Genomic DNA, 135,657 nt, shown 5'->3' on the forward strand with positions numbered 1-135,657 from the left:
CGCCCCCCCCCGCCGCTCGAGGGGGCAGGGAGAGGGCGGAGCCAAGGCGGGCCGGGCGTGGCCTAGCGTCGGCGAACCTCCAATCAGCGGCAGCGGACGGGGAAGGGAGGGGAAGGGGGCGGGGAAAGCGCCGGCACGCGCCGCCCGGCTCCGCCCCCCGCGCCGCGGGCCCGCGCCTCGCGCGCCCGGGGGAGCAGCGGGCACGCGCCCGGGCGCCCTCCCCCTTCCCCCCCCCTGCTTCCCCCCCGCTCCGCTGGCTTCTTCCCCCCTCCCCAGCTCCTCCGCCCTCCTCCCCCCCCTTTCCCCTTCCCCTTTCCCTCCCCACCCGGGAGGAGAGGCACGGAGTGACCGAGGGAGCCAGAGCTCCGGCCGCTCCGAGACCCCGCTCTCCTCCATGGGGCCCAGGTAAGCGCGCCGCCTCCCCCCCCTCCCCTCCGCCTCCCGCCTCCTTGGAGGCGAGCAGGGGAGGGGGTCGCCATGGCCTCCCGCCCGCCCCCTCCCCTCCGGCGGCAGCACCGGGCCGCCCCCATCCTCACGGCTGCCTTCAGGCTAGGCGAGGCGGGCAGCGCTCCGGGGGCGGCGGGGAGCCCCCCTCCCCCAGCTCCACCGCTCCGGCACCTCCGCTTCGTTTATTATCATCGTTATTATCACTCCTCCGCTCCCCTTCCCTTCCCTTCCCTCCTCTCCTCTCCTCTCCTCTGCTCTCCCCACCACCCCCCTGCGCCTGGGGCTGAGCCCGCCGGCCGTGGCGGGGGGGAGCGGGGGCCGATCGTTCCCCTCCCTGCCCGCGGAGGGGGCACGGTGCCTTCTTTGGGACGCGATGGCTTATTTGGTGTGGGTGGATGGCTTAACTTGGTAAGTGGCAGGGTTTAACCCCCCTCCCCCAGCCCTCCCCTCGCTCCTCCGCCCGCCCCCCCTCCGCTTCTCCTTCCCCAACCCCCCCCCCCCCCCCTTACTCTTCCCCCCCCCCCCCCGTAACCTCCAAAAGGGGAATTTTCCAGCTGGTAATTTCTGCTGCGTCAACACCCAGCTCAAGGGAGAGCAGAGGAGACAAGGGGGCATTTTAGCAGCAGCCTCACTTGCGAATAGCCGAGCCTCAATCCCGGCTCCAGCCTTCAAACCCTTTCCGCCCCCTAAAAATCAGCATCCGTGCAAGTTGGACCAAGAGTTTGTCAGGAGTGTGGTTCAAAACTGCTTGGAAAAAGGGATGAGGTAATAATACCGGTGAAGCATGTTGTATTTCTCTCTCTGTTTGTCTCTCTTTTCTCTTTCTCCCTCTCTTCTTTTATTTTTTCCCCTCCTTTTTCCCCCCCCCCTTCTTTTTTTTCCCCCCCCCTAAAGCCAGCCCTGTTTTGGGTTATTGTCTCCCCCTAAAGCCAGACATAGCTCGCCTGGCCTTGCCTCCATTTTAATTGCAGCCTTGAAATGAGGGAAGTGACCCTCTTTTTAAAACCAAAAACAACAAAAAAAAACCCCTAACAAAACCTAAACCAACAAACAAAACCTCCCCCCAAAAAAAAAAAAGAAACAACCTTGTCCCCCCCCTCGAAAAAAAATCTGTTCAGGCTTTTTTTTTTTGGGGGGGGGCTGGGGAGGGAGAGATACAGTTTGGGTTTTCATAGAGCTGTAACAAGTGCAAAAGTGTGGCTGGGAATGTTTTCTGGCATGCTGGCAAAGTAGTGAGGTGTCTTCCTCCCCCCCCTCTCCCTGAAATAAGGGGAGAGGGGAGGGTGAAATGTGGTCCAGGGGAGGAGGAGAGGTGTTGGGAGAGGTGCGGGTAGGCAGAGGGGTTGTGCTGCTGGATTGCCTTTGTGTCTCTGTAAATAGACATGTCAGTTCCCAAAGTAATACAAGTAGTGTCTGATAACTCAATCCCCCGATGACAAATAGAGACGGGAGCTGATTTTCAGGACTGCTAACAGTGGGAGGATTTTCTCTGCTGAAAGAGAAAAGAGAGGGAGGGAAGAGAGGGGAAAGAAGAAGAAGGAGAAGAAGAAGAAGCAGCAGCAGCAGCGGCAGCAGTGTTGGTACCTCCTGAGGAGCTGCTGCTTATTGTGAAGCTGAACCTTGGGATGGAATCTGGGGGGAGATCAACCCAGATTTGATTTCTTCTTCCACCTGACAGGGGCAAGATAAACAAAGGCAGAGTTGTGGGTTTGTTGTTTGGGGTTGTTTGTTGATTTTCTTATTTTTTTCTTCAACCGAATTCCTTTTCTTTCCCTGCCTCTTTGCCATCTCAACGGTTCCATTTGGGCAAAGCTTGCCAGGAGCCGGGATTCTGATCAGCATTGTTTAAAGCCCTGCTTAATTAGGGGCTGGCGTTTAAGCAAACAGCGGTGCCCGTAGGACACCTGTACCAAAGTTGTGCTGTGCCTTTTTCATAGCATCCCTGACCTAGCATTTCCAGTGGCTTGAAAACACAGATATTTTTTTGGGGGGGGGGGGGGAACCTACCCTCTTTCAACTCCAGCGAGGCTTTAGTGCGAGGCTTTGGCTCCGACGTTCGCGGGGAGCAGCCCTGCTGCCGGAGTGCTTTGAGATGGGATTGCTCCAAAGGAAATGTTTTCAGCGTTGAATTTTCTTTTCCTTTCCGTGAGGATTAAAAGGAAAAGCTCCATTCTCCGAGAAGAACGAGGTGGGGGAGGAAGGGGGGGGGGGGGGGAAAAAACCCACCCCAACCCCTCTTGTTTTTTGAGGCAGAAGCTGGCTGTGACTGGAGAACTCTTTTATTAACACCTTGCTGGATGTTTTCTGCTTTCGGAGCATCTTTTAAGTGGGAATTGAATTTGCCTTTGTTTTTCCCCCTCCTCTCCTAAGGTTTTTTTTCGCTTTGTATTTTGAAATCCTTAGTGATGGGGAAAGAGGAGGGGGGGGGGGGGGAAAGGGTGGAGTGTATTATTAGTCACTGTGTTTTCAGCCGTGCGGCAGGGGGAATTAGGGCTTTAAGGTGTGTTTTTTGGGGGAGCGGTGGGTAAGAGGAGGCTGCTCCTGGGAGCTTGGAGGAGGGAGAGCTGCAAAATGGGATTTAGGAAGGAAAACTAAAGAAAATAAAACCGGGGGGTGATTTGGTTTGCTCTTGGGATAAATGGAAGTGAAAGAGAAAACGATGTGAGAAAAGGAAAGGTTTGGGTTTTGATACAGCTTGTCCAGGAGGGGGAAACTCACTCCCAGCTAAAACTTCTCTGGTGGTTGCTTTCGTAGCTTCTGTCTTCACTTTTGGTGTCGCTGAAGCGAATTCTGAGCGTGGTACCAAAGCCCCCTCGGGCTGTTGGTGGGCATCCTGGCGTTTGCTTGGCTGTCGATTCCCACACGTTCCAAACGCTGCTTCCTTCTGGAGCGTGGTTAGGGCTGAGCCCTTGCGAACACGACCTGTGCCGGGGTGGGGTGGTGTTCTTGGGAGGCAAGGAGGAAAATGGGACACTTTCTCCCCACGGTCTGTGTTTTCTGGGACAGCTGGAGAGATGTTCTTCGTGAAGAGGGGAGGTTTGTGGTTTAGTTTTTCTAGCTGGAAGGAGCTGAGCCTCTAGCTCAGAGGAAAAGCAGTTCAGCAGCAACCCCCCCCCCCCCCCCCCCCCACCCATCCCCTTTCCCTGGCAGCCCTCTGTCAAAAGGGAAAAATGCCTCATGTTGGAAAGATCTGTTATTTGCTCTCTTCCTAAGCCTGCTTTTCCTCCAGGAAATTGTTGTGCTGCTGTGAGCTTGAACCTTTTCTTTTGCTCTCTCTTTTTTTTTTTTTTGCTCTCCTGCTCCTTTGCATTTATTTATTATTTCATTTTGTGGTTTTGAAGTCTCTAAGCAAAAGTTTCCTGTCCTCCCAGCAGCAGGGCTAACACCCAATCCAAACTGCCTCGTTCCTGTGCTTCCAAGAGAAGAATTATTTCATAAACAGCTCACCCTTTCCCAGGACATTTTCCCCCTTCATGTCCTTGCTGCTTTTAGTGGCCGCTCCAGAGTGCTCTTAACGCTCTCCAGACATTCCCCCCCCCTTAAAAAGGAGCATTTGTTGGGCTTTGCCTGGCTGCTGTGTGCTTAGTTTAATAGGCAAACAAAAGGGGGCAAGGAGAGGGCTTAGTTTGAGTCTTTGAAGAGCTACCTGCAGTGGTAATGGTTGTCCCACATGGCCCTTAACCATTCCCGGGAGCCAGAGGTTCATTCCCGTTCCTGGCTGCCAGAGGTTACCCCTAGAGAGCGCCGACAAAAGGGATTAACTCCCTGTTGAGGTTTTGCTCCTGGTTTAGGGCTGGCTGGAATATTGGGAGGTGTTTTATGTGACATTTGAAACTGCAGATGCCTGCCTGGTGAAAGCAAGCCTGCTGCAGGGCTCTCTGCAGGTAGCAGGGGTCACATTAGGCTGAGAGCACAAGGACCTGGGCAGGCTGGGAGGTGCTGTGCTCCTGCTCCTTACCTAAGGACCTCCAGAAGTGATATTTAATTGGGTTTTTAAAGCCTGTTTTGGTCAAATGCGATTCAGAGTCAAGATTCCAGCATTAAAATCTATTCACAGAGTTAACCAGGTTGGATAAGACCTCTAAGATCATCGAGTCCAACCTAACACCTTCTAATTAACTAACCCATGGCACTGAGTGCTTCCTCCAGCCTCCTCTTAAACACCTCCAGGGATACTGCCTCAAAACATCATCGTGTTCCTTTATGAAGGCTTTTTTCTTCACTCAGGGGTATGTTTGTGTGGTCAGCAGCCATAAGATGAGGAGCAGCAGCTACAAAGTGCAACACAGAAGGTTTCACCTCAGCAGGAGGAGAAACTTCTTTACAGGGAGGGTGGCAGAGCCCTGGAGCAGGCTGCCCAGAAAGGTTGTGGAGTCTCTTTCTCTGGAGACTTCCAAACCCACCTGGATGCATTGCTGTGTGAACTACCCTAGAGGATCCTGTCTTGGCAGGGAGGTTGGACTCAATTTCTGGAGGTCCCTTCCAAGCCTTAAGGTTCTGTGATACTATTTTCCCAGCTGCCTTAAACCACAGCCTTCTGTTGGTGCCTTTCTTACCCTTTAGGCAGGATGAGAAATGAAAGTGTGTTGCAGGGCTTATGTGTTCAAGGGTTGTGTGGATGTGGTGCTTAGGGACATGGTTTAAGGTGAATCTTGGGGAGCAGGGTTCTAGGTTGGACTGTTTAGCCTGGAGAAGAGGAGGCTCAGGGGTGATCTTATTACTGTCTACAACTACCTGAAGGGGCATTGTAGCCAGGTGGGGGGTGGCCTCTTCTGCCAGGTAACCAGCAACAGAACAAGGGGACACAGTCTCAAGTTGTGCCAGGGTAGGTATAGGCTGGATGTTAGGAGGAAGTGCTTCACAGAGAGAGTGATTGGCATTGGAATGGGCTGCCGAGGGAGGTGGTGGAGGCACTGTCCCTGGGGGTCTTCAAGAAAAGCCTGGATGAGGCACTTGGTGCCATGGTCTGGTTGATTGGATAGGGCTGGGTGCTAGGTTGGACTGGATGATCTTGGAGCTCTCTTCCAACCTGCTTGATTCTATGATTCTATGACTTGGTGATGCTGAGGGGCTTTGCCAGCCTGCACGTTTGTGTGATTGCATGACCTCTTTCACTTGAGATGCAAGAGGAAAGCAGCATCTCAGCATCCCTCAGCAGGGTGCATGCTGCCCTGGTGTGTTTGGATACGCACATATGTCCCACGTGGAGGGAGGACAGCTTGGGATTCAGTCCTCCACCTTGTAGCTGCTGAGTTTTGATGGTGCAGCTGCTTCTTACCAGCCTCCTCTCCCATGAAACAGGGGTGCTGAGGTTCACTTGGCTTTGCCAAACCATTTTCTCTTCCACTAAGGAAAATCCTGCTTGTGCCTATGGAGAATAAAGTGTTCTCTAGCACAGAGCAGTGTGAAGCCCTCACTGAATTTCCTGCAGGTGGAGGTCTGAGCCTCTTGGGTGGGGTTTTCTGCCCCTTACCGAGTTGGCTGTGGTGCAGTTAGTTCCTGAGCACCCACTTGAGCTTTCTGTCCTGCCCATCCATTGAAGCAGCAGCAGCCTGCTGCTGAAGCGTTGGTTTTGAATAGCTCCTGAGTGCTGCCCGGGCAGGATGAGCTCCTCGATTGTAATTCTAATCGGATGGAAACGTCTTCCACTCCCTGGTGTTGTGTTGCACCTAGGTGAGGCTGTCCCACCTGCGTTGGAGCACTGAAGTGTGACATGGAGATGCTGAATTACAGCTGAAACTCACCTTTTGTTGCCATGATTTTTGGGGGCTGTGGCTCACTCTTTTCCCAGCCCACAGGGTGGTGATCCCTCCTGTCCTGTTACTCATTTGGCTCCTGTGTGCTCTCAGAGAGAAAAACCATTCTGCAGGTGGTGGTGGAAGCTGCCTGGCATTTGCTGTTGGAGTAAAACTCAGTGTGTGTGTGTGTGTGTGGACCCTCCTGTAATGGAGGGAGGCAGTAAAGGTGTCAGAAATTCACTCCACAAACATAGCTGTTTGTGTATGAGTTAAAATAAACTTAGGAACAACAGTGTCAGAGAAGTCTTCCAGGAGCTTGGCTGCTTGAGAGCCCTGCTCAGAGAAGTGAGTGGGGTTTTACATGTTAAGGCATATATCTAAAGCTATCTATCCTTAACTACCTGCTTACCTTTAATTATTTCCTCACCACGTGTTGAATAAAGTCCTTATTCCAAAGCAGTTTGCTTCCTGGCATTGCCCACCTTGTGAAGAAGAAGTCTGGAGGAAGGATTGACATTTCAGCTAGCTTGCTGGTGCTGAGCAAAGGGTTAAGCAAAAATTGGCACCTTTTGCAGCAGTACACCATTGGAGGAAATGCCTTCATAGAATGGCTTGTGTTGGAAGGGACCCTAAAGATCAACCAGTTCCACCTCCTCCCCCCCCTGCCATGGGCAAGGACATCTTTGACTAGCCTAGGTTGCTCAAGGTCTCATCCAGCTTGGCCTTGAGCACTTCCAGGCTTGGTACCTCCACAACCTCCCTGGGCAATCTGTACCAGTGCCTCACCACCCTCCCTGGAAGGAATTTCTTCCCCATGTCTCATCTAAATCCAGTCTGAAGCCATCGTCTCTCATCCTGTCACTACAAGCCAAAGTCCCTCCCCAGCTTTCTGTAGCCCCTTTTGGGTGCTGAAAGGCTGCTCCAAGGTCTCCCTGGAGCCTTCCCTTCTCCAGGCTGAACAGCCTCAACTCTCCCAACCTGTCCCCAGTTCCTGGAAGCAGAGACTTTGTACCAAGGCACGAGTGGTGGTTTGTACAGAGTCTCTCTCCAGCTCTCCTGTAGCCCCTTTTGGGTGCTGAAAGGCTGCTCCAAGGTCTCCCTGGAGCCTTCCCTTCTCCAGGCTGAACAGCCTCAACTCTCCCAACCTGTCCCCAGTTCCTGGAAGCAGAGACTTTGTACCAAGGCATGAGTGGTGGTTTGTGCAGAGTCTCTCTCCAGCTCTCCTGTAGCTCCCTCCACAATCCTGAGCCCCTTGCCCCTTCAACCACTGAAATTCCTGACTGATGCTCAACCTATGCTCTGAAACAGAAGAATCAATGCTCTGTGTTAGCAATTGGGTGCTTAAAATACCCAAACCCAACTAATTTAAGTGCTGATAAACAGAGTGGTTGGGATACAGCTCTCCTGAAGTCCTGCCTTGTGGCATTGGAGAATGAGGTGGTGGCTAAATATAAATCTGGCTTGTTGACTTCCTTAGCACCACTGAGTCCTCCTTGGCTTGGCTGCTGTTCTTGTTTTATAATAGTAGATCAGATCTGGACGCTGAGATTTATGCTTGAAAGTCAGAAGAGAAACTTAGCCAAGGCCCAGAGTGCCTGTGCTGGGAATTACCCACTGAGGTGGTTCACAGAGCACCCTGAGTGCTCCCTTCACATCCACACTGCTCCATTCTTTTTGGGTCACCCCTGGGTTATTCCTGACTCCTGACCTGTCTTTTCTGACTCTTAGATGCTTTTTCTCTCAGTCCTTCCTCACTGTTGTACTTCTCTTTGAAAATTACCTCCTGGTTCTTCCTCCTTCTGTGGTTCCCACCCTTCTTAGCTGCTGAGTTTGGGAACTTCAGCAAAGATCCCCTAGCTAAAAAACCCAAACCCAGTGAGAAGGTTTGAGGGAAATGGTTCTTCAGGGCAGTTCCCACTCTGATGTGATGGCACTTCTGGATCCTCTTTCTTCTTTTTAATCTAAGGTGCTTTTTATGTTGTGTTGTGGCTAATGATGCACAGAGGTAAAGTGGCCTTGGCTAAATTATTAGCAGGACTTTGAAGTGGAAGCCTAAGATCCCAGAATGCCAACATGGTGGGGTTGGAAGGGAGCTCTGGAGATCATCCAGTCCAACCCCCCTTGCTAAAGCAGGGAACCCACAGCAGCTTGCCCCAGCAGCACAATGGCTGGAGGAGGGTTGGAAGCTCTGCAGAGAAGGAGACTCCACAACCTCTCTGGGCAGCCTGCTCCAGGTTTGGTCACACCAAACAAGTTCCTCCTCCTGTTCAGATGGAACCTCCTGGCTTCCAGTGTGTGCCCACTGATCCTTGGCCTGTCCCTGGGCACCACTGACAAGAGCCTGGCCCCAGCCTCTTGCCCCCCACAGCTCCTTTAGCTCCTGCTGAGCATTGCTCAGCTCCCCTCTGGGGCTGCTCTTCTGCAGGCTCTCAGCCCCAGGGCTCTCAGCCTTTGCTCCTCACAGAGCTGCTCCAGGCCCCTCAGCAGCTTTGCAGCCTCTGCTGGGCTCTCTCCAGTAGTTCTTTGTCTCTCTGGAACTGGGGAGCCCAGAACTTGTAAGGGGCCACAACTGGTAGTATCAGCAGAGTTCTCCATCCTTAATACCCTCTGAGGTGTTTGCTGTTCAAGTGCTGGTCAGCTCCTCCACGTCCTTGCTGCCTTCTGCAAGGTCTGTGCTATTGGGAGAGCTGCATTTGTTCTTCTCTTGGTGTGACCAGATGAGAGAGAGATTAAAACCAGGGGAATGATCCAAGCAGCTGTGTCTGTACCAGGATGGAGAGATGGACAAGTGGGCAGGGATGGAAATGGGGGGGAAATGAGTAAGTGGAATGTAGAGGAAATGCAGAGGAGCATCTGGAGCAGGCAGGGTGCATCTCCAGCCCTGGTGGAAAGGTGCATCCTGTTGTACTGGCACATTTCTGCCTGCTGGGCTGTATTCTGGTTAGAGCTGCTGAGCTTTTGGAGCATGGGAAAACAAACTCCCCCCTCTGGTGTTAGCTGTTTGGTGTCTCTGTGCCTTTGGGGGTTTTCTTTTGTCGGAAGGTTTGAAGCTGTAAGAGAAGCAAACTGCTTTGCTCAGCACTTTTGGGCACTCTGCCCTTTAATGTGAGGGTGCTGCTGGCTTTTGGAGGCTGTGACTTGATGGAGGTGGGTGGGAGTAGAGCTCAAAGCTCTTCCTTCAGTAGGATGTGGGCACAGGATAAAGAGTTTTAGAGGGGCATCAGTGTGACTGTGGGGTGAGGTGAATCCTAACCCCACTTAGTGTCTGAAGGGCAGTAGGTTTGCAAGTGGCACCAAGCTAGGAGCAGCTGTGGAGCTGTTGGAGGAGAGGAGAGCCCTGCAGAGGGACCTGGCCAGGCTGCATGGGTGGGCAGAGGCCAAGGGGATGAGATTGAACAAGGCCAAGGGCAGGGTTCTGCACTTTGGCCACAACAGCCCCAAGCAGCACTACAGGCTGGGGCCAGAGTGTCTGAGAGCAGCCAGGCAGAGAGGGAGCTGGGGGTGGTGGGAGAGAGGAGCTGAAGAGGAGGCAGCAGTGCCCAGGTGGGCAGCAGAGCCAATGGCATCCTGGGCTGGCTCAGGAGCAGTGTGGGCAGCAGGACAAGGGAGGTTCTTGTGCCCCTGTGCTCAGCACTGCTCAGGCCACACCTGGAGTGCTGTGTCCAGTTCTGGGCTCCTCAGTTCAAGAGAGATGTTGAGGTGCTGGAAGGTGTTTGGAGCAGGGCAGCAAGGCTGGGGAGGGGCCTGGAGCACAGCCCTGTGAGGAGAGGCTGAGGGAGCTGGGGGTGTGCAGCCTGCAGCAGAGGAGGCTCAGGGCAGAGCTCATTGCTGTCTGCAGCTGCCTGCAGGGAGGCTGTAGCCAGGTGGGGTTGGGCTCTGCTGCCAGGCAGCCAGCAACAGAACAAGGGGACACAGCCTGAAGCTGTGCCAGGGCAGGTTCAGGCTGGATGTTGTTAGGAAGTTCCTGGCAGAGAGAGTGATTGGCATTGGAATGGGCTGCCCAGGGAGGTGGTGGAGTGGCCGTGGCTGGAGGTGTTGCAGCCAAGCCTGGCTGGGGCACTTAGTGCCATGGTCTGGTTGGTTGGGCAGGGCTGGGTGCTAGGTTGTGCTTGGTGATCTTGAAGGTCTCTTCCAACTTGCTTGATCCCAGGATTCTCTGAGTGGCAGGAGCAGGAGCTGAACTGATGATATTGCCTAAAACAATGCTTTTAGAATGGAAATCCTCTCATAAACCATCGAAGTTTTTACAGGAGCTTTTTACAGAGCACTCCTGGAAGCCCAGGCAGGAGTTGTGACCAATGTTGGAACTTGTATTTGTCTTAGGGAAAAGAGAATTTACTAAACACTTACCACAGAGACTAAACCATCTGCTTAGTTCCAGAAGCCTATCAGCATATTTCTGGTGTGAAGTGACAAACAGTGCTGCAAAGGAGCAGTTCATTTGTGATGCTGGTGGCACTGAGGGAGTTCTGCATCCAGAGTTTTAATTTTTGCCTCCTCTTCTCCCATTCCCAAATGCAGGACACCTGATGATCCTTTTGGAGCTTGTCACCAGAGACCATTCTCCTCTCTTCCTTAAACCATGCACCATCCAGCCCTGAAACATCCTGACTTTTCTTTTTGCTGACAGGAATCATCTTCAAGCCTTGGTGAGTTCTCAGCCTTTAAAGATGTTTTTGCAGCAGGGGAGGGGAAGGAGGAGGAGGAGGAGCTGGAGATAAAACATTGTCATGAGGGCTCACAGTTGTGTGTGTGAGATCTGCCTGAGCATGGATAACAAGAGGCTCCTGGAGACATCTCCCCCAGCAGCAGAAGCTGAGGGAACCCCCTCTGGCTGTTCTCCTGCTTGCTACCTTGTGGTAGGGCTGCCTCCACTAATCATGGTCACTTGGCTCTCATCTCTTCCATTAGAAGAGGGAAACAGGTGCAGAGCTTAAAGCAAGGAGTTAAGCATGCAGAGAGCAGTGCAAAACAGTGCCCTGAGCTTTACCATTCTGACTGCTTTGGCTGGGGCTGTGACTCGGGGACAGGTGTGAAGGAGTCTGAGCAGCACCAGCCCTAACTCTTCAGTGAGAAAATGCATTTTACACTTTGCTCATCAAGTGATTTCCCGTGGCTCTGTGTCTATCTGGCTCCCTCCCTCCCCTGGCTTTATCTTTAGAGCTGTCTAAATAAGAGGAATAAAAGGAGCTAGCCAAAACAATTGCTGTGGAGAAGCAATCAGAAGCAGGGAAAGGCAAAGTCTTGGCAGTCTGAAGCAGAAATCAGACAAGAGAGTCTGTGGGGTTTGCCTCAAGTGGGTCAGGTTTGTTTGCAAGGTTTTCACACTTCTGCTTGTTGCCATCAGAGTGTTTGGATTTTCCTGCTGATGACTTCATGTGTTTGTGAGCTGAGCTCCTTCGTGTAGTGACATCAGCTGGTATTGGGAAAGCTCTCTGTGGTTCTGTCTGCTGCTGGTTTCTTAGGCTGCTGCTAGAGGAGGTCAGTCTTGCAATCAGTGCTATTGATTGATAGTTAATTAAGAGAGCTGATCTGTGTGGAAGATGTCTGACATGCAGAGAGATCATAGAATGGTTTGGCTGAGAAGGGACCTTTCAAGGTCATCTGGTCCACTCAGCAGGGACAGCTGCAATCAGAGCAGATTGCTCACAGCCACAACCAACCTGAGCTGCAGTGGTGCCAGGCCTGGGACAGCTCCCACCTCTCTGGGCAGGCTCTCCTCACTCTGTGTCACACATTTCTCCCTTCTCTCCACTCTGAGGCTCCCTCTTGGAGCTCAAACCATCCCCCTTTGTCCTGTCACAACAGGCTCTGCTCTCTGGGCAGCCTGGGCCAGGCTCTCCCCACCCTCAGTGTCAAACATTTCTCCCTTCTACTTTGCCTAATGCTTAGAGGTGTCTGAGGTGCTGCAGTGTGTCCAGAGGGGCAGCAAAGCTGGTGAAGGGCCTAGAGCAGAAGTCTTAGGGAGCAGCCTAAGGACAAGGGAGGTTCTTGTGCCCCTGTGCTCAGCACTGCTCAGGCCACCCCTGGAGTGCTGTGTCCAGTTCTGGGCTCCTCAGTTCAAGAGAGCTGTTGAGGTGCTGGAAGGTGTTTGGAGCAGGGCAGCAAGGCTGGGGAGGGGCCTGGAGCACAGCCCTGTGAGGAGAGGCTGAGGGAGCTGGGGGGGGTGCAGCCTGCAGCAGAGGAGGCTCAGGGCAGAGCTCATTGCTGCCTGCAGCTGCCTGCAGGGAGGCTGTAGCCAGGTGAGGTTGGGCTCTGCTGCCAGGCAGACAGCAACAGAAGAAGGGGACACAGCCTCAAGTTGTGCCAGGGCAGGTCTGGGCTGGATGTTATGGGGGAAGTTGTTGTCAGAGAGAGTGATTGGCATTGGAATGAGCTGCCCAGGGAGGTGGTGGAGTGTCTGTGGCTGGAGGTGTTGAAGCCAAGCCTGGCTGGGGCACTTAGTGCCATGGTCTGGTTGGTTGGGCAGGGCTGGGTGCTAGGTTGGGCTGGCTGAGCTTGGAGCTCTCTTCCAGCCTAGCTGATTCTATGACCTGGGGTTGTTCAGCCTGGAGCCTACTCTTGTAGGGTGGGCTTATAGGTCAGGCTTGGTGATGCTGAGGGTCTTTTCCAACCTGGGTCTTTCTGTGATTCTGTGAAAAGGAGGCTGAGGGGAGACCTTCTGGCTCTCTACAGCTCCCTGAAGCTGGAGCCAGGTGGGGCTTGGTCTCTTCTCCTAAGGGACAAGTGACAGGACAAGAGGAAATGGCCTCATGTTGCCCCAGGGGAGGCTTAGGTTGGAGTGAGGAGCAATTTCTTCCCCTTGAAGGCTGTTAATGCCTGGCCCAGGCTGCCCAGGGCTGTGGTGGAGTCTCCATCCCTGGAAGGGTGTGGCAGCTGTGGTGCTGAGTGCCATGGTTTGGTGGTGCCCTGGCAGTGCTGGGGTAAGGCTTGCACTTGATAACCCTAAAGGTCTTGTCCAGCCAAAGCAGTTCTGTGCTTCTGTCATTCTGTATTTCAGAGTTCTGAAAATCTTAGGATTGTTTAGTGTCTTACCCCCAAATAAAAGTGTCCTTTAAACACTCTGGAGAGGAAATTCTCTTCAAGCTTCCATTGCAGACTTGCTTCTTCCCAGGAGCTGTGTTGGTAGCTCCTTAACCTTGGCATCTGACAGGTCAGGTAAGGTGACTTAGTGCCCTTTGGGCCACAAAGCTCTCTTCAACAAAGCCATTAAAGGGAGAACGTTTTGAAAAGCTCCCAAACAGGAAACACTGTTGTTTGAAGGATCTGATTGAAGTTTTAGGAGCTAAAATTAGACTTATTTTTCCTTTTTTCCCAGGCTTTAAGTTCCTCTCCTCTAGTTTATTCACCAAAAACCATAACCAGGGTTTAACTGCCTGCAACTTAGTGATGTAGGCTTTGAGTTAACCTTTCATGGGGCTCATTAAGTCCTAAATAGAGGTGTTTTAACAGTGAGTTAGGAGGGGAAGAGACCTCCAAATGTAGTCCTAGTGCTCAGGGATGTGGTAGTTTCAGGCTAAAAACTCCTGTTTGTGTTCTCTGCCATAGTTCTGCCTTTCCCCTCCAAGAGCTCAGCCCAGTGCTGTCAGAAGGTTGCAGACACTGTGCTGCCCTGGGGCTGTTGATGTCCTCAGCTGGTGTAGGAGAAGTGCTAGACCTGGAACCCAGTTTGTTACTGGTAAGGAGACTTTGTCTTGGATCTTATTTGCTGTTCTTTTTGAGTTGGTGTTTTTCCTCCTGCAAAGCCAGTAAAGAGAGGTCTCTCTCTGCTGCCTGGTGCTGAAGAAGGCAACAGCAAAAATAGAGGAGAGCTGAAAAGGGACTTTTTTGTATGGAGAGGCAGGATGAGGAGTGCTGGCTTCAAACTGGAAGAAGCTGGCTTGAGGTCAGGCATTAGGAAGAAATTCTTCCCCATGTGAGTGGTGAGACTCTGGCACAGGTTGCCCAGAGAGGTTGTGGATGTCCCCTGCCTGGAGGTGTTCAAGGCCTTGAGCAGCTTGGGCTAGTGAGAGGTGTCCCTGCCCATGGCAGGAGGTTGCACTGGATGATCTTGAAGGTCTTTTCCAACCCATTCTGTGAATCTGAACACTGCAGCAAAACCTGCAACTAGAGGAGTGCTGGAGAGGGGCATTTGGTATGGAGTGACAGGCAAGGGCTGATGGCTTCAGGCTGGAAGAAGCTGGACTGAGGAAGAAATTCTTCCCTGTGAGAGTGGTGAGGCACTGGAACAGGCTGTCCAGAGAAGCTCTGGAGGCTCCAAGGCAGGAACTGTTTGAATCCAGCTTGGATGGGACCTTGAGCCACCTGGAAGTGTCTCTGCCTACGGCTAGGAGGTTGGAACTAGATGATCTTTAAAGGTCCCTTCCAACCCATTCCAGGGTTCTGTGATCTCTGTTCTTTATTGCTTGGTTTATTTTTCTCTTTCTGTTTTTAACTTCCCAGTTTCCAGTTCCCTAATTTCTCTTCCCCCCTCCTTCCACAAGGTGGAGGCTGGCAGTGTTCCCTTAGCTTTCATTCTCAGACCTGCTTTCCTCTTGGGGTTCTCCTTCTGCTGTCAGTGCTGATGCAGGATAATAAATGGATTGTTCTGAGAGACCTTCTGAATTCCTTTGCTTTGCTTGTCCTTTTTGTACTGCCCAGCTTCATGGCAATGGTTTGACAACTCCCAGGGCAAAGCCAAGTTGCTGGTTTAAAGCTCTGGAGCAGAGTGAAATGTTCAGTGAAAGCTCCTTGTTAATTTATGTCCTGCTTAGTGGAGCTACATTTTGCTTGTGGTTTGTGTTTTGGATGGTGGAAACAAAGCATCATTTGATGATGTGAATGACTACAAGTGTCTGGTGTTTAGCATGTCCTTATTCCTCTTGCTGAAATTGGCCTTTTAAAATGCCTACTTCCATTTGGATTTTCATGCTAGGAGCAACTGTGAGCTGAGGATTTGGCTTTAAGGGTGTTGTGTTTCCTGACTTAAATCTGTCCTGGTGTTCCCTGCCCATGGCAGTGGGCTTGAACTAGGTAATCTTTAAGGTCCCTCCCAACCCAAACCATTCTGTGAATGGGTATCACAGATCTTGAATGCCTCCAGGAGCATCAACACATCCCTGGGCAACAGAGAAAAGAGAATTTCAACCTGCTCTGAAATGAGAGCAGAGCAGCTTGAGATTGGAGGTGAGGAATGAGTTGTGCAGCAGGAGGCTGCTGTTTTCTCACAGGAGATAAATTCTTTGGTGTTTTCTAACAACACAGAGTGGCTACTCCAACAAAAAACATCCATCCTGTACTGCTGCTGAGACCTCACCTGCACTGCTGGGGCCAGCTCTGGAGCCCTGAGCACAGGAAAGACATGGACCTCATGGAGAGGGACCAGAGGAGGCCATGAGGATGCTCAGGGAGCTGGAGCAGCTCTGCTACAAGGGCAGGCTGAGGGAGCTGGGGGTGTGCAGCCTGCAGAAGAAAAGGTTCCAGGCAGACCTCAGAGCAACCTGCAGGGGCTACAAGCAGGCTGCAGAGGGACTGTAGGCAAAGGGCTGCAGGGACAGGCTGAGGGCAGTGGTTTGGAATGAGAGCAGAGCAGCTTGAGATTGGAGGTGAGGAACAAGTTGTGCAGCAGGAGGCTGCTGGAACACTGCAGCAGGTTGCCCAGGGAGGGAGCTGAGGCCTCATGGCTGGAGCTGCTCAAGGTGAGGCTGGAGAAGGCTGTGAGCAAGCTGCTGTAGGGGGGGATGTCCCTGCTGAGTGGTGGTGCTGGATGAGCTTTGGAGGTCCCACAGGATCCTGTGTTGTGGTTTTCTTCCTCAAACACACTCAGGAGAAAATGCTGCAGGAGATTTGTACTTGTAAAGCTCACAAGCAGGGACTTCACATCCATAAATATCCTGAGTCTTTCTGCCTTCTCTTTCCTTTTCAGTCATAGAATAGAATGGGTTAGGTTGGAAGGGAGCTCAAAGCTCAGCCAGTTCCAACCCCCTGCCATAGGCAGGGACACCTCCCACTAGAACAGGTTGCTCAAGGCCTCATCCAGCCTGGTTCTGAACACCTCCAGGGAGGTTGTGGAGCACAGAAGCACCCAATGTGATCTTCGATCACATTGGGTGCTTCTGTGCTCCACAGCCTCCCTGGGCAACCTGTGCCAGTGTCTCACCACCCTCAACCTGTGCCAGTCTCTCACCACCCTCACTGCAAACAACTTCTTCCTAACATCCAGTTTCCATCTCCCCTCTGCCACTTTAAACCCATTCCTCCTCCTGCTGTCATTACAAGCCCTTGTCAATAGTCCCTCCCCAGCCCTCCTGTAGCCCCCTTCAGATGCTGGAAGATCACTTCAAGGTCTCCTGGAAGCCTTCTCTTCTCCAGGCTGCAGAGCCCCAATTCTCTCAGCCTGTCCTCAGAGCAGAGCTGCTGCAGCCCTCTCAGCATCTTGGTGGCCTCCTCTGGACTGGCTCCAACACTTTCATGTCCTGCTTGTGCTGGGGGCTCCAGAACTGCCCCCAGGACTCCAGGTGGGGCTCTGAGGAGAGCAGAGCTAAGAGGCAGAATCCCCTTCCTCCTTTTGGGGCAGCTCAGGTGCCCTCCTCAGTAACTAAGGATGCATTGGGGGATTTTTGTACCCTCCTTTTCAGCACAGGGATGGGAGCAATGCTCTTTGTTCCTGGTGTCTGTAGTTGGATAGAAATGAAACTCCTGTTGGGAGGAGGCATTTCAAGCCCAACCTCACCTTTTTGAGAGCAACTTTGCAGAGGAATTCAAACAATGTTGGAATGTCTTGGGAGTGGAGAGGAGGCCAGGGCAGAAGGGAAGCAGAGAAGTGGGGTGTGTTTGTTGGGTTTCTGTCCATTGGAGCGAGTTGGGAGTTCTTCCTTAATCTGTTTTTGCTTTTCTCTGGAGGGAGAGGAGGGGGAGGAGGAAACAACACATTTTTGGTGCCATTCCAGTTGGCAGATTTTCTCTAGGGAGAGCACAGAGTGGAGGAGTGCACTAAGTGAAATGTTTTGGTGCTCTCTAACTTGGGTCCTTTTGCTCTGAAGAAGGGAAGATTCTCTCGGACTCTGTGCCCTGTCCTTTCAGCTTCTGGTTTTGCTTCTATTCAGAGAGAGCCAACAAAACCAGCAAACAAAACCCCCTACCAACACCAACCCCACCCCCAAACCCCTCCAGTCCTTTTCCTTTCCTGTTTTCCATCTCTGTGGAGTTTATTTTTGTCCCCACTCTTTCCCCAGGGGCTGGGCTGTTAGAGGCTTTCATGTCTGGGTTCCTTTTCTTGTCCGTGGCTTTCTGTCAGGATTCAGAGTGGTGAGGGTTGAATTCTGTCTCCACAGGTCCCTCCCAACCCCTAACATCCTGTGAGTTGTAGAAGCAGCAGGTTTGCACCCCTTTGATTTTACTGCTGGGAAGGCTTTGGCCAGCAGACTTCTCCTGGGTACCTTCTGCTTAGAGAATCATAGAACCATAGAATCAGGCAGGGTTGGAAGGCACCACAAGGAGCAGCCAGTTCTACCCCCTTGCCATGCCCAGGGACATTTCACACTAGAGCAGGCTGCCCACAGCCTCAGCCAGCCTGGCCTTAAACACCTCCAGGCATGAGGCTTCCACCACCTCCCTGGGTAACCCCTGCCAAGCTCTCACCACTCTCATGCTGGACAGCTTCTGCCTAACATCCAGTCTGAATCTCCCCATTTCCAGCTTGGTTCTGTGTTGTCCCTCCCCTCCCCAACACCCAACTGCATGGACTTGGTTTGGAATATGGAGGTTTTGGTCACAGAATCACAGAATGTTAGGGCTTGGAAGGACCTCTGAAGGTCATAGAATCAACCAGGTTGGAAGAGACCTCCAAGATCATCCAGTCCAACCTAGCACCCAGCCCTGTCCAGTCAACTAGACCATGGCACTCAGTGCCATCCAATCCAACACCCCCTACCAGGGCAGGATCACCCAGAGCAGGTCACATAGGAACACATCCAGCTGGGCTTGGCGTGTCTGCAGAGAAGGAGACTCCACAACCTATCTGGGTAGCCTGTTCCAGGGCTCTGTCACGCTCACAGAGGGAACAGCAAAAGCAAATGGCCATATCTGAAACCTTCTGCTGGCTTCACAGTTGTCTGCTGTGAGGTTTCCCTGCACCTCTTGCTGAAGCCTGTGGATGTGGCAGCTGTGGAAGGCAGGATTGGTGATGGACGACTCAGCTGATGCTGTGTGGCAATTCATATCTCCTGAGGGCACTGGGCTGACTCTTCAGCTCCTAAAAGTAGCTGCAGCAGTGGTTGCTGGAATGAAGACAAAACTGAACTGTCATTCTGCCTTAGGAGGTGGCTCTCTTAGAGATGAAGATGTTGGGAAGTGGTGGCAGCCACCTTCAGAGCTGCTGTGCTGCCTGCTTCCATCGCTGCCATTTCAGGCCAAACGCTGGGAAAATTAACTGCTTTTTATTGTTCTTGAGTTTGACTTTTTAGCTCATTTCTTTGAGGTGAAGCTTCCTTCTGTGGGAGTTTGATTGGAGGTCTCAGGCAGGTTTCAGTGGTAGCTCTGTTCAGACAGTGCAGAGCTGCTCCGTGCCTGACCTCTTCCAGTTCAAACATAGCAGAGGATTCGCTGTACTGTGTGTTTCTGTGCTTGGCTCTGCAGAAGAGCCTGGATCTGAGCTAGGAGCAGCCCAGCTCAGCCTGCTGGTGGCACAGGAAGGTGGGTTCCTTCCTCTCTGGAGGGGAGCAAATACTTCTCAGTGATCAGCAACCAGCTGGTCTCACCAATTAGCTCTTCTGACACTGAACAGCCCTCTAGAAGCTCATGGGATCAAGGCATAACTCGAGTTATGCCAGTCTCAAGTTGTGCCAGGGGAGGTCTAGGCTGGATGCTAGGAGGCACATGGGCTGTTAGAGGCTTTCATGTCTGGGTTCCTTTTCTTGTCGGTGGCTTTCTGTCAGGATTCAGAGTGGTGAGGGTTGAATTCTGTCTCCACAGGTCCCTCCCAACCCCTAACATCCTGTGAGTTGTAGAGGCAGCAGATTTGCACTCCTTTGATTTTACTGCTGGGAAGGCTTTGGCCAGCAGACTTCTCCTGGGTACCTTCTGCTGAGAGAATCATAGAACCATAGAATCAGGCAGGGTTGGAAGGGACCACAAGGATCAGCCAGTTCCAACCCTCCTGCCATGGGCAGGGACACCCTACAAAGAGCTTGGCTTTATAAGGGATAGAGGTTCCTCCTTCCAAACCTTTCAGCAGGAGATGAAAATCCTGTTCTGAGGTGAATTGGGGGAGGTCTATGCTGGATGTTAGGAGGAAGTTGTTGGCAGAGAGAGTGATTGGCATTGGATGGACTGCCCAGGGAGGTGGTGGAGTCCCCCTCCCTGGAGGTGTTGAAGCCAAGCCTGGCTGAGGCACTTAGTGCCATGGTCTGGTTGGCTGGGCAGGGCTGGGTGCTAGGTTGGGCAGGCTGAGCTTGGAGCTCTCTTCCAGCCTGCTTGATTCTATGATTAAACTTGTATGAAAAGACCTTGAAGCTCATCAGGGGCAACCATCCAGCCAGGCTGTGAGCCATTCTGCAGTTGGAACTTCTTCTGTGGGAACAGACTCCAGTTTTTGAGGGAGAGGAGTTGGATAGCCTTCAGGTCGTGTGGCAGCTCGGTGCCCTCGGTCAGTTGGGCCATTACACCACGGTTACACGAGAGATCAATCTTGATAGTAAGTTCCAAATCACTGGAGTAAGACAGGTGGAGATGGCAGAGATGATTGCCAAGGGGTTTGCAAAGCCCTGGCTGCACAGGCAAGCAGGGAGCTGCAAAGGGAGTGACTGCTGTGGGGTGAAGGCTTCATCAGGCTCTTCTGGTGCTTCCTGCATCCATCCTTAACAGCTTCAGTGTGGGGAGCTTGAAGCTGTCTCACCTGAGAGACAGAATGTGTGGGCAGTCACAGAACCCTAGGATGGCTCAGGTTGGGAGGGACCTCAGAGATCATCTACTCCAACCTCTCTGCTGTGGGCAGGGGCACCTCTCAGCTTGGTTGCTCAAGGCCTCATCCACGCTGGCCTTGACCACTTCTGTGGAGAGGGCATCCACAGCATCCCTGAGCAACCTGTGCCAGAATCTCACCACCCTTGTACAGAAGAACTCCCAAACCTGTGCTGTGATTACAGTGCAGCCATCCAGGGTTATATCTTGTGCTTCTAAGTAGTTCAGCTTCAGATGACCTGAATTTCACCATCCTCATCTATTGCCAGTTTAGTCTGGGTGGAGACTTGACACTTTTATCATCTACAGGTCCTGGATTTGCTTATTGCTCTCTTGCCTTCCACTTAGCATTTAGAGCCTCTCAGCAGCCATCTAGGAAGGGAAGCAACTTGTTGCAGTTGGCTTTTGCTGTCAGAGGATCTCAGCTCTTCATCCTGCTGCTTGTTCCCTTGAGGCAGTCAGCTTATGAAGTGCTCCTCCAACAGTTTTGCCTGGGTCAGTGTGGTTTGAAAGCGGCACCGCTCCTAAAACCCCAACTTCACTGAACCCAAACGCTGCAAGCTGGCAGCTGTTAACTTGAAACAGGTTTTTTTTTTACGAGGCTGTAGTAATTTAAAGGTTCTCTGGGATGTGAGTGAGCCACTGGAGGATTGGAGCTGTTCAATCCAGTCCCTTTTAATGTAACTTGTTTGAAGTCTGGTTGAAGACAGGAGCTGCGTTGTGTGATGCGCGCGCGGCCCCTTCTAGGCAGCAGTTGTGTTTCCTGGGATGCTTTCAAGATGAAGCTGTCACTTAGAATCATGGATTAGAAGAAGGTTAGAAGTGATCTCTGGAGGTGATCCAGTCCAGCCACCCAGGCAGAGCAGGATCACCCAGGGCAGGTCATGCAGGAACACATCCAGGTGGGTTTGGAATCTCTCCAGAGAAGGAGACTCCACAGCCTCTCTGGGCAGCCTGCTCCAGCACCCTCACACCAAAGACTTTCCTCTTCATGTTGAGGTGGAACCTCCTGGGTTCTGGTTTGTGCTCATTGTGCCTTGTCCTATCACTGGGCACCACCAAAGAGCCTGGCACCTTTGTCCTGGCACCCACCCTTCAGATGCTTGCAGACATTAGTAAGATTCCACTCTCAGCCTTCTCTTCTCCAGACTGAGCAGCCCCAGGTCTCAGTTTTTCCTCTTGGAAGGGATGGTCAGGACCTTTCATCATCATCCTCACAGCTCTCTGTTGGAGACTCTCCAGCAGATCCCTGTCTCTTGTAAATGTGAGAGCCCAAAACCTGGACTTACTATTCCAGGTGTGGTCTTAGCAGGGCAGAGTAGAGGAGAACAACCTCCCTCAGCCTGCTAGCCACACTTGGCTTGCTGAACCTTGGGATACCATTTGCCTTCTTGACCACAAGGCCATTGCTACCCACTAGGACTCCCAAGCTCTTTCTCCACAGAGCTGCTTTCCAGCAGAATGGGGAGGAATGGGTTTAAACTGGCAGAGGGGAGATTTAAACTGGATGTTAGGAAGAAGTTCTTGACAGTGAGGGTGGTGAGACACTGGCACAGGTTGAGGGGTGGTGAGACACTGGCACAGGTTGAGGGTGGTGAGACACTGGCACAGGTTGCCCAGGGAGGTGGTGGAGCACAGAAGCACCGAATGTGATCGAAGATCACATTCGGTGCTTCTGTGCTCCACCACCTCCCTGGAGGAGTTCAGGACCAGGCTGGATGAGGCCTTGAGCAACCTGTTCTAGTGGGAGTTGTCCCTGCTTATGACAGAGGGCTTGGAACTGGCTGAGCTTTGAGCTCCCTTCCAACCTAAACCATTGTCTGCTGCAGCCACTCTGCGCTCATCCTCCTTGAACCGCCGCCTGGTATCTTCCTACTCTCTCACTCCTGCTACAGCTTGGGGTAAGGGGAAAAACCCTTCTGTGAGCTTCTTAACTCTTGTCATTTCTTTTTCCCCACGCAGGATTTGTGGAAGAGGAAACACAAAGACTTCCAGATGAACAACAGGAAGGAAGAGATGGAGATAGCTTCCCACTACCGGCAGCTGCTGCGTGAGCTGAACGAGCAGCGCCAGCACGGCATCCTCTGCGACGTCTGCATCATCGTGGAGGGGAAGATCTTCAAGGCCCACAAGAACGTCCTGCTGGGCAGCAGTCGGTACTTCAAAACCCTCTACTGCCAGGTGCAGAAAAGCTCCGAGCAGGCTACTGTCACCCACCTGGACATCGTCACCGCGCAGGGCTTCAAAGCCATCATCGACTTCATGTACTCGGCGCACCTGGCGCTGACCAGCCGCAATGTCATCGAGGTGATGTCGGCTGCCAGCTACCTGCAGATGACAGACATCGTCCAGGCCTGCCACAACTTCATCAAAGCAGCTCTGGACATCAGCATCAAGTCGGACGCCTCGGATGAGCTGGCGGATTACGAGCTGGGAGCCCCCTCCGGTGGCAGCGCGGACGCTCTCCTCTCGGCCGTGGTGGCCGGCAGGAGCATTTCTCCCTGGCTGGCTCGGAGAACCAGCCCAGCAAACTCCTCTGGGGACTCAGCCATCGCCAGCTGCCACGAAGGAGGGAGCAGTTACGGCAAAGAGGATCAGGAACCCAAAGCAGACAGCCAGGAGGAGGTCTCGTCCCAGTCCCTTTGGTCCGGTGACGCGGGCTATGGGTCCTTACGCGTCAAGGAGGAGCAGGTTTCCCCGTCCCATTACGGAGGGGGCGAGCTGCATTCTGCCAAGGATAGTGCAATACAGACTGGGCTCTCGGAGCCAGCAGGTGGGGATGGCTGGCAGCCCACGGGCCGCAGGAAGAACAGGAAGAACAAAGAGACTGTCAGGCACATCACGCAGCAAGTGGAGGAGGGCAGCAGGGCTGCTTCTCCGGTGCCGTCCTTTGTACCTGCCTCTGGGTGGCCCTACAGCAGAGACCCGGGTAAGTTGTTCTGCTGGGGTTGTTTTTTTCCCCCTTCCCCCCACCTCGTTTTCTTGGCTGGAGTTAATAAATAGTTGAGTTAATTAGATCTGTTGATGGTATGATCTTATCAGGCTCTGAAATACATTAGCTGGCTAGAAACTGCAGACTGCAGAAGCCTGTCTTGCCAGCAAGCCAAAAGAACCAAGCACTTCAGTTGAATTTGCCTTAAATATGGAATCCCAGACTGCTCTGTCTGGGAAAGGACCTTCCCAAGTCATCCTGCAGTCAGCAGGGGCATCTGCAGCCAGAACAGGTTGCTCAGAGCCCCAAACCACCTGACCTGTGGTGGTTTCAGGTGTGTGTGGGGTGTATTAGTCTGATTTAAGCTTCCCAGAGACTCAGAGGCTCACAGGATGTCAGGGGTTGGAAGGGACCCAAGGAGTTCGAGTCCAACCCCCCTGCCAGAGCAGGGCAATCCTATCCAACACAGATCACAGAGGAACACATCCAGGCAGGCCTTGAAAGGCTCCAGAGAAAGAGACTCCACAGCCTCTCTGGGCAGCCTCTGCCAGTGCTCAGGGACCCTTCCAGGAAAGAAGTCCCCTCCTTGTGCTGAGCTGGAACCTCCTGTGCAGCAACTTACACCCATTGCTGCTTGTCCTATCCCAGGGAGCAGTGAGCAGAGCCTGTCCCCCACTCCTGGCAGCCCTCAGGTACTTATAAACATTTATCATATCCCCTCTAAGTCTTCTGCAGGCTAAGCAGCCCCAGGGCCCTCAGCCTCCCCTCATAAGGCAGCCCTCCAGTCCCCTGCTGGCTCCTGTTGAGCTTCTCACCCAGCAGCAACCCCAAGTCCCTCTCCTCAGGGCTGCTCTCCAGCCAGTCCCTGCCCAGCCTGCATTTGTGCTTGGTTTGTCTCGACCCAGCTGCAGGACCTTGCACTTGGTCTTGTTGAACCTCCTGAGGTTGGCTTGTGCCCACCTCTGCAGCCTGTCCAGGTCCAGGCTGACTCTCCCCACCTCCAGCTTTGCCCCGTTCCCCCCAGTCCTGGCACTCCCTGACAGCCTCAGAAATCCCTCCCCAGCTTTTTTGTAGCCCACTTCATATCCTGGAAGGCCACAGGAAGGTCACCTGGGAGCCTCCTCTTCTCCTGACTCAACAGCCCCAACTCTTTCAGCCTGTCCTCACAGCAAGGCAAACCTTGCATGTTTTTAGCCTTAAACATAGAATTGCCTCACTCCAGCCCCTGAGCACCACTGGGATGCTTGAGCTTCGTGAGAGAAAAGGTTGGAATTTCTTGCAGCAGGTGCACAAACTGATGTCAAGGTTGAAGAATTTCCCTTGCCCAGCAGATTGATGATGTAATTACACCACCCACAGGTGTAATTTAGTCTGGCTGATACCATCTTCGCTATCCCCTGATATTCAGGTGTTGCTTTCTCCTGTGTAAGGAGAGCTCCAGAGCTGGTTGCTGGCAATGGCAAAAGAAGTGTTTGGGAAGCCTGAAGAGCAAAGGATTTTTGAGGTGTTGCTAGGGCTTAAGATGTGTTTTCATGTGTGACTTAGTTGTAACTTGAGCTGGAGTGGCTGCTGCTGAAGTGGATCCCCAGGCAGCAAAAGAGAAGAGGACGCTCAGGGGTGACCTTATTGTTGTCTACAACTACCTGAGGGGTGGTTGTGGCCAGGAGGAGGTTGCTCTCTTCTCTCAGGTGGCCAGCACCAGAACGAGAGGACACAGCCTCAAGCTACATCAGGGGAGATTTAGGCTGGAGGTGAGGAGAAAGTTCTTCCCTGAGAGAGTCATTGGCCACTGGAATGGGCTGCCCGGGGAGGTGGTGGAGTCGCTGTCCCTGGAGCTGTTCAAGGCAGGACTGGACGTGGCACTTGGTGCCATGGTCTGGCCTTGAGCTCTGTGCTAAAGGGTTGGACTTGATGATCTGTGAGGGCTCTCCCAACCTTGTTGTTACTGTGATAAAAGAGAATTGGTTTCCTTGACTCCTTTTTGAATCCTCAGTAGTCATTTTTTCTGTCTCAAGACAACTGGCTGATTTGATTCATTAATCAGCTGGCAATTAATAGATCCAGGAATGTCCTGAGCCAGAAGTTTGGGTGGGTTTTTTTTTTGCCCTAAGGACTTTTGAGGGAGTGTGGCACTAAACTTCCTCAAGCTTTGTCTGTGTTGGGAGTTTGCCTTGTTTCATGACATACCAGAACCCAAATCAGCCCAGGGGAAGGGTGTGTGACATTATAAACCCTCAGGCTGCCAAATGCAGATGAAAAGAGCAATATAAATAGCACTGAAAGTCTGAAGAGCCTTTGTGGGCTGAAAAGAGGATGTTGAAGTTGCTTACATAGTGAAGTTTAAATGTGGTTTTCCTTGAACGGGAAACTCTCTGCTGGTGTCTTGTAGAGTTCTTCTGCTTTACACTTATCTGCTGCAGCAAACTTGCCTCTAGGTATTCTAATTGGCTGCTGATAGCATCTCAGCCCTGTCAGTCAGGAGCGAAATGCAAGATAAGGTAAGATAACAGTGATTTATGAGGAGCCCTCTTGCTGCCGTGGATGTGTGTCAGGGTTAATTTGAGCCAGGATGCAGCATGGGTTGGCTGCTGTGCTGCTCACACCCAAACATCCTCCGCTTCAGGGCATCCCCTGGGAAGAACTCAGTCGCTGGAGCTGCTGGGGGGTGGGGAGTGGGTTTGGATAGGTGTGAAGTGCAGCACTCTTGTTGGAGTGAAACAGGACTGCAGCTCCCGTGGCTGTTTCCCATCTCCGGCATGGAGAAGCAGACCTCTTATGAGCTGCTTCATCTCCAGTCTGCCAAGCTCAGGGTTCTGCCCTAGACCCCTTCTCAGCCACAGAATGGGTTGGGTTGGAAGGGACCTTAAAAATCATCCAGTTCCACCTCCCCTGCCTTTGGCAGGGACACCTCCCACCAGCCCAGCTTGCTCAAGACCTCATCCAACCTGGCCTTTGGGACATCTCTAGGGAGGGGACATACAAACATCTCCCTGGGCAACCTGTGCCAGTGTCTCCCCGCCCTCACTGTCAAGAGTTTCTCCCTCGTCTCCACTCGAAGTCTGCTCAGCAGCAGCTGAGAGGTGCTGCAGGCTTAGCTGCTGTGCACAAAGACAAAACTACTCTCCTGTGTGAACACAGATAATGGCAAGAGGCTGCCGTGTGTAAGGAGCATTCAGGATGTATTTCAGCTTGAAGCTGTCTTTGATTTAGCAACATCAGGCTTCATTCTTTAAAGCAGACATCATAGTCTAGGGCTCATTCCCCCCCCCACTTCAGTTACTTAGAAGTGTCCCTGCCTGTATTGTTGGTGGCTGAGCTGAAAAGGTGCTCCTTGGCTGGGGAAATGGGTGTTGACTGTTCTTTCAGAGGCAGCTCAGAGGACAAAAGTTGCCTAGAACTCTTTGTTCTGAGGCTCATTCACTCCTCTACTTATTCAGGCTATTTTAAGATGCTGCTGATGCAGTCGGAAAGCTCTCAGCGTGGGGGTGCTCCAGGTACCATTTGCAAACACCTCTGTGCTGGAGGACTGACAGAGAGATCTCCTGGCAGTGCAAAAGCTGAGTGAGGAGGGAGGGTCCATCTGCAAAGCCCCACTGCTTGGGTCTTCCTCCCAAAATTGCTCACTGCATTGCAGCAAGGTGCAGGCAGGGCTTTGGGAGGTGGATGTTGCAGGTCACCGTTGTGTCCCCCTGGGCAGTCTGGGGTTAATTGGAAGCCCTTTGCTTCACAGGTTTAAAGTATGCTCTGTAAGATGGTCCTGTGCTATTAGGGCTTGATTAGTTTATGATCCTTACCTAATACCCATCCTTAATTTATGTTACGTTGCAAAGAAAGTAGTTGTTGTGAGTGGAGCTCTGCTTTTGAACCCATTAACTGCTTGTTTGTGCTTTCTGGTGAGGCTTCAGCAGGCAGCATGTGCTGATGAAAGGCAGCAGAGTGTCACAGAATCCCAGACTGGGTTGGCTTGGAGGGGACTTTTCAGGGTCATCATCTAACCCCCCCTGCAGTCCCCAGGGTTATCTGCAACTAGAGCAGGTTGCTCAAAGCCACAGCCAAGCTGACCTGCAGTGGTGCCAGGAATGGGGCAGCTCCCACTCCTCTGGCCAACCTGGGCCAGGCTCTTCCTACCCTCAGTGTCAAACATTCTCCCTTCTCTCCAGTCTGAACCTCTCTGGAGAAAAGGAGCCTGAGGAGTGACCTTCTGCCTCTCTACATCTCCCTGACAGCTTTCTACAACTCCCTGGCTGGAGCCAGGTGGGGCTTGGGCTCTTATCCTATCGTTTGTTGCTTGGGAGAAGAGGAAGTGGCCTCAGGTTGCACCAGAGGAGGTTTAGGTTGGACATAAGGAACAGTTTCCTCCCCTTGAGGGTTGTCCAGGTCTGGCCCAGGCTGCCCAGGGTGGTGGTGGAGTTCCCATTGCTGGAGAGATTTGGAAGCTGTGGTGCCGAGAGCCACGGTTTGGTGGTGCCCTGGCAGTGCTGGGGCAAGGCTTGGACTTGGTGATCATAAAGATGTCTTCCAACCAAACCATTTCTGTGACCATGGAGACAGCCACTGAAGCAAGAGATGTTTATTTTAACCTCTGCCATGAAGAGAATCTCTTCTTCCTCCAAGAAAGCCTGGTCAGAGAGGATGTGCAGAGCATCCCCACCAAATCAGGATGCCAGATGGAGAAGGTGATGAAGCTGGTGGTTTCTGCACAGAGCTTGATGAGCATCACCTTTCAGTGCTACTTTCAATTTCCTAGTCTGGGTTCTCTGTTCAGCATAAAACACATTGGGTTTTACCTGCCTCATCCTGTTTGGGTTGTTGAGGGCTGTCAGTCTGGGTATGAAACATCCACAGCTGTGCTGTCCTCACTGAGCTCTCCAGAGTGAGCTGAAGATGGGCTTCAGAAAGCCTTGCCAAAACAGCAGGTCTGCCTTGCAGTTTTAACCCTTTAGTCTTGAATTTCATGGCCTTTCTCAAGGAATCTTAGTGCTTTTTGGTAGCTGTAACATCAGGGTTGGTTTCATTCAGAGTATGATTTGAGATGGAAGTGACCTTCAGTCTCAGCCAGTTCCAACCCCCTGCCACAGGCAGGGGCACCTCACACCAGCCCAGCTTGCCCAAGGACTCACTCAGCCTGGCCTTGAACACCTCCAGGGAGAGGGCATCCACAACCTCCCTGGGCAACCTGTGCCACTGTCTCCCCACCCTCACTGGCAAGAAATTCTTCCTCATCTCCAGTCTCAATCTGCCCTTCTTAAGAGTCAGTCCATTCTCCCTTGTCCTGTCACAACTGCCCTTGTAAAAGATCCCTCCCCAGCTCCTCTGTAGCATCCTTCAGGTACTAGAAGGATGTTCTAAGGTCTCCCTGGACCCTTCTCCAAGCTGAGCAGCCCCAGCTCTCTCAGCCTGTCCCCACAGGGGAGGTTCTCCAGCCCTCTCATCATCTTTGTGGCCTCCTATGGACCCTCTCCAACGGGTCCATCTTGTGCTGGGGTCCCCAGAACTGGTGTCAGTGCTGCAGGTGTGGTCTCAGCAGAGCAGAGGGGCAGAATCCCCTCCCTGTGCTGCTGCTCTCCCTGCTCTGGATGCAGCCAGCACACAGCTGGCTCTGGGCTGCCAGGTCCTGGGGAGTTTGGCACCAACTGACACTCCAAGGGCCTTCTCCTTTAGGCTGCTTTCAACCTCCTCCCTCTCCCAGCTGATATTTGTGCCTGGGATTGCTCCAGCCCAGTTGTGGCACCTCCTGCTTGGCCTCCTTGAACTTCCTGAAGTTGCTGTTCCTTTAACATCCCTGGATAAAGACTTTTACAGGCTTCCACATCCCAGATGCTTGGGCTACAGGGCTGGGTGTTGTTTAAATGGTCCTGGCCAAAGAGGACAGTTCCCTTCAGTGGAAAAGCTGCAGCATGCTGATGCTTTTGCCTCTCCACACAGTGGAAAACTCTGTCAGTCAGAGAGGTGAAGAATTTATTGCTGCCTTTATTGCTGTGTTGGTTCAAGCAGAGCAGTTGTGACTCAGGAATTTATTTCCAAGGAAATACTCCCACATGTCTTGGGAGCTTTGGCACCCTGAAGCTGTTGAGGGAATTTTGTTTCCTCTGCCAGCTGCCTGTGAGACTAAAGTGATTGTTTTCAAACCAGGCACTTCTAAAGGCCTGACAGTTTGGGGACTGTGTGCTGCAGTTTGGTTATGTGCAGTGAAGTTGTTGTCTTCTGGGGGGAGCATTTAAAGTCATGGGAACAGGAGGGAAAACTTTGTCCCTGTGAGGGTGCAGAGCCCTGGAGCAGGCTGCCAGAGGAGCTGTGGAGTCTCCTTCTCTGGAGGCATCCAACCCCACCTGGATGTGTTCTGTGTGCCCTGCCCTGGGTGACCCTTCTCTGGCAGAGGGCTTGGACCTGGATGATCTTTCAGGATCCCTTCCAACCTCTCCCATTCTGGGATTTTTCTCCTTGCAGTAAAAGTGTCCTCAGCAAGCTGCTGGGCTTTGAGTAACTCTTTCACCTTTGCAGTGCAAACCTTCAGAGCCTCCCATGTGATAATTACTGTTGGTGGAACCCAGTGCAAATTCCCTCACTCCTGTTGTGGTTTTTGGTGATCACATCACTCCAGGTAGTGTGGAATATTGATCTGCCACGATGGGAGGAGGGAAAGCAGTGAGGGTGGTGTTTGCATTCAACATTCAGGTGTTCAGAGAGCTGTGTGGTACCTCAGAACCTTCAGGCTTTACCTTGGGGCTTTGGAAATCATCAGTTTGCCTGGTCTGGAGAAGAGGAAAATGAAGCAGCTGAGTAGGTTGCATTGAGGATTCAAATACCCCCTGGGAAGGATGGAGAGGACCTTCTGACCTTGTAGAGATCCAAGTTTTCCCTGTAATGTTTTCCCATCAACATCTTTAACCATGCAGGAGTTTCCTCCTGCCTTGTGGTGAGGCTCAGCTCAGCAGTTTCCAGTGGCATGATGGTTTCTGTGCCTGCAGCCAGTTCTGGAGGCAGCTGCTGTCAGCAGCCTCTTCCCATCCCTTCTCCTGCCTTGCTTTCTAGAGGGCAAATGATGACAGCAGGAGTTGTTGGCAAGCAGAGGCTGAACAGTTGGATCCTACAGTGAGTGACATGGCAGAAGGCTTCAGAGGGAGGTGAGGAAGAGCTTGGTGTAGGTGAACTCTTAATTTTAGGTAGATGAGGTCTCCAGACCTGGGTGAAGGTAGGTGGTTGTGGAGATGGTTTGGAAATCATCCATTTGCCTGGCCTAGAGGAGAGGAAAATGAAGCACTTAGTGCCATGGCCTGGTTGATTGGACAGGGCTGGGGGATAGGTTGGACTGGGGGAGCTTGGAGCTCTCTTCCAACCTGGCTGATTCTGTGATGCTATGAAAAGATGAGGAGCAGCTGGCACTGCAGGTCCTGTTGGTGGGGAGATGGAGGCCATGGTGTGCAGCTGGCACTGCAGGTCCTGTTGGTGGGGAGATGGAGGCCATGGTGTGCAGCTGGCACTGCAGGTCCTGTTGGTGGGGAGATGGAGGCCATGGTGTGCAGCTGGCACTGCAGGTTCTGCTGGTGGGGAGATGGAGGCCATGGTGTGCAGCTGGCACTGCAGGTTCTGCTGGTGGGGAGATGGAGGCCATGGTGTGCAGCTGGCACTGCAGGTTCTGCTGGTGGGGAGATGGAGGCCATGGTGTGCAGCTGGCACTGCAGGTTCTGCTGGTGGGGAGATGGAGGCCACACAGTATGAATGAGCTCAGGAAGAACAGAGCTTTGGAATCTCTGATGGAGGCTGCTTGAGGCTCTCGGTGCCATGGTCTGGTTGACTGGATGGGGCTGGGGGATAGGTTGGACTGGATGAGCTTGGAGGTGTCTTCCAACCTGGTTGATTCCATGATTCTACAGTGCTCTGACCAGTGTAGCTCCAATGCTGGTTTTCCTGGGGAGGTGTTTTGATGCCTGAAGCAGTGGTGGTTGCTGATGCCAGCCCTTCTTTCACAGCCACACCTGCAGGGGTTACAGATCTGTGCTCTAAGGCCACTCCCAGAGTTCTTTCTGAGCTCCAAAATCAGTTTAGCCTGGGCTGTGCATTCCTCTGGCTTAGAACTGCCCAGGTTTCTCTAGACCCTTCTTGGGGCTGAACTCCTCTTCATGTGCACCAAGTACCCAGCTCACTGTCTGGAGGGGGCTGCAAGCTGCAGCAAAGAGCAAACCCAACCCCACCTTGGAGTTCAGCTGGGCTGAATTCTGTAGAGACACTGCAGAGCACTGACTGAATAATTCCAGCTCTCCCTAACAGCACAGTTCTAAGCTAACCCAATTATTAAAAAGGAGTCTTTGGAGGAATAACTCCTTGGAGTGCCTGTTCCAAAGGCTTAGGTCAGGTTGTTTTCAAGTTGGGAAATGAAAATCCTTGCTTTAAACCCAGACACTTCTTCCCTGGCTACACCCTGGCTTTAAAATGGTTCCACCCTAAACCAGCTTTAGCTCAAAGCTCAGTGTCTGTTTCCTTTCCCCACCCTGCATTCCATTTTCCCCAGGCTCCAGAGCCCTCCTCCTTCTCTTCCTCCTCCTCCTCCTCCTCCCCGATTCAGTTAATCTGCTTTAGCCCTCAGACCAAAGGCACTTCCCCTCTCTTGGGTGCTCTTCTCATGGTTTGATTTGTTCCTTGTGCCCAGAGAAGTGCAGGTTTAGATTGGCTGTTAGGAAGAAGCTTTTGTCCATGAGGATGGTGGAACACTGGAACAGGTTGCCTGGGGAGGGATAGAGCTTCAAGTCCCTCCCTGGGCAACCTGCTGCAGTGTTGCAGCAGCCTCCTGGTGCACAACTTGTTCCTCACCTCCAATCTCAAGCTGCTCTGCTCTCATTTGAAACCATTGTCATAGAACCATAAAATGGGTTAGGTTGGAAGGGAGCTCAAAGCTCAGCCAGTTCCAACCCCCTGCCATAGGCAGGGACATCTCCCACTAGAACAGGTCACTCAATGCCTCATCCAACCTGGCCTTGAACACCTCCAGGGAGGGAGCAGACACAACCTCATCCTATCCTGTCCCTGAAGGCCTTTGGGAGCAGTCCCTCAGCAGCCTTCTTGTAGCTCCTTCAGCTACTGGCAGGCAGCTCTGAAGTCTGCCTGGAGCCTTCTCTTTTCCAGGCTACACACCCCCAGCTCCCTCAGCCTGACCTCATAGCAGAGCTGCCTCAGCCTCCTGAGCATCTTTGTGGCCTCCTCTGGTCTCTCTCCATCAGGTCCATGTTCTTTCTGTGCTGAAGTCTCCAGAAGGAGCCCCAGCACTACAGGTGAGGTCTCAGCAGAGCAGGGTGAAGTTGGAAGAAAAGAGTTGGGAAAGCACAGCCTGAAGGAAGCCAAACTTTTGGGTCCATAAGGATCCACTTAGTTCGGAGATCTTACCAGTCTTTAACATAGTGCTGGTGGTTTTTAATGATCATCTACATGGTGGTTAAATAGCTAAGCTTGCCTGAGAGTTTCCTGAGTGATGAAATTGGAGCTCATTCTGAATGCTGTGCACATTTATGACATCCACATGTGCCATGGGGTTTGGGGAGCAGCTCTAATCACAGCCAGCACAGCTCACAGCATCGCTTCTGAGGCTGAGGGAGCTGGGGGTGTGCAGCCTGCAGCAGAGGAGACTCAGGGCAGAGCTCATTGCTGCCTGCAGGGAGGCTGTAGCCAGGTGGGGTTGGGCTCTGCTGCCAGGCAGCCAGGGACAGAACAAGGAGACACAGCCTCAAGCTGTGCCAGGGCAAGTCTAGGCTGGATGTTGTTAGGAAGTTGTTGTCAGAGAGAGTGATTGGCACTGGAATGGGCTGCCCAGGGAGGTGGTGGAGTGGCTGTGTCTGGAGGTGTTGCAGCCAAGCCTGGCTGGGGCACTTAGTGCCATGGTCTGGTTGGTTGGGCAGGGCTGGGTGCTAGGTTGGGCTGGCTGAGCTTGGAGCTCTCTTCCAGCCTAGCTGATTCCATGATTCTCTGTGTGAGCACTGCAGAGTGAGACAGTGCTGGGCTTTGCTGAACACACAGTGACTGGGGAAACACTTTGGAAGGAGTTCTGTTAGGAAGGAGGTGTCTGAAATACAAGCATCAAGGGTATTTTTAGCAGCTGGTAAGAAGTTGTCATTTTCCTCCTAGCCTTGTTGCTCCTTTTTTGTTGGTGGTGGTTGGTTTATTCCCAAGAAAACCTTAGGAAATGCAAGCAGCTGCAAAATGAATGATCTCTTTTGCACAGAGAGATCAAACCGAATCTTCCTGAACTTAAACAAGAAACATCATCCCTGAACCTTTAGAGTAAATCTATTGGTACAGAATGCCAGCATGGGTGAGGGCTGGGAGCCAACTCCTGGAGATCATCCAGTCCAACCTCCCTGCTAAAGCAGGGCACCCCCAGCAGCTTGCTCAGGGTCACAATGGCCAGGGAGGGTCGGAAGCTCTCCATGGTAGGAGACACCACAACCTCTCTGGGCAGCTTGTCCCAGGGCTCTGCACCCTCACACCAAACAAGTTTCTCCTCAGGGAACCTCCTGGCTTCCAGTTTGTGCCCACTGATCCTTGGCCTGTCCCTGGGCACCACTGACAGGAGCCTGGCTCCATCCTCATGCCTCCCACAGCTCCTTTAGCTCTTGCTGAGCATTGCTCAGCTCCCCTCTGGGGCTGCTCTTCTGCAGGCTCTCAGCCTTTGCTCCTCACAGAGCTGCTCCAGAGCCCCTCAGCAGCTCTGCAGCTTCTCCTGCACTCTCTCCAGCAGTTCCCTGTCTCTCTAGAACTGGGCAGCCCAGAGCTAGGTCATGGTTTAATGGTCAGTGATTGGACACAATGACCTTCACAGAGAGAGTGATGGGCATTGGAAGGGGCTGTCCAGGGAGGTGGTGCAGTCACTGTCCCTGGAGGTGTTGAAGCCAAGCCTGGATGAGGCACTTAGTGGATTGGCTAGGGCTGGGTGCTAGGTTGGACTGGATGAGCTTGGGAGATCTCTTCCAACCTGCTTGATTCTATGATCTTAGTGGTCTTTTCCAACCCAGTTAGGCAAGAAAACCAATAACCAAGTCAGCAAACTCCTGAAGCTTTGTGTTTGGTGTCACACAGTAACTGCAAAATAATGACTTGCTAAAGAGACTAAAGAGCTGAGGTTTTGCCAGCAGCATTAATCCCCTGCTTAGCTCCCTGCTCGGGCTGGGATTCGCTGCCAGCAGTGCCCGCGCAGGGCAGGGGCTGGCTCAGCAGCGTGAGAAAAGGGCTGTGGAGGGGCTGTGGAGCTCCACGGGATGCCCCTTGCCTTGAGCTCCTTTCTCCAGCTTGGCTTAGGTGCTGGTGTAAGGCTGTAGTAAGCAGCTGAGCTGCCTGGGAAGGGAGAGGGCTCGGAGGGTTCTTTGGCTGCATCTCCGGAGAAGCTGCGGCGAAGAGAAAAGGCAGAAGTGGCTTTGGGGGCACCGTGAAGAGGAACTGGATGGGGTTTGGGGTTTTGGTGTAGCTCCAGAGCCTTTCAGTCGTGCTGTGACTAAGTGGATATTTGCTTTGCTGTAAATGTGTGTTTGATTAGGTTACAGCAGCTCTAAATGCTGCAAGCTCTGAAGCCTCTGTTTCAGTGCCGGTCTCTGCTCTTGGCCGTTGAGGAGAGTTTAATGCCTTGTTGTGGTTACAATTAATCTGCCTCCCTTTTAGCTATTAGTGTTTATGTGCAGCAGGCTCTGGCAACTGTCAGTCAGCATCTGGAACTGGCTCTGGAATGGGATGGGAGAGAGAGAGAGAGAGAGCACCAAGGTGGTCTCCTGCCTGCCCAGCGAGCTGGCAGCACCACGTTGCTGTCGAGCAGCCCTCCCGGCCCCAGTTACCTGCTGAGCTGTGCCATGTAGGCAGCGAGGAGCAGAGGAAGAGCAGTGCTGGGGCAGTGATTTGATAAAGCTGTCTGTAGCGTTTGCCACTTTAATGGGCTGCAGTTTGCCTTCCTCACCACCACCACCTCTAGCAGCTGCCGGGCTTTAAACTCAGAGGATTTTCCTTTGTGCTCAAATGTTTGGTTTTAAGACAAACTTCATTAGCATCTAGACAAACAGTCTGGGAGCAGTCCCTCTGCTGCCTTCTTGTAGCCCCTTCAGGTCCTGGCAGGCTGCTCTGAGGTCTTCCTGGAGCCTTCTCTTCTCCAGCCTGCACACCTCCAGCTTGCTCAGCCTGTCCTTGTAGTAGAGGTGCTCCAGCTCCCTGGGCATTTTCATGGTCCTCCTCTGGACCTGCTCCATCGAGTTCCTCAGCACCACATCTCCATGGCTTTGAAACTCCTCCAGGGATGGGGACTCCACCACTGCCCAGGGCAGTCTGTTCCACTCTTTCAGTGCTGAGAGCTGACCTGCAGCAGATATTCTGGGACACAGATGGTTAAAAACTGTGCTGTCTAATCCAGAGGATTACCTTTCTGCAGAGAAAGCTCTGCAGGGCAGCTGCCCCAACTCCTTCAGCCTATCCCCACAGGGCAGGTTCTCCAGCACTCTGATCTTTGTGGCTTCCTCTGCACCCACTCCAGCAGTCCCATACCTTTCTGTGGGGGGAACCAGAACTGGGTCACAGAATGTCAGGGGCTGGATGGGACCTTGAAAGATCATCCAGTCCAACCCCTCTGCCGGAGCAGGACCACTTAGAGCACGTCACACAGGAACACATCCAGGCAGGTTTTGCTGCAGAGCAGAGGGAGTCACAGGATGTTAGGGGTTGGAAGGAACCCAGAGATCATCGAGTCCAACCCCCCTGACAGAGCAGGGCCATACAGTCTAGCTCAGGGCACACAGGAACACATCCACACAGGCCTTGAAAGTCTCCAGAGGAGGAGACTCCACAGCCCCTCTGGGCAGCCTGTGCCAGGGCTCTGTGACCCTTCCAGGCAAGAAGTTCCCCCTTGTGCTGAGCTGGAACCTCCTGTGCTGCAGCTTCCATCCATTGCTCCTTGTCCTGCCCCAGGCAGCAGTGAGCAGAGCCTGTCCCAGCCCTCAAATAGTTACAAACATTGATTCAATCCCCTCTCAGTCTTCTCTTCTGCAGACTAAGCAGCCCCAGGGCCCTCAGCCTCTCCTCACCAGGCAGTGCTCCAGTCCCCTCATCATCCTCCTTGCCCTCTGCCGGACCCTCTCCAGCAGATCCCTTTCCCTCTTCAACTGGGGAGCCCCAACCTGAGGGCAGCACTCGAGATGAGGTCTCAGCAGGGGCAGAGTAGAGGCGGAGGAGAAGCTCCCTCCACCTGCTGGAGCCCCCTCCCTTGTCCTGCTGGCCGCAGCAGGTGAGGAGCAGCAGGCAGGCCGGAGCAGGAGGCGCTCAGCTGCTGCCTGGCAGCCCTTGGCTGGCCGTGCCCTGGCCCTGTGCGCGTCTGACAGCATCTCTCATCACGCAGGCGCTGAGGCGGCCGCCGCGGAGCCCGGCAGCTCTGCCAGCAGAGCGGAGCGGCCAGAGCCCTACGCACAGGTGGAGGAAGCCGTGCCGGGGGGAGAGGGCAGCTACCTCCCCCAGCCCCTCACTCCGGAGAAGGAGGATGCGCTGCAAGCCGCCACCGTCGCCAACCTGCGCGCGGCTCTCATGAGTAAGAACAGTTTGCTGGCTCTGAAGGCTGACGTGCTGGGAGAGGACAGTTCCCTGCTGTTTGAGTACCTCCCCAAGGGCACCCATTCTCTCTCTCGTAAGTTTTGCCTTCTCATCTCCTTTGTTTCTCTTTGCTTTACCCACGCTTTAAGGCAGAAGAATCTCCGGGGCGCTGCCGCCTGTATTGCCGCTGCTGTGTTTGCATCCCGCTCCGAGTCCTGCTTCATCCCATCTCCATCATGGTTGGGGTCGGTCCAGCTTTCCTGTTCCCTGCTGAGGCCATGGCAAGAAGCGTTTAGTGTAGCCCTTGTCCTCAAATTCTTCTTGTTGGCAAAGTGCTGCTCGCAGCCAGAACACAAAGCGGTGGGGACCTTGCGGTGACCAAAGTGATTGGAGGCCTTGTGGTGACAGAAAGGCACTGGGGGCCTCGTGGTGACCAACCAGTGTGGTTGGGGGGCTTGTAGTAACAAAAGGAGTGTTTGGGATGTTATGGTGACCAAAGAAGTGGTTGGAGGCCTTAGGTATGGTGACTTAAAACAGGGTTTGGGTCCTTGTGGTGACAAAAATGTATTGGGGACCTTGTGGTGATCAAAAAACTGATTGGGGACAGGCGGTGCTCAAAAGATGGAGTTGGGGACTGGCAGTGACCAAAAGATGGGGTTGGGGACTGGCAGTGACCAAAAGAAGGCGATGGAGACCAGTGGTGACCAAAAGATGGGGTTGGGGACTGGCAGTGACCAAAAGATGGGGATGGGGACTGGCGGTGACCAAGAGATGGGGATGGGGACTGGCAGTGACCAAAAGATGGGGATGGGGACTGGCAGTGACCAAGAGATGAGGATGGGGACTGGCAGTGACCAAAAGATGGGGATGGGGACTGGCAGTGACCAAGAGATGGGGATGGGGACCGGCAGTGACCAAGAGATGGGGATGGGGACCGGCAGTGACCAAAAGATGGGGATGGGGACTGGCAGTGACCAAGAGATGGGGATGGGGACTGGCAGTGACCAAAAGATGAGGATGGGGACTGGCAGTGACCAAGAGATGGGGATGGGGACTGGCAGTGACCAAAAGATGGGGATGGGGACCAGTGATGACCAAAAGATGGGGATGGGGAGTGGCAGTGACCAAAAGATGGGGATGGGACAAGAGTTGACTCCAAAGCTTTTGAGTCCAAAGCTGCCTGATGTTGGCGTCTTGAGGCTGCATAAGTGCTGTGGCTCTGTGGCCACTGATCTCCACTTCAGTCAGATTTAGCTGGTTGCTGTCAGCCTCCATGGCAGCGACCCTGTGCAGAGTTGAGTCGTGGGCTGGCACACAGAGTGCCCTCAGCTGCCACCAGGAGTGTGGGTCCACGGGTGGCTGTGAGGATGATTGATGATCTCCTGGTGCAGTCTGGGACTCCTGACAGGTGGTATCATCTTCTGTCATGAGAAACTGGAATACCAACAGGGCCACTCTCTATCCATCATCCTTCTGTTGGCTGGAGGATTCGAGATGTTACTTGAAAGCTGAAGAACCTCCTGGAGTAAAGAGAAGAGAGTGAAAGGTGGTCATGGATTTGAGCTAGAAGGCAGAGATTGAATGTCTGGCTCAGAAGCTGGAGAACAGGCAGAGTGTAGGCAGGAGACTGACTGGGTTTAAACTAAAGCCTGATAGCTCTAGAAAAGGGGGGAAATGAGAGCTCTTGAGGGCTGCAGCCACTCAACAGGTCCTCCCAGCCTCTCTTGAGGTCCCTGTTTTCCAGTCCTCTCACTGTTACTTGAAGTTCATTCTGCCAAGTTTCAGACACCTCATCACTCATAGAATCCCAGCCTGGTTTGGGTGGGAAAGGACCTTGCAAAGTCATCTAGCCCAACCTTCCTGCAGTCCCCAGGGACACCTGAAACTCAGAGCCCCAAGCAACCTGACCTGCAGTGCTGCCAGGGCTGGAGCAGCTCCCACTTCTCTAGGCAACCTGGGCTGGGCTCTCCTCATAGAATCAGCCAGGTTGGAAGAGAGCTCCAAGCTCAGCCAGCCCAACCTAGCACCCAGCCCTGTCCAATCAACCAGACCATGGCACTAAGTGCCCCAGCCAGGCTTGACTTGAACAAAAAAAAGCCCCTCAGTGTCAAACATTTCTCCCTTCTCTCTGCTCTGAATCTCCCTCTTTGAGTTCAGGCCATCACTCCTCATCCTGTCACAACAGACCATGGTCTGGTTGGTTGGGCAGGGCTGGGTGCTAGGTTGGGCTGGCTGAGCTTGGAGCTCTCTTCCAACCTGCTTGATTCTATGATTCCTCTTGGGAACCATTAGTTATTGATCCTTGTGGGTGTCTTTAAAAGGAAGAGGCTCAGCTTTTTTTCCTCCTCTTGCCACGTTTGTACAAGTGGGATTCTTCCATGCTGCTGTGTTGAGCTTCCCTGCTTTGATAATCTCTTAACTTCCTTTGCCATGCTGAACTTTGGTACCATTCTTCTCTCGGGTTGCACCACGCTTGCAGAACTCTCAGAGGCTTTGCTGCAACGTTCTGTAGCTGCCAAGTACCACCCAGAGCATTTTAATAGCTGTTAGAAAAGAAATCATTGTGTGCCCCCTAAGGAAGAGTATTTCCAGGAGGTGGGCAGGGAGATGATGATCCCCCCCAGCTCCTGCTTGCCATCACTTGGCTGAAGGTGCTACAGGGCCACATCTCTCCAGGTTGCTGCAGAAGGCACTTTGTTTTGGTTGCCCTCTAAGGTAGGGGACACTGGCACAGGTTGAGGGTGGTGAGACACTGGCACAGGTTGCCCAGGGAGGTTGTGGAGCACAGAAGCACCCAATGTGATCGAAGATCACATTGGGTGCTTCTGTGCTCCACAACCTCCCTGGAAGAGGTGTTCAAGGCCAGGCTGGATGAGGCTTTGAGCAGCAACCTGCTCTAGTGGCAGGGTTGGAAGCTCCTTTCCAACCCATTCTATGGATCTCTGAAACGAACTGGTTCATTTCCAGCTCTGTGGGTCAGAAAACTGCCAGCTTTGGGGGGGGGTATGCACAGACTCTGACTAAAGGCAACTCTCCAACGTGGCCAGAAGAGTACATTGCTTGCTTTTTGCTCTAAGTTTGGGCTTTTCCTGTTTACCCTGTTGCAACAGACACTGTTTATAGACTCTATTCCTATGGAGCTGCTTGTCCAAGTGCTTGCATGATACACAGAACCCTTCTCTTTGGGGCAGAGCAGCTCCTGATGGTACTTTTGGGGTTGCTGGGGCCAATCGTCGGCGCTGCTGGTTCAAGGAATGAGTTTCACATGTGGGCAGCTTTGCCAAGAGGGAGCTTTAAAGGTGTTCTGCTTGGGGTGGGACTTTGGTGTGTGGTAAATGAGAGCTTTAGGAGGGAATGGATGGGGTCTTGAAATGAGATCTCTGTGACTTCTTTTTGCCTGTCTCTTTTCCACCGTCCGGCTGTCGGAGTCCTGCGTTCATAGAAGTGCTGTTTCTGTACACAAAGCTGCCCGAAGGAAAAGTGCTTTTGGGGTCTGATTTTAGGAGTTTTAAACATTTCTCACTTCAACATCAATTTAGGAAGGGGAAAAAAAAAAAAAAGCTTTCCTTGTTTTACAGGGCTGTTCAGAATGGGATAACACAAACTCAAAGCGCTGCCTGTACAGGGGCTTGCTGTGGGTTCTTTCCTTGTGTTATTTGCAGCTGTTGGAACCAAATAAACATTTATTCCTGTTGTGGTACCTGATTGTTGGATATCTTTGTGGCTCTGGGTGGGTAATTGAGTTCCTTGTTTCTCCTTACTCTCTTCCATTGCTCATTCAGCAGCCTTTAACTTCTGCTTTACTGGCATGGATGGTGTCTGAGAATCATAGAATGGGACCTTTGAGATCATCAGGTCCAACTATTAACTCTACCAAGCTCACCACTAAGAACTTGTGGAGCTCTGGAGAGATGCTGCTACAGAATGAATCAAGCCAGACCCCACTGGCTCCTCTATACCATAAGCTAAAATACTCTTTGGTTAAGGAAGGGCAACCTGGAGGTGCCTTAGGAACTTGTGGAGCTTTATAGAGATGCTGTTACAGAATGAATCAAGCCAGACCCCACTGGCTCCTCTCTACCATTAGCTAAAATACTCTTTGGTTAAGGGAGGGCAACCTGGAGGTGCCTTAAGAACTTGTGGAGCTCTGTAGAGATGCTGCTACAGAATGAATCAAGCCAGACCCCACTGGCTTCTCTTTACCATAAGCTGAAATACTCTTTGGTTAAGGGAGGGCAATGTGGAGGTGCCTCTTAAGTTGCCCATGGTCACAACTTGTAGCTTCACTGTGAACAAAGCAGTTTGGATCCATTTGGAGTGGTTGGGGGAGGAAAAGAGAGAATAGTTTGGGTTGAAAATGACCTGCTAAGATGATGAGTTCAACACCACCACCACCAGGTGTAGGTAGGAATTCTGCTGTGGCCCTGGAGAAGTGGATTGCTGGTAACAGTTTCTACCAAGAAGTACTGAGGGGTTTACTTAATTTCTCCACTGAGTTTACAGAGTGCAAACATTTTGTGGTCCTCCCTTTAAATTCCACCAGCAAGAGGTGAGGGAAAGCTGAGTATTGTGGCCACACTCAAACAGGGGTAACTAAGTGGTGAAAGCTCCCTATCTGCCATCAGAGCAGAGGGAAGTAAATCAAACACCCAGCTGGTGGCACAGGAGCAGAGCTTCCTCTGAGAGCTGAGGAAAAAGGTTGGGGTGGTTCATGGTGCTGGTGTCAGTGGGGGCCTTGCTGGGACCCAGATCACAGCAGATTGCATTGGAGCAGGCAGAAGTTCCACCTTGGTATTAGTAGGTGCGGTCTAGAGCGTGAGGTTGGTACCTGTAAAGGTTGCAATCAAACCCTTTTGGGTGAGAAATAAAGAAGTTTTTAGAGGGTAGAGTGCTCTGAGCATGACTTTGTTTGACTTAGACTGTGTTTGCTTTGGGTTCTGCTGCTTGCCTCTCAAGAAGAACAGCCTGCTGGATGTGCCATCCCAGGGTGCACCCAAGGTGTCTGCTGAAGTTTGAGCTGTGGTGCACCCTGACCTCCACTCCACCGTTGTTAGCTTTGTCACTGGTTCTCAGGGCACTTTGTGGAGCAGTCAGCATTGGGCTGTTGCTGCAGCACAGGCAGGAGGGTGCAGTTCTGCTTTGGCCAGCCCAAAGCTGCTCTCTCTTTCAACCGTGGCAGCTTGGTTTTATTCAAGGCAATGACTGCCAAGTATCCTATAGTGGTTTTTTTTTTTCCCTTACAACCATCTGAACTTCCACCCTTGCAAAAATCCAGCATGAAAGGAACCACTCTTGCCCATCTTCTGTAAAGCACTTTGAGATCGAGGACTGAAGGTACTAAAGGAACCACCACTGAGCCCCGCAGCGCTGACCTGCGCTTGGGAGCCAGGTAGTGGTGGAGCCCAGCTGGGCTCTGTGTGGGTGTGTGCATTCCTTCACCGTTTGAAATGCCTCTGCTTGCCGTGGTGCTTCTCCTGGAAGTGCCTTTCAGGAGCCTGATTGCTGTGGATATTTGTGCTGCTTCTCTCCCTACAGGCTCTGTAGTGCCTGCGCCGCGCCATAAGAGCTCCTCTGCGTACCCCAGGCACAGAGGAAGCCCTTTGGGTGGGGAGGCTGGTTGTGAAAGAAACACCAACCAAAACCCACCCCCAAATCAAAGCCCAAACTCAAGCAAATCCAAAGCACCTGGCACCAGCATCCTGCTGCTTCCCCTCCCTGCCACAGAAGATCCTGCGTGAGGCCTCTTTAGCAAGCACCAGCTGGTGCTGGTCCACGTGGGTGAGATTCGTTTCCTGTGTTCCCCAGGGCCTGGCACCAACTCGAATCCTTCAGGGGGTGAAGGTGATGGCAAAATGGAAGCACCATCTCCCCCACTGCCTTCATCACACCCTCCCACTCAGAGCCCCCCCGAGACCTGCTCTTCTGGTGATATGTCACCAGAAGCCGTGCTCAAAGGAGAGTCTGTGCCCTCTGCAACCCAGGTAAGGTCCAGGGAGGGGAATGGGGAGGCTTTTACATGCCAAGGGAGCTGTTGAACCACCTTCTCCCTGCTCAGGAGCCCTTTGACAGGCTGCAGCCCTTCCTGCTTTGATCTGCTAGCTTGCTTTTTTAAATGCAGGTTATTTTAGAACCAGAAGTCTGGTGAGGTCAGGGCTGCTGCTGGCCTAATTTTAGCCTTTCTGCCTTCTCTCAGCAGAACTTGCATTTAAAATAAGGCTTTTTTTTTTTTGAGAGTCTCCATGTCCTTCTGGTTGTTAATCCTTTGTTTGCAAACCCTTACACACAATGGCAGCTCTGCAGCCCTCAGCACGAGAGGGACCTTCACCTGTTGGAGCAGGTCCAGAGGAGGCCACAGCAGTGCTGGAAAGGCTCTGCTGTGAGGTCAGGCTGAGAGAGTTGGGCTTGGTCAGCCTGGAGAAGAGAAGGCTCCAGGGAGACCTCCTGGTGGCCTTGCAGTGCTCAAAGGGACCCATCAGAAAGCTGGGGAAAGACTTCTGAGCAGAAGGGATCCTGAGAGAGTTGGGCTTGGTCAGTCTGGAGAGGAGAAGGCTCCAAGGAGACCTCCTGGTGGCCTTGCAGTGCTCAAAGGGACCCATCAGAAAGCTGGGGAAAGACTTCTGAGCAGAAGGGATCCTGAGAGAGTTGGGCTTGGTCAGTCTGGAGAGGAGAAGGCTCCAAGGAGACCTCCTGGTGGCCTTGCAGTGCTCAAAGGGACCCATCAGAAAGCTGGGGAAAGACTTCTGAGCAGAAGGGATCCTGACAGAGTTTGGCTTGGTCAGCTTGGAGAAGAGAAGGCTCCAGGGAGACCTCCTGGTGGCCTTGCAGTGCTCAAAGGGTCCTATCAGAAAGCTGAGGACAGACTCCTGTTGGGACAGGACAGGGTGGGGTGGTTTGAACTCAGAGGGAGACTCAGAGTGGGGAGAAGGGAGAAATGTTTGACACTGAGAGTAGAGAGAGCCTGGCCCAGGCTGCCCAGAGAGGTGGGAGCTGCCCCAGCCCTGGCACCGCTGCAGCTCAGCATGGTTGGGGCTGTGAGCAACCTGCTCTGGTTGCAGTCCGCAGGGACATCTGCAGAGGGGTTGGACTGAATGACCTTTAAAGGTCCCTTTCAACCCAAACCAGTCTGGAATTCTAAGAATATCACAGCACAAAGCTAGCAAAGCCCCCAGCTATCCACTGCCCACTTGTGGTGTTTCCCATTGCAGTCTAAATTCAGCTGGAAGCTTTCTGCACGAAGCAGTCAGGAGCCTAACCTTAAATCCCTCCCTTTCTGTGGCATCTCTTCAGATCCTTGAGTGATATTTCAGTTGAGCCAAACAAATGGGTGAAGACACAGCTCTTTCCTTTGCAGTCCTCCTGGAGCAGAGTGGTCACAACAGCTGGTGGCCACTTGCTTGGCCTCCAGCAGACCTGTCCAGGTTGCATCACACCCCTGCCTCATAGAGAGTTGCCATCTGCTGCAGGCTGGCACATTGCACATGGGTCATGAAAGGAGGAGGGGAAAAAAATCAACTTCTATTTAGAATTTGGCTCAGCAGGGCCAGGGAGCATTGCATAAAGGCTGCTATGCAGAAGGTGTTTGTTTGCTATGGACTTCTCTGTGTGGAAAGAAAAGGAAAAGGCAAAGCAAACCAAACAGCTACGTAGGGCTAAGGGAAAATTCTCCACTTCTGTAGGATCTGCTGGAAATTTTCTTTCCAGCATTCCCTCTTGGCCCAACTTGGAGCTGCAGAGGCTTAGTGAGGCTGGAACCTGAGGTGTTAACGAAGGACCAGAACCTGAGGTGTTAACGAAGGACCAGAACCTGAGGTGTTAACGAAGGACCAGAACCTGAGGTGTTATCCCAGGACCAGGACCTGAGGTGTTATCCCAGGACCAGGACCTGAGGTGTTAACAAAGGACCAGAACCTGAGGTGTTAACAAAGGACCAGAACCTGAGGTGTTAACCCAGGACCAGGACCTGAGGTGTTAACCCAGGACCAGGACCTGAGGTGTTATCCCAGGACCAGGACCTGAGGTGTTATCCCAGGACCAGGACCTGAGGTGTTATCCCAGGACCAGGACCTGAGGTGTTATCCCAGGACCAGGACCTGAGGTGTTAACCCAGGACCAGGACCTGAGGTGTTAACCCAGGACCAGGACCTGAGGTGTTATCCCAGGACCAGGACCAGGACCTGAGGTGTTATCCCAGGACCAGGACCAGGACCAGGACCTGAGGTGTTAACCCAGGACCAGGACCAGGACCTGAGGTGTTATCCCAGGACCAGGACCAGGACCTGAGGTGTTAACCCAGGACCAGACACAGATCTATTAAGGTTGGAAAAGACCTCTGAGCCAGAGTCCAGCCATCATCCAGCAGCATCACACCCACTCAACCATCTCCCTGTGTGCCATGGCTGTGCACTTCTTGACCGCCTGCAGGGATGGTGACTGCACCTCCCCGAGCAGCCTTTTTCCACTGCCTGACCACTCTTGCAGGAAGAAGTTGTTCCTCATCTCCAACCTAAACCCTCCCTGGGGCAACTCGAGGCCATTTGCTGGTTCCTGTCCTCAAAACGTGGCCCAGTTAAGTGGGCTGTTTGCCAGAGGCAGGCAGAGTGGGCAGGGCAGATGAGGCAGCCTTGGAGAGGTGGTGGAGGAGCCGATGGGGTGGGGGCCTGAGCTCTAGCTGCAGAGATGCGCTCTGCTCCCAGTGCCTGCCTTAACTCGAGTCTGCTTTTCCTCTGCAGGCTGCTTGTGATGGGATTTTAGCACTCTGGCAGCTTGAGAACTCTGATTCAGGTAAGCAGAGAGCCAAACCTTGCTTGCAGTTGTGCTGGTGGCAGCCCGGAGGACGCTGACCTGTGCCCGGCTGTCTCTCTGCTTTAGATACCAGCTTCTCCCGCTCCGAAGACATGGACACAGACAGCCTCTGCCTGGACTCAGCCCTCGCCAAGAGGCTGACCTGTGGCTTCTGCAGGAAGGTTTTCCAGCGTGCTGAAGAGCTGAAGGAGCACATCCACGAGCATGCCTTCTCCATGCTGCTGCCCTTCGACCTGGCTGAGAGCGCCCGGCCCGCCCTGGCCGACGTGGTGCCCCCCGGGCAGCTGGCTCGCTTCCAGTGCTCCAAGTGCCCTGCCAGCTTCACCCTCAAGTCCAACATGGACCGGCACGAGAAGACCATCCACTTCAACTGTAAGAAGATGCAGTGTCCTTGCTGTGCCAAGCTCTTTCGAGACAAGACAGACCTAAACTGGCACCTGCTGGCCGTGCGCTGCAGCCAGCGTCTGTCTCTTCTGTGCCGAGGGCTTTGGTACACAGAAGAACCTCACTAACCACCTCAAAGTCTGTTACCTGGGGGGGGGTTGGAGCTTTTGGACAGTGTAGGACCAAATGAGGATCCTTGAGGACGTGTAGCTGCTGTTGTGTGTGTGAGAGATGCCTCAGAAAGGAGGCAAAGCAAATCCTTCTCCTGCTGCACATGACTGAACGGAGTCACCCCAGAGCTGGTCAGGGTGGGGATGGGCTTCAGGGCTCTGTGTAACTGCAGCCACAAGGCAGGTTTTGGTCAAAGGTGACTTCTGTCAGTCCATCTAATGGGCACTCAGGTGGTGTGGTCCTCCTGTGTGCTTACACAACCCTCAACTCCTTCTGTCAGTAGATCTCAAAGTGCTTTATAAAAGAAGTGGTGACGTTTTCCTGCTGCTCCCTGGGAAATAACAGACCTCAGCCTGTGATGAGTGTGGTAGCCACAGAGTTAAGAGTAGAATTCAGTCTTCTAAGCTGTGATCTAGGGCACTGTCCATGGGACAATTCAGGCATGTCAGAATTTTTGGAGCTGAGAGGTGCTGGAGCCCTTGGAACAGCCTGCCCAGAGAGGTTGTGGAGCCTCCTTCCCTGGAGGGCTTCCAACCCCTCCATGCCATTGTGATCTTGGGCAAGCTGCTGTGGGTGCCCTGCTTCAGCAGAGGGGGTTGGGCTGGGTGATCTCCAGAGCTCCTTTTCCCAACCCTGATCATGCTGAGATTCTGTGGGTTGCTCTTTATAAATCTTGAGGTTTCTGTCATTTAAAGTAAACCTTGAGTGCTGTGTCCAGTTCTGGGCCTCTCCATTGCAGAGAGATGTTGAGGTGCTGGAAGGTGTTTGGAGCAGGGCAGCAAGGCTGGGGAGGGGCCTGGAGCACAGCCCTGTGAGGAGAGGCTGAGGGAGCTGGGGGGGTGCAGCCTGCAGCAGAGGAGGCTCAGGGCAGAACTCATTGCTGCCTGCAGCTGCCTGCAGGGAGGCTGTAGCCAGGTGGGGTTGGGCTCTGCTGCCAGGCACCCTGCACCAGAACAAGATTTGCCATTGGAATGGGCTGCCCAGAGAGGTGGTGGAGTGGCTGTGGCTGGAGGTGTTGCAGCCAAGCCTGGCTGGGGCACTTAGTGCCATGGTCTGGTTGGTTGGGCAGGGCTGGGTGCTAGGTTGGGCTGGCTGAGCTTGGAGCTCTCTTCCAACCTGACTGATTCTATGAAAGAAGGGGAAAAAAGTGCTGCTAGTGGCTGTGTGCAGCAGGCTGGGCTGGAAAGCTGCTGCAAGCCTTGCTTGGTTTATTTCTGTCATGTTTTGAGTGCTGTTAGGGCTTCTAAAAGTATCCTGGAGTGTGGCTGTGGTTCTTGGGGGTTCTGTACATGTTTGTGACTTGTTTGGTTTGTATCAATGTATTGGAGTGATGGAAAGTGAGGAGTGGAGGCTTTACACAGCTCCAACTCAGGCTGCACGTGGTAAAAGAACCCCATCAGAAGTGGTTGTTGTTGGAGGCTCAAAGTCTTGCTCTGATTCCTGTTTTTATGACATGAAATGAATGATGTTTTTTAAAGATAAAATCTTTGTCTCTCCTGCTTTATATCTCTGTGACTAAACCAGATCCTAGTAACTGGGAAATGAAAGCAGCATCACTCAGTGTGGTGCCTCCCACAGCACAGCTCAGCAGCAGCTGCAGTGTTGGTGCTGGGGGTTTGCTTCCCTTCAGGTGTCAGACAGCTGAAGAGGTGAAAGCAGCTCCTACAAACCATCCCTGGAGTTCCTCAGGGATGTTCTTTCTTGGCATCTTGTTGCAACTCAAGGAAACAAACCCAAGCAGCAGTTGGTTGTGCACAAAGTGGCTTCCAGCAGCCTGCAGGTCTCCAGTGGAGAGTTTCTTGCAGAGCTGCTTCCTGTGGCAAGCTGGATGAGAGGGAGCCTCCAGCTCCTGCTGCCCTGCCTCTGCCAGAGGAGGAACAGGGACATGCTGGGCAGTGCTACTCTGCCTCTTCCTGCTGTGAGCTGGAAGTGGAGGGAGGCAGCTCCATGGAAGGCTTGTGAGGGCTGGGAAGCCAAAGTTTCCCTGCTTGGCTTTGCTGTGCCTCCTTGTTGGAGCAGTGTGTGGGCAGAGGTGGGAACATATCCCTGTCTGCTCCATGCACTGCACCATCCTTCACTCAGCTTAGCTTAAAACTTCATTTCTCAGGGTCAGGTTCATTTTTCCCACTCCTGTTCCCACTGAGAGCTTTGGAACTCAGCTCTCTGTGGATGTTGATAGTTTATGGGCTGTCAGCTTCCCTTGTTACAGATGTCACTTTTACTGCCTCCTCATTTATTTTGCCCTTAAGTAACCAGCAAGTGAGGAAGGGGAAAAGCTGAGCCAGAAGTGAAAGTTGTGACCAAGATGAGCCTTGTCTGGTAGTTAGGGACCAGCACTGGCAGGGTTGGAGTCTGAACAGTAAGAGGCCAGCAAAAAAAAAGATTGCAACAAGCATTTAAAGGCTTCAGTCACCTGCTGACAGCTACTGATGGTTCATATTAGATCATTTGTCTTCTAGTGGAGAATTTAATTCAGCAGGGAGCTGCTTTTCTATAGCATCAGGTCAGAACATTCACTTTCACAGAGGTCTAAGTAGTGTTTGGTTTGGCCTGCACATCAAGAGTGTTTCCTGGCTTCAGCACAGGGAATTTCCAGTGCTTCCCTTCAGGATGAAGAGTAGGACTTTGAAAGTCTTAGAGCCATAAATGTATAAATAAATCCAAGAGAGCAGAGGCTTGCAGGATTGGTGGAGAAAACCATCTCAAGAGAGATGTTGAGGTGCTGGAAGGTGTTTGGAGCAGGGCAGCAAGGCTGGGGAGGGGCCTGGAGCACAGCCCTGTGAGGAGAGGCTGAGGGAGCTGGGGGTGTGCAGCCTGCAGCAGAGGAGGCTCAGGGCAGAGCTCATTGCTGCCTGCAGCTGCCTGCAGGGAGGCTGTAGCCAGGTGGGGTTGGGCTCTGCTGCCAGGCACCCAGCAACAGACAAGGGGACACAGCCTGAAGCTGTGGCAGGGCAGGTCTAGGCTGGATGTTGTTAGGAAGTTGTTGTCAGAGAGTGATTGGCATTGGAATGGGCTGCCCAGGGAGGTGGTGGAGTCTTTGTGGCTGGAGGTGTTGCAGCCAAGCCTGGCTGGGGCACTTAGTGCCATGGTCTGGTTGGTTGGGCAGGGCTGGGTGCTAGGTTGGGCTGTCTGAGCTTGGAGCTCTCTTCCAACCTGCCTGATTCTATGATCTTAAAAGCAGGATTTGGGTGCTAGAAAAGGGCCTGGGAAGATGATGGGAGGTGAGAGCTCAGCAGGTAACTTGCATCTTGTTCTGTGTGACCTTAAACATCGTGAGGGAGAAGTGGACAGGAGTTGGCTTGGTGAGTTCTTTGCACTAACCAAACAGGTGATTGTTTGAGTGACTGTTTCATTTCAGTGGTTGTTAACCACCTGTCAGTTAGCAGAGTTAACTCCAAGCAGCTCTCTCAGGCAGGGTATCACCAGTGCTGTGCTTTCTGGATGAGGCACTGAGTGCCATGGTCTGGTTGCTTGGATTGGACATCAGGAGGAGGTTCTGCACAGTGAGGGTGGTGAGACACTGGAAGATTCTGTGATGTGTTTGAGATCTCATCCCTGGAGACATTCAAGTTGAGACTTGATGTGACCCTGGGCAGCCTGCTCTAGCTGGAGGTGTCCTGCTGCCTGCAGAGGGGTTGGACAAAGATGACTTTTGGGGGTCCCTTCCAGCCTGATGTGTTCTGTGGGTCTGTGTTGCCTCCTTTAAAGCTGATTCTAAGCAGAGCTGTGCACTTGGTGCTTCAGCTGAGGGCCCAATGCCCTTCTCTTCCTGGTGGCTCTCTGTAGGGACAAAGAGAAGACAAAGAGGAGGACCAAAAGGAACCCCCCCAAGCAATGCATTAAGCAGCACTAATGTCTTTTAAACCCCCCCTTTTTTAGCAGCTGGGTTTTAGTGTGTGGTGCAGCTCTGCTGGAATCCTCTGGGCTGTTCCTACCGTGTCCCTGTCCCTTCAGCTCTGCTGGGCAGCTGTGGGAGAGAGGAGCTCAATGCTTGCCAAATGCTCTGTGCCTGAGGAGTTATTCAGCAGGTCTGATGTTTCCCTCACCCCCTCAGCTCTCCTCCATCCCCCCCTTTCCATTTCCCACCGGCTGTTTCCACGCCTGCTGACAGCCTGAAGGTGATTAACCACAACTGCCTTTCTCCTGCCGCCCTGCCTTTGTGTCAACAAGATTTCTGCTTTGAGAAGTAAGAGTAATTAGCAGAAAAGTGGTTGGAAAGGAAGGTCCGGAGGGAAAGCAGTGGAGTTACTAGGAGGTGGAGCTCTGCAATCATCCCCCTGTGGATAAGCTTCCAAGCCTGGAGCTGGGGGATGTCCTCAGGGAGGAGCAAAGCCTCTGCTTTCACCTGCTGTGGTTTACATGTTGCACTTTGCCTGGCTTTGGAGGAGGAAATACCAACGTTCTGCTGGCAAATTAGACCCTTAGGCTGTCAGTCCTGCTCTGTGTCCCCTGGGTCTGCTCTCTGTGTGCTTCTAAGGAGATGACAAGAAGGAAAGAATCAACAGTGTCAGGAGGACTTCAGAGGATTCACCTCCTTTTCTAGCTGAGCAAAATGTGATTGAAGGGAACAGAGGGGGGGGAAAAAAAGTCCATCAAAGGCTGTCTGCAGTTGTCTTGCAGGGGTCGTGCTATAATTCAGCCTTCTGCATCCTTTTATCCCATTTCTGCACCCATGCCAGGGTGGGAGTGCTGGCTGGGAGCTGGATAATGTCGAGTGTGGTGGCTGTAAGGGTCCTGTCTCTTCTGGGTGATGCTGGCTGATCTCTGCACCTGCACTGAAACGCTCCTGGGAGCGTGGCAAAGTGATGCTCTGGCAGCAGCCCACAGCTGAAGCTGAGGAGCACAGTGGCACTGCTGGGGGTGGTGGTTGTGGTCTGTTCTCCTCTGTTACTCGTGGAAGGAGCTTGGTGGTCAGGATAACAAATCAAAATGGCCTGGGTTATGGATTTCAGAGAGTCATTAAGCTTGGAAAGTACCTTCAGGACCGAGTCCAACCATGACCCAGCTGCCATGAGCACTAGGCTATGGTTTGGGCTTAAAGGGACCCTGAAAATCAGCCAGTTCCAATCTCCTGCCATGGGCTGGGACACCTCCCACTAGCCCAGGTTGCTCAAGGCTTCACCCAGCCAGGGGGCATCCACAGCCTCCTTGGGCAACCTGTGCCAGTGTCTCACCAGCTCTCTCTCTACTGTTGAGCAAGATAGGCTGAGGCAGCTGGGGATGTGCAGCCTGGAGAAGACCCCAGGGGAACCTCAGAGCTGCCTGCCAGTACCTGAGGGGATCCCACAGGAGGGCTGGAGAGGGACTTTTCCTGAGGGTGTCTGGAGCCAGGCCAAGGGGGAATGGTTTGAAGCTGAGGCAGAGCAGAGTTAGACTGCATTAGGAAGAAGTTCTTCAGCAGGAGGGTGGTGAGACTCTGGAACAGGCTGCCCAGGGAGGCTGTGGATGCCTCCTTCCCTCAGATGTTCCAGGCCAGGTTGGATGAGGCCTTGAGCAGCAGAGTCGAGTTGGGAGGTGGCCCCTGGGCATGGGGAGGAGGTTGGAGGAGCTGAGCTCTGAGCTGCCTTCCTGCCTGAGCCGCTGCAGGATTCAGGCTACGTGCTGCAGACCTGCTAAATGTTTGTGTGCTGGCTTCTCCCAGAGCTGCTGTGACACAGGTGCTCCAGGTTCTTGGCTTTAATAATGTAAAGGCAATAAAGCAGTGCAGAGATTGAAGGGCTGCTGGCTGGGGGTGGGACCCCCCCAGCCCCCCTAACTCTGCAGCGAAGCAGCAAGGGAGAAGCCTGAGCGCTCGGAGCCGGTTTGTAACCCCTGTGTCCTCTTGCTCTTGCAGTCAACGAGTTCACAGTCATCAGGAAGAAGTTCAAGTGCCCATACTGCAGCTTCTCAGCCATGCACCAGTGCATCCTGAAGAGACACATGAGGTCCCACACGGGAGAGAGGCCCTACCCCTGCGAGATCTGCGGGAAGAAGTTCACCCGCCGGGAGCACATGAAGAGGCACACCCTGGTGAGAGGCATCCTGCCGGCCAGCACCACGGGCTGGGGGGAGTGGGGCTCGGGGCTGCAGGTTAAAGGTGACAGCAGCTGCCTCACCTTTACCTCTCTGCTTTCTTCCCTGCCCACCTGGAGCTTCTCTGAAGGCTTCTGCAGGTCAAGGGAGGGGATTGTGCTGCTCTGTGCTGGTGAGAGCCCAGCCGCAGCGCTGGGGCCAGCTCTGGAGTGCTCAGCACAGACAGGGACCTGATGGAGAGGGGTCAGAGGAGGCCACAGCAGTGTTGGCAGGGCTGGAAGGGCTCTGCTGTGAGGCCAGGCTGAGAGAGTTTGGCTTGGTCAGCCTGGAGAAGAGAAGGCTGCAGGGAGACCTTCTGGTGGCCTTGCAGTGCTCAAAGGGGTGACCAAAGAGCTGGGGACAGACTTTGGAGCAGGGCCTGTTGTGACAGAACAAAAGCTGATGGCTTGAATTCAAAGAGGGAGATTCAGAGTGGAGAGAAGGGAGAAATGTTTGATGCTGAGGGTAGGGAGAGCCTGGCCCAGGCTGCCCAGAGAGGTGGGAGCTGCCCCAGCCCTGGCACCACTGCAGCTCAGGTTGGTTGGGGCTGTGAGCAACCTGCTCTGGTTGCAGCTGTCTCTGCTGACTGCAGGGGGCTTGCACTAGATGACCTTTAAAGGTCTCTTCCACCTCAAACCCAGGCTATGACTCCATATCCTTCAGGGTACAAACTGAGGTGAGCTACAAATTACCTTTTTTCTTTCCCTGCTGGAATCATTCCAGGTGAGTGATTTGATTCTGTGCAGTCTGAAGTCACCCAGGGGGAGGTGAAATCAGCTCTTTGTGAACACATCCAGGAGGAGAGATCTCTTCTCTCTGCATCCCTGTGTGACTCTTTTTATGGCAGGAATGAAGCTAGTTCAGAGAGCAGCAGCTGGATCACTGATTTTTAGTGCCAGTGCCTGAGAAAAATGCACTCCTGACAACACCAATTTGGTTTTCATTTCCAAAGAGCCATAACTGACTCTGGGCTAGCCTGGAATGGAAGCACTGAAGGTGGAAAAAAAAGAGGAAAGGACAAGGATTTGGGGAAGGGTTTGGGTAGTGCTGTAAAGCCCCAGAAAAAAAATTCCACTTTGATGATTTATCTGAAGTCCTTCTGGGGAAAGAAGAGGATGTTCTGTGTGCAAACAGCAGCAGCATCTTCATAGAGCCCCAGAATGGCTAAGGGTTGGAAGGGACCTCCAGAGATTGTCCAGCCCAATCCTCCCTGCAGCTTGCTCACAGCCTTCTCCAGCCTCACTTTGAACATGAGGCCTCAGCTGCAGTGTTCCAGCAGCCTCCTGCTGCACAACTTCTTCCTCACCTCCATTCTCAAGCTGCTCTGCTCTCATTCCAAACCACTGCCCTCAGCCTGTCCCTGCAGGCCTTTGGGAGCAGTCCCTCTGCAGCCTGCTTGTAGCCCAGAGAGGTTGTGGAGTCTCCTTCTATGCAGAGCTTCCAACCCCAGCCTGGGCATTGTGCTGCTGGGCAAGCTGCTGTGAGTGCCCTGCTGGGGACCTCCAGAGGTCCTTTCCACAACTTGGAACCATAGAATCACAGAATGGTCTGGTTGATTGGCCAGGGCTGGGGGATAGGTTGGACTGGATGAGCTTGGAGCTCTCTTCCAACCTGGTTGATTCTATGATTCTATGCTCTGGTTGATTGGATGAGGCTGGGTGATAGGTTGGACTGGATGATTTGACAGACCCCATGTCACCTCTGTCACCTCCTCCACCTCAGCCCCAGTTCTGCAGCCTCTCCATGCTGTGTTACCAGCAGAGAACGCTCACCCCTTCCACCACTGCCTGAAGTGGAAGCTGTGCCTTGCCCAATCCCAGCCCTCTTCCCTGTGCATTAGCCAAGGAAAAAGCTCCTCCTTGGCAAACAACAGCAGTGGTGGAGCCAGAGCCAGAGCTGTTGAGGTGTGAAGATGCTGAGGAGAATTCAATTCACAGAATGGTTTAAGGTTGGAAGGGAGCTCAAAGCTCAGGCAGTTCCAACCTCCCTGCCATAGGCAGGGACACCTCCCCCTAGAGCAGGTCACTCAGGGCCTCATCCAGCCTGGTCTTGAGCACCTTCAGGGAGGTTGTGGAGCACAGAAGCACCCAATGTGATCAAAGATCACATTGGGTGCTTCTGTGCTCCACAACCTCCCTGGGCAACCTGTGCCTCCCTGGGTTTCTGTGCTCCACAACCTCCCTGGGCAACCTGTGCCTCCCTGGGTTTCTGTGCTCCACAACCTCCCTGGGCAACCTGTGCCTCCCTGGGTTTCTGTGCTTCACAACCTCCCTGGGCAACCTGTGCCAGTGTCTCATCCCCCTCCCTGCAAAGAGCTTCACCGTGCTGAGGTTCTGTGCCAGTCTCAGCCCCATGGCAGCTCTGCCTTTGCAGAAGGACAGGAGCAGCTCCTCCTTGCCTGCATTTCTCCTCCCATCTCCACCAGCATTCACTTTCTCTGCTGGTTCTCTCTCTTTTGCAGGTCCACAGCAAGGACAAGAAGTATGTCTGCAAGGTCTGCAACCGAGTCTTCATGTCTGCAGCCAGCGTGGGCATCAAGCACGGCTCTCGCCGCCACGGCGTCTGCGCCGACTGCTCCGGCAGGGGCATCGCCGGGCACCTGGACCAGAACGGAGCAGAAGGCTCCCCAGAGGAATGCTACCCTGGGGAGAACCAATACATGGAAGACCCAGAGGACATCAAAGTGGAAGGAGATGAGGAGATGGGAGAGGAGGACGACATCAAGTGGAAGGAGGACGTGGGCATGTCACAGGAGGATGTGATTTTAGACGACGACAAAGACGTCGACTCCCCGCAGGAGCAGGACAACTCTGGGGAGCAGGACAAGGATTTCACTTGGATTTCTTAGGGAATTCTGGGTTTGGGATTATTTTTTTTTGTTGTTGTTGCTGTTTCTGAGGTTGTTTTGTTTGGGTTTTGATTTGGTTTGGCTCTGTCCTTTGTAGGGGGAGGGAGGGGGAGGAAGGAGTATGTTGGAGAAGAAAAAAACCCAGCTGGAGTAGCCTTTGTTGTCGTCCATGTGTGCAAAATAACTCTTGTGTGTCCTAAGCAGCTCCTCCTCTGTCCCACTCAGACACTGGCTTAGCAACGTTGCTTCCAGCAGCACCACTGACTTTTGCCTTCCCCCCCACTTCTCCCTCCACCAGCAGTCCCCAGCCAGCCTCAGGTGTGAGCTCTGGGTGCAGCGTGAGTCCTCAGACTCTTCTTTCCCACCCTCTCAACCCAGCACTGGGGAGATTTGTGTCCAAACCAACCCTTCTTTGGACTTCTTTGGTGGTGGTTATTTGCCTCTCTTTGGTTTTTAACCACCTCATCTCTCTGCCCAGCAGCAGTGGAGTGCCAAAGTGTGAGGTGGTGGAAGCAGATGGCTGTGAGCCTTGGAGGGCTTCCTTCCATGAAGCAGCCTTTGGCAAAGTCGTTTCAGGAGAGCTTTTAGTGGGGATTGTGGAGCCAGGTAGACCAAAAAAGGGAGTCAGGTTCTAGCCTTGGGAGTTCTTCTCTTAGATCTTTACCTTCCAAGAGTCACCACCAAGAAAAGGTAGATCCTGAGGCTCCTTGGACCTACTGGGGTCTTACCCACCTCCTGTCTTCCAGCCCTGGTCATCCACGCTCACTGCCTGCCTGTTGGTGCTTCCAGAAGCACCCTTTGCCCTCAGGGGCATGGGGCACTCTCTGCCTCTCCTCCTCCTCTGCAAATATCTTCACTTCTCTCCTTTAGCCCAGCTGCCTTTTCAGAAATATATGCAAACAGTAGCAAAAAACAAACCCAGAAGAGAGTTCCTCCCCCAGGAGGAGCTGGGAAAGGAGGGAAGCCGAGATGGGGAGCTCCAGATGCCAGCTGGGTGGAAGCCTTGCTGCTCCTGCCCTCGGTGGCACCAGGATTCCACCTGGGTGCCACCTTCTTCCTTGGCAGTCAAAACCTTCTCTCCCCACTGCACAGCACAGCACCTCCTTAGCTCTCGATGGAAGCCTTCAGTGGTTCCAGGGCAAGTTTCAGTGAAGCCTCTTAGTCTGAGGGTAAATCAGCCTCGGGTTTCTCTCCCAGCCTCTGCTAACAGACTCTAGGGGGGGAGCTTCTCCTCCTCCTCCTCCTCCTCCCTGTCGGCCACGGTTGCCTTCTCCCAGCTCCAGCTGAACGACAGCAGCACCGAAAGTGCGTCGGAAGTTGCTGAGAAGAAGCTTTTGCCTTCCCCTCTCTGCTTTCTGGTGCTTCGGTCACTAACAAAGCCAAGCTGCTGACCTCGCCCTCCCCTCGCCGGGGAGCAGCTTTGTCTCTGACAATGGGAGCCTGAAACCTGCCCCAGGAGGCGACTGTTGCCAGAAAGCCAAATGCCTCAAGGTGCTATTTGCCTCCCTCGGTGGGAGCAGTGATCCCTGCGGGAAGCCTGAGAGCAAAGCCTGCTTCCACCCAGGGAAGGCTGTCAGAAGTAAGTTGTGCAGTCAGCCCCCAGCCCAGCTGCCTGCTGCCAGGATTTGGTGGGGTGTGGTGGCACCCACAGCAGCTGGGTCTTGATTTGTCCCTGTGTTGGAGGCCTGGTGCATGGTGTTTGGATTCTGGGGAGCTGAGGGTCCTGCACAGTGCTAGATTTGTGATCCTGGGCAAGCTGCTTCTAGCAGAGGAGGGTTGGGCAGGATGAGCTCCAGAGATCCAGCCCCATGACGCTGGGATTCTGTGTGAACAGGACCTCTCCATCCCCTCAGGGCCAAGGCAGGAAGAACCCAGAGCAGCTTCCCAGCCCCAGGCACTGCAGGATGCTCTGCAGCCCATGCTGGTGATTACCTTCCCCGGGAGCCTGCAGCAGCTGCCAGGCTCCTGAGCTGTCCTTTTGGGCGCAGACTGATGGGGAGGTGGAGGGGGTTGAGCTACAAAGAGGATTGGAGGCGAGGAGGCCACACGAGCACCACCTGCTGCTGCTGCTGCTGCTGCTGCTGGGGAGCTCGCAGCCGGTGCAAGTGGCTGAAGCCTGTGGGAAGGGAGCAGAGCAGTGGGGTCGTGCAGAAGCAGTTTGCTCAGGCTAGGAGAAGCAAACAGACTTCATTTCGCATTTTACCTTCTTGTGAAGGTGTTGGGAACCCCAGGAGTCACCATGGCACCTGTAGAACCCTTTTTTCCTTCCAGCAGCTGAGGCATCTCAGGGGGTGGGGGGCTTCTGAGAGCAGGGTTGCTGGTTCCTTACCCTGATGATGATGATGATGATGATAATGATTATTTGAGGGTTTGGGTTTTTTTTTCCCTGCCTTTTTGGCTCTGTATTTATTGTCATTTATCCTGTAAATATGGAAGGGGGTTGGGGTGGTAGGGGTGGACCTGAGGTCTTTGAAGGTGCAGCCTCAGCTGTTACCACGTAGACAAATGCATACAGTGCTTAAAGTTTACCTGTAGCTTTGCTTTTTATATGGTGGAAAAAAGAAAGAAGTCTATTTAAAAACCAATTTTAAGCCCCCCCCTCCCCTTCCCCTTCCCCAAAATGGTTTCCTGTGACCTTCCTCCAGCCTTCTGAGGAGGACAAAAATAGGATTGGTCTGAGCCTTCCTCTTCCTCTCTGCCCAAGGTTGTATCCAGAGCTTCACTTTGCAATTAAATCCTTTTGGAAAGAGAGAGTTCTTTTTTTTTCCCCTCATGATTCTCCTTCTCCTCTCTTCTATCCTTTCCTTCAAGGGTGGGCACTAAGCCAGGTGGCTTTAGGATCGTTTCCTAGCAGTGCCCCTCTGGTGCCCCTTTGAGCTGAGGATGGCAAAAACAAAGAAAGGAGGAAAGGAAAGAGAGGGAAACCAGAAAATGCCCATCCTGACTTCAGCCCTTCTGCTCCAGCCTGACTGCCACAGACTCTGTGTCCCAAACCTGCCCCTGCAGTCCAGGTGCTCTGTTCAGAAGAGTCCTAACTGCTGAGGATGGAAGAGGCCTCTTGAGATCGAGTCCTACTACTCACCTGCAGCTCACAGTCCTGCCACCAGCACTAAGCCACCTCCCTCAGCACCACATCCACACCTCCAGGGAGGGGGGGATTCAACCACCTTCCTGGGGAGCTCATCCCAGGGGGTTGAGAATCCTTCTCAGGGAAGAAGTTTCTTCTGCTGTCCAACCTAAACCTCCCCTGGGGCAGCCTGAGGCTGTTTCCCCTTGCCCTGTGGCTCCTTCCTTGGAAGAAGAGACCAAGCCCCAGCCTCTTTTGAGGTGCTTTGATGGTCATGTGAAGGTTGGGTTTGGACTTAGATGCCTTGAGGCTGTTTCCTCTTGCCCTGTGGCTCCTTCCTTGGAAGAAGAAACCAAGCCCCAGCCTGCTGAAGCCTCCCTTGGGGTGCATGTGAAGGTTGAGTTTGGACTTAGGTGACTTGAGGCTATTTCCCCTTGCCCTGTGGCTCCTTCCTTGGAAGAAGAGACCAAGCCCCAGCCTCCCTTGGGGTGTTTTGATGGGCATGTGAAGGTTGGGTTTGGACTTAGATGACTTGAGGCTATTTCCCCTTGCCCTGTGGCTCCTTCCTTGGAAGAAGAGACCAAGCCCCAGCCTGCTGCAGCCTCCTTTGAGGTGCTTAGATGGGCATGTGGAGGTTGGGTTTGGACTTAGATGTCTTGAGGCTATTTCCCCTTGCCCTGTGGCTCCTTCCTTGGAAGAAGACCCCAACCCCCAGCCTCCTTTGAGGTGCTTTGATGGGCATGTGAAGGTTGGGTTTGGACTTAGATGACTTGAGGCTATTTCCCCTTGCCCTGTGGCTCCTTCCTTGGAAGAAGAGACCAAGCCCCAGCCTGCTGCAGCCTCCTTTGAGGTGCTTAGATGGGCATGTGGAGGTTGGGTTTGGACTTAGATGTCTTGAGGCTATTTCCCCTTGCCCTGTGGCTCCTTCCTTGGAAGAAGACCCCAACCCCCAGCCTCCTTTGAGGTGCTTTGATGGGCATGTGAAGGTTGGGTTTGGACTTAGATGACTTGAGGCTATTTCCCCTTGCCCTGTGGCTCCTTCCTTGGAAGAAGAGACCAAGCCCCAGCCTGCTGCAGCCTCTCTTGGGGTGCATGTGAAGGTTGGGTTTGGACTTAGATGACTTGAGGCTATTTCCCCTTGCCCTGTGGCTCCTTCCTTGGAAGAAGAAGCCAACCCCCAGCCTGCTGCAGCCTCCTTTGAGGTGCTTAGATGGGCATGTGAAGGATCTCCAGAGGTCCCTCCCAACCCCTCTCCCTTTGTGTCTGCCCTCTCCAACTGCAGGAGTTAGCTCTTTCCCCTCCCCCCCCCCCCCCCCATCCGCGATGCTTTGGCTTCGGAACAATAAAACCTAAACAACAACAACAACAACAACAAAGGAAATTTGGGCTTTTGTTGTTGTTGATGATGATGATCAATGCTGAAACTTCTTCCTCTTTGGGCTCTTCTCTGGGATATTTCTGCCTATGCAAAACTTTCAGCTCTTGGGGAAGGGTTGGGGGTTGGCTTCAAGCCCCTCACCAACGCTAGGGTCGAGTGGACCTCCAGCATCTGGGCTTTGTATGTCCCTTCAGGGCTTTGTATACTTCACTGAGCTCCTCTTTTTTAACTTATATATATATATATAATGGCTGTGTGTATATAGACAGGTTTAGTTCCCAAAAACCCAACTCCCTTTTAACCTCAAGAAATAAAAAAATCAATACCTTTGGGGGTCTTGAGAACCTGCAACTCATTTTTTTTGGGGGGGAGGGGGGTCTTGGAGTGTGTGGGAGGAGGGGTGGTGGTGTTTAAACTCCTTGTAAATGTCCCTCTTGGTTTTCTCCTTTCTCCTTCTAAATGTCCCTCTTGGTTTTCTCCTTTCTCCTTCTAAATGTCCCTCTTGGTTTTCTCCTTTCTCCTTCTAAATGTCCCTCTTGGTTTTCTTCTTTCTCCTTCTAAATGTCCCTCTTGGTTTTCTCCTTTCTCCTTCTAAATGTCCCTCTTGGTTTTCTTCTTTCTCCTTCTTTGTTTCTTTCTTTTTTTTTGGGGTATTTAAATCTCCAGACTGTGCCAGGACTTAACCAAGAAGATTTTCATTCAGGCACCAACCAGCTTCAGCCTGCCCTAGCCCAAAAGTGTCCCTGAGGAATTGATCTGTGCCCTGCTGGGGAGGGAATTTTTAGGCTCTCAGGGAGTGATAGAACTGGGGGGGGGGGGAATGGAGCAGAGCTGGAGGTGGGGAGAGTGAGGCTGGAGGTGAGGAGGAAGTTGTTGAGCAGGAGAGTGGTGAGAGGCTGGAATGGGTTGCCCAGGGAGGTGGTTGAGGCCCCATGGCTGGAGGTGTTTGAGGCCAGGCTGGCTGAGGCTGTGTGCAGCCTGCTCTAGGGTAGGGTGTCCCTGGGCATGGCAGGGGGTTGGCACTGGCTGCTCCTTGTGGTCCCTTCCAACCCTGCCTGATCCTAGGATTGCTTTTTAACTCATTTTAGGACATGGGCACCTCCTCTGAGGATGAGGCTGTGGGCAGCCTGCTCTAGGCTAGGATGTCCCTGCCCATGGCAGGTGGCTTGGAACTGGCTGATCCTTGTGGTCCCTTCCAACCCTGTCTGATCCCAGGATTGATTTTAACTCCTTTTAGGACATGGGCACCTCCTCTGAAAGCCAAACTGCTTCCTGCTGGGGTTGGTTTTATTTCTAGGACTTATTTTGTGTTGGGAACTTTTTTTTTTTGGGGGGGTGTCTGTAATATTTTGGTTGATTTGACCTCTTGAGCCCTGCAGAATGAGAGTGCTCTGTGTGTGTGTGTGCTACCATCTATCTATTTCTTTTCCAACTTGCTTTAAACCTGCCTCCCAAAAGTACCAGAAGACCAAACAGAAAAACAAACACACACAGAAAACCAGCAAATCCAAGGACAGTGTTTGAAGGTTGTTTTATTGTTGCTGTTGTTGTTGTTGCTGTTCTTATTGCTGGGACTGTTCCATACTGTGCTGACTTGATATGAATTGTTCCCAACCTGTGTTTGTGTTTGGAAGGTGTGGTTGCTGGTTTTGTTTCTTGGAGGAGGGAGAGTGTTGGGAGGAAGGAGGCTGAAGAGTTTTGGATTGAAAGATGTGGGTGATGTTGGGTTGGGTTTTTTTTTAGGGGGGGAGGCTGATAAGGGGCAAGAACTGGCTGGAGAGCTGGGCCCAGAGAGTGGTGGGGAAATGGTGTCACATCCAGGTGGCAGCTGGCACCGGTGGTGTGCCCCAAGGATCAGTGCTGGGCATAGTCCTGTGCAATGTCTTCATTGATGATCTGGAGCAGGCGATTGAGTCCAGCAGCAGTAAGTTTGCAGATGACACCAAGCTAGGAGCAGCTGTGGAGCTGTTGGAGGGGAGGAGAGCCCTGCAGAGGGACCTGGCCAGGCTGGATGGGTGGGTAGAGGCCAAGGGGATGAGACTGAACAAGGCCAAGTGCAGGGTTCTGCACTTTGGCCACAACAACCCCAAGCAGCACTACAGGCTGGGGCCAGAGTGGCTGAGAGCAGCCAGGCAGAGAGGGAGCTGGGGGTGGTGGGAGAGAGGAGCTGAAGAGGAGGCAGCAGTGCCCAGGTGGGCAGCAGAGCCAATGGCATCCTGGGCTGGCTCAGGAGCAGTGTGGGCAGCAGGACAAGGGAGGTTCTTCTGCCCCTGTGCTCAGCACTGCTCAGGACACACCTGGAGAGCTGTGCCCAGTTCTGGGCTCCTCAGTTTAAGAGAGATGTTGAGGTGCTGGAAGGTGTTTGAAGAAGGGCAGCAAGGCTGGGGAGGGGCCTGGAGCAAAGCCTTTGACACTGTCTGCCACAAGAAGCTCCTAGCCAAGCTGGCAGCTCATGGTTTGGACAGATTCACTCTGTGCTGGATCAAGAACTGGCTGGATGGCAGAGCTCAGAGAGTGGTGGTGAATGGTGCCACGTCCAGTTGGCAGCCAGTCACAAGTGGTGTTCCCCAAGGATCAGTGCTGGGCCCAGTCCTGTTCAATATCTTTATTGATGATCTGGACGAGGGGATTGAGTCCAGCATCAGTAAGTTTGCAGATGACACCAAGCTAGGAGCAGGTGTTGATCTGTTGGAAGGTAGGAGAGCCCTGCAGAGGGACCTGGACAGGCTGGATGGGTGGGCAGAGGCCAATGGGATGAGATTTAACAAGGCCAAGTGCAGGGTTCTGCACTTTGGCCACAATAACCCCAAGCAGCGCTATAGGCTGGGGACTGAGTGGCTGGAGAGCAGCCAGGAGGAAAGGGACCTGGGGGTACTGATAGATAGTAAGCTGAAGATGAGCCAGCAGTGTGCCCAGGTGGCCAAGAGAGCCAATGGCATCCTGGCCTGCATCAGGAACAGTGTGGCCAGTAGGACAAGGGAGGTTCTTCCCCTGTACTCAGCACTGGTCAGGCCACACCTTGAGTACTGTGTCCAGTTCTGGGCCCCTCAATTCAAGAAAGATGTTGAGGTGCTGGAACATGTCCAGAGAAGGGCAACAAAGCTGGTGAGGGGCCTGGAACACAAATCCTATGAGGAGAGGTTGAGGGAACTGGGCCTGTTTAGCCTGGAGAAGAGGAGGCTCAGGGGTGATCTTATTACTGTCTACAACTACCTGAAGGGACATTGTAGCCAGGTGGGGGTTGGCCTCTTCTCCCAGGTAACCAGCAATAGAACAAGGGGACACAGTCTCAAGTTGTGCCAGGGTAGGTATAGGCTGGATGTTAGGAAGAAGTTTTTCACAGAGAGAGTGATTTCCCATTGGAATGGGCTGCCCAGGGAGGTGGTGGAGGCACCGTCCCTGGGGGTCTTCAAGAAAAGACTGGATGAGGCACTCAGTGCCATGGTCTAGTTGACTGGCTAGGGCTGGGTGATAGGTTGGACTCGATGATCTTGGAGGTCTCTTCCAACCTGGTTGATTCTATGATTCTATGATTCTATGGAGCAGAGCCCTGTGAGGAGAGGCTGAGGGAGCTGGGGGGGTGCAGCCTGCAGCAGAGGAGGCTCAGGGCAGAGCTGATTGCTGCCTGCAGCTGCCTGCAGGGAGGCTGTAGCCAGGTGGGGTTGGGCTCTGCTGCCAGGCAGCCAGCAGCAGCAGAAGGGAACACAGCCTCAAGCTGTGCCAGGGCAGGTTCAGGCTGGATGTTGTTAGGAAGTTCCTGGCAGAGAGAGTGATTGGCATTGGAATGGGCTGCCCAGGGAGGTGGTGGAGTGGCTGTGGCTGGAGGTGTTGAAGCCAAGGCTGGCTGGGGCACTTAGTGCCATGGTGTGGTTGGTTGGGCAGGGCTGGGTGCTAGGTTGGGCTGGCTGAGCTTGGAGCTCTCTGCCAACCTGCCTGATTCTATGTGGTTAGTAGTTTTTGGGGGGGAGGCTGAAGAGCTGTGATGGGCAAGAAGGAGCTCAGTGGTGGCTTTGTTGTGCTGATTTTTGCAGTTCAGATGAAGACAACTTCGATTTTCCTCTCCTTAGCTGCTCTCCCAGCCGCCAGCCTGCCCTGGGCACACCGGTGGGCAGCTGGGGGGGGTGCTCATGGCTTTGTGGCGGGGATCAGCTTTAGACACAAAGCTGCCAACAGTCGATCCCGCTCAATGCATTGGGACATTGCTGCTCCCGGTTTTGGTCTTGGTTTTGGGGGAGGTGGGGGAGAGGAAAACAAAGCGAGCCCCAAATAGCGTTAATTTGCCTCCTGGGATGGGATGGGACCGGGGCCACTGGCGCCACCCAGCGGCCGCCGTGCGCAGCTGCAGCATCCTGCGCTCCGCCGCACCCCGACCCCACAACGCTCCTGGGGCCGTGCGGGATTCCTGCTCCCGAGACATCCCTCCCTGGCCCCCGTGGGGAATGCAGCCCGGGGGGGATGCTCCCGGTTCCCCTTCTTTTGTCGCTTTCCTTCCTCCCTCCTCTTCCTATTTTCCTTGTTTCGCCTTTCCCCCCTTTTTCCTCCCTTTCCTTTTCCTCCCCCCTTTTCCTCCCTTTCCTTTTACTTCCCTCTCCCATTTCTCCTTTCCCCCTTTATTCCTACTTTCTTCCTCCTTTCCCCCCTTCCCCTTTTTTGCCCGATTTCCCCTTGCCATTTTTCTCTCCTTATTTTACTTTTCCCCCTTTCCCCTCTATTTTTTTCCCCTCTTCCTTTTTCCTTTTCTTCTTCCCCCTTCCCCCCCCCCCCCCCCCCCTTTTTTTTTTTTTTCCCTCTCTTTTACTTTCCCTTCTTTTTCCCTTTCCTCCCCTCCCCATTTTGGTCCTCTTTATTTTCCTTATTCCCTTTCCCTCTTCCTCCTTTTTCCTTTTCCTCTTTTTTTTTTCTTTCCTTTCCCTCCTTCTTCCCTCTCCTCCCTGTTTTGGTCCCTTTTTCTTTTCCTTATTCCCTCTTCCTCCTTTTCCTCCTTTTATTTTTTCCCCCTTTTCCCTTCCTTTCACTTTCCCTCTCCTCCCCATTTTGGTCCCCTTTTCCCCCTTTCTTTTCCTATTCCCTCTCTCGCTTCCTCCTTTTCCCTTTCCCTCCTATTTCTTTTTTCCCGTTTCCCTTTCTTTTACTTTCCCTCCTCCTTCCCTCTCCCCTCGGTCCTGGTTCCCTTTTCCCCCTCTCTTTTCCCTTTCCCTCTCCCCTTTCCCTCCCGCTCCCAGCCGGTGTCCTCCCCCTGTCGCTGCCGTTTCGTTCTCTCACTTTCGGGCGTTAGCTGAGCTCAGACTCATCTCTGTCGCACAAGCCCAAGGTGATGCCACACAGCCCGGAGCGATGCCACACACACACACACACACCCCCGCGGCGGGCTGCAGGAGCGGAGGTGCCAGCGCCAGGTTTGGGGCTGGCAGTGGTGCCAGGACCCCTCCATCCCCGCAGCGCCGAAGCCAGGCAAGACCCAGAACGATTAAAAAACAAAGAATCCAAACATTTATTTCTTTCTTTTCTCTCTCTCTGGAGCTGACAGGTCACAGCCCTGGCAGTGGGCACACAAGCAGGGGGAAGCCTATCCTGGCACCGACCCAGCCCATGGGGCTGAAGCGGTTTGACCCCCTGCGAGGTCAGGGTGGGGGTTGGTACCCTGCAAGCAGGGGAGGAATCCTTGATGCAAAGGAAATCTCCTCCCCCCCGCCCCCAGCAAAGGGTAGGGACCTGCCCTGGCACGGGTGCAAGGGTGAGTAGGGTGGCAGTGCCACTCTGCCTCCATCTCTGCAGGGGGAGGGTGCAGGCAGTTAGAGGAGGAGGAGGAGGAAGAGGAGGAGGAGGGGTCATGGCTCTGCCAAACCCCAGCCCTGAGCCCCTGCCTGGGCAGGATGAGAGGGGAGAAAGGGTTGGGGGAGGAGGAAGGGGGAAATATATATATATATATATATATTTGGGGGGGGTGGGGGGAAAATACATATTGGAGGGGGGGAAAGCAGGGATTTGGGGGGGGGGAGGAAGGAAAAAAAAGGGAATTTGGGAGGGGAAAAAGGATTCTGAAAGGAATAAAGGCCCCTAAACCCCTCCCCCCCCCAGGGCTGGAGGCATCACACTGCAACCAGTGCCCTTCCCTCTCTTGCGCCCCGGGTTGGGGGGGGGTCGGGAGAGTGTTTAAAAATAGGATTTTTATTTTTTCTTTTCCCCCATATATTTTATTTTAAAAAATAAAGACACAAAGGGGGGGGGGGGAAGGGAAAGGAGGGGGGGAAAAAAACAAAACAAAAAAAAATCAACCTCAAACCCCACCCCCCCCCAGAAAAAAAAATAACACAACCAAAAAAGCCAACACAACCCCCCCCCTCAAAAAAAATATAACACACTCAAAAAATATAAACCTCCCCAAAAATATAACCCCCAAAAATAAAGCCCCCAAAAAATATAAGCCAAAAATAATATAAGCAAAAAATAATATAACCCCCCCAAAAAATATAACCCCCCAAAAATATAACCCCCCCAAAAAATAACCCCCCAAAAATATAACCCAAAAATATAACCCCCCAAAAAATATAACCCCAAAAAATATAACCCCCCCCAAAAATATAACCATAAAAAATAAAACCCAAAAATAATATACCCCCCCAAAAAAAGTAACCCCCAAAAATATAACCCAAAAATAATATAACCCCCTCCAAAAAATATAACCCCCCCAAAAAATAACCCCCCAAAAAATATAACCCAAAATAATATAACCCCCCCAAAAAATATAACCCCCCCAAAAAACACCTAAAAAATATAACCCAAAAATATAAGCTAAAAATAATATAAAGCCCCCAAAAAATATAACCCCCCCAAAAAAAAACTAAAAAATATAACCCAAAAATATAACCCAAAAAAATATAATGCCCCAAAAAATAAAAGCTAAAAATAATATAACCCCCCCAAAAATATAACCCCCCCAAAAATATAACCCCCCCAAAAAACCCTAAAAAATATAACTCAAAAATATAACCCAAAAAAATATAACCCCCAAAAAATCAAAGCTAAAAATAATATAACCCCCCCAAAAAATATAACCCCCCCAAAAAATAACCCCCAAAAAATATACCCCAAAAAAAATAACACCCCAAAAAATAAAAGCTAAAAATAATATAACCCCCCCAAAATTATAACCCCCCAAAAGTATAACCCCCCAAAAGTATAACCCCAAAAAATATAACCCAAAAATAATATAACCTCCCCAAAAAAAAAAACCCCAAAAATATAACCCAAAAATATAACCCAAAAATATAACCCAAAAATATAACCCCCCAAAAAATATAACCTAAAAATAATATAACCCCCCCCAAAAATATAACCCTCCAAAAATATAACTCCAAAATAAAAAGGAGAAGAGAGACCCCCCCCAGACACGACCCCCCCCTCCCACTCCCTCTCCCTCCCTGTGCAGTTTGGCTTAGTGCAAATGGGTGCAGTTCCTGCAGGCACTTCCCAGGGCATGGCCCCGGGGGGGAGCAGCTGCTCCCCCTACAACGAAAAAAGGAAATCAAAGGGGAAAAGAGAGGGGGGAAAAAAAATCATTAAAAGAGTAAAAACACAAAAAATAACCAAAACAAAAAGCCCCTCCCCCAGCCCCCCCCCCCACCCCGGGGGGAAAGAAAGGGTTAAAGGGTAAGGGGGTAGATGCCCGCCTGTGCCCACTCTAAGGGGGTTCCCCTAGGAGTGGGGGGGGGGCAGGAATAGGCACACATCACCCCTTTGGCTGTGCTCCCCCAGCTTAGAGGAGCCGTGGGCAGCCTCCCCCCCAACCCAGCCCCTTTGGGGCGCCCCTCCAATTGGCTGCCCCCCTCACCTCCCCCCCCCACCAATGGTGCTGGCAAAGGTGGGGTGGGAGGGTATGGGGGGGGCAGGTTTAGCTTATCAAAGGACAAAAAGGGGTGGGGGGAAGAAGAAGCTCTGTGGCAGGGGATGGGGGGGGAGGGGGATCTGTGTGCATAAAGCTTTTGGAGGGCTGGGAAGAGGCGGGGGGGGGCCGATCCCTGAGTCCGGGGGCGGCAGCAAAGGTTGGGGTGGGGATGGGGAGGGGGGGCGCAAAGGCACCTCGAGTGCAAAATGTGCAAGAAGAAGGAGGGAGCGCCGCGCTGGCACCGCGGGGCACCGCGCTGGCACCAGCAGCGCCGCCCTGGCACTGGCAGCGCCACGATGGCATCGGCAACTCCGCCATGGCACTGGCAGCGCTGCGGTGACATCGGCAACTCCGCCGTGGCACGGGCAGCGTCATGCTGGCACTGGCAGCGCTGCGGTGACATCGGCAGCGCCGCCATGGCACTGACAGCGTCACGCTGGCACCGGCTCCACCGCGGTGGCACTGGCAGCGCTGCGGTGACATTGGCAGCGCCGCCGTGGCACTGACAGCGTCACGATGGCACCGGCTCCACCGCGGTGGCACTGGCAGCGCTGCGGTGACATCGGCAGCGCCGCTGTGGCACGGGCAGCGCCACGCTGGCAGCAGGAGCACCCCAGTGGCACTTGCAGTGCCGCGGTGGCACCGGCAGCGCCGCGGGAGCAACGGCAGCGTCAGGCTGGCACCGGCAGCGCCGCGGGGGCACAGGCAGCGTCAGGCTGGCACCGGCAGCGCCGCCGTGGCACGGGCAGCGTCAGGCTGGCACCGGCAGCGCCGCGGGGGCACGGGCAGCGTCAGGCTGGCAGCGGCGGGCAGCGGTCAGTCGAGGAAGCGCTGGCAAGCCTTCTTCCAGCGGCAGGCCGTGCACCACATCTCCCGGTTCTCCATGCCGTACACCTTGCGGCACTTCTTGGCCTCCCCCCGCGGCCTCCTGCGGGCAAAGGGTTCCGGCGTCAGGGGGCGGGCGAGGGCCGGCAGGGCACCCGCGGGCGGGCCGGGGGAAGGTGTGGATGGCGGTGGCTCACCTGGGAATGGTGGGTGGCTTAGGTGGCGGTGGGGCCAGAGCGGCGGCGGGGGGCACCGGTGGCCGTGGTGGGGTTGGGCAGCCCTGGTGAGAGAGGACAGGGCCCCCCCCCCGTGTCAGCGCTGAGCTGGTGGGGCACGGCGTGGGGGGGTGGGGCACGGGGGGAAAAGGGATGCTCGAAGGGCATCTTTGTCCCTGCTGCCTGCAGCTAGAGCAGGCTGCCCAGGGACGGGGCCAGGCTGAGCTTGAGTGGCTCCAGCGCCTCTCTGGGCTGCCTGCTCCAGCACCTCAGCACTCACAGCCACACAGAATGGCTCAGGCTGGAAGGGAGCTCAGAGCTCAGCAACCCCAACCTCCCCCCACCATGCCCAGGGACACCTCTCTGCTGCTCAAGGCCTCATCCAGCCTGGCCTTGAACACCTGCAGGCAGGAGGCAGCCACAGCCTCCCTGGGAAGCCTGTGCCAGAGCCTCACCACCCTCCTACTGAACAACTTCTTCCTCAGCTCCAGCCTAACCCTGCTCTGCCTCAGCTCCAAACCGTTCCACCTTGCTCTGTCTCCAGACACCCTCTGCAGCCTTCCTGCAGGATCCCTTCAGGTCCTGGCAGGCTGCTCTAAGGTCCCCGTGGAGCCTTCTCCTCTGCAGGCTGCACCCCCCCAGCTCCCTCAGCCTGTGCTCACAGCAGAGCTGCTCCAGCCCTTGGAGCATCTCTGTGGCCTGACTCCAGCAGCTCTGTGTCCTCCTTGCGCTGGGGACAGCAGCACTGGAGGCAGTGCTCAACACTGAAGGGGCAGAATCCCCTCTCTTGCCCTGCTGCCCACACAGCTCAGGCTGCAGCCCCGATCTGCCCTGCTCCAGCTCAAAACCACTGCCCCCGGTGATGGTGATGGTGGTGATGGGGTGGGGACCACGGCTGCACCTCCCCCGCCCTCCACCATCCCTCTCCTCACCTGGTACGCGTGGTCAGTGTGGACGTGGCGGAGGCCTAGGGGAGCCGAAGGGCTGCAGGGGGACAGCAGCGCCAGGTCGGGGCTTGGCAGCGCCGGCGGCAGCGGCGCCTCGGGGGCGGGGAAGGTGGGTGGCACCGAGGAGGTGGGCGAGACGGGGGTGAGGCTGGAGAGCCCGTCCGTCAGCGAGTCCACGTCCACGTCCAGCTCCGTGTAGTAGAAGTCCTCCTCCCCATCGCTCTGCTCCGGGTCGGCTTTGCGGCTGCAGGGACAGCAGGGGCTGGGCTGGGGCAGCTCTTCCACCCTTCCCCGCGGCAGGACCCTGCAGGAGGGTACCGGGAGCGGGGCCCGGGGGTGTCCAGCAGGAGCTTACCCAAGGTGCAGGGTTCGGATGTGCTTCTGCATCCCTGAGGAGCTGCTGAGCACTTTGCCACAGCTCTTCCACAAGCACTTGAACATCACCTTGGTGGAGTTCTGCAGGAGACAGGCATCAGCTGCCAGCCCCATCCTGGTCTCCAGCCCTGCTGTCATCCCCACTGGTACTTTCATCCCCATCATCATCCTCATTGCCATCCCCAAACCCTATCCCTATCATCCTCCACATCCCCCACCTCATCCCCCCCTTATCCCTATCATCCTCCTTATCCTCAACCTCATCCCCACCATCCTCCACATCTCCAACCTCATCCCCATCTCCAACCTTATCCCCACCATCCTCCACATCCCCGGTCTCATCCCCATCCCCAACCTCATCCCCACTATCATCCCCACCCCCAACCTTGTCCCCATCATCCTTCACATCCCCATCCTCATCCCCACCATCCTCCACATCCCCAGTCTCATCCTCCTCCTCTTCATCCCCATCCTCATCCCTACTACCACTCCCATGTCTAACACCTCCACCCCACTAGCACCATCCCCATTCCCAGCCTCACCCCCACCACCACCCTCAGGCTCATCCCACCTTCCTCTTCCGTGGGATGGGCTCCCCAAAGACGAAGTGGGTCCCGTCGGGCTCCTCGGGGCCCTCGTCGGGCAGTGGGGTGGGCAGGAAGGTGCTGGGGACGTGGCTGGAGAGCGGAGGTGATGGGGTGGAGGGGGTGGAACGGTCACTGGGGGGGTCCCAGCTCCAGTCCCCACTGGTGTTGCTGCTGCTGCTGCAGCTGGAGGACATGGCAGGGATCTCCTTCCAGACCTCACCACCGGGCTCTGGCAAAGAGGAAGAGGAGGAAGAAGGTGAGGTCCTGCCACAGCATATGTGTCCAGGGACAGGGTGGGAGGGACAGGAGCACACTCTCACCTGGGGCGGGGGTGGCTGGTGGGTGCCCAAGCACCAGTGGGCTGGTGGAGAGGCTGGTGAGCACCGTGGCTGCCATCACCTCATCGATGCCTGCCTTGCCCGAGAGCTTCCTGCCAGGGAGAGCAGAACTTGAGGGCTGGGGACGTGGCCAAGATGAACAAACCCCACCAGGGACCCCTCATCCTCCTTTGTCACCCACTGAGGTGCTGGGACCTCCAGGGTGGATGGGTCTGCACCCACACTAGGAATGGCTTGTGACAGGGAGGGGCACATGGGTCAGCAGAGGCTTACACCACGCTGGGGGCATCACTGGGCTGAGCCAGGCATCACCCCAGGATCCAACCTGGACCTCCAGCAGGCAGCCAAGCAAAAGCCTCTGGAGTCGAGGCCGGGGGGAAACTTACAAAACAGCATTAAGTGACCAAAAAAAACCCAAACAAACCAAAGCATGGAGGGGGATCGATATGTGGCTGATGCTCGGGTGTGGCGCCTAAAATCGGTCACCAGCAGGGTGACAGCCAGGCCCAGCCCTCGGCGCTGCCAGCCGCGGGACAGCCGGTCCCAGCCCAAGCCGCCGAGCGGCCAAAGTCCTCCCCTGGCAGCTGGGGGACTAAAGGCTCGCAGGCGACCCGCGGGTCGTGGCTGTCGCCGTCACCTGGCGGCTCGCCGCGGTGGCACTACCTGTGGCGCGCCGGCACGGGGATGTAGGCTGAGTGCAGCGCCAGGCAGCGCTCCAAGCCCGCGTCCAGCATCCGCAGCATGGCCTCCTGGCTGGCGGCATCCCGGCGCGGCAGCGGCTCTCCCAGGCGCGGCAACCAGCCCGCGGCTCCCGCTACCAGCCCCCGCAGAGGAGCCTGCGGGACACGAGGTGGCAGTTAGGAAGTGGATCTCCACACACCCCCTCCCCTCCAGCATGGGGTCTTCTGAGGAGGGAGGGTCGGCACCGGGCAGGCAGCTCGGCGACTCCCCGCAGGGCTACCGAGGCATCCTGCCAGCCACTTAGTGGGTAGATCCCGGGTGGATCCCAGCAGGTTGTGGCTGGGGTGCGCCCCCCCAGGGCTCTAAAAGAAGTAAGGGCACCTGGTAGCCCCCTGTGAGGCTGCTGTCGCCCACTGCATACGCACTGGCAGCCAGTGGATCCCTGCCCAGGTTGGACTGGAGGATCTCGGAGGTCTCTTCCAACCTGGCTGATTCTGTGATTCTACGACTAATCCCCAGGGCCACAGTGGGGATCCAGCAGGGATCTCTGCAGAGCCAGGAGACCAGAAACCCTTCTGAAGGGTGGCTGCGGGGTGGCAGCACCCCGTGGAGCCTTCTCTGAGCAGATCACCCAGGATCCAACAGAGATCCCCACAGAGCAGGAAGCAGGCTTGGCCCTGCCCGGCCAGTCAGAGACAGCGGCACCCGCTGGCTGCGTGCCAGCAACAAGTGGATCCCCCTCCAGGTGGATCCCAGCTCATCACCCTAGGGATCCCTGGGAAGCAAGGAGCAGCCTGCAGGGTTGACCTAGGCCAGCAACACTCACTGGCCAGTTGGTCCCCTGACGGATCCCTCTACAAGCTGTGTCTCAACAGATCACCCTGGGCTCAGATCCAGCAGGGATCTTACCCAAGCCTTGCCAAAGAAGGAACCACCTCAGGGCTTCTTGGAGACAACCATGTCCACTGGAGGTCTACACCAAGTGGATCCCTCTGGGGCAGACACCAGGAAGATCCCAGAGGGCTGGGGATCCAGCAGGGATCCTCCTGGAGCAGTGCAGGGCAGGGAGAAGATGCAGGCTGCTCCAAGGGATCGCTGTCCTCTGGCAGTGTGGCAGCACTCAGTAGATCCCTTTCCAGGCAGACCCCAAGCAGATCCTCAGGGCCAGAGGTGGGATCCAGTGGGAATAGCTTGGCAGCTTTGCTGGGCAAGCAGCAGGTACAGCTGGCTTGAGATGGCAGCACCCACGGGTCAGATGAGTGGATCGCCCGATTCCAAGTGGATTCCCCAGCACTGGGATCCAACAAGGGTCACCCCAGCAGGGTCCTCCAAGGGGGGGAAGTATCTCCAAGCCTCAAGCAGATTCCACCGGATCCTCACCTGAGGATCCACTCGATCCCAGCGCGGCAGTGGGGCCGTGGGCACCTGCCACCACTCACGCCCCCCCCCCCCATGATGGGGCCAAATGGGAATCTACGTAATTCCAGCGGTCGGCAGTGGTGAATCAGGGATCTACCGGATCCCCGCGGCGCGCGTGTGCGCGGCGGGGCGAGCGGGTTCCCCCAGCTCGCCCTCGTGGAATGAGCCGGGGATCCCGCCGGGGGTGGGTCGTGTGAAGCGGGGATTTGCTTGACTCCCCCGGGTAGGAGCAACCGGAGACCTACTTTTCCCAGCGGGGTGGGGGGGGCGGGGGGGTGTTGAGCCGGGGACCTACTGGACCCCAGCGGGGGGTGGGCTGGGGGTGGCAGCGGGGGCGCCACTCCCCCCCCCCCCCCCCCCCCCGAAGTTTGTCCCCGAGCGGCGCCATTTTATCGGCGGGGAAAGTTTCGGGCGGGCGCTGTCAGCTGTCACCGCCCCCCCACACCCCCTACCCCGCCTCTCCCCCCCACCCCCGGTTCTTTCCCACCCCCCCTCCGCCCTCCACACCACCACCTTCCCGGTTGCCGCCGCCACCGCCCCCCACTTCCCCGGTACCTTCAGGGCGGTGCCGGTGCCGCCGGCGGGTTCGGGCGGAGGAGGAGGCAGCGGAGGGTCGCGGCGGCGGCGGCGTGCAGAGGGCGGAAGAGCGGCGGGCGGGCGAGGAGGCTCCATGAAGAGGTGGGAGGGAAGGGGGGGGGGGGGCAAACCGAAGAAACGGCGGCGGCGGCGGCGGCGGCCGCGGCCGGGCCCGGCGGGGGAGCGCGCTCCGGTGTCGGCGCCGGTTAAACCACGCCCCCACCGCGGCCCGCCATTGGCCAGCGCCCGCGGGTTGGAGCGAGGCCGCCGCTTTTCTCGCTTCTGATTGGTGGTCGCCAGCTGCCACTTGTGCGCCCAGCGCCACGCCCACCCCGCCCCGCCGTGCCACGCCCCCGCCGCCCCCCCCGCCCCGCGGGACACGCCCCCGCCGCCAGCGGCCATTTTCGCGCGCCCCGCCCTCCCTCTGCCCCGGCCCCCCCCCGAACCCCCAAAACCGCCCACCCCACCCCCTCCCGTCTGCACACCCCCCCGGACCCGCCCTTCGGGACCCCTATCCCGAGAGCTTTAAGGGCTCCGGCAGTGACGGGCGGGCCCCGGGAAGTCCCCGCCCCACTTCCCGCCAAAATCGGAGCACCCCAAAAGTTGCAGAATGTCCCCCAAAAGTTGGGGTTTTACCATAACCGGATGGAACCGGGGGGTGCCCCCGGCCTGGCGGGGTTGCTGCCAACTCGGAGACCCCCCAAAAACTCCTCCGGCTCCTCCCAAGTTAAAGGGTCACAACTTCAAGCCGGAGGGTTCCTTCCCCCTTCCCCCCCCCCCCCAGCGAAGTTGTGCTTCCCGAATTTTATGGATCCCGAGAAGTTCCATAGGGATTCTCCAAAGGGTTTCAAGGAGCGCCTCAGAGTGACCCCCCCAAAAAACTTAGGAGGTCCCCCCAAAGTTTGAGACTTGCTGGAAGTTACAGTGCTCCCCCCTTAAATAGTAGAGGTCCCCCCTCAGCTGTACGACCTCCCCCCAAAAGCTACAGTGTCTTTCTGCTGGCGAGGCGGAGCCCCTGGATTTGGGGGGGGGGGGGGGGGAGGGGAGGGGGTTAGAGAGAGGTTCCCAGCAGGAAAGGGGTCCCCAAACCTTGGATGGGTTGGGGCAGTCCTGCCTGGCCTGGGGGAACACTGCCCAAAAGCCACCCAGAAGGGCAGGGCTGGGTGTGAGGTCCCTTCGGGCAAGTGGGGTGCTGGGGTGCATGCGAGACTTGGGGTGCATGGAGTGCGCGGGGTACGAGGGGTGCCCAGGTGCATGAGGTGCCTTGGGTGGATGGGGCAGGTGGGCAACATGGGGTACTGGGGTGCCCTTAGCGCATGGGGGATCCGGGGTGCGTGCAGTGCTTTGGGCACATGGGCTAAGCTGGGGTGCACCGGGCACCAGGGTGCATAGGGGTGCCCTAAGTGCGTGAGGTACTTGGGGTACCGGGGTGCTCAGGGTGCCCAGGCTGATGCCCATCTCTGCTCCTTGCCTGCTTCAGACCCTTCAGCGCGGCGGGTGCCGGGGCCGGGGCCGGGGCCGGGACCGGGACCGGGGCGGGTGTCGGGGCCGGGGCGGGGCCGGTGTCCGAGTGACCACCCCGCAGCCTGAAGGCCAGGACAGAGTCCGTGGGGGCTGTCCCAGTCGGTGGCCCCTGCCGGTCCCTCCCCAGCCTGTCCGGCTCCGGCTGTCCCGCGGCAGCCCTGGGCTGTCCCACGCGGGTGATTTCCGTGGCGTGGGGCCAAGGGGGTGTTGGCATCCCCTGCCGCGGGGGGGCGGTGGGAGGGGTAATGTCCCCACTCTGGCAGAGGGGCAGGAGTCCTGGGGTGCTTGGCCGCCCACTGTCCCTCGGGGGTGTCCCTGTGCCGTGCCCAGGGCTGGACGCTTTCGTAAGCGTGAAAAAACCGAGGGAACTGGGAGAGCCCACACGTGCCCGGCAGAGGCACTGGGTGCCACCCTGGCACGGCCACCCGTGGGGTCCCCTCGCATGCCAGGAGGGGAGCAGCCAGATGAAGGGCAGTGTCCCCCACGGAACTGGGGTAGCCACGGGGCCCCAAACCTGCCCCGGCTGTGCCAGAGCTGCCAGGGACTGGGGACCAGCAGCATCCCCAGCAGTTGGCAGTGCCATGGTGGGCAGCACGGGATGTCCTGCCGCCCCGTCCCACAGCTCTGGCACCCTCGTAAGCGCGTCCCCAGAGGCACGGATGCCCGAGCCCCCCGCCCCGGGACTGGCACCATGCTTCTCCTTGCCGCAGTGTTAGGAGAAGAGGAAGGAGCTGTGCCGCAGCCGGCCCCCGGGGCTGGCTCCGCCGGCCGCCCCCCGCGCTGGTTTAATCGTTAACGCCGGCGAAACGCTGAGCTGGCGGCTCCTGCAGCTTCGCTGTTGTGCAACTCGTCCAGCATCGTCTGCCTGTTGAACGAGGGCTCCAGTGCCACCAGCCCGACCCCCTCCCCGGGCAGGGCGGCTCTGCAGGTTGGCATTCCTAGAGAGATGCCCCCGTGGTACCCGGCTGCCCGGGAATGAGCTCTGGTGGGTGTTGCAGAGGGAGTCAGGGCCTCACCCACACTGCCCACCGGCTGTGGGGCACAGAGTGGGGTTCGGAGCCATATGGGGTGTGAAGCTGCATGGGGTATGGGGCTGGTCCAGGTGCAGAGTCATGCACTGCGTGCAGCCACGGGGCTGCAGAGCACATGGGGGGGGCTGGAGGAGCACAGGGTGCAGAGCAGCACCGTGCAGGACAGGCACCACACAAGATACCGTGAAGCACCATGCAGCATGCAGGACACCACGCAGCATGCAGGACACCATGCAGCACGCAGGACACCATGCAGCACGCAGGACACCATGCAGGACACCATGCAGGACACCATGCAGGACACCACGCAGCATGCAGGACACCATGCAGGACACCATGCAGCATGCAGGACACCATGCAGGACACCATGCAGCTCGCAGGACACCATGCAGCACGCAGGACACCATGCAGCATGCAGGACACCATGCAGGACACCATGCAGCTCGCAGGACACCATGCAGCACGCAGGACACCATGCAGCTCGCAGGACACCATGCAGCACGCAGGACACCATGCAGCACGCAGGACACCATGCAGCACACAAGTCACCATGCAGCACGCAGGACACCATGCAGCTCGCAGGACACCATGCAGCACGCAGGACACCATGCAGCACACAAGTCACCATGCAGGACAGGCAGCACACAAGTCACCATGCAGCACGCAGGACACCATGCAGCACGCAGGACACCATGCAGCACACAAGTCACCATGCAGGACAGGCAGCACACAAATCACCATGCAGCACGCAGGACACCATGCAGGACACCACGCAGGACACCATGCAGCACGCAGGACACCATGCAGCACGCAGGACACCATGCAGCACGCAGGACACCATGCAGGACAGGTGGCACACAAGACACCATGCAGCACACAAGACACCATGCAGCACGCAGGACACCATGCAGCATGCAGGACACCATGCAGCACACAAGACACCATGCAGCACGCAGGACACCATGCAGCATGCAGGACACCATGCAGCACACAAGACACCATGCAGCACGCAGGACACCATGCAGCATGCAGGACACCATGCAGCACACAGGACACCATGCAGCACGCAGGACACCATGCAGCACGCAGGACACCATGCAGCACACAGGACACCATGCAGCACACAGGACACCATGCAGCACACAAGACACCATGCAGCACGCAGGACACCATGCAGCATGCAGGACACCATGCAGCACACAAGACACCATGCAGCACGCAGGACACCATGCAGCATGCAGGACACCATGCAGCACACAGGACACCATGCAGCACACAGGACACCATGCAGCACGCAGGACACCATGCAGCACACAGGACACCATGCAGCACGCAGGACACCATGCAGCATGCAGGACACCATGCAGCACACAGGACACCATGCAGCACGCAGGACACCATGCAGCATGCAGGACACCATGCAGCACACAGGACACCATGCAGCACACAAGACACCATGCAGCACACAGGACACCATGCAGCACACAAGACACCATGCAGCACGCAGGACACTATGCAGCATTCACGACACCATGCAGCACACAGGACACCATGCAGCACGCAGGACACCATGCAGGACAGGTGGCACACAAGACACCATGCAGCACGCAGGACACCATGCAGCACGCAGGACACCAAGCAGCACGCAGGACACCATGCAGCACACAAGACACCATGCAGCATTCACGACACCATGCAGCACACAGGACACCATGCAGCACGCAGGACACCATGCAGGACAGGTGGCACACAGGACACCATGCAGCACGCAGGACACCATGCAGCACGCAGGACACCATGCAGCACACAGGACACCATGCAGCACGCAGGACACCATGCAGCACGCAGGACACCATGCTGCACACAAGACACCATGCAGCATGCAGGACACCATGCAGCACACAAGACACCATGCAGCACGCAGGACACCATGCAGCACACAAGACACCATGCAGCATGCAGGACACCATGCAGCACACAAGACACCATGCAGCACGCAGGACACCATGCAGCATGCAGCACACAAGACACCATGCAGCATGCAGGACACCATGCAGCACACATGACACCATGCAGCACGCAGGACACCATGCAGCACGCAGGACACCATGCAGCATGCAGGACACTATGCAGCATGCAGGACACCATGCAGCACGCAGGACACCATGCAGCATGCAGGACACCATGCAGCACGCAGGACACCATGCAGCACGCAGGACACCATGCAGCACGCAGGACACCATGCAGCACACAGGACACCATGCAGCACGCAGGACACCATGCAGCATGCAGGACACCATGCAGCACACAGGACACCATGCAGCACACAAGACACCATGCAGCACACAGGACACCATGCAGCACACAAGACACCATGCAGCACGCAGGACACTATGCAGCATTCACGACACCATGCAGCACACAGGACACCATGCAGCACGCAGGACACCATGCAGGACAGGTGGCACACAAGACACCATGCAGCACGCAGGACACCATGCAGCACGCAGGACACCAAGCAGCACGCAGGACACCATGCAGCACACAAGACACCATGCAGCATTCACGACACCATGCAGCACACAGGACACCATGCAGCACGCAGGACACCATGCAGGACAGGTGGCACACAGGACACCATGCAGCACGCAGGACACCATGCAGCACGCAGGACACCATGCAGCACACAGGACACCATGCAGCACGCAGGACACCATGCAGCACGCAGGACACCATGCTGCACACAAGACACCATGCAGCATGCAGGACACCATGCAGCACACAAGACACCATGCAGCACGCAGGACACCATGCAGCACACAAGACACCATGCAGCATGCAGGACACCATGCAGCACACAAGACACCATGCAGCACGCAGGACACCATGCAGCATGCAGCACACAAGACACCATGCAGCATGCAGGACACCATGCAGCACACATGACACCATGCAGCACGCAGGACACCATGCAGCACGCAGGACACCATGCAGCATGCAGGACACTATGCAGCATGCAGGACACCATGCAGCACGCAGGACACCATGCAGCATGCAGGACACCATGCAGCACGCAGGACACCATGCAGCACGCAGGACACCATGCAGCACGCAGCACACCATGCAGCACACAGGACACCATGCAGCACGCAGGACACCATGCAGCATGCAGGACACTATGCAGCATGCAGGACACCATGCAGGACAGGCGGCACACAAGACACCATGCAGCACCACGCAGCACCATACAGAGTGCAGCACCATGCAGCCTGTGCTGGGCTCCTGCTGACTCCACCTTGTGGGAATGGCACCGTGTGGCACTGTCCCCTGGAAGTGTGGCAGGGAGCCCATCCCAAAAGTGGCCTCTCGTAGGAGCAGGGAGCCTGTGGGCTCCCCACACAACTATCCCTAGGGATGAGGAGAGGTCCTCCCAGCCTTACCTGCTTGGATACTGACTCCAACCTTTCCAGCCAGACCATAGCTCTCCAAGTGATGTTCTGGGATGGATCCTTCATTCACCAGTCAGTTCCTGAGCCTCCAGCCAGGGCTCTGGGCACATTTTCCATCACCCCACAGACTGGGCAGCTGCTCTCACCCCTCGGTGCCAGTCTGGCTCCCCTGAGTCCCACAGGCAGGTGTTAGGAGCAAGCAGCAGCCTTGCACATGAGGCCTTTCCTGCTGCTGTTGGGGCGTGTTTGGGAGATGCTTTGGCCACCCCTCAGCTCTGCAGGAGCAGATCTCCCTGGATGGGTGCAGCCCAGTGCCTACCACTGAGGAAACAGCACAGTGGTGCTCGACCTCATGGGCAGTGCCAGCAGTGTCCCAGCCCTATGGGCTGCCCAGTTCTGTCTTGCCCTGCTGGTTGATTCTATGATTCTATGATGCTCCTGTTCAGGGTGCTTCAGGCAGTACAGTGGATGCCAATTTTTGCACAGAGAGCCTTCTGCAAGGTACAGAGAGCAGCAGCAGTGTGGGCATCACCTGCTCTTGGGGGTCTCAGCTTCATCCTGCCCCCCTAAATGCTCCACTGGAGAACCCTAATTTACACCCTGCTGCAAGCACAGGCAGTACAGGGGGGCAGGGCATTGTGTGCCCCCACCTTGTGCCACATCCAGCAAGTTCAGGGCTGCTCCATGGGAAGTTTAGGTTGGGCACAAGGAACAATTTCTTCCCCTCGAGGATTGCCAAGGCCTGGCCCAGGCTGCCCAGGGCAGTGGTGGAGTCCTCATCCCTGGAGGGGTTTCAAAGCTGTGGAGATGTGGTGCTGAGGGGCATGGTTTGGTGGTGCCCTGGCACTGCTGGGTTCATGGCTAGACCTGACCACCTCCAGGCACTCTTCCAACTCTAACGACCCTGTGAATTCTACTCTCGGCTCAAACACAGCTCCCAGGAGATTTGGGGGGTGCAGGAGGGGCCCAGCCCTGGAGAGCTGCAGGATGGGATGGGAGAGAAAGAGAGCAGGGGAAAGATGCAGCCCGGGGGGGAGCCCACGCACCGAGGTGACACAGCTGGCAGCAGGAAGAGCGTGGTGGCAGCAGCAGCATCCACGGCCCCACGGCATCTTCTCTCAGGGCCCTTATCTGGCAAGGGGGATGGGAGCAGCTGCTGAGGCTGGCTCCTCTCTCTGGGGCTCTGTGGTTTGGCACCGAGCGTGAGGCTGCTTCCCGGCTGCAAACCTCCCCGGCAGGTTCTGCTGAGCCCTCTGTTTTCAGTTTGCATCTCCTCCCCTGCCGCGGTGCAGGGGCAAAGCTGCCCAAGGAAGGCACGTGGCTTCCTGCCTGCCACCCGGCCTGGCACCGCTGGCTCTGCTGCCAAGGCTCCCTGCGAGCACCAGCAGGGCGGGCAGTGCCCAGCTCCATCCGTGCCAGGTGGCTCTGCGGCACCCAGCGGGGCAGCAGTGCTGGGGGACATGGGCAAGTGGTGACCTGGCAGTGCTGGGGGACATGGGAGAGTGGTGACCTGGCAGTGCTGGGGGACATGGGTGAGTGGTGACCTGGCAGTGCTGGGGGACATGGGCAAGTGGTGACCTGGCAGTGCTGGGGGACATGGGCGAGTGGTGACCTGGCAGTGCTGGGGGACATGAGTGAGTGGTGACCTGGCAGTGCTGGGGGACATGGGTGAGTGGTGACCTGGCAGTGCCTGGGGACATGGGCGAGTGGTGACCTGGCAGTGCTGGGGGACATGGGCGAGTGGTGACCTGGCAGTGCTGGGGGACATGGGTGAGTGGTGACCTGGCAGTGCTGGGGGACATGGGTGAGTGGTGACCTGGCAGTGCCTGGGGACATGGGCGAGTGGTGACCTGGCAGTGCTGGGGGACATGGGTGAGTGGTGACCTGGCAGTGCTGGGGGACATGGGTGAGTGGTGACCTGGCAGTGCTGGGGGACATGAGTGAGTGGTGACCTGGCAGTGCTGGGGGACATGGGTGAGTGGTGACCTGGCAGTGCCTGGGGACATGGGCGAGTGGTGACCTGGCAGTGCTGGGGGACATGGGCGAGTGGTGACCTGGCAGTGCTGGGGGACATGGGTGAGTGGTGACCTGGCAGTGCTGGGGGACATGGGCGAGTGGTGACCTGGCAGTGCTGGGGGACATGGGCGAGTGGTGACCTGGCAGTGCTGGGGGACATGGGCGAGTGGTGATCTGGCAGTGCTGGGTTGATGGTCTTGATGGTTTGGGTTGGGGGGGACCCTTAAAGATCATCCAGTGCCAACACCCTGCCATGGACAGGGACACCTCCCACTAGCCCAGGCTGCTCAAGGCTTCATCCAGCCTGGCCAGGAACACCTCCAGGGAGAGGGCATCCACCATCTCCCTGGGCAACCTGTGCCAGTGTCTCACCACTCTCACTGCAAAGAATCTCTTCCTCCTCTCCAGCTTCAATCTCCCCTCCTCAAGCTTCAATCCATTCCCTCTTGCCCTAGGACTGCAAGCCCTCATAAAAGGTTCCTTGAGGCCTTGATGTTCTTCATGCCTTCATTGTTTAAACTCTGCTGTTACCAGGCAAGGTTGGACTGGATGATCCTTGAAGTTCCTTCCAACCCTCTATGATCTTAAAGGTCTTTTCCAGCCAAAGCCCTCCTGTGATTCTGCTGCCACCACCATCACTGCACCTGCACCCCAGCACCTTCAGAGCTCCCCCACCTCGGCCACATCACCCTGGGGACACCAGGACAAGAGATGTCAAACCCCATGGGGAGGAGAGGAGGGAAGTTTGAGTCCCTCAATTGCAAATGAGCAATTTTTGGCACCCGTTGAGGCTGCAGCACCTGTGGAAGAGCCGTGGGGATGAGTGAGCAGCAAGCACGGAGCGAATGCTCCCCAGCTCTGCCCCTGACTCCAGCCAGAGCCTCAAGGCATGGTTTTAGGCCCAGCCTAAAATGGCAATTCCCTGCTCCAGGGTGGCTCACCCCATTTCAGCAGCTCTTGGTGGCTGCACATCCCTGCCTCAGAGGTGCAAACCCACCCGTGCAGGATGGGTGCCCCATCCAGCAGCTCCTCTGCCAGCACCAGCCACCAGAACCAGGCTTTAGATCCAGTTTAAGAGTTTTGTCCTGTCCCTCCCAGCCTTTTAATGAAGTGTGGTTGATGTCTGCTCACAGAGGCACCCTTGACAGTGTCTGAGAGGTGGGACTGGGTGAGGGAGGACGGGCAGCCAACCTGAACCAGAGAGATGGGGGCTGCCCCAGCCCTGGCACTGCTGCAGGTCAGGTTATTTGTGGCTCTGAGCAATCTGCTCTGGCTGCTGATGTCCCTGGGGACTGCAGGGGGGTTGGACTGGGTGACCTTGAAAGGTCCCTTCCCACCCAAACCAGTCTGGGATTCTATGACCCCACTGGTGAGAGGCCTGATCCTTGGGGAGGGAGAATCAGGACCCACAGCCCTGCCACCACCTGCCCCAAAAGACAACGAGTCCCAGAATGGTTCCCACCTTGGTAGCAGTGCCAGCCCTGTCCCACACTGGGCTCCCATTTGGCACTCAACACCTGCAAACTGCCCCTTCCAAGGTCAGCCTGCTGGCACTGGCTGGGGTGGGGTGGCACAGGGCTGCTTCAGGAGGAGTAACACAAAGTATGTACAGAAAGAGCTCGCAGGGCTGCACCCCCCCAGGCCCTGCACCTGTCCCCAGGGAGGAGCTCAATCCCCTGTACAGCCACTCCCAGGAGAAGCCTCACCCCAGCAGTGTCCATCCTGGGTGGGACCAGCCTTTGGTGAGGACCCCGTGCCAGGGGATGCTATAGGTTGGTGATGTAGACCTCCAGCCCGTTGGCAGCTGCCCTGCCCGAGGCTCTCCGGGACTCCCCTGCCCAGATGTCCCCCACGCTCTCGTAGAGGTCCTCGGGGGCTGAGCCCCTGCCTGCCCTCTCCTGTTTCATCACCTTCTTCCAGCTCGTGTCCACGGCCTCATAGTCTGGGTCAGGGCCCCGGCCCTGAGCAGTCCAAGCTCTGTCGTTGATGGACTCGTAGCAGGGGTCCAGGCTGCCTTGGGCTGCTGGGGGGGACCAGCACCCAGGGGGCGCAGCCTCCTCCCGCCGCAGGGGTGGCCACCCAGCACTCAGCTGCCTCGAGGGCGACGTGGGCACCTGGGTGTTCTTCTTGCTGCCTTTGCACACCGTTGAGTACATGTCTTCCAGCTGCAAAAGGAAGGTGGGCATTCAGGGGCAAGCCCTGCCCACCCCGGGGTGCCCTGTGCCCCCTCCCCCAACCTGTGCCCCCCTCGGGAGGATCCCAGCAGTGGGTTACCCACTGTGGGTGCCGATTTTTGCACAGAGAGCAGCAGCAGCACGGGCAGCACCTGCTCTTGGGGGGGGTCTCCACTTCATCCTGGCCCCCTAAAAGCTCTGCTGGACAACCCTAATTTACACCCTGCTGCCAACACGGGCCGTACAGGGGAGCAGGGCGTCGTGTGCCCCCCACCGTGTGCCCCACCCAGCAAGCACAGCGCCAGCCCCGCACCCCTCCCTGCCACCCCAGAGCCATACCTTTGCCAGGGGGGCAGTGCCGACAGCATCCCAGCAGCGTGGGGCTGCAGCTCCATCCTGCACCTCCGTGGGCATTGCCTTCTTCACCTTCCGGACGCAGGCGTAGTCGGCTGCCCCCTGCCCTGTGCGAGCCTGGAGCGCCTGGGCGCTGGGGGGCACGGGGGGCACGGGGGCAGCCTCTGCTCCCACCGCCACGCACTCGTAGACGGTGTCCTGCAGCGGCTTCCGCGGCGGAGCGAAGAGCAGGTTGGAGTAGGTCTGCTCCGGGGCTGCTGCGGGCTGGGGCACAGGGATCTGGGGCAGCTCACGGTGCAGCAGGACACTGACGGCGCCAGCAGTGCCCGGGGGCGCTGGCGGGCACCGGAGATCCAGGCTGGCTGGGCGCTGGGCTGCGGGCAGAGGACAGGGGATGGGAGCGACATGAGGAAGGCAGAGGACGCCAAGCCCTGCCGCGGCAGCGTGGCACCTGTGCCCACGGCACCGCCTGCTCGCTGGGCAGCGTGGGCACGGCCGGGGGCAGCGGCTGCCCCGCTGGCTGGGCACTCACGGGCATCGGCGGCCTTCAGCCGGGACAGCTCATGCAGCTTGGTGTCCGACCTGCTGAGCGAGCGCAGCTGCGTCTGCCTGAGCAGGGCCTGCAGTGGGGCACACGGCAGGGGCACAGCTGGCACCTGAGGGGACCCAGAGCTGCCCCCACCGAGCCGCTCCTGCCCTCCCCCAGCATCTGCTTACCTCATCCACCAGCTTCACCCCGTCTGGAGGGACCTTCTTCCTCCTGCCCTTGCTGCAGGGAAAAGTGAGGCTGAGCTCCAGGCAGGTGGCCGAGATGGGGGCAAGGAGTGGCCCCCGGAGTGGCCCCCAGCCTGGCCAAGATGGACACTGCTCTGTGCCTCACCTTGCTGGAGCTCAGCCCCTACCAAACCCACAACTCTGCCCCTTCACCGGCCCCAGGCTGGCTCCACACTGCTTGGGGAGGTCTTGGTTGGACCCTGCTGAGCTGTGCCAGGCGCCGCTGGCATCGCCCATCCTGTCCAGCCCACCCCAGGCTGCTCCTGCAGAGCGTTTGGGTGCAGGGGGTGCAGTGGGGGAGGCAGCAAGGCACAAGGCTGCAGGATCAGAGCAGGCAGAGTTGCACTGGGGCTGTAGCTGGGAGTTAGGGGTGAGCAGAGCAGCAGATCCCATCCCAGGACAGGCACAACCAGAGTCCCCAAGTGCCACCACTAAATGCCACCAAGGGGTCCCCAGTGCCAGGAGGGGAAGCAGAGGGCCCACGGGCAGCACTTACCGCCTGCAGGCAGCACACAGGGCCCCCAGGTAGACCAGGACACCCAGCAGGGCCAGGACAGTGCTGGCTGGCACCAGCAGGGACCCCATCGGAGCCTCTCCATCGGCCACAGCCATGGGGCACCCTCTCCTGACACTGCTGTGGGGCTGAGATCTGGGGAGACAAAAGATGAGCTGGGGTGCAGCTGGGTGCTGCTGGGCTCAGCCTGGCATCAGATGGTGCTTCATGCCCCCCAGGACTTGCCAGGGACCCTGCAGCACAGCCCCCTGCTCAGCTGCTCTGCAAGGGGACATGCAGCAGGCTCCCCACTTCCAGGCCAGTTGCTGCCCACCCTGGGTTCTGCCACGATGCCTCCATGGCTCTGCCAAGCCATGGAGATGCCCAGCAGTGGCTGCTCTGCCACCTCCAGGAAACACTGCAGATTTTGATGCCTTTAATTAAAAAGTCCAAACCAAACAAAGCTGATTCAAGGTCCCAAAGCTGCCACCGAGGTCATGGAATCACAGAACAGTGTCGGTTGGGAAAGACCTCCAAGAGTGCAGCCATCAACCTGCCACCACCATGGCCACTAAACCATGTCCCCATGTGCCATGGCCACGGGTTTCATTATCACCTCCAGCCACAGCCACTCCACCACCTCCCTGGGCAGCCCATTCCAATGCCAATCACTCTCTCTGACAACAACTTCCTAACAACATCCAGCCTAGACCTGCCCTGGCACAGCTTCAGGCTGTGTCCCCTTCTTCTGGTGCTGGCTGCCTGGCAGCAGAGCCCAACCCCACCTGGCTACAGCCTCCCTGCAGGCAGCTGCAGGCAGCAATGAGCTCTGCCCTGAGCCTCCTCTGCTGCAGGCTGCACACCCCCAGCTCCCTCAGCCTCTCCTCACAGGGCTGTGCTCCAGGCTCCATGCCTGGAGGTGTTGCAGCCAAGCCTGGCTGGGGCACTTAGTGCCATGGTCTGGTTGGTTGGGTAGGGCTGGGTGCTAGGCTGGGCTGGATGAGCTTGGAGCTCTCTTCCAGCCTGATTCTATGATTCTTACTCCCTCTCTCCTATCTCCTAAGCCACAGCAGCTGCAGATGTCTCCTTACCTTGTGCGAATCTTAGGTGCTGCTACAGCAGCCCCAGGGTGAGCCCTGGGGGCTCTGCCCACCGAGCAGCTGAACTTGGCCCACCGAAGGCTCTGCCCTGCCACCAGGCAGCATCTTTGGTGCATCTTTAGCCCAGCAAGCAGCAAGTCCCTGCCCTTTGGCAGCAGCCTTTTAGCTGACAACTTCCCACACCTTTGGGAACGTCCCTGAGCGAAGGCTTAACTCCTGGAGAGCAACTTGGCAAAGGGAGGTCTGAGGGAGACTGGCCAGACTGGCTCAGATCAGAGCTGGGAAGGGAAGGCTGTTCCCTCAGCAGCCACGTTTTAATTAGGCAGCATCGTTGCTCTGAGCAAAGTTAATGACAGGGATTACCTGCAGCAGGGGCAGTGGCTGCAGCTGGTCCTTGCTGAACTCGTTTAGCTCATTAGAGGAGGAAGGGAGCAGGCTCCCAGCTTTAGCAGACAAAAGACAACAGGAGGAGCTGGCTGGGAGCTGGCATAGGGGTGGCATCGAGTTCTGGGGTCAGTTCTGGGCTCCCCAGTTGAAGAGGGACAGGGATCTGCTGGAGAGAGTCCAGTGGAGGGCTGTGAGGATGATGAGGGGACTGAGCACTGCCTGGTGAGGAGAGGCTGAGGGACCTGGGGCTGCTTAGTCTGCAGAAGAGTAGACTGAGAGGGGATTTAATCAATGTTTCTGAGTATCTGAGGGCTGGGGGTCAGGAGTGGGGGACAGGCTCTGCTCACTGCTGCCTGGGATAGGACAAGCAGCAATGGATGGAAGCTGCAGCACAGGAGGTTCCAGCTCAGCACAAAGGGGAACTTCTTGCCTGGAAGGGTCCCAGAGCCCTGGCACAGGCTGCCCAGAGAGGTTGTGGAGTCTCCTTCTGTGGAGCCTTTCCAGGCCTGTCTGGATGTGTTGCTGTGTGCCCTGAGCTAGATTGTGTGGTCCTGCTGTGGCAGGGGGCTTGGACTGGGTGAGCTCCTTGGGTCCCTTCTAGCCCCTGACATCCTGTGAGCCTGTGACTGAAGAGACAGCTTTCAACAGGCACACATGGGGCAGCTCCCCCCAGGGCAGGGAGATTCTCCATCCTGACTTGCTGAGGTTGAAGAATGAAGGGAGAGGCTTCTGAGCTCTCCTCACCCCTTGGAGGTGTTCAAGGCCAGGCTGGATGAGGCCTCGAGCAGCCTGATCTAGTGAAAAGTCTCCCTGCCCATGGCAGGGGGTTGGGACTGGATGATCTTGAAGGTCCCTTCCAACCCAAGCCAACCCCTTCTGTGACTCTCTGAAGCTGAAGTGAATAGAGAGAAGCCCTTTTGACCTACTTTCTGTTCTGCAGCAGCTCAGTGCTTGCTCCTTGGCTTCTGACCTGTAAAACCACCCAGTTCATGCTCCTGGAGAAGCCAGGTCTTGGCCCAACAGCTTGGGGCTCCTAGAATCACCAATTGCAGCTCTACAACCCTTTGAAGGCAGGCTGGAGCCAGCTGGGGGTTGGGCTCTTCTCCCAAGGAAGGAGAGAGAGGAGGAGAGGAAACAGCCTCAAGATGCCCCGGGGGAGGTTTAGGCTGGGCAGTAGAAGAAGCTTCCTCTCTGAAGGGGCTCTCAAACACTGGGCCAGGCTGCACAGGAAGGTGCTTGAATCCTCACCCCTGGAGGTGCTTCAAAGCTGCAGAGATGTGGTGCTGAGGGCCATGGCTCAGCACCAGCCTTGGTGGCATTAGAGAAGGATTTGACTCGATGACCTTAGAGATCTTTCCCAACCAAACTGCTTCTGTGATTCTACAACCCCAGTGCCTGACTGAAGCCTCTCGGGGAGCACTGCTCAGGCTGGCAAGGCAAAGCCCCTACCAGGCAAAGCCTCACATGGCAAAGCCTCACATGGCAAAGCCCCTACCAGGCAAAGCCTCACATGGCAAAGCTTCACATGGCAAAGCCTCACATGGCAAAGCCCCTACCAGGCAAAGCTTCACATGGCAAAGCCCCTACCAGGCAAAGCTTCACATGGCAAAGCCCCTACCAGGCAAAGCCTCACATGGCAAAGCCTCACATGGCAAAGCCCCTACCAGGCAAAGCCTCACATGGCAAAGCCTCACATGGCAAAGCCCCTACCAGGCAAAGCCTCACATGGCAAAGCCCCTACCAGGCAAAGCCCCTCACATGGCAAAGCCTCACATGGCAAAGCCCCTACCAGGCAAAGCCTCACATGGCAAAGCCCCCACCAGGCAAAGCCTCACATGGCAAAGCCTCACATGGCAAAGCCCCTACCAGGCAAAGCCTCACATGGCAAAGCCTCACATGGCAAAGCCCCTACCAGGCAAAGCCCCTCACATGGCAAAGCCTCACATGGCAAAGCCCCTACCAGGCAAAGCCTCACATGGCAAAGCCCCTACCAGGCAAAGCCTCACATGGCAAAGCCCCTACCAGGCAAAGCCCCTACCAGGCAAAGCCCCTACCAGGCAAAGCCTCACATGGCAAAGCTTCACATGGCAAAGCTTCACATGGCAAAGCCCCTACCAGGAAAAGCCTCACATGGCAAAGCTTCACATGGCAAAGCCCCTACCAGGCAAAGCCCCTACCAGGCAAAGCCTCACATGGCAAAGTCCCTACCAGGCAAAGCCTCACATGACAAAGCTTCACAAGGCAAAGCCCCTACCAGGCAAAGCCTCACATGGCAAAGTCCCTACCAGGCAAAGCCTCACATGACAAAGCTTCACAAGGCAAAGCCCCTACCAGGCAAAGCCTATACCAGGCAAAGCTTCACATAGCAGAGCCCCTACCAGCAAAGCCTCACAGGGCAAAGCCTCACCCAGACTTTCCCAAAGCTACACCTGAATTTCCTGCCAATAAACTTATTGATCTCCCAGCCCTGAGGCTATTCTCCAGGGCAGGAGACTCAGCAGACAGCATTTGCTCAGGCTCTGGCTCCAGGAGCCAAGCTGGCTTTGAAGATGAGAGCAGCCAGAGCTGCTGCCTCCCTGGGTGACACACAGCCAGAGCCCAGCCAGCAGGGAGCCAAACCCTGCACCCAGGGGAGTTGTTCCTCAGGTTGGAGGTTGCTGCAGCTGAAGTTTCTCAGCTGGGGTCTGGTGAGGACAAGATAAAATGCGCTGTGGAATTCAGCACTGCTGCTGCTGCTGCTGCTGCTGGTGGTGAAGATTTTGCCTGGCTTCTGATTCATCTACCCAGATTAAAAACCACGCAGGGTGACGAGAGGAAAGTTTGTCAGGGCACCAAAAAGGCTTCCTGCAAGAAAAGCAGGACCAGCACCACGGAGCTGATCTGCAGGGCTGATTGCGAGCGAGGCTGCAGCCAGCACAGCTCAGCTGCCCTGGGGACTGCTACTGAAAGAGAAGAGGCCCCAGAAGCAGAAGCAGATCTCCGGTTTTGCTCTGCACTTCTGAAAACTGAGAGCCTTGCAACAGACAAATCATCAAGCTTGAAGCTGCCCCAGGCCATGGGATGTGACCTGGGATGGTTTTAGGGTTTCTGCCCCTGTGCTCAGCACTGCTCAGGCCACCCCTGGAGTGCTGTGTCCAGGTCTGGGCTCCTCAGTTCAAGAGAGATGCTGAGGTGCTGGAAGGTGTTTGGAGAAGGGCAGCAAGGCTGGGGAGGGGCCTGGAGCACAGCCCTGTGAGGAGAGGCTGAGGGAGCTGGGGGGGTGCAGCCTGCAGCAGAGGAGGCTCAGGGCAGAGCTCATTGCTGCCTGCAGCTGCCTGCAGGGAGGCTGTAGCCAGGTGGGGTTGGGCTCTGCTGCCAGGCAGCCAGCACCAGAAGAAGGGGACACAGCCTGAAGCTGTGCCAGGGCAGGTCTAGGCTGGATGTTGTTAGGAAGTTGTTGTCAGAGAGAGTGATTGGCATTGGAATGGGCTGCCCAGGGAGGTGGTGGAGTGGCTGTGGCTGGAGGTGTTGAAGCCAAGCCTGGCTGGGGCACTTAGTGCCATGGTCTGGTTGGTTGGGCAGGGCTGGGTGCTAGGTTGGGCTGGCTGAGCTTGGAGCTCTCTGCCAACCTGGCTGATTCTATATGAGGGTTCAGAGCCCTGGAGCAGCCTGCCCAGAAAGGTTGTGGAGTCTCCTTCTCTGCAGAGCTTCCAAGCCCAGCTGTGCTGCTGGGCAAGCTGCTGGGGGTGCCCTGCTTTAGCAGGGGGCTTGAACTGGATGATCTCCAAGTGGAGGTCCCTTCCAACCCCTCCATGCTGAGCTCTCTCTGCTCCCACCCTGCAGCCCTCAAGGCTGACATCATTTCAGTTTTCTCCATGGGGCAGAGAGATTTTCTTCTCAGCACAAACCAAGAACCTGCTCAAGTTATTTTCTGCTGAGCTGAAGCACAGCAGAGCCCCAGCAGAGCCCTCGGTGCTGCAGCTCTGGGAAGGCTGATTCCAAGGCACAGGATGGGTGCTGGAAGGCTTTGGAGGTTTTCTCCACAACCACCTGCTTAGTGCAGTGGTTTTTCTTGCCACATTCTGAGCAGTTTGCCCCCACTGCAGGTCTGGAGAGAACAGCTTTGCCATGCCCACACTCTTTCAAGCCTCCTCACCTGCAGCTAGCTGCTCAGCACCCCTCACCCCAGGAGCCATTCCACACCCAAGGACAAATTTTTGTCCCCTTCCAAGTCAACTGGAGAGTTTTCTATCACTAAAACCACTCCCCCACCCCTCTGAGCTCAACAGCCACCAGCTGCCACTCAACCTCCTGCTTCCAGCAGTGGCAGCCCCTCACCCATCAGCACTCAGCCCCAGCACCCTTTCTTTCTCCACTTTTCAAGCTGAGCTGCTTCCAGAGCATAAAGGATTAAGTGGCCCAAAGCTCAGCTGAACAGGGCCAGGAATCCCACCCATCCAGTCCAGCCACCTGCAGCAGCATCTCCCAATTTCAGCCCAGCTCAAGGAGTTTTAAAGCATTTTTTACCCCCTGCTTTGGTGGCCGAATTCGCCAGGCAAGCAAGCACCACTTACTGTGCAGAGCTCAAACGCTGCTGAGCACGAAGAGCAGGGCTCCAACCATCCTCTCTCTTCCTCCAGCCGGGCTGGAGACCTTTTGTTATTCCATATTAGGGGCTCCTGAGAGTCTCCAACAGTCTCTCTCTGCTCCTCCTAGAGCAGGCAGCTCGGAGCAGCCAGCACGCAGCACACACCACAGCTCGCTTCCTGGCCCGCCGAGGTGGCTGCTCCAGCCAGGGGTAGGCTGGGTTGGTCTCCGCCTCCCAGCTCACCAGAGCACCTCTGCTGGGCTCTGCTTCCCACCAGGCTGGTTTTGGAGCCAGCTCTCTAGCCACAGGGGCAGAACAAGTTGCCAGGGATCATAATTAGCTTGCAAATGAACACTGCTGTACGAGGACAGGGCAGAAAGAAACAAAGCCCAACTTTATTCACCAGGCAGTGAAGTGTCCTGGGTGGGAGGCAGGTTGGAGAGGAACCTGCCAGGAGGATGCTGTGGGAATGCCAAGGGAGGGTTGAAACAGGACTGAGCCAAGCAATATCCCCAAATTCTTCCAGAGATGGCGATGTGAGAAGTGGCAGAAGGCAACACAGATCCAAGAAGTGTCTCTGTCCAGCTCGGCCCAGCAGTCACAGGGCCACTTCTGCCAGCACCCAAGCCAAGCTGAGGGCTTTAATCCTTGTCACCAGGGTGGGAAACAAGCAGCTGGTTGTGAAGGAAGGGCCCTGAGCAGCCCATTTTAAGCCCAGCCTAGGGTGAACACCAACCCACAACAACAAAGATCCCACAGCCAACCCAGAGAGAACTCAAGAGGCTGAAGGACTCCAGGCAGCCCTTCACCACCTTTGCCATCCACACAGTGCCCACCACAGCTTGCCAAGAGGAGAGAGAGTCCTTCTGGCCCCACCTCAACTCTTGGGACCACTGGAGCAGGCTTCCTGCAGATGTTCACCTGGTTTCTTTTTGCTGCCCCTTTTGTCTCTTCCGAGGTGTGGCTGTGGCACTGCAGCATCCCACACGGCTGCAACAGCTCTGATCCTATCTCCCTTCTCAGCTTCAGACTTTCTGGTTAGTTTGGCAGCCTGAGCCTACAGGTTGGTGTGGCCCTGCCCAGACTGACAGCTTCAGAAGTTTCTTTAGGGATAGATAAAAAAAGGAGATAGCAAGGGAAGGAGGAGGGGGGGGAAAGAGTTCCCGTGAGAAAAATGACTCCTGGGAAAGGACTTCTGAAATGGGAGACCAAAAGTTGGTCTGTGCTGGCAGCAGACTGCAAGAGGAGCTGGTTAAAAGCAGCTAACAGTGCACAAGCCCCACCAAGAACTGGCTCTGGGGAAACCACCATCTCCTCTGGGGCACAGGCTCACAGAGTGTGACCGAGGGCAGAAGACATCCTCCCTGCCACAGGGGTGGGCACTCTGCTGTCTGGCCTGCTCCCAGCGGGGCCTGAAGCTCTCCCACAGACACAGACCTCCTATCTGTGCTCCTCCAGGGCCCAGTCCCACCTGGATTTGGGCTCTTGAGGGCTTTCAGTAACCTGGATCTAGGTGCTGAGGGTTTTTTAAAGGCAGGAGCCCTGTTCTAAGAGCCACTTAGGGCAGGAGAGCTCCACTAATGATGGCAGTGGAACATTCCCTGGGAGCTGTCCCTAGCTAGGAGGTTCTAGAACCCATTTCCCTGCTGCCTTCCTCCCCCAGCTTTGGCACTCTGCATGTGGAGCCAGGCAGCCTTCCACACCAAGTCCCTGAGCTGGGCTACAGCAAGTCCTAGGGATACTCTAACTGCTGAAACTGAATGTTTGGGACCACTGGAACCCAGCTCCAAGCTGCCACTTGTCTGTCTCTTCATTACACCAGGGCTATGAGCAAGTGCTCCCTGAAAACTCAGGCTCCCAGGAGGATCCCATGGCAAAACCCAGAAGGTGGAGAGCAGCTGCAGCAGTTTGCCTTGGTTGTTTCCACCCAGCAGAAGCCTCTTCCTCACTGGGATGTGCTCAGGACCCTGCCTCCACTCGTGTTTGTCAGTTGGCTGCAGACAACCACAGCTGCTGGCAGGATGTGGGGCTCTCAAAGCCCCTTCTCAGCTGTTTCACAGCAGCAGACTCACCTCGAGGAGCTGCAGGCTCTGGATGAGCTGCTGCCAGCGCCAGAACAGAGACAGGAAGCGTGCAGCAGAGCAGAGAGAAGATCTTCCTTGTAGCTCACCCTGACACGAGGCTTACTGAGCACTTCCAGGGCTGCAGCCCTTCCCCCAGAGCTCAGCACCACCTCCTTGGAGAAACTGCTGCTTGCTAGCCAAGTTTTCAGGCAGGGCAGCTCGAAGCCCAGAGGAGCAGGAATGGCTCAGCCAGGTTGAGGCCACGAGCACTGGGGCTGGTTAGAAGGACACTGAGTGCAGTCCAACCTTCCTCAGACTAGAACTCAGTCATCTTCTTGTGTGTGTCTGCTTTCTTCTGCTCCCTCTGCAGCCTGGCTTCCTGGGCCTGCAGCTGCCCCAGCTGCCTGTGGGCATTGGCCAGCTTCTCCTTCAGCTGGGCTGTGGCCACGCTGTGCCTGCAAGCAGAAAGCATCATGGCAATGCCACCCTGCAGGGTGAGATCAAAGCCTCTTCCCTGTGGGAACTGCACAAGAGAGCTGCTGAACACCAAGAACCCAGCACAGTCTGGGTGAGAAAGTGTCATGGAATCAACCATGTTGGAAGAGAGCTCCAAGCTCAGCCAGCCCAACCTAGCACCCAGCCCTGCCCAACCAACCACACCATGGCACTCAGTGCCCCAACCAGGCTTGGCTGCAACACCTCCACCCACGGCCACTCCACCACCTCCCTGGGCAGCCCATTCCAATGCCAATCACTCTCTCTGACAACAACTTCCTCACAACATCCAGCCTAGACCTGCCCTGCCACAGCTTCAGGCTGTGTCCCCTTCTTCTGGTGCTGGCTGCCTGGCAGCAGAGCCCAACCCCACCTGGCTACAGCCTCCCTGCAGGCAGCAATGAGCTCTGCCCTGAGCCTCCTCTGCTGCAGGCTGCACACCCCCAGCTCCCTCAGCCTCTCCTTACAGGGCTTGTATTCCTCCTGCCATGCTCAGCAGCAACACTGGGCATGAGGAGGACTCCAGGACTTTTCCTCAGAGAGCTGCTCCCACTGCCACAGCCTGAATGCCAGCCAAAGGAGCCCAGACACTGCTGCCAGTGTCTGGGCTGAAGCACAAGTTGAAGTCTCTCTACTCCACCTCCCCTGAGGTCTCACCCAGACACGTTTCACTTGTCAGGCCAGGCTGGATGGGGCTTTGAGCAACCTGATCTAGTCAAAGATCAGAGACTGCTTTGGGTGGGAAGGGACATGCAAAGGTCATCCAGGCCCCTGCACTCAGCAGAGACAGCTGCAACCAGAGCAGGTTGCTCACAGCCACAACCAACCTGACCTGCAGTAGTGCCAGGGCTGGGGCAGCTCCCACCTCTCTGGGCAGCCTGGGCCAGGCTCTCCCCACCCTCAGAGTCAAACATTTCTCCCAGCTCTCCACTCTGAATCTCCTCTTTGAGCTCAAAGCATCCTCCCTTGTCCTGCCACAACAGCCCTGCTCAAAGCCTGGCCCCAGCTTTCTGCGAGCCCCATGGCAGGGGGGTTGGATCTAGATGACCTTTAAGACCTTGCCAGCCCAAACCATTCTGGGTCTGCTGCTCCTACACTTCCTGACTCCAAGCCCAGCCCTTCCCAGAAGGATTCTCACTCCCAAATGTTTTCCTACCTTCCCATGTTGCGCTCCAGAGCCTGCTGGATCCCGATGATATCCCTTTGTGTTTGGTCAATCTTCTCTGTTGTCTGGAAGAGGTGGACACTGAGGGCCTTCCTGGTGCTCTTGCTGGCGTGGTAGATCTCTTTGCTGTTCCTCTTGGGCAGTGCCAAGCCTGCAGCCTTGTCCCCAGAGCTCTTCCCTCGCAGTTTGTCATTCAGAAAGTCAAAGACGTTGCGAGGAGGTCTGCGGCCGCCTGCAGGGCACTGCCCGGAGCTGCCTCCCTGCCCTCTGCGCCTCCTGCCTTTGCCTGGGGCCAGCTTCCCCTCCTTCCTCTTCTGGAGGACCTCAGCACACTGGTCCAGGGACTTCCCCCGGGGCAAAACCACAGCCTGCACCGGCTCCACTCGCCCGTCACAGTTCTTGCCCAGCCCTGCGGAGAGACTCCGAGTGAGGACACCCCCGAGGGGGGCACCCTCAGGGACTCCAGCAGGACAGGACATGCCCTCTGAGGTCACCCCCAGGGGCTCCAGCAGGACAGGACATGCCCTCTGGGGTCACCCCCAGTGACTCCAGCAGCACAGGAGACCCCCTCTGGGGTCACCCCCAGTGACTCCAGCAGCACAGGAGACCCTCTCTGGGGTCACCCCCAGGGACTCCAGCAGCACAGGAGACCCTCTCAGAGGTCAGCTCCTACCACAAGGTGCTGCTGACAGTCACAAGCTCAGACCAAGCAGAGAGGCTGTGGAGGTCCAAGCTGGAGCCTCCATCCCAGGCCACAGCAGAGGGGATGTGGAAGCTACCCCAGGAGCCTTCTGCAGCAGATCACAGGTTGAATGTGGCTCTGAGCAATCTGATCTAGACTGGTGTGGGCTGGGAGGGACCTCTAAAGGACATCTGGTTCAACCCTGCTGCAGTCTGCTTAGAGCCACATCCAGCCTGGCCTGGAAGGGTTCCAGGGATGGGGTTTCAGGATAAAAAGCCTGAGGCCAGGCTGGTTTCTGGGAAGCTAGGCTCAACCTGACATTCCCAGCTTCTCTCTCAGGCCAGGTTCTTCTTCAAACTGGTTTGGTTCCTCTGGGAGGAGCAGAGCCACAGCCAAGCAGCAGGAGGTTGTCTTCCTAAAGCCCCCAGGGCTCATCTGTGCAGCAAGCAGCTCGTTCAGCAGGCTATGGCTAGGGCCAGGAGATGCTTCAGACATCAGAAGCTTCACATATCAGTTGTCTCCTACCTTTGAACACCTCCTACAGCAGTTCTCAACACAGCTTTAATCATGAAACTGACCATGGCTCCAAATGCCTCCTCCACCTTCTGCTATCACCACAGAGGGGTTGGTGCACACAGCTCTGAGCTTCAGCTAAAGGAGTTCTCTCTTGAGTCAGCTTGAGCCTTGTCTCAGGGGTTCCTTCAGCACAGGAAAGGTTTAGCTTCACCCAAACTCTTGGGGTTCATCAAGGTGGCCAAGCTCTGACAGCACCAGGCTCAGCTTCCCCTTCTCCTCTTACCTTTTCCAAACTCATATCCCATCTGAACCAGCAGTTTGGAGCCAATCCCACGAGTGTGAGCTTCCCAGCCACCAAAGGAGGAACTGCAGGCAGGAGTCCACTCCCCATTCTCTGGAACTCCTGAGTCTATCACTGTGGCACAGAAGAGCAGAAACCAGTGAAAGGCAGGCACAAAGCTGCCACACAAACCCTTTGCCTGGGGCAGCCACACAGCACAAAGCCCTCTCATGAGGCAGCACAAAGAACCTCTCTCACCCTAGAACAATTCAGCTTCTTCTCCAGCCTTCCTGAGTTCAGGTTCATGGAATGGGCTGGGCTGGAAGGGACCTCAAAGCTCATCCAGTTCCAGTCCTCTGCCATGGGCAGGGACACCTCCCACCAGCCCAGGCTGCTCAAGGCCTCATCCAGCCTGACCTCCAAGGAGGGAGCATCCACAACCTCCTTGTGCAGCCTGTGCCAGTGTCTCACCACTCTCAGTGTCAAGAACTTCTTCCCAACATCCAGTTTCCATCTCCCCTCTGCCAGTCCAAACCCATTCCTCCTCCTCCTGTCATTCCCAGACCTTGTCAATAGTCCCTCCCCAGCCCTCCTGTAGCCCACTTCAGATCCTGGAAGGCCACTCCAAAGTCTCCCCACCCTCACTGCAAAGAATTTCTTCTAATCTCCAGTCTCAATCTGCTCTCCTCAAGCTTCAATCCATTCCCTCTCACTCTATCACTCCAAGCCTTTGTCAGAAGTCCCTCCCCAGCTTTCCTGTAGCATACTTCAGGCACTGGCAGACTACTCTAAGGTCTTCCTGGAGCCTTCTCCAGACTGAACATCCCCCAACCCCCTCAGCCTGTCCCCAGAGGGGAGGATCTGCAGCCCTCTGATCATCTTCATGGCCTCCTCTGGCCCCACTGCAGCAGTTCCATTTCTTTCTTATGCTGGGGACATCAGAAACTTCATCAGAGGTGAGACACTTCCAGTGAAAGCTCCAGGGAAAGCAATGCAGCAGGTGCCAGAGAAGGGCTGACCTCAATCACAAGCTGCTTCTGCCCACACTGTCCCCTCTCTCCTACCTTTGGCATAACCAGAGTCATCATCACTGCCTTCCTCATCAGACTGCCCAGACTGGGCACCCTCCTCGCTCCGCAGCGGGGGGATGATGCTGTCTGCTTCCACTACAGCTTCCTTCAGCAGCAGGGAGTCAAACTTCACAGTGTAGTAACCACTGTCCACATCTGCAGGAGGGAAAAGAGAAACCACAAGGACAACTGCTGCAGAAGTTTCTAGAGCCTCAGCAGTTTCCAGCCTGCAACTGGCAGAGGGCTTTCCAACCCAGGTAGCTGCAGTGGGATGATGATGGAGAGGAGGAAGGGCTAAGGCAAATGCATGTCCAAAATGATCTGGGGTTAATTTCTGTCTAGGAGGGAGAAGCAATGAAAAGTCATCTCCATGGGGGCTGTGAGGACACCTTGAGGTTCACCTCTGACAAAAGAGAGATAAGCTGCTGAGAAATGGAAGTGAAAGTGCCCTGCTCCCATCTGACTCTGATAGCAGTCAGAGAAAAGTGGAGAGGGAATAAACCTTCACTGTGCCCAGGACTGGGGGAGCTGATGGGCAGGGCTCAGCTCCCCTGGCTTGGTTTAAACAAGAGCAGATGAGTGCAGTGCAAGCCCAACACATGCAAATTCCTGCCAGACCTGCCCCTGCCCTCACTGCAGTAATGACCTCGGAGTCATTTCCCTTCCACATTCCTGCTCTTTCCACTCCTTTTTCACAGGGGGATCATCCCCTGTGATCTGGAGATCAGCCAGGCCAACCCCCTGCTAAAGCAGGGCACCCACAGCAGCCTGACCAGCAGCACAATGCCCAGCTGGGCTTGGAAGCTCTGCACACAAGGAGACTCCACAACCTCTCTGGGCAGCCTGCTCCAGGGCTCTGCACCCTCACACCAACCAAGTTTCTCCTGCTCAGGTGGAACCTCCTGAGTTCGTTTGTGCTCAGCGCCCCTTGTCCTGTCCCTGGGCACCACTGACAAGAGCCTGGCCTCCTCCTCTTGCCCCCCAGCCTTTAGCTCTTGCTGAGCAGCCCCCACCTGCAGGCAGGCTGCAAGGACTCACCAGTGATTTTTGCAGTGTACCAGATCCCATCGCTGTGCTTGGCCAGGCAGGCTGAGCCCACCTCCAGCGTGCTCAGGTTGGGCTCCTGAAAGGGCTGAAGCTCCTCCACTGGGACCACCTGCCCGTGGGAAAACCTGTCAGGAAAGTTGGGAGAGGAAATTATCTCTACCTCAGGTGAGCAGGCTGGGAATAAAAATTCCCTTTTCTCCTTACAGGAAACACTGAAGAGTGGCAAATGCTCATCTTCCCCCACTCCTGCACACAGCCCAGGTCAGGCTGGTTGGGGCTCTGAGAAATATGCTCTAGTTGAAGATGTTTCTGCTGGCTGCAAGGTTGGACTGGATGACCTTGAGAGGTCCTTTCCAAGTCAAACCATTCCAGGATTCCTCAATACTCCCAGAAGTTTGACGATCACAGCACCACAGATCACAGAACTAACCAGGTTGGAAAAGACCTCTAAGATCATCAAGTCCAACCTATCCCCTAACCCTTCTCATCAACTAACCCATGGCACTAACTGCCTCATCCAGCCTCCTCTTAAACACCTCCAGGCACAGTGATTCCACCATCTCCCCAACCACAGATGAGTTATTCCAACCACATCAGCTACTCAGTTTTCACCTTCATCTTATCACATAGGCCACACAACAAAAGCCCAGCCCAGAGCACCCAAATCTCTCCTTTCTGCCTCCATATGCAGCTAAGAAACTCAGATAAAGCTCACAGACACCCACAGGTCTCCAGTCCAACCTCCTGCACAGAGCAAAATCAACTCCCAGGACTCATCAGGGTTGCTGTGTTCCAAAGGTGGAGACTCCATCACCTCTCTGGGTAACTGGCACAAAGGAGCTACTCACAGGCAAGCTCTGGTGGCTTCATGTAATCACTTCTCAATTTAGCTACTTGAGGATGTGATTTAGCTACCTGAGGATGTGATTTAGCCACTTGATGCTGCTGATTCCTGCAGCCTGCCCAGGAAATATCCATTCCCACAGGATTTTTGTGTTTCATCTCTGCTTTAGCCAAAGACAAGAGCCAAAGGGAAGCCACTGCTTGCTGCAACACATCTCTAAAGCACAAAGTTTCACTGGGTAAAAATGCCAAACGTGGCACTTGGAGAGGAGGTTCCTCCCTCTGAAGGTCAAGGCCACTCCCCACAGGCAGGACACATTCCCCCTCCCTCCTCTGTCTCCTCCTTTACCGGCAGTTCTCTTTAAATCGGCACTTGTCATCCAAGAAGAAGGGGCAGGGCTTCAGGGACTTGTGAGTCGGGTAGAGGTACAGCACTCTGACTCCTGCACTGCCATCTTCCAGCTCCTCTGTCCCCACAATCATGGCATTATGGTACTCCAGAGTCCCCCAAGAACTGTAGTAGGGAGCTTTAACCTTCATCCCACTCAATTCTTCTTCTTCCTCCTCCTCCTCCTCGTCCTCTCTGTCTGATTCCTTCTCCTCTTCGCTGTGCTTTGGTTCGTTGTCTCTCTCTGATGCTGTCTCTTCATTAGCTGAAGGTTTCTCATCACTCCCAAGCTCAGCAATGGCTTCATTAAAGGCTGCATACTCCTCATCTTGAGCAGAGCTGTCTGGGCCGGTGTCTTGTCCCAGGGCTGCTGAGGAGGAGGCAGAGGCAGCACTGGGATCCAGAGCAGCCAGAAGCTTGCTCTTTTTCACAGACACCAGGCTGGACTCGGTCAGCTCTATCAGCTGCTTCAAATCCTCCTGCAGCTGAACCAAGTCCGACTGCTGCGACGGGTCCCGGCCCGCCCCCAGCGCCAGCTCCACTTGCTGCAGCTGGGCGCTGTAGGAGCGGATGGCAGCTTCCAGGCTCTCCTCGTCCATCCTCGGCAGAACGGAGGAGCGAACGCAGCGGAGCCCTGCCCTGCCCTGCCCTGCCCTGCCCTTCCCGGCGGCTCACAGCATGCTCAGCGCCTGCCTACGGGGAGCAGCTTCTTGGATAGCAAACCCTGGGCCACAGACGCTACCATCCACCCCGAGCCGCCGTCCGGCTGCTCCCCTCGGGAGTGACCAGGTCGATGCTGCTGCGGCGGTGAGAGGGAACCCGAGGAGCGGCCGGGCCGGGCCGGGCCCTGCCCTGCCCTGCCACGGCGACCGCTCGATCCCACCGCGCCCGATGCGGCCACAGCCTCCCCTGGCAGCCTGAGCTCCCGCAGCGCGGATCCCTGCAGCCCTGCGCTGAGAACAGCTCCCAGCCCCGGCGCCGTCCCGCTCAGGCTCAGCCTCCGCCTCCCGCTACAGCGCCGCGGCCATGGCGCTCCACCGCCTTCCGGCCCCGCGGCGGCCACTTCCGGCTCCTCCAGCCAACCGCCGGGCGCCGCTGGGGCGCGTGCGCCGCGCCTGCGCGCTGGGGGCGGGGCGGGGCGCGGCCGGCGCAGAGCATGCTGGGAGCTGTAGTCCCGCGGCTCGCTCCCGCCCGGCCCGCGCCGCCCCCGGGACTGCCCTGCCCAGGGTGCACCGCGCGGGACGGCGCCGGCGGCCGGGCCCGGGGCAGCGGAGAGCGGCTGCGGCGGGACGGGTCCGGGTCCGGGTCCGTGTCCGTGTCCGCGGCGGGACGGGTCCGTGTCCGCGGCGCTCGGTGAGGCTCTGCGGGCTCCGCGCTCCGCCGGCTGTGCTCGGGGCAGGAGCAGGGATCCGAGCTGCAGGGCCGTAAGGAACGGCTGCGCTCGGGACGGGACGGGGAGCTGCTGCCGGCCCGGCCCGGGACTCGGCTCTGGCTGCGGGGGGCAGATGGCGAGGAGCGCTGGCGTCCCCCGCTGCCCTGCCAGGCTGTGCCGGGGGAAGGGTCTCTGGGCCATGGGGAGCGGGCCGGTGGCTGAACGCGCCGCGGATCAGTGGCCGGCCCGGAGGGGCAGCGGTTCCGGGGAGGCTGTCCTTAGCCTGCGGCCTTGGTGCCTTCCCGGGGGCGGCGTGGAGATGGAGGGCACCCCCCCCGCTCCGCCTCACTGCGGGTAAAGCCTCCGCGCCCTGAGCTGCCCTGTCCTCACCCGGAGTGCTCCGGGCTGAGAAGTCCCTTGCGCCTGGCGCGGAGCGTTGGTGGGTTGGGGTGGGTTGGGTTTTGCCCTCGGTTGTTTGACTGCGAAGTGATTGTTTGCCTGCGCTCCTGCTCGGAGCCTGCTGCCTCCCAAAGCCTTTGCCTCCAGGCTCGCTGTGTGTGTGTACACACAAGAGCTGTTGCGGTGCTCTCCGAGTCCCCTCTAGCGCCTGGGACCAAAACGTCCTGAAGCTTAGCAGATCTCTGCCTTGTTCGTGTGGATCTTAACCACAGACCCCCCACCCGCCCCGGGCTGGAGCTGCTCCGGGCTGCTTTGTCTTGCGTGTGGCTCCTGTGCTTCTGGGCTGTCAGCTGCCCTGCTGCCCTGTCTCATGGGCATGGCGTTGGAGATGACAAAAGACTTCTGTGGTGGGAACCCTAACAGAAGGTTGTTGCTGGATGAGGTTTAAGTCAAGCAGAGGGGTTTAGAATAGGATAGGATAGAATGGAATAGAATGGGATAGAAAAGAATAGAATCATCCAGCTTAGAAGAGAGCTCCAAGCTCAGCCAGTCCAACCTAGCACCCAGCCCTGCCCAACCAACCAGACCATGGCACTAAGTGCCTCAGCCAGGCTTGGCTACAACACCTCCAGGGACAGTGCCTCCACCACCTCCCTGGGCAGCCCATTCCAATGCCAATCACTCTCTCTGCCAGCAACTTCCTCCTAACATCCAGCCTAGACCTGCCCTGGCATAGCTTGAGGCTGTGTCCCCTTCTTCTGGTGCTGGCTGCCTGGCAGCAGAGCCCAACCCCACCTGGCTACAGCCTCCCTGCAGGCAGCTGCAGGCAGCAATGAGCTCTGCCCTGAGCCTTCTCTGCTGCAGGCTGCACCCCCCCAGCTCCCTCAGCCTCTCCTCACAGGGCTCTGCTCCAGGCCCCTCCCCAGCCTTGCTGCCCTTCTCCAAACACCTTCCAGCACCTCAACATCTCTCTGCAATGGAGGAGCCCAGAACTGGACACAGCACTCAAGGGGTGGCCTGAGCAGTGCTGAGTACAAGAGATGCCTCCAGAAGTCCTCTCCTTGACCTACCACTACCAATTCCCAGCACTGTGTCCCCTTGTTCTGTTGCTGGCTGCCTGGCAGCAGAGCCCAACCCCACCTGGCTACAGCCTCCCTGCAGGCAGCTGCAGGCAGCAATGAGCTCTGCCCTGAGCCTCCTCTTTGGCCTGCCTGTAAGAGATGCTGCAGTTCAGCATTAGAGATCCCATGATGCTGCTTCATGGAGTGGGGGACTGGCCTCTACATTCTGGCCCAAAATACTCCTCCTGTGTGTTATTAGCAGACCTTCTGGCTCTCTACAATTCCCTGGAAGGAGGCTGGAGCCAGCTGGGGGTTGGGCTCTTCTCCCAGGGAACAGGACAAGAGGAAATGGCCTCAAGCTACCCCAAAGGAGATTCAGGTTGAACACGAGGAACAGTTTCTTCCCCTTGAGGGCTGACAAGGCCTGGCCCAGGCTGCCCAGGGCAGTGGTGGAGTTTCCAGCCTCGGGATAGTTGGCAAAGCCCTGGAGCTGTGGTGCTGAGGGTCCTGGTTTAGTGGTGCCCTGGCAGTGCTGGGTTGGACTCCACATTCCTGGGAATCTTTTCCAGCCTTTTGGTGGATTTACTCATCTGACACTGGGCAAAAGCTGTGCTGTGGTGTGAGAGCCTCCTGGAAATGAGCTGTTTGCTGATGGTTTCCTGGTACCTGTTGCAGGAGCAGGATGTACACTCTGCTGTCTGGCCTCTATAAATACATGTTCCAGAGGGATGAGTACTGCATCTTGATCCTTGGCTTGGACAATGCTGGTAAAACTGTAAGTGCTGTTTATCCCTGACTGTGTGGAGGGCACAGGCAGATCCAAACATCCTCCTCAGACAGAGCTGCCAGCAGACAGGGCAGCAGTGTGAGGTACTTCAGTCATCTCACCCCAAAGAATCAGCTTTTGCTTCTTGCTTGAATTCAGCAGAGGCTTTCAGGGCTGCAGCTGAGAGTTTGGTAATCAGCTGTGATCCCTTCTATCCTTGCTGAAATAGCAGTGTGGCTTGCTCCAAGAGTGGGATCTGCTGGGAGGAGGATTCTGCAGAGATGAAAAGGGTGAGGAAAATATTTGACTCAACACATTCCCCCTCCCCTCTCTTGTTCCTTTTTAGACCTTCCTCGAGCAAACTAAAACTCGATTTAACAAGAACTACAAAGGGATGAGTTTGTCCAAGATCACAACCACTGTTGGCTTAAACAGTGAGTAAATCTGCTGGGAATGGTTTCAGCTTTCCTCTACAGCTCAACAGCAGCTGGTTCTTGTTTGAAATAGTTCAGGATTGACAAGGGTAAAAATAAAGTCACAGAATCCTAGAATGGGTTTGGGTTGGAAGGGACCTTAAAGTTCAGCCAGTGCCAAGTCCTTGCCATGGGCAGGGACACCTCCCACCAGGCCCAGGCTGCTCAAGGCCTCATCCAACCTAGAATCGTAGAATCAGGCAGGTTTGGAGGGGACCACAAAGGGCAGCCAGTTCCAACCCCCCTGCCATGCCCAGGGACACCCTACCCTAGAGCAGGCTGCCCACAGCCTCAGTCACCCTGGCCTCAAACACCTCCAGGGACAGGGCCTCAAACACCTCCCTGGGCAGCCCCTCCCAGGCTCTCACCACTCTCCTGCTCAACAACTTCCTCCTCACCTCCAGCCTCACTCTCCCCACCTCCAGCTTTGCTCCATTTCCCCCACTCCTGTCACTCCCTGAGAGCCTAAAAAGTCCCTCCCCAGCTGTTTTGTAGCTCCCTTCAGATCCTGGAAGGCTACAAGAAGGTCACCTGGTCTTGAACACCTCCAGGGAGGGAGCATTCACAGCCTCCCTGGGAAACCTGTGCCAGTCTCTCAGCACCCTCACTGCAAAGAATTTCTTCCTCATCTCCAGCCTCAATCTCCTCTCTTCCAACTCCAAGCTGTTGCCCCTCATCCTGTCACTACAAACCTAAGTCCCACCCCAGTTCTCCTCTAGCCCCCTTCAGGTACAGAAAGGCTGCTCCAAAATCTCTTCTCCAGGCTCCCAAACTCTCCCAACCTGTCTCCAGTTCCTGGAAGCAGAGATTTAATCTCCCAACTCCTAACCTCTTTTTATGAGAGAGCAAAACAGGATCCCACACTTTAGCATTACAAGTCAAGTATCCCATGGGAGTGCTACATGCAGAGATTGAGCTGAATTTCCCTGATTCTGATGTTATTTGCCTTGATCAGACTCTGATATTAGTGCCTTAGAGAACACTTCCAGTTCTCACTGCTTTGTCTCTTTTTTTGCCTTCCCCTCCAGTTGGTACTATTGATGTTGGCAAAACTCGCCTCATGTTCTGGGATCTGGGTGGACAGGAAGAGCTCCAGGCTCTCTGGGACAAGGTTGGAGATGTATTTTATGTCCTTTTAGACCTGGTTTTGGCTCTTAGGATAGGAGCTTAAAATGGTTTGGGTTGGAAGTGACCTCCAAAGCTCATCCAGTGCCACCCCTCTGCAGTCAGCAGGGACATCCTCCGCTAGAGCAGCTTGCTCGGAGCTTTGTCCAGCCTCACCTTGAACAGCTCCAGGAAGCAGCTGGTTCCAACTGCTTGATTGCCAGATTGAAGAGCAATAATCATGGAATCAACCAGGCTGGAAGAGAGCTCCAAGCTCAGCCAGCCCAACCTAGCACCCAGCCCTGCCCAACCAACCAGAGCATGGCACTAAGTGCCCCAGCCAGGCTTGGCTTCAACACCTCCAGGGATGGTGACTCTACCACCTCCCTGGGCAGCCCATTCCAATGCCAATCACTCTCTCTGCCAACAACTTCTTCCTCCTAACATCCAGCCTAGACCTCCCCTGGCAAAACATAAAATCATAGAATCAGGCAGGTTGGAAGAGAGCTCCAAGCTCAGCCAGCCCAACCTAGCACCCAGCCCTGCCCAACCAACCAGACCATGGCACTAAGTGCCCCAGCCAGGCTTGGCTTCAGCACCTCCAGCCACAGCCACTCCACCACATCCCTGTTCAGCCCATTCCAATGCCAGTCACTCTGCCAACAACTTCCTCCTAACATCCAGCCTAGACCTCCCCCAGCACAACAAAGAGGACCAGATAGTCCTGTGGGGATGGCTCCACTGGGGATGGCTTTACTGTTCTTGGTGTTTTCCTTTCAGTATTATGCTGAATCTCACGGAGTGATCTATGTGATTGACTCCACTGATGAGGAGAGGCTCTCAGAGTCTAAAAGAGCTTTTGGTGAGTACCTTCTTTTACTTCTGCTGTGACTTTTGTGATGCACTGTGGCACTGTTCCCTCACTGCTGTCACATCTATGCCTGTGTCCTTGAGGCAAGCTGTATGATAACACATCTGGAGTGCTTTTGCACTTCTCTGCTTGAACTCTGTCTGGTCTGTAACACAGAACTTGCCCTTTTTTTTTGCCTGTAGTGACCTTGAATCTGTGCTTCTGCTAATGCTTTTGGGGATTTTTAGTCCTTACTCCATATTTGGCAGCTCAATGATCCTTTGTAACATGCAAAACTAAATCTGGAGTTTGATCTGGGGTGGGGTGGGGGGGAATCTATGAAGAAAAGAGACCCAAAAGGTTCTATCAAATGAAACTATGGTGTGAGACCTTATTGCTTCATCCCTGGGTCCAGATCTCCTCTGTCAGACTTTTGCCCAACTTTGTCTTCCAGAACTGGCTAAACCTCTGTTTTTCTTCTTGTGCTCTGTAGAAAAGATGATCACCAGTGAAGCTCTGGAGGGAGTTCCCATTCTGGTGTTAGCTAACAAGCAGGATGTAGAGGTAAGGTTGTTGTAGGTTTCTTTCTTAGGCCAGCAGATGAGCCTTGGAGAAGTGAGTTCTGCATTCATCTGAACTTTGTTTCTCTTGCTTGGACTGGTCTTTGAATTTAGTCTTCATTTTAGTCTCCCTTTATCCTCCAACCCTTTTCCAGTGGCATAAATGAGCTTCCTGAGAGGTGCATCCATCTGGGTGGTTTGAGTTTTGTGTGCAAACAGAGCAGACTTTGTAGCTGTGGCAGTTTCTTCTTGTGCCTTGGGATCTGGGCTTGTTCAGCCTGCAGAAGGCTCCAGGAAGACCTTCTGGTGGCCTTGTCAGTGCTTAAAGGCTCCATCAGGAAGCTGGGGACAGACCTTTGAGCAGGGCCTGTTGTGACAGCACAGGGGGAGGATGGTTTGAAGTCAAAGAGGGAGATTCAGAGTGGAGAGAATGGAAAATGGTTGACTCTGAGGCTGGGGAGAGCCTGGCCCAGGCTGCCCAGAGAGCTGGGAGCTGCCCCAGCCCTGGCACCACTGCAGCTCAGGTTGGTTGTGGCTGTGAGCAGCCTGCTCTGGTTACAGATGTCCCTGCTGAGTGCAGGGGCTTGGCCTGGATGAGCTTTAAAGGTCCTTTCCCACTCGAGGCAGGGATTCCCTGATTCTTGCTATTATTTTTTCCTGTTTATGCACGGGGGAGGATGGAAAAGTTTAGTGCCCTTTGTTTGTGCTGCTGCACTAGTGACAACTATTGCCACAACAAATGTCTGTGATGCAATATCTGCCTCCTTCCCCCTCAACCAGATAAGATCTGCTTAATGGAACATTGTTTGTCCTCAAGCATTCCATCACTGACAGCAGGGAATGGCAGGGAATGCTGCCTCTTGAGAGCTCAACTTGGGTTCTTCCTGGCACATCCAGAACTGGAAAACTCTGCCAAGTTAGTGGCTGCTACAGTGTGGCTGTTGAGGTGACACATCCAGGGCTGCCCTCATCTAGCCTGGCATGGAAAAAATGGGAAAGAAGAAGACCAATGTGGAGAGCCAATGGCATCCTGGGCTGGCTCAGGAGCAGTGTGGGCAGCAGGACAAGGGAGGTTCTTCTGCCCCTGTGCTCAGCACTGCTCAGGCCACACCTGGAGTGCTGTGTCCAGTTCTGGGCTCCTCCATTGCAGAGAGATGTTGAGGTGCTGGAAGGTGTTTGGAGCAGGGCAGCAAGGCTGGGGAGGGGCCTGGAGCACAGCCCTGTGAGGAGAGGCTGAGGGAGCTGGGGGGGTGCAGCCTGCAGCAGAGGAGGCTCAGGGCAGAGCTCATTGCTGCCTGCAGCTGCCTGCAGGGAGGCTGTAGCCAGGTGGGGTTGGGCTCTGCTGCCAGGCAGCCAGCACCAGAACAAGGGGACACAGCCTCAAGCTGTGCCAGGGCAGGTTCAGGCTGGATGTTGTTAGGAAGTTGCTGGCAGAGAGAGTGATTGGCATTGGAGTGGGCTGCCCAGGGAGGTGGTGGAGTAGCTGTGGCTGGAGGTGCTGAAGCCAAGCCTGGCTGGGGCACTTAGTGCCATGGTCTGGTTGGTTGGGCAGGGCTGGGTGCTAGGTTGTGCTGGCTGAGCTTGGAGCTCTCTTCCAACCTGGCTGGTTGTACAACCCTGGAACAGGTTGCCCAGGGAGGCTGTGGATGCCTCCTCTCTGGGGTGTTTAAGGCCAGCTTGGGTGAGGCCTTGAGCAGCTGAGTCTAGCTGAGAGGTGTCCGTGCCTGCGGTGGGGGAGGTTGGAGTAGATGATCTCTAAAGTCCCTTCCGACCTGAGCCATCCCACGGTGCTGTGATAACTCCTGTGCTTCCCACGTTCCCTGACCCTGCCATTCCAGGGCTGCAGTTGGAGTCGTGAGCCTCTCGGTGGAGCCAGAGTCTTGCAGTGGAGTCTTGCAGCGGAGTCGTGAGCCTCTAGGTGGAGCTTTGGCAGTTGCGGCCCCCGGGATGGGTTTTAAAGCGTGCAAATCCTTCCCAGCCTCTTCCCCTGGCCTTTACACCTCCCTCAGTGAGTGTCCTCGGAGGCAATACCTGAGAATTCCACAGGAATCGCTTGGGCTTTGAAGGATGATTTGGTTCCCACTTCACACGTGGAGCACAGCAGAGCTTTGGGCACAGTCAGGAGCTTGTGCAGCCACAGAGGTAAAACAGCAGTTCCACTCCACAGTGTCAGGCTGAGGCAGAGCTCCTGGCTGAGCTGTGAGCTAGGAGGAGGAACTTTGGGGACACCAAGGAGCATCAGCTCTTCTGTCTCCACGAGCACTGCAGCTCTACAGCAGGGAGCAGGCTGTGCTCTAACCTTCAGCTGTCGAGAGAGAGACTCGGTGCAGTGACCTGGAAAGCTGCTCCAGTTTTTCCTTATGGCTCTGTGTCTGTCTTTTGTTCTGGGCACATTGCAGAGGCCAAGCTCTTCTGGCACCCTAGGCAGGCTAAAGAAACAGGATTGAACAAGTGGACATCTTTGTATCATATCATAGTATCATAGTATCATCAGGGTTGGAAGAGACCTCACTATGAGCAGAAAGAGGAGTTTGGAACAGGGAAAAGCTGGGGCTGATTTTCTTGCCCAATCTGGAGCGCCTGAGACCACTCCACAGATTCAGAACCTTTGTGGAGTCTCCTCTGGAGAGCTTCCAACCCCCTCTGGCTGTTGTGCTCCCAGGCAAGCTGCTGTGGGTGCCCTGCTTTGGCAGGGGGGTTGGAGTGGATGATCTCCAGAGGTCCCTTCCAACCCCCTCCACACTGGGATTCTGGGATTACTCAGACTGACTTCAGCAAGGTTTAGAGCTAGCAGCATCTAAGACCCCTGGAAGAAAATGGAACATCCAACCTTGGAGCTATTCAAGGTCAGGCTCAACAAGGCTCTGAGCAACCTGAGCTGGTAAGGGAGGTCCCTGCTGACTGCTGGGGGCTTGGACAGGCTGACCTTTGGAGATCCAACCCAACCCATTCTGTGATTGCAGGATAATCATTGTAGAGATTTTTCTGCTCTGAATCTCCAGACTTTGAATTACAGTTGGGAATTCTCCCTGGCACCCTGCTCTTATTACTGTGGAGCATGATAAGAGAGAACTGATATTTTAACCTTGCTGGAATTTGCAGATAAAGGCTTATTCATGATGATTACATCTTTAAAGGCCAGCTGAAGGCATGTGGTGAAATAGATGAGCAGTAGCATGGCTGACAGAGCTCTTTACTGTTTGTCAGGGCTTGCATTCCTCCCAGGAGGCTGACAAAAGTTATGACTTGCTGCCCAGAATGCCTGAAATTGCAGAGAGTCTAAGAAATTCTTTGGCCCTGGCAATGAATTTTAGTTGTAAAGAGGAAATGAACTCAGTTTGCCCCAAGGGAGGTTCAGGTTGACCATGAGGAACAGTTTCTTCCCCTTGAGAATTGTCTGGCCCAGGCTGCCCAGGGCAGTGGTGGAGTCCCCATGCCTAGAAGGGTTTCAGAGCTGTGGTGCCCTGGCAGTGCTGGGGTAAGGCTTGGAGTCCATGGTACAAAAGGTCTCTTCCAACCAAAGGCCTTAAGTAACCTGCTCTAGTGGAAGGTGTCCCTGTCCATGACAGGGAGCTTGGAACTAAATTACCTTCAAAGTGCCTTCAACCCAAACCATCCTAGGGCTCTCAGAAGCTGCTTCTCATGTCCAACCTAAACCCCTCTACTTGAGGCCATTTCCTCCTGCTCCATTGCTTGTTCCTTGGGAGGAGAGACCTACCTCCACCTCACTCCTACCTCCTTTCAGCTTCTTGCAGAGAGCCAAAAGGTCTCCTGAGCCTCCTCTTTTCCAGCCTGAAGAACTCTGCTTCCTTCAGCTGCTCCCCACAGAACTGTTCTCCAGCTCTTGGGTGCTGTGCTGACATCTGCCAGTCAGTGGTGCAGATGGGTTTGACCCAGCAGGGTGATGCCATCCTGAGTGAATCTCAACTCTGGGTGTGGAGGATTCATTTTGGTAGATAGCAGCTGAAGATGAGCCAGCAGTGTGCCCAGGAGGGTGGTGCTGAGAGCCATGGTTTGGTGGTGCCCTGGCAGTGCTGGGGGCTGGACTCCACAGTCTTCAAGAGCCCCTCCAACCAAAGCCATGCTGTGATGCAATGGCCTTTTGACTTCCAGCTTAAGAAATGCCAGAGCTCCCCTGTAACATGAGTTTTGATTTAAATGACCTTCTTTTAATTGCACATAAGCATGCAAAAACAGAGAGCAGAGAGCATGGGTCAGGGTGCTGAGGGATTTAGTTGAATGCTTTCCCTGGGGTTGTTCACCTGCCTGCTTTAGCTCCATAACTCTTGAGGAGCTTGTACCCCAGGTTTTATCCTGGTGTAAGGCTCAGCAGCAGCCTTCCCCTTCCTGCAGGGATTTGGTGAATCCTAGAATCACCCAGATTGGAAGGAACCTTCAAAGGTGATCCAGTGCCACCCCCCTGCAGCCAGCAGGGACATCCTGCCCTAGAGTTCACAGCCTTCTGCAGCCTCACCTGGAACAGCTCCAGCCATGGGGCCTCAGCTCCCTCCCTGGGCAGCCTGCTGCAGTGCTCCAGCAGCCTCCTGCTGCACAATTTCTTCCTCACCTCCAGTCATTGCCCTCAGCCTGTCCCTGCAGGCCTTTGGGAGCAGTCTGTCTGCAGCCTTCTTGTAGCCCCTTCAGACACTGGCAGGTTGCTCTGAAGTCTGCCTGGAGCCTTCTCTTCTGCAGGCTGCACACCCTCAGCTCCCTCAGCCTGGCCTCAAGCAGAAGTGTTCCAGCCCATGATCATTTTTGTGGCCTCCTCTGGACCCTCTCCATCAGGTCCACATTCTTCTGTGCTGTGTAGTCCAGAGCTGGACATGGTGCTCCAGGTGAGGCCCCAGCAGAGCATGCATTAAGACTCTACCATCCAACCCTGCATGTTTATGCTCAGCCTGAGCCTCAGGCTTTTTTGCAGGTGGCTGCAGCAATGGAGCTTTCCTCAGTCTTGATTTGGCTGATGCTGTTGTGAAGCCTTCACCAAAGGAATTTGGTCGTGCAGGGAGGTCAGCCCTGGCTGGGCTCTTGCTGTGAAGAACCTTCCTGAGAAGCTGTTTCATAGTGCATTCTTTCAGAGGGGTTGAGGTAGAGCTGTGAGCTGTTGTGGGAGCACTGTTTGGTAGATACCATCTCCTCAGAAAGGTCATCTGTGCATTTGGTTATTGTAAGCCTACCTTGCTGATGGGATCTCAGCCCCAGCTTCCCTGCTTTGCTTGTGGTTGCTGCAGATTCAGCTGGGAAGCAAAACAGCTGCAAACAACTATGTTGTAATGTAGACAGGGAGGTGGGGAAGAGGGGAACTTAGAAGCTGAAGCTGACATTTCTCCCCAGCATGACAAGCTGAAATGCTTCTCTTTGCTGGCTGATCTGCTGTGAGACAGGATTCCTGTTTGTAGCTTCCTGGTGGACACACAAACAAAGCTTCTCTGAATTGATGCCTCAGTGTTGTTCTCCTCTCTGCCCTCTTAGTGTTCATCCCAGAGGGGAAATGACTCTCACCACAATCACAGAGTCATTTGGGTTGGGAAAGCCCTTTGAGTTCATCCAGCCCCACTATTCTCTAACTCTCCCAAGGCTGGCTCTAAGCCATGTTCCTCAGCACCACATCTCTGCCTCTTTGAAGCACCTCCAGGTTGTTGGAGATACATCAGCCTCCCTGGGCACTTCAGGCCATGGTCTGGCTAATTGGCCAGGGCTGGGTGCTAGGTTGGGCTGGATGAGCCTGGAAGTCTCTTCCACCCTGGTTGATTCTATGGTTTCCTTTGGCACAGCAAACAAGCTCTTCTCTGCTTTCCCTTGCAGACTTGCCTGTCAATCCCTGACATCAAGACAGCCTTCAGTGACTGCATCATCAAAATTGGGAAGAGAGACTGCCTGACACAGGCCTGCTCTGCTCTGACTGGGTGAGTGTGGGCATGGGTGGTGCCTGGGTTAGCACAGCAGCTGCAGAGTGGCACCCAGGCAGGGCAGAACAGTGGGATTTGTTTGTCCCTGAGAGGGAGCTGTGCTTGCTTCCCAGCACTGACAGCTGCTTCCTGCTGAATCCTGGACTCACACCAGATCAGTAACTTCACCTCTAAATCCCACCTGTGGAAGAAACAAAGTGAAAATCAGAGCATCCTAAAACGGGTTGGGTTGGAAGGGACCTCCAAAGGTCATCCAGCCCAACCCCTCTGCAGCCAGCAGGGACATCCTCCCCTACCACAGCTTGCTCACAGCCTTCTGCAGCCTCACCTTAAACAGCTCCAGCCAGGAGGCCTCAGCTCCCTCCCTGGGCAACCTGCTGCAGTGCTCCAGCAGCCTCCTGCTGCACAACTTCTTCCTCACCTCCAATCTCAAGCTGCTCTGCTCTCATTCCAAACCACTGCCCTCAGCCTGCCCCTGCAGGCCTTTGCCAACAGTCCCTCTGCAGCCTGCTTGTAGCCCCTGCAGGTCCTGGCAGGCTGCTCTGAGCTCTGCCTGGAGCCTTCTCTCCTGCAGGCTGCACACCCCCAGCTCCCTCAGCCTGGCCTCACAGCGGAGGTTCCCCAGCCCCTTGAACATGTTCATGGCTGTTAGATCTTCCTGGGGCCTTCTCTTCTGCAGTCCTCTGCTCCTGGCTGAGAGCAGCAGGACTGAGAGGCACATGGAGATGTTGCTGCTTCTCCTTTGTCATCCTTTCTGCACACCCAATCACTTTTGCAGTCGTTGGCTTGCTGCAGCCGCTGGGGTTTGTGTTGCTGGCAGAGCCACTCCGATGGTTTGACCTGCAGCTGAGCTGTGTTAGGGAGACAGCACAACCCTCCCCAGAGGTGTTCTGGCACTGAGGATGCCTGTGCTTTGAGTCTGGGAGACTTTGGTTCTTCTCCAGGGTTACACAGCCACACACTGTGACCTTGACCAACCTTAGCAGCATCACTGCTGCACACTGAGTCTCACAGGCTTTGGTTGCACTTTCGGTTCTTGGAGAGAACAGCTCAAAGTCCTGCTCCAGGAGGCTGGAAATGCTCCTGTCTGAGTGACTGCCTGTGCTGAGCCCAGAGCTTTGACCTTTCTCTTTTGGTGGCTGGAGTTAAATCCAGTGCAATCCAGCTGGAAGCCAGTCACAAGTGGTGTTTTCCCAGACTCACTACTGCGGCCACTCCTGTCTGACACCTTTAGCAGTGATAGGGGCAAGGGGATTCAGGGGGACCCTCAGTCAGTTTGCAGATGCCACCAAACTGGGTGGGACTGATGATCTGTTTGAGGGTTGGAAGAACTACAGAGGGACCTGGACAGGTTGGATTGATGGGCTGAGGCCAATGTGGTGAGGTTCAACAAGGCCAAGTGTTGGGTTCTGCACTTGGGTCACGCCAGCTCCATGAACTCTCCAGGCTTGGGGCAGAGTGGTTGGAAACTGCCTGGCAGGAAAGGACCTGGGGCTGCTGGTTGACAGCTGGGTGAAGATGAGCCAGGGGGTGCCCAGGTGGCCAAGAAGGCTACCAGCATCCTAGCCTGGTGTGGCCAGCAGGAGCAGAACAGGGTTTCTTTCCTATTATTGGGCACTGGCGAGGCTACACCTTGAGTGCTGGAGTCAGACCTCACTCCAAGAAGGAGCTGGGGCAAGTCCAGAGAAGAGCAATGAAGGTAGTGAAGGGTCTGGAGAACAGGGCTGGAGAGGAGCAGCTGAGGGAGCTGGGGGTGCTCAGCCTGGAGAAAATGAGGCTGGAGCCAGGTGGGGGTTGGTCTTAGGCTCTTAGCCCAAGGATCAAGCAACAGGACAAGAGGAAATGACCTCAAGTTGCCCCAGGGCAGGTTTAGGAACAGTTTCTTCCCCTTGAAGGGTTGTCAAGACCTGGCCCAGGCTGCCCAGGGCAGTGGTGGAGTCTCCATGCCTGGAGGAGTGTCAAAGCCGTGGTGCTGAGGGCCTGTGGGCCAGCAGTGCCCTGGCAGTGCTGGGTTAAGGGCTGACCTCCATCATCTGAAAGATCTTTTCCAACCAAATCAATTCCATTCTCACAAACAATCTCTAGTTTTATCCAAACTAAGCAAAGGATGAGAAAAAAGCTTCTTAAACCATGGGAAAAAAAAACCCTTTGCTAGGAGTCAGAGATGCCAGTCAGCAGAGGAGTGACCACAAGGATAATGGTTAACTGCTGCCTGGAAGAGAAGGCTTAGATAATCATCTCATGCAGTGCAGCATTTTCCAACCACTTCTATTTTTGATCCTTCTGGAATTTCCTTTCAAATTTCAGATTGACTATGCTCAGAAAGCTGAAGTTGTGAAGGTGGTGGCTGAGAGCTGCTCAGACCCCTCTGAGATGGTGATTTGGCAGCCCCAGCACTGCTGGTTACAAGCAGTTGGGAGCCAGGAGTGGAAGATCTGATCTAAGCAGCCTGAGGCTTATAGCAAAGTTAACCTCAAAGAAGCTGTCAGGTTTGGGGCTTGTTCTGCCCAAGGTTTCCACAGAGCTGGTGACTAACTGAGTCTGGTGTAGGTTTGCACAGGCACTGGAGAAATAAAGAATGGGCTTTGCACAGCGAGGAGAAAGGCAGCAGGGCCCCATGGTTTGTGGCTGAGAAACCAGCAGGGCTGGGAGCTGAAAACTGCAGGGCACAAACTTCGTCTCTCACTGAGGGGCTACACAAACCTGGCTGCTGGTGGTGGTCTTGGCTGGCTGGTGGGGGTGGTGGTCTTGGCAGGCTGCTGGAGCTGTGCTTGGCGGGCTGCTGGAGCTGTTGTTGGGTGGCTGTTGGTGATGATGTTGGGTGGCTGTTGGTGGTGTTGTTGGGTGGCTGTTGGTGGTGTTGTTGGGTGGCTGCTGGTGGTGTTGTTGGGTGGCTGTTGGTGGTGTTGTTGGGTGGCTGCTGGTGGTGATGTTGGGTGGCTGCTGGTGGTGATGTTGGCTGGCTGCTGGTGGTGATGTTGGCTGGCTGCTGGTGGTGTTGTTGGGTGGCTGTTGGTGTTGTTGGGTGGCTGTTGGTGGTGTTGTTGGGTGGCTGTTGGTGGTGTTGTTGGGTGGCTGCTGGTGGTGTTGTTGGGTGGCTGCTGGTGGTGTTGTTGGGTGGCTGTTGGTGGTGTTGTTGGGTGGCTGTTGGTGGTGTTGTTGGGTGGCTGCTGGTGGTGATGTTGGCTGGCTGCTGGTGGTGTTGTTGGCTGGCTGCTGGTGGTGTTGTTGGCTGGCTGTTGGTGATGATGTTGGCTGGCTGTTGGTGATGATGTTGGCTGGCTGTTGGTGATGATGTTGGCTGGCTGTTGGTGATGATGTTGGCTGGCTGTTGGTGGTGATGTTGGCTGGCTGTTGGTGATGATGTTGGCTGGCTGTTGGTGGTGATGTTGGCTGGCTGTTGGTGGTGATGTTGGCTGGCTGTTGGTGGTGATGTTGGCTGGCTGTTGGTGATGTTGTTGGCTGGCTGTTGGTGGTGATGTTGGCTGGCTGTTGGTGGTGATGTTGGCTGGCTGTTGGTGGTGATGTTGGCTGGCTGTTGGTGGTGATGTTGGCTGGCTGTTGGTGATGATGTTGGCTGGCTGTTGGTGGTGATGTTGGCTGGCTGTTGGTGATGATGTTGGCTGGCTGTTGGTGATGATGTTGGCTGGCTGTTGGTGGTGATGTTGGCTGGCTGTTGGTGATGTTGTTGGCTGGCTGTTGGTGGTGATGTTGGCTGGCTGTTGGTGGTGATGTTGGCTGGCTGTTGGTGGTGATGTTGGCTGGCTGTTGGTGGTGATGATGTTGGCTGGCTGGTGGTGATGTTGGCTGGCTGGTGGTGATGTTGGCTGGCTGTTGGTGATGTTGTTGGCTGGCTGTTGCTGGCTGGCTGTTGGTGATGTTGGCTGGCTGTTGGTGATGTTGGCTGGCTGTTGGTGATGTTGGCTGGCTGTTGGTGGTGATGTTGGCTGGCTGTTGGTGATGTTGTTGGCTGGCTGTTGCTGATGTTGGCTGGCCATGGGAGGCCTTCTTGGCTGGCTGCTGGGTGTTTTGTTCGTGGTTGGTGGGTGGTGTTCTTTTTGGCTGGCTGTTGGCTTTGGTGGGTTCTCTGAGTCCTGTCTGCTTCTCTCCTCCCCTCAGCAAAGGCGTGAACGAGGGGATCGAGTGGATGGTGAAGTGTGTGGTGAGGAACATCCACCGGCCCCCGCGCAAGAAGGACATCACCTAAGGAGCTCTGCCCCAGCCGAGCCATGGACAGTCTCTTTCCACACAGCTTTGTGTTCCCTTTCAAGAAGGTGGTCCACTGGATTCCTCTCACACCTGATTCCTTCCTAAGTTTGGGGACAAAACCTTCTCTTTCTGTGTCTAAAACAAACCTTGGGCGAAGGATTGCAGCAGGGTTGGGGGTGGGGATCTCTTCCGTTGGCCTGAGGGCCCAAACCCAGTGTCAAGCCACACTTTGTCAGATGCACAGGACTTCACCTTCTGCTGTATTACTTTGTGATCCTTGGGTTGTTAATCTCAGAGGCTGGAGGCCAGTGCCACGAAGGAGCTCCTGAAGGCATTGTGTGGATGAAGGAGAGCTTGGGCAGTGCCTGTCCCTCCTAACCCCAGAGACTCCTTTCGCTGCTCCAGCCCCGTGGTTGCTCTAGGTGGTGTTCCTGGCCCTGTTATGCTGCTGTTTGTATGATGGGGGGAAAAGAAGGTTGGTTGTCACTCAATTTTCAGCCAACTTGTTGATTTGTAACTTTTGCCTGTGGTCAGTGCAGATGTGGAAGCCAACATCTGCCCTGTGGTTCACTCTTTGGGTGGGCATCAGCAGGACATGGGTTCCGTGTCCCTGCTTCGACTGACCTCCTCTCCATGGTAAACTCTCTCTAATCATAACCAATAATTGCTGTCTTCTGTAAGGGGAGTGAAGTGAGGCCCTTTGTGATCTTTCTAGGCCAAAAGCTGAACCTCTGGGCAGGGAGAAATCAGTTTGCAATAAAGCTTCTTACTTCTTTGGACTGGTGCTGCTGCAGCAAGTGATGTTTGGAAGTGGTGTGCTGAGGCCTCTGGTGCTTTGGAGGGCAGGGAGGAAGAGAAAAGCAGCTCTCCAAGTCACAGGTAGTGCCCACTTCTCCTGTAGCTTGCTCAGCTGCTGGACCACCAACATCTCCCTGAAGATCTCTGTCTTCCCAGGTAGCTTCCAGTGCTCTGGCAGTGGGTGTTGGCTCTTTGCATGGTGCAGTTTGTCCTGGCAGCCTTGGCCAATTTGTGCTGTTTGCTTGCAGACCTGAAGGGACAGAGAGAAGCACAGACTGGTTTGAGTTGGGAAGCACCTTTAAAGCTCATCCAGTCCAGCCTCCCTGCTAAGGATATTTGCAACTAGAGCAGGTTGCTCACAGCCACAACCAACCTGAGCTGCAGTGGTGCCAGGACAGGGGCAGCCCCCACCTACAGAGCCAGGCTCTCTCCACCCTCAACGTCAAACATTTCTCCCTTCTCTCCACTCTGAATCTCTCTCTTTTAGCTCAAACCATCCCCCCTTGTCCTGTCCCAACAGTCCCTGCTCAAGACTCTGTCCCCAGCTTTCTGATGGATCCCTTGAAGCACTGAAGATCTCCCTGGAGCCTTCTCCAGGCTGAACAACCAACCCCACCTCTCCCAGCCTGGCCTCACAGCAGAGGCCTTCCAGCCCTGCCAGCACTGATGTGGCTTTCTCTGGCCCTGCTCCAACAGGTCCTTCTGAACAGAGACTTAGGCTCTGTCTGAGCAGTCAGCAGAAGCCTTTGTTTAGCAAGAAGTTCTTTGGCATCTGCTGGAGAAGTTTCTGCTGTGTTTTGTACCTCATGACAGACCTGTTTTGATGACAGAGCCATAACTCAGTGCCTCACATGTGAGTCAAAGTGTGAGGGCAGCTGAGCTGTGTCATTGAGCAGATGCAGTCAGTGGAAACAATTGCAGAGTGGAAAGCAGAGTCATTGCTTCTCAGCAGCACTGGGGCAGGAGAAAGGGAGGCAAACCAGCAGGTAAGAGATCAAAGCCCTCTGCTGTTGGTGGAAGAAGTGGGTGCAAAAACAGTCCCTGAGTTTGCAGTCTCAAGGTGCCAATGGCAGGGAAGAATTCGAGGTTGCACTCAGTGGTCTGAAAGATCTTTTCCAACCAAAGTGATCCTCTGATGAAAGTGCAGCAGGTCTGACTCAGACAGAGGCTTCAGGGGTGGCTTCAGACCTAGAGACCCATCTCAGGTCGCTTTGCAGCTGAGAGTGGAGAGGATCTCTGGCAGGTCATTTGCTCTGGGTGCTGCATGTGAGGTAGGGCTGAGGTTTGAGCACACAGAACTGCTGACTGCTGTGGGGCCACTGATAAGGGAAATCTCTCCCCTGGGCACCTCTGAGAGCCTGAGTTTGTCCAGGATATCTCCATGGGTCCAGAGTACCTCCTTAGGCCTGGCTCTTGTTTCGGTTGGCAGGGTTGGCACTGGCAGTTAAACTGAAGATAGGAAACTGACTGGTGGGCAGAAAAGTGCCTTGTTTGAGACAAAGCTCTCCAGCCAGGTAACCTGGACAGGCCCTTTAATGGCACACCAGGGGTTTTCCAAGCTTTCCACACCCTCCCATCTCTTCCTCTCCCTCTTCTCTAGGAAGCTAAGAAGGAAAAAAACCTCCTGAGCTGAAGGCTGTCGCTGTTGTCACAGGTTCCTAGGCATGGAGCTTCTTTGTGGCACAGATCAGCAGGAGGCTTCAATTACAGCAGAAGTTTTGACTTCACAGTTCCAGGTTCTCAGGACTGAGTCACTCTGGTAGTCACAGCTGCTGTCAGTGAGAGGCTGATCTCACCCAGAGCGAGCAGGGGCAGCAGATACGTGATGGGGCACATGGATGCCAGCTGCTTGGCTTCCAAAGGCTGCTGAGGAAGGAGCTTCACACTCAGACTTTTCCACCCTGGCAGATAAAGTGCCTGATGCTGTTGAAAGGTTCCCTGCCCGCTGGGGAGGCCTGGCAGGTGAAGATGGCAACTGCTGGCTTGCTTTGCTGCATCCCCCATGCTGCAGCAGAACTGCAAGGAAGGAGTTCAGCACAGCCTGGATCTCCCCTGGGTCCTGTGCCTTGAGCAGCTCCTTCAAGTGAGGCACAGAGACAGGGCAGTGCTGCTGAGTCAGCTGGGGGGGGGGGTTGCATCTGCTTTGGCTGGCTACACAGGGACACTGGTGGCTTCCTCTTGCTGGTTTTATGGCAGCTTCAGGCTCTCAGCAGGTCTGTTCTGCTGCTGCAGAGCAGTGGAACAGGACCAAAGTGCCATGGCAGAGCACTCCAGGAAGGGATGGCAGTCAGAGCAGAGGGTCCACTGAAAGAGCATCAGAATGGGTCAGGGTGGAAGGGACCTCAGAGATCATCACTGGGGGGTTGGACTCAATTACCTCTGGAGGTCCCTTCCAACCCCTAACATCCTGTGATCTGGTTCCAGCCCCCTGCCATGGGCAGGGACACTTCTCCCTAGACCAAGCTGCTGTTCCCACTGGCATGGTCTGAAGTCAGTCTGCTGATAGCTGATAATTGTGTTTGGATCAATAATTCAATCAACAGTTGGTCCTGTTTCACAGGCTCACAGCTGTCAGGGGCTGGAAGGGACACAAAGAGCCCATCCAGTCCAACCCCTGCCAGAGCAGGACCACACAATCCAGCTCAGGGCACACAGGAACACATCCAGGCAGGGCTGGAAAGGCTCCAGAGAAGGAGACTCCACAACCTCTCTGGGCAGCCTGTGCCAGGGCTCTGGGACCCTTCCAGGAAAGCAATTCCCCTTGTGCTGAGCTGCAACCTCCTGTACTGCAGCTTCCATCCATTGCTGCTTGTCCTGTTTCAGCCTTGTGCTTTCCTTCAGCCCTTCCAGGAAGTGCAGACTTCTATTTCAAAGTCTTTTGCATTGCAAATGACCTCCCCCTGCCACATCTCCAACCAGAGTGAAGACATTTCAAGAGCAGCTCAACCTCAATCAGTCACAGATGGGTTTGGCTCGCTCAAGGCCTCTTTACAGCCTCTCCAGAGGTCCTCAATCTTCCCAAGGTGAAACCAATTCACCTTTTCCTCCAGCCCTGAGGTAAAGCTGAGTGTCTAATAATCATGGCACTTATTTCTCCATAGCTGATGAGAATGCTGGCAGAAGGTCAACCTTCTCTCACCCCTCTGGAATGTTCCTGCTACCACAAACACGTATTAGCTGTTAGCAGCAGGAGGCAAGAGCATTCCTGAAGCATGGAGCCCAGCTGGTCATGCTTCTGAGTGCTGTGTGACTTGCAGTGGCAGCCATCCAATGGCAACTTCGTGACCCACAGGTCAAAAAGAGAGTCACTGAGTCACAGCAGGTTCTGCTGGGGCTGCCTGATCCTGGCTGAAGGACACTGAGGGGCTGGAGCAGGTCCAGAGAAGGGCAAGGAAACTGCTAAAGGGTCTGGAGAACAGGGCTGGGGAGGAGCAGCTGAGGGATTGGGATTGTTCAGCCTGGGCCAGACCTTGACAGCCCTTATGGGGAAAATAAATGTTCCTCATGTCCAGCTTCAACCTCCCATGGCACAACTTGGAGCCATTTCTTCTGGTTCTGTCACTTGTTCTGTGGGAGAGGAAACTGGTCCCTTCCTGGCTCCAGCCTCCTCACAGGGAGCTGTGGAGAGTAAGGTCTCTTCTCAGCTTCCTTTTCTCCAGGCTGAACAAACCCAGGTCCCTCAGCTGTTCATCACAAGAGCCTTCACCATACTCATCGTCCATCTCTGGACACGCTCCAGCATCTCAGCATCTCCTGTCAAAGCTTGGCTCAGCTCTAAGGAGATGAGGCAGTGGAGAGGTGGGAAGGGGCTCTGGGCTCTGCCAGGCTCTCAGCAGCACAAGCTGCAGCAGATGTACTCCACACTGGGATGTCTCTGCAGGGTGGAAGTCCCACCTGAAGCCAGGGCTGGTTTATTTGCTGGATCTCTGGCACTTGCTCCAGCACTGCTCTTTGCTTTTCTTTCTTGGCCTTCTCAAAGCCTTTCCAGAGTTGTTTTGCTGCTTCCCTAGCCACTGCTGGGGACTTTCCACTGCTGTCTCAAGGCATAGTTTAAAGCTTTCTTTTGACATCCAGAAGCACTTGAAGAAGGGTCTGGTCCCAGCTACCAGGCGTTGCTGCTCTCCTCCAGCTTCACCTGGCCAGCTTGGAGGGCAAGCCCTCACCTGTGGCACCCAGCACGCCAGAAGGGAGTGCTGCTTGAGTTTCCTGAGGACAGAAAACAAAGAATTGGTTGCTTTCCTGCCAGAAAAAAGTTCTCTCTTTCCCCCTCTTCCCCTTTGGTTTCTGTAGTCAGTGAGATAAGATCTGGGGGAAGCAGTGAGACCATTGTGGAGCGTCACAGGGAACAAATGACCTCAGCTTCTTCCATCAGCTAAGTGCTTGTCAAGTGGAGACAAGCAAAAGGAGGAAGGTTTGGAGGGTTCCAGGCAGTTGTGGGACTCTGACAGTTTCAAAACACAAAGTGACTTCCTGGAGGCAGGAATCTCCTCCTCCCTTCACGTCTGCCCTGCTGTGCCTTGAAGCTGTCCTTTCCAAACGGGTTTCCAGATGATGATGCCCTCAGTGGTGTCCTCCCACAGTGCTTTTTGAGGCTGCCTTTGCCACAGTCTTGCCTTTGCCAGGGTTGTGATGTCATCTGCTGTCAAAAGCCCTTGTGAAGGTGAGGCAGGAGATGCTCTGCTGTGACCTCACCTGGAGCACCGCATCCAGCTCTGGAGCCCTCAGCACAGGAAGGACATGGACCTGATGGAGAGGGTCCAGAGGAGACCACAGAAATGCTCAGGGGTTGGAGCAGCTCTGCTATGAGGCCAGGCTGAGGGAGCTGGGGGTGTGCAGCCTGCAGGAGAGAAGGCTCCAGGCAGGGCTCAGAGCAGCCTGCCAGGACCTGCAGGGGCTACAAGCAGGCTGCAGAGGGACTGCTCCCAAAGGGCTGCAGGGACAGGACCAGGGCAGTGGTTTGGAATGAGAGCAGAGCAGCTTGAGAGTGGAGGTGAGGAACAAGTTGTGCAGCAGGAGGCTGCTGGAGCACTGCAGCAGGTTGCTGAGGGAGGGAGCTGAGGCCCCATGGCTGGAGCTGTTCAAGGTGAGGCTGGAGCAGGCTGTGAGCAAGCTGCTCTAGGGGAGAATGTCCCTGCTGGCTGCAGGAGGTGGCACTGGGTGACCTTTGGAGGTCCCTTCCAACCCAACCCATGCTGTGATTCTGTGTGTTTGCTTAGGAAGGCAGGGGGTGAAGCATCCTCTCCTCAAGCCCAAATCCCTGCTGGAGGAACATAGAATCTCAGCATCATAGAATCAGGCAGGGTTGGAAGGGACCACAAGGATCAGCCATTTCCAACCCCCTGCCATGCCCAGGGACACCTCACACTAGAGCAGGCTGCCCACAGCCTCCTCCAGCCTGGCCTGAAACACCTCCAGGGATGAGGCTTCCACCACCTCTCTGGGCAACCCCTGCCAGGCTCTCACCACCCTCATGCTGAACAACTTCTTCCTAACATCCACTCTGAATCTCCCCATTTCCAGCTTGGTTCCATTCCCCCCAGTCCTGTCCCTACCTGACAGCCTCAAAAGTCCTTCCCCAGCTTTCCTGTAGCTTCCTTCAAATACTGAAAGGCCACAAGAAGGTCACCTCAGAGTCACATCTGCTCCACACCAGCACTCACTCAGCAGTGATCACTTCCTTCCCTGCCTGCCCAGTGCTGGTCCTGGCTTCCTACCATCCACCAAGGAGCTACTTAACCCTTCCTCCACCCAGGAACCTCTCAACAGGCTGCCCAGAGAGCTGACGGAGCCTCCACCTCTCAAATCATTCAACCCCCACCTGGCCCTTGTCCTGTGCAACCTGCTTAGGTGACCCTGCCTTGGCAGGGGAGGGGGTGGGACTCCATCACCAGCAGAGGTCCCTTCCACGCCCAGCTGCTCCGTGGCTGTGTGATGCTGGAGCCAATGAAAGGGAGGGCAGCACTGGGAGAGGAACAAGGACTTTGCTGTCGCCAGGAACTGCTGCTGCAGAGAGCAGCCCTGGGGAGAGCAGCTGGGACGAACCCAGGGCCAGCCCCTGGGTGCCAGCCGCGGCTGTGCCTGGCCCTCGTGCCCTCTGCCCACTGCTCTTCTGTCACCAGGGCAGAGCCTGAGCCCTCAGATCCTCCCCCTCTGCCACCAGCAAAGCTTCTCTATCCCCGTGGGACCACACACAGTGCCCACAGCCACCGGGCACCACGCTTGGGCTGCCATCTCTCCCCTGAAGATGCCAGCAGGGAGTGAGGGCAGCTGCCAAGCCTGCACCCACACCCTCGGCGTGGTGGAAACTTGGCCAGCTCATCTCCACCCCACGAGGAGAGGCTGTGGCAGCCCCAGCAGAGGCTGTGGGAGTGGGCCTGGTGCAGGCAGGCAGGCAGGGGGTGGCTGGGAGCTGAATCACAGCCCAGGCTGTCCCGAGGGATGCGGTGGCTGCAGCAGGCGAAACCAGGCGAAAGGAGAGCTTGGGCTTGGCACAGCCCTGCTGCTGTTCCAGCTGCAGAGTCAGGAGGTGGGGAATGGCAGCTCCTGCTCTTCAAAGCTGCCTCAACAAAGAGCTCTGTGACCTGAGCTAGCTTGGTTGGTCCTGCTCTGGCAGGGGGGTTGGACTCAATGAGCTCTTTGGGTCCTTTCCAGCCCCTGACGTGCTGTGAGCCTTGATCCTGTGTTCTGGGAAGCCCAAGAGCAGCCCAATAAATCAGCAGTGGCACAGCAGGAAGCAGAGGCAGGAACAGGAGCAGCTGCTTCTGCCTGAGGCTCCACATCGGAGCCTGTCACAGAATCAGTCAGGGTTGGAGGGGACCACAAGGAGCAGCCAGTTCCAACCCCCATGCCATAGGCAGGGACACCCTACCCTAGAGCAGGCTGCCCACAGCCTCAGCCAGCCTGGCCTCAAACACCTCCAGGAACAGAGCCTCGACCACCTCCCTGGGCAGCCCCTTCCAATGTCTTCACTTCTGGGAAGCCCAAGAGCAGCCCAATAAATCAGCAGTGGCACAGCAGGAAGCAGAGGCAGGAACAGGAGCAGCTGCTTCTGCCTGAGGCTCCACATTGGAGCCTGTCCCTGGAGGCAGCCTGAACATCCCACACCAGGATCTTCAGAGGCCAGGGCTCAAGAGGGGGGAGCCAGACTCTTCTCAGGGGTGCCAGGGGCAGGACGAGGGCCAGCACCTGCCCCCTGCACTGCAGGAGCCTCACAGCATCACAGAGTGTCAGGGGCTGGAAGGGACCCCCAAAGCTCATCCAGTCCAACCCCCTGCCAGAGCAGGATCTCCTAGAGCAGACCACACAGAACTTGGTCCTGTCGTTTGGATGAGAGCTTGAGCAGCCTGGGCCTGGTGGGAGGTGTCCCTGCCCGTGGCAGGAGGTTGGAACTGGCTGAGCTTTGAGGTCTCTTCCAACCTAACCAATTCTATGGTTGGTGCCTGCAGACCTGGCACAAGCAGGGAGGGACAACTCTAACCCATTGCATGATTGGTGCCTGCAGACCTGCCACAAGCAGGGAGGGACAACTCTAACCCATTCCCTGGTTTGGTGTCTGCAGACCTGGCACAAGCAGGGAGGGACAACTCTAACCCATTCCATAGTTTGGTGTCTGCAGAGCTGGCACAAGCAGGGAGGGACAACTCTAACCCATTCCATAGTTTGGTGTCTGCAGAGCTGGCACAAGCAGGGAGGGACAACTCTAACCCATTCCATGGTTTGGTGTCTGCAGACCTGGCACAAGCAGGGAGGGACAACTCTAACCCATTCCATGGTTGGTGTCTGCAGACCTGGCACAAGCAGGGAGGGACAACTCTAACCCATTCCATGGTTGGTGTCTGCAGACCTGGCACAAGCAGGGAGGGACAACTCTAACCCATTCCATGGTTGGTGCCTGCAGACCTGGCACAAGCAGGGAGGGACAACTCTAAACCATTGCATGGTTTGGTGTCTGCAGACCTGGCACAAGCAGGAAGGGACAACTCTAACCCATTCCATGGTTGGTGTCTGCAGACCTGGCACAAGCAGGGAGGGACAACTCTAACCCATTCCATGGTTGGTGCCTGCAGACCTGGCACAAGCAGGGAGGGACAACTCTAACCCATTCCATGGTTTGGTGTCTGCAGACCTGGCACAAGCAGGGAGGGACAACTCTAACCCATTCCATAGTTTGGGGTCTGCAGGCCTGGCACAAGCAGGGAGGGACAACTCTGACCCATTCCATGGTTGGTGCCTACAGACCTGGCACAAGCAGGGAGGGACAACTCTAACCCATTCCATGGTTGGTGCCTGCAGAGCTGGCACAAGCAGGGAGGGACAACTCTAACCCATTCCATGGTTGGTGTCTGCAGACCTGGCACAAGCAGGGAGGGACAACTCTAAACCATTGCATGGTTTGGTGTCTGCAGACCTGGCACAAGCAGGAAGGGACAACTCTAACCCATTCCATGGTTGGTGTCTGCAGACCTGGCACAAGCAGGGAGGGACAACTCTAACCCATTCCATGGTTGGTGCCTGCAGACCTGGCACAAGCAGGGAGGGACAACTCTAACCCATTCCATGGTTTGGTGTCTGCAGACCTGGCACAAGCAGGGAGGGACAACTCTAACCCATTCCATAGTTTGGGGTCTGCAGGCCTGGCACAAGCAGGGAGGGACAACTCTGACCCATTCCATGGTTGGTGCCTACAGACCTGGCACAAGCAGGGAGGGACAACTCTAACCCATTCCATGGTTGGTGCCTACAGACCTGCCACAAGCAGGGAGGGACAACTCTAAACCATTCCATGGTTGGTGCCTGCAGACCTGGCACAAGCAGGGAGGGGACAACTCTCAGCTTGCAGCTCAGGGGGTACTGCAACTGGAAGCAACAAAACCCACCCCCACCCCAATCCCTGTCCCCAGAAGGAGAAAAGAGATCAAATTGGTGCCAGTGAGGGGCAAATTCAGCCAAGTTCAGTCGTTGGCACTCCCCAGGTCCTCTGCCCTCGTCTGGAGGGCTCAGGCCAGCAGCACCAAGGCGGTGCCCCAGGAGGGCAGAGGGCAAAGAAGCACATCCAGCCAAACAGAAGCACGGGGAAATCCAGAGGCAAGAGAGGGAAGTGACTTGTCTGGCAGCTTGGCTTGTCAGCCCAGGGCCAAAGGTGGCTGCAGGCTGCTTGCACAGGCAGGATCCTGCCTCTGCTCTGCTCACATCCCCTGGGCATCCTTCTGCATACCTGCAGAATTCCCCTCCTCTGGTTTCGTGGTGACAACAGAAACTTGGTCTAGGGGAGGAAAAGACCTTCGAGAGCAAAAGAATCCTGCAGTGGGTTGGGTTGGAAGTGCCAAACAGTTCCCACCAGCCCAGCTTGAACTAAAGCCTCCTCCAACCTGGGCCTCAGCACCTCCAGGGAGGTTGTGGAGCACAGAAGCACCCAATGTGATCTTCGATCACATTGGGTGCTTCTGTGCTCCACAACCTCCCTGGGCAACCTGTGCCAGGGTCTCACTCACCCTCAACCTGTGCCAGTGTCTTGCTCCTTGGCAGGAGAGCCCCAACCCCCTCAGCTGGCACCAGCCTCCTTTCAACCTTCAGCCTCCTCTTCTCCAAGCTTGGCCAGCTGAGAGCATCTCCCTGCCAGGCTTCCTGCCCCTCCGCCCGGGATGCTGAGTGCTGCGTGCCAGAGCTGCGGCAGGAGAGCTCCCGCTGATGGCTCCAGCTCCACCTTCAGCACCTGCTCACCCCTCTGGCACGGGGCTGGCACCACACCCGCTGCCCTCGGTGTGCTGTGACACGACGTGTCCCGGCTCTGCCCGTCGGGAGCAAGTCAGCTCCTGCCGAAGGGGACTTGGTGGGGCTCGGCAGCCAGCAGCAGCAGCAGCCTGTCTCATCCTGCAGCTGGCACGCTGGAGTAACCCACTGCTCAGCTGGCACACGTGGCTCAGGTGGCACAGCTCAGGTGTCCTGCACAAGGCTCAGGTGTCCCACACACATCTCAGGTGTCCCACATGGCTCAGGTGGCACACACATGGCTTAGGTGTGGCACACACATGGCTCAGGTGGCACACACGGCTCAGGTGTGGCACACACATGGCTCAGGTGTGGCACACACACGGCTCAGGTGGCACACACATGGCTCAGGTGGCACACACATGGCTCAGGTGTGGCACACATGGCTCAGGTGGCACACACACGGCTCAGGTGTCCCACACACGGCTCAGGTGTCCCACATGGCTCAGGTGGCACACACACGGCTCAGGTGGCACAGCTCAGGTGCCTTGCACATGGCTCAGGTGGCACACACACGGCTCAGGTGTGGCACACACACGGCTCAGGTGGCACACACGGCTCAGGTGGCACACACACGGCTCAGGTGTCCCACATGGCTCAGGTGGCACAGCTTAGGTGTCTTGCACATGGCTCAGGTATGGCACACATGGCTCAGGTGTGTCACACACATGGCTCAGGTATGGCACACATGGCTCAGGTGTGTCACACACATGGCTCAGGTGGCTGCAAGTCTGGGGGGCTTCAGCTGCACGTTTGGGATCCCCAGTGGCACATCTGAGCTCCCCAGCTGCGAGCCCAGGCCTCTCCAGCTGCAAGTCTCAGCTCCTCCCTTGCAAGTCTGAGCCCTCCAGCTGCACATTTGCTGTTTCTGGTTGCAAGTCTGGGGGCTCCAGCTAAAAGTTTGGGGTCCCCAGTGGCACAGCTGCTGTGCACAGCTTGAAAGTCTGAGCCCTCCAGCTGCAGGTCTGGGACCCTCAGCTGCAAGCCTGAGCCCTCCAGCTTACACAGCCCAGCTCCAGGCAGCTGGCAGCTGCCATCCCAGGGCTCCAGAGCTCTGGAGCAGGGAGGAAAGCAGAGCTGCCCCCAGGATCAGCCTGCACGGATGGACAATTTGCCATGGCAGCTGGAGGAGCTGGAGGAGCCCAGGCTGTGCCTGTGGGCAGCCAGGAGGCGACAGTCCCTGCTGCCCCTGCTTGCCTGGGAGCTCTTCCACCCTGCTCATGCCTCAGGGCACTTCCACCAGCTCCTGGCTGAGGGAAAATGTTCCTCTTTCAGGCACAAACTATTGCTGGCAACCACTCAGCTGAAGAAGAGCTCCAGAAAAGCCTCAGTCCCTCAGAGCAGGAGATGCCAGCTCTATGCCACTATCACTGTGGGCTGGAAGGTGACTCTGCTTGACTTGCCTAAGTGACACCTGCAAGGCTTACAAAACCCCTCCCTGCAGTCAGCACAAGTGGCCTGAGGCACAGCTCTTGACCAATTCAGCACCTCCCTGCTTGCCACAGCATCTGGTGGCAGAGCTGGAGCTCAGGTTGGCACAGCTGGCTTGACCCAGGGGACTTGAGCTTCACCCCAGTGGCAGATCCCACAGCAGGCAGGCTGCAGCCCTTGCCCAGGCAGCCTTTGTGGCTCACAGAGCTGGTGCTGGTGAGCTGCTGGGCCCCTGGGTGGCTGCTGCTGGGCCCCTGGGTGGCTGCTGCTGGGCCCCTGGGTGGCTGCTGCTGGGTGATCATGGGTGAAGCGTGGGTGGGAAGTGGTCAAGGTCGGTCAGAGTCAGCAGGTGATGTTCTGGGGCTCACCACACTGCTGCTGCTGCTGCTTCTTCCCCTCCTAATGAGACGAGGAAAGGACTCTGGTGGCAGAGGATTGTACAATAAAATAGGTCTTTGGTTTCTTTAGCTAAAAAACATCTTGCACACAAGGTATGAAACCAGGCAGCTCAGCAGGAAATGTGAAACCAGCTGCAGCAGAGACTCTGCAGTCAGCCTGCACCCAGCCTGTCCCTCGGCAGCAGAACAGAGCAGGACAGACAGGCACCAACCAATCCTGCCTGGGAAGTGCTGCAAACGAACCCCAGACTCTCCAGCCACACAAAGCCCTCCAGGGGTCAAACTCTTCATGACCCAAAAGCCCTCCATGGACACCAAACCCCTTCCAGGAACCAAACATCCCCCTCCAGGAACAAACATCCCTCCAGGAACCAAACATCCCCCTCCAGGAACCAAACATCCCCTCCAGGAAACAAACATCCCCCTCCAGGAAACAAACATCCCCCTCCAGGAACCAAACATCCCCTCCAGGAACCAAACATCCCTCCAGGAACCAAACATCCCTTCCAGGAACCAAACATCCCCTCCAGGAAACAAACATCCCCCTCCAGGAAACAAACATCCCCCTCCAGGAAACAAACATCTCCTCCAGGAACCAAACATCCCCTCCAGGAACCAAACATCCCCCTCCAGGAACCAAACATCCCCTCCAGGAAACAAACATCCCCCTCCAGGAACCAAACATCCCCTCCAGGAACCAAACATCCCCCTCCAGGAACCAAACATCCCCTCCAGGAAACAAACATCCCCTTCAGGAAACAAACTCCCCCTCCAGGAAACAAACATCCCCCTCCAGGAAACAAACTCCCCCTCCAGGAAACAAACATCCCTCTCCAGGAAACAAACATCCCTCCAGGAAACAAACATCCCTCCAGGAACACCAAACCTCTTCCATGAGCCAAACCCCTTCTAATTACCAACACCCCTCCAGGAACCAAACATCCCTCTAGGAACAAAACCTTCATGACTCAAAAGCCTTCCATGAACACCAAACCCCTTCCATGAAGAGCAAACCCTTTCCAAGAACACCAAACCCTTTCCAAGAACACCAAACCCTTTCCATGAACACCAAACCCCTTCCATGAACACCAAACCCCTCTTCAAGAATCAAATACCCCTCCAGGAACCAAAAAACCTCTCCAGGAACCCAACACCTCTCCAGGAACCCAAAACCTCTCCAGGAACCCAACACCCTCCAGGAACTAAATCACCTCCAGCCACCAAACACCCTCCAGGAACCAACCAAAACCCCTCCACTAACTCAAACTCCTCCCCAAACCAAGAACCCCTCCAAGAACCAAACCCAAGCAGCTCCAAGCTGTGCCGTAAAGGAGGAGCTCGGTTCCTGCCCAAGAGAGAGATGCTCCTGGCCACTTGGTCCTCCTCTGCTGAAATGTAGACCACTGCTGAGTGCTGGAGGAGCAGCTACTGGCACAGAAAGAGCTGCCAGGAGCTTCACTGGCCTTTGGCAGCAGCAGGATGTGGAAGGAGGCTCATGGAATCCCACCCTGGAGCAGAAACCCTCCCCCAGGCAGAACCGAACCCGCTGCAGGCTGCCACCATGGGGTTCAACTTGCCACCATGGGGTTCAACTTGCCCCATGGCTTCTCTCTCAGGGCTGCCTTTCAAGTGAGGTGTGGGAAGATGAATAAATTAAAAGGAAGCCACAGGAGAAAACAAAACAAAACAAAACAAAACGACCCCCCCCTAAAAACCAATCCACCCCCAAAGCCTCCCCAGAGAGTCCAGTCCTCAGTAGAGCTGGAAGCGCTCCCGGACCTTCTCCTCGATGGAGTGCAGCTTGGTGATCCTCAGAGCCTCCAGCAGCTCCCTGATCACCTCGTAGTGGTCTTGCTTGAGGCGGGTGAGGAAAGTCCTGAACTTCTCCTGCATGGCTGCTTTGCTGCCAGGTGTTTGCTTCCTGGGAGAGCCCTCCAGGATCTGCTGCAGGCGCCGCAGCTTCCTGAAGGAGATGTTCTGGTAGGCCACAAAGTCTATCATGGCTTGCTTGCAGGTGTCATCTCCTAGGGCTGGGGGGAGAAAAGCCCACCCAGAGGTTAGAAGGAAGGAGCCTGTGGCACAGCAGCCCAGAGGGGTGGGAGCTGTCCCCTCCCTGGCACCACTGCAGGTCAGGTTGTTTGGGGCTCTGAGCAACCTGCCCTAGTGGCAGATGATAGAATCAGGCAGGGTTGGGAGGGACCACAAGGAGCAGCCAGTCCCAACCCCCCTGCCATGCCCAGGGACACCCTACCCTAGAGCAGGCTGCACACAGCCTCAGCCAGCCTGGCCTCAAACACCTCCAGCCATGAGGCTGCCACCACCTCCCTGGGCAACCCCTGCCAGGCTCTCACCACTCTCCTGCTCAACAACTTCCTCCTAACATCCACTCTGAATCTCCCCATTTCCAGCTTGGTTCCACTCCCCCCAGTCCTGTCCCTACCTGACAGCCTCAAAAGTCCTTCCCCAGCTTTCTTGCAGCCCCCTTCAGATCCTGCAAGGCCACAAGAAGGTCCCCAGGGAGCCTTCTCCTCTCCATGCTGGCTGCAGGGGGTTGCACTGGATGAGCTCGGAAGGTCCCCACCCAGCCTGTGACACTGTCCTCACCTGGGCACTGCTCTCCAGCCCAGTGAACCTGCTGGGAAGCCTCTTCCTCACAATCCTCCTTCCAGGCTGAGCTCTCACAGCCACGGACACCCACAGCCACGAGCTGGGGACCAGCTGCCCAGCTCTGCCCATGCAGGTGGATGCCAGGCAGAGTCCCTGCCTGAGGACACAGCAGCTCCTGCCTAAGCCAAGGGCAAGTGCACTGCAACCAGCTCTGGGGCTCCCAACACAAGAGGGACATGGAGCTGCTGGGGAGGGTCCAGAGGAAGCCACAAAGATGAGCAGAGGGCTGGAGAACCTCTGCTATGGAGACAGCCTGGAGAAGAGGAGGCTCCAGGGAGATCTTAGAGCTGCATTTCAATATCTGAAGGGGACCTACAGGAGGGACTGTTCAGAAGGGCTTGGGGTGGGAGAACATGGGGCAAGGGTTTGAAACTGGAGCAGGGCAGGTTTAGGATGGACAGCAGGAGCAAGTTCTGCCCAGTGAAGGTGGTGGAACACTGGAACAGGTTGCCCTGGGATGTGGGGGAGGCCCCCTCCCTGGAGACATTCAAGATCAAACTTGATGTGGTCCTGAACAGCCTGCTCTGAGCCTGCTGAGTGCAGGGCTGTTGGACAAGACAACCTTTGGAGCTCCCTTCCAAGCTGTTCACTCTGATTCTGTGCCAGCAGGTGTGGGATGGGACCAGAGGGTCAGAAGGAGCCCTCACTGGTGGAAGAAGTGAGGCTGGAAGGGAGAAGGAGGAGAAGAGCACTATAAGGACATCACTAAGTGGCCATACAGTGGCCAGATCCCAGCTCTACCCTGGAATGCTGGATCCAACCCTGCTGAGCTTGGATTTCCCAGACTGCCCATCCTATAGAGGGGAGTCAGGAAACACCACCTAGAGCCTCCTGTCCTTTGGGAGAAGGTGGAGAGACCTTTGGCATGCTCCTCCCCAGCAGGCAGCAGGGGCAGAGGGACACTCCAGCCTGGAGCAGCTGCAGGAACTGTTTACCCAGGGCATTGCTCTTCCTGGAAGTTCCTGTTCCCCTGGGCAGATTTGGGTACCTCAGGACAGGACATGCTCCACACACAGCCCCAGCCAGGGACTTTTGGGCAGATGTTGTCCCAGTTGGCTGAAGTGCTGCTAAAATTCCAGCCTGAAGAATGGAATCTGAGAGGCTTTTTTTCCAGGAGATCAAGGCCAAATCATTACTCAATCAAGGAAAGACTAATTCAGATTCCTGACCTCATAAGCTAGGAATGGTTCTGCTGGTTGGAGTGGGGTGGGTTGAGCTTCCTCACCCAGATTCTGCCCCTGCAGTGCCCTGGGGGTGAGGTGGGATTGCTCCCTGGCAGCAGGGAACAGGGCAGGTGCCTCCTGGGCTCGAGTCACAGGGTCCCAGCATGGTGAGGGTGGAAGGGACCTCTGGGGATGATCCAGTCCAACCCCCCCTGTGCCAAAGCAGGGCACCCACAGGCAGGTGGGGGTGGGATGATTGCAGAGAAGGAGACTCTAGTTGACTGGATAGGGCTAGGATGATCCTGGAGGTCTCTTCCAGCCTGGTTGGGTCTATGAACCTCTCTGGGCAGCCTGCTCCAGGGCTCTGCACCCTCACACCAAAGCAGTTCCTCCTCCTGACGAAGCAGGGTGAGAGCCACTCCTCAGCTCCCATGGGAGCCTCCCAGGAGGCTGCTCTGGCTGTGGGGGCTGCTGCAGGTGCAGCCCTGCCCTGACCTCCTCCTCCCATCCCTGGCACCACAGCCCACTGCTTGCAGAGCTTTCCACCTCTCCCTCCTCCTGTCTCCAGGGGGATCATGCTGCTGGGAAGCTGCTCAGGGTGCAGCTCAGGCTTTGGCAGGAGAAATGCCCCATGCTGGTGGTGCTGGCAGGGGGTGGAAAGGCAGAAGGTCCTCTCACACACAGCCTCCCTGCTCTGCCACCAGGGAGGAGAAGCCTTCAGCAGAGCTCTTCTATCAGCCCTCAGCTGCAGGGAGGAAGGATTTTATCCTGGGAGGTGGTGGAGTTGCCATCCCAGGAGGCTTTCAGGACATGGTTCTGGATAATCTCCTCCAGGCTCCCTTGCCATGAAAGGTTGGAGCAGATGAGCCCCTGCCAGCCTGGGCTGTGGCTCCAGGACTGAATGCCTTTGGAGGCTGAGGGTCACTGCATAAGCTCACCTGAATTGACCTCCCATGTGTCTTGGGACACCTGGGACCACTCAGGTGGTTCAAAACAGCTTCCTGATTTCACCTCCACCAACATCAGACCTGGAGCTGCTTTCAGTCCCCTTCCCAGCCCCTCACTTGCTGGGATTCATGGCACAAAGCATCCCTGCAGCCAGTCCCTTGCCCTCCCTCTCTCCTTTGCCCTAGGAAGGTTGGACCAGATCCTTCTGAAGGTCCTTTCCAACCTGAATGCTCTGACTGTGCCTGGTGGCTGCTCCCTCAGCACTCCACCTGCAGCACCACGCTGGCAGCTGGCACCAGAGCTCTCCTTTTTGTTTCCACCTAGCAGGCCATGCTCCTCCCTTGGCTCAGCTCTGCTGAACCTTGGACTCTGCTGCATCCAACCTGCACGGGACAAGGTTGCAGCAGCAGCAGCAGCAGCAGCAGCAAAGCTTCCTGGAAACCAGGCTGAAAGCTGAGAAGTGAGCAGGGGTGGCAGATCAGGAGCCCTGCTGGGTGACTCAGCCCTCCAGAGACCACTGATAACAGCACCCACAGCCAGCCCTTATCAGTGACAGCCCCACGCCTGCCAAACCCCCTCCTTGTGCCCCAACATTCCCACTCATCCTAGTTCCTGGTAGGAACTGGCAGGATTTCACTGCCAGCTCTTTGTTCTGGCTGAGCAAAGCACCTGCATGGGCTCTGGCTGAGCCCTGCAGCCTGCTCTGGTGCTCCAGGAGCTGCTCGGAGAGGAGGAGGGCAGAGACCTCCCACCAGGGAGTTCTCCGAGGTTGTAGCAGCTACTTCACCTCAGAGGGCAATGGCTTGAAGCTGGAGCAGGGCAGGTTTAGTTGGGCATTAGGAGGAAGCTGTGCACAGGGAGGGTGGTGGAACACTGCCACAGGCTGCCCTGGGGATGTGGTGGAGGCTTCGTCCCTGGAGCCACTCAAGGTCAGCCTTGCTGTGGCCCTGGGCAGCCTGATCTGCTTGGGGCTCTCTGCTGCCTGCAGGGTCAAAGTGCCCTTGGGGAGTCCCTTCCAAGTGCAGCCTGATCTGCTTGGGGCTCTCTGCTGCCTGCAGGGTCAGACAAGGTGCCCTTGGGGAGTCCCTTCCAAGAGCAGCCTGATCTGCTTGGGGCTCTCTGCTGCCTGCAGGGTCAAAGTGCCCTTGGGGAGTCCCTTCCAAGAGCAGCCTGATCTGCTTGGGGCTCTCTGCTGCCTGCAGGGTCAGACAAGGTGCCCTTGGGGAGTCCTTTCCAAGAGCAGCCTGATCTGCCTGGGGCTCTCTGCTGCCTGCAGGGTCAGACAAGGTGCCCTTGGGGAGCCCCTTCCAAGAGCAGCCTGATCTGCTTGGGGCTCTCTGCTGCCTGCAGGGTCAGACAAGGTGCCTTTGAGGAGTCCCTTCCAAGAGCAGCCTGATCTGCCTGGGGCTCTCTGCTGCCTGCAGGGTCAGACAAGGTGCCCTTGGGGAGTCCCTTCCAAGAGCAGCCTGATCTGCTTGGGGCTCTCTGCTGCCTTCAGGGTCAAAGTGCCCTCGGGAGGTCCCTTCCAACCCGATGCATTCTCTGATTTTGCATCTGAGTAGGAAGAAATCAACCAAACCTTCACTGTGGCCCTGACAGTATCGTGGTCCTGACCCGTCCCCAGCCTCCCCCCAGCTCACCTGGTCCCTGGGAGCTGTTCCTTCTGTCCAGCCTGCAGGAGGTGCAGAGGGTGTCGTGGTACTGGTTGCCCTGCACGTTGGTCACCATGCCCTGCTGCTCACAGTCCTGGTGGGGCTGGCACGGCTGGGTGCTGGAGGAGGAGGCAGAGAAGAAGCCCCGGGGGCAGACGTGGCACTGGGTGTTCTCGAAGGGGGTACCTGTGCATGGGGAGAGGAGGGAGCTGTCAGAGCAGGGACACCGACTGGCAAGGCAGCAGGAGCTGCTGGCAGAGCAGAGAGTGGCAGACACCATCCACAGGGTCCTCCAGTGCCCACGTGGAGGGCTTGGGAGGGACCTCTGGAGATCATCCACTCCAACCCCCTGCCAAAGCAGGGCACCCCCAGCAGCTTGCCCAGCAGCACACTGCCCAGCTGGGCTTGGAGGCTCTGCACACAAAGAGACTCCACAACCTCTCTGGGCAGCCTGCTCCAGGGCTCTGCACCCTCACACCAAGCAGGTTTCTCCTCAGGGAACCTCCTGGCTTCCAGTTTGTGCCCTCTGCCCCTTGGCCTGGCCCTGGGCACCACTGACAAGAGC

At 55.7% G+C, this 135,657-nt stretch overlaps 6 protein-coding genes across 16 annotated transcripts in view; 2 read left to right on the forward strand and 4 right to left on the reverse strand.

The window, feature by feature from the left end:
- The first annotated feature begins 234 nt into the window (after window positions 1–234).
- On the forward strand, window positions 235–57,602 carry ZBTB46 (zinc finger and BTB domain containing 46). Of its 10 annotated transcripts, none has more exons than XM_064167661.1 (11): window positions 235–855; window positions 1,002–1,212; window positions 10,707–10,834; window positions 13,734–13,863; window positions 22,086–23,052; window positions 36,410–36,691; window positions 42,403–42,578; window positions 45,327–45,378; window positions 45,466–45,771; window positions 51,788–51,963; window positions 54,467–57,602. In XM_064167661.1, the coding sequence occupies exons 4-11, from the start codon at window positions 13,810–13,812 to the stop codon at window positions 54,851–54,853; spliced, it is 2,400 nt and encodes a 799-aa protein (XP_064023731.1). In that variant the 5' UTR covers window positions 235–855; window positions 1,002–1,212; window positions 10,707–10,834; window positions 13,734–13,809; the 3' UTR covers window positions 54,854–57,602. The 10 variants fall into 10 exon arrangements, with proteins under 10 accessions (XP_064023731.1, XP_064023730.1, XP_064023733.1 ...); XM_064167660.1 differs by having other exon boundaries at window positions 1,031–1,212; XM_064167663.1 differs by having other exon boundaries at window positions 235–405.
- A 9,117-nt stretch (window positions 57,603–66,719) lies between these two features.
- SLC2A4RG (SLC2A4 regulator) lies at window positions 66,720–73,264 on the reverse strand. Its single transcript, XM_064167482.1, has 8 exons — window positions 73,126–73,264; window positions 71,134–71,306; window positions 70,453–70,562; window positions 70,117–70,361; window positions 69,526–69,626; window positions 69,156–69,414; window positions 68,206–68,288; window positions 66,720–68,111 (listed from the first exon to the last, which is right to left on the reverse strand). The coding sequence occupies exons 1-8, from the start codon at window positions 73,240–73,242 to the stop codon at window positions 68,000–68,002; spliced, it is 1,200 nt and encodes a 399-aa protein (XP_064023552.1). The 5' UTR covers window positions 73,243–73,264; the 3' UTR covers window positions 66,720–67,999.
- A 9,004-nt stretch (window positions 73,265–82,268) lies between these two features.
- Window positions 82,269–85,080, reverse strand: LIME1 (Lck interacting transmembrane adaptor 1). Its single transcript, XM_064167331.1, has 5 exons — window positions 84,965–85,080; window positions 84,412–84,463; window positions 84,227–84,314; window positions 83,680–84,068; window positions 82,269–83,331 (listed from the first exon to the last, which is right to left on the reverse strand). The coding sequence occupies exons 1-5, from the start codon at window positions 85,078–85,080 to the stop codon at window positions 82,933–82,935; spliced, it is 1,044 nt and encodes a 347-aa protein (XP_064023401.1). The 3' UTR covers window positions 82,269–82,932.
- Window positions 85,081–91,390: 6,310 nt separating this feature from the next.
- Window positions 91,391–100,622, reverse strand: ZGPAT (zinc finger CCCH-type and G-patch domain containing). The gene is made up of 6 exons (XM_064167582.1): window positions 99,526–100,622; window positions 98,325–98,458; window positions 97,281–97,442; window positions 96,220–96,351; window positions 94,730–95,147; window positions 91,391–93,533 (listed from the first exon to the last, which is right to left on the reverse strand). Exons 1-6 carry the CDS (start codon window positions 100,161–100,163, stop codon window positions 93,395–93,397), a joined length of 1,623 nt encoding a protein of 540 aa, XP_064023652.1. The 5' UTR covers window positions 100,164–100,622; the 3' UTR covers window positions 91,391–93,394.
- Window positions 100,623–100,794: 172 nt separating this feature from the next.
- On the forward strand, window positions 100,795–117,046 carry ARFRP1 (ADP ribosylation factor related protein 1). 2 transcript variants are annotated; one of them, XM_064167426.1, is made up of 9 exons: window positions 100,843–100,860; window positions 100,895–100,917; window positions 103,072–103,171; window positions 103,509–103,596; window positions 104,664–104,746; window positions 105,520–105,601; window positions 106,083–106,153; window positions 111,955–112,055; window positions 116,178–117,046. In XM_064167426.1, exons 3-9 carry the CDS (start codon window positions 103,079–103,081, stop codon window positions 116,263–116,265), a joined length of 606 nt encoding a protein of 201 aa, XP_064023496.1. In that variant the 5' UTR covers window positions 100,843–100,860; window positions 100,895–100,917; window positions 103,072–103,078; the 3' UTR covers window positions 116,266–117,046. The 2 variants fall into 2 exon arrangements, with proteins under 2 accessions (XP_064023495.1, XP_064023496.1); XM_064167425.1 differs by having other exon boundaries at window positions 100,795–100,917.
- Window positions 117,047–130,354: 13,308 nt separating this feature from the next.
- TNFRSF6B (TNF receptor superfamily member 6b) overlaps window positions 130,355–135,657 on the reverse strand; it is a 9,107-nt gene continuing 3,804 nt past the window's right edge. The window contains exons 3-4 of the mRNA XM_064167511.1: window positions 135,081–135,278; window positions 130,355–130,692 (exon numbers count right to left, since the gene is read on the reverse strand). Of these exons, the coding sequence (XP_064023581.1) occupies window positions 130,415–130,692; window positions 135,081–135,278 (476 nt within the window). The 3' untranslated portion in view covers window positions 130,355–130,414. The remainder of the gene's footprint in view (window positions 130,693–135,080; window positions 135,279–135,657) is intronic.

The sequence above is a fragment of the Pogoniulus pusillus genome, chromosome 29 (genome assembly GCF_015220805.1).
Source record: "Pogoniulus pusillus isolate bPogPus1 chromosome 29, bPogPus1.pri, whole genome shotgun sequence".
NCBI lineage: Eukaryota > Metazoa > Chordata > Aves > Piciformes > Lybiidae > Pogoniulus > Pogoniulus pusillus.

What these genes read in the sequence shown, in the direction of transcription:
- ZBTB46 (XM_064167661.1), top strand. Translation starts at nt 13,810, where the DNA reads ATGTCCTCAGCTGGTGTAGGAGAAGTGCTAGACCTGGAACCCAGTTTG. An exon ending in CTGTGCCCTCTGCAACCCAG is followed by an intron (nt 42,579 to 45,326) that starts GTAAGGTCCAGG and finishes TTTCCTCTGCAG; the next exon opens with GCTGCTTGTGATGGGATTTT. An exon ending in GAAGACCATCCACTTCAACT is followed by an intron (nt 45,772 to 51,787) that starts GTAAGAAGATGC and finishes TTGCTCTTGCAG; the next exon opens with TCAACGAGTTCACAGTCATC.
- SLC2A4RG (XM_064167482.1), bottom strand. Translation starts at nt 73,242, where the DNA reads ATGGAGCCTCCTCGCCCGCCCGCCGCTCTTCCGCCCTCTGCACGCCGC. An exon ending in GCACCGGCACCGCCCTGAAG is followed by an intron (nt 71,307 to 73,125) that starts GTACCGGGGAAG and finishes CGTGTCCCGCAG; the next exon opens with GCTCCTCTGCGGGGGCTGGT. An exon ending in AAGCCACCCACCATTCCCAG is followed by an intron (nt 68,112 to 68,205) that starts GTGAGCCACCGC and finishes CTTTGCCCGCAG; the next exon opens with GAGGCCGCGGGGGGAGGCCA.
- LIME1 (XM_064167331.1), bottom strand. Translation starts at nt 85,080, where the DNA reads ATGGCTGTGGCCGATGGAGAGGCTCCGATGGGGTCCCTGCTGGTGCCA. An exon ending in CTGTGTGCTGCCTGCAGGCG is followed by an intron (nt 84,464 to 84,964) that starts GTAAGTGCTGCC and finishes TTTTCCCTGCAG; the next exon opens with CAAGGGCAGGAGGAAGAAGG. An exon ending in GCTGAAGGCCGCCGATGCCC is followed by an intron (nt 84,069 to 84,226) that starts GTGAGTGCCCAG and finishes CTCTGCCCGCAG; the next exon opens with CCCAGCGCCCAGCCAGCCTG.
- ZGPAT (XM_064167582.1), bottom strand. Translation starts at nt 100,163, where the DNA reads ATGGACGAGGAGAGCCTGGAAGCTGCCATCCGCTCCTACAGCGCCCAG. An exon ending in CGATTTAAAGAGAACTGCCG is followed by an intron (nt 98,459 to 99,525) that starts GTAAAGGAGGAG and finishes CTTTCCTGACAG; the next exon opens with GTTTTCCCACGGGCAGGTGG. An exon ending in GTACACTGCAAAAATCACTG is followed by an intron (nt 97,443 to 98,324) that starts GTGAGTCCTTGC and finishes TCCCTCCTGCAG; the next exon opens with ATGTGGACAGTGGTTACTAC.
- ARFRP1 (XM_064167425.1), top strand. Translation starts at nt 103,079, where the DNA reads ATGTACACTCTGCTGTCTGGCCTCTATAAATACATGTTCCAGAGGGAT. An exon ending in TGGACAATGCTGGTAAAACT is followed by an intron (nt 103,172 to 103,508) that starts GTAAGTGCTGTT and finishes GTTCCTTTTTAG; the next exon opens with ACCTTCCTCGAGCAAACTAA. An exon ending in AACCACTGTTGGCTTAAACA is followed by an intron (nt 103,597 to 104,663) that starts GTGAGTAAATCT and finishes CTTCCCCTCCAG; the next exon opens with TTGGTACTATTGATGTTGGC.